Source organism: Marmota flaviventris, chromosome 1 (assembly GCF_047511675.1).
Source record: "Marmota flaviventris isolate mMarFla1 chromosome 1, mMarFla1.hap1, whole genome shotgun sequence".
Lineage (NCBI taxonomy): Eukaryota > Metazoa > Chordata > Mammalia > Rodentia > Sciuridae > Marmota > Marmota flaviventris.
In genome coordinates this window covers 16,123,743-16,267,921 of record NC_092498.1, presented here as the reverse complement: position 1 = coordinate 16,267,921, position 144,179 = coordinate 16,123,743, and the positions used below count along the sequence as shown (strand labels likewise).

Here is a 144,179-nt window from a genome sequence, read left to right as displayed (position 1 = left end):
GTTCAGGTTGATCTCAAACTTGCAATCCTCCTATCTTGCCTTGTAGCTGGGATTACAGGCATGCACCATTGCACTCATTTTGTGTGTGGGGGCAGGGGGGGAGTATCTTTTTTTGTTTTTTGGTTTTTTTGGGTTTTTTTTTAAGTGGGTTTCTTAGGATAAGTCAAACTATCTAGTTCTTTTAAACTAGTTAGTTTGGCTTATCCGGTCAATTCCTGGGATGCTATCTGTATGTGTTGAAAGGAAGTTAAAAATTTTGGCATATTCTTGTAAACATTTCTAGAAACTTTATATGGTAAATGCTCAGAACACTAAGGGGTGTGGGTATGTGTGCACACAGGATTTGCCCACAGATAGGGCTTTGTGCTCAAACATGTATTGAATTGAATTGCCATGTTAAAATTCTAAGAAAATAATATTAAAAAGTTGTAAACAGCTGCAAAATTATTTCACCACAGTACTAAAAACAAGTCCAAGTCAACAGAAAATGAACTAGTGTTTTGTAGATGGATATGACTTGAACTGAAAATCCATTAGGCAAAATAAATGGTAAACTAGGTTTCATATTTATATAAAACACTACATGAATAATTGGAAAGGAATGGAAAAATAGCACAAGATTAACACTGTACTTTCTAGCCTCAGTTAAATACTAGTGTGTTCCTTTACACACGTTACTCAACTTCCTTGTTTACTCATTATGTAAAGGATGTGATAATCCTTTTATTTACCATTAAAAGGAGGCATATGAGTCATCTAATTCAGTCTGATTTTGGGCATTCAGTGATGGGTCATCATTCCAAGGAAGGAACCTAAACCCTAAGTTCATGATTATATGATAGGTCACCTAATCAGTGATTAAAAGGCATATTACCTTGAGCTGGGGGAAGACTTCAAGACTGGTATAAGCCTGTGTTTCTGTATTCAATGGTGCCTTTCTTGGCTCTACTCAGACAAAAGCACTTTTTTTGCACCAAGAATATAAACCTTTTCTACAGCTTAACTCTTTTTTTCCCTCTTCAGAATATTTTGAATAGGACAGGAGAGAGGGAGCAAATCACATTCAGCAGCAAGAGCCTCATGCTACAGTCTCAGAGGCAGCAGCTCAGTGTCAACCAGTAACCCCAACTATTCTCCCCCTTCCCCCCACACACATAACCTTGCATACCAGCAACAGGAGCAACAAGCTTTAAGGCAAGAAAACATAAGAACTACCACGTGGACTTTTGAGATCAGCATGAGGGCTAGGAAGACCATCTCTCCTGCAGCCTGCCTTGTATTTTAGGGCATCCCTTTTTCATTTGAGCAGTGTCTGCTGGTTGTTGGTAGTGATGGCAACTGGTGCTGCACTAAAGTTTTTGGCTTCACTCTAACCACAGGTACAAGGGAGAAGGAGGCTGGACCAATGTGTAAGGAGCATGTAATCCCGGGGGCCAGCTCCTCTGGCCACCTTTAGTTCTGCAGCAATGCTTCAATCCACACAGAAAAGTGGGAAAGGTAGAATGTTGCAGCCTCAACAACTGTCACTCATCTTGGTCTCTGATAATCAAACTACAGCTTTTAGAGAAAAAGGTTTTAAGTGAATTATTTGTTACTTGGACTTCAGTGCTGCTCAAAACTGTATGTGAGAAAGACTAAAGACTCAGTTTTTCTACTGGATTCTAAACTTTTTGTGTGTTGGTGCTGAGGATTGAAACCATATGTGCTATACCACTGAGGTACATCCCCAGCCCTTTTATTATTTATTTTGAGACTGGCATTAAACTTAGGAGGCTGAGGCAGGAGGATCCTAAGTCAGTGGAGGGGATTACAGGCATATGCCTCTACACCTGGCCTAAATATTGTTTTACAATAAGCCATACCTACTTCAAAGAAGGAGACCCACATACCAAGTTCAAAACATGGCAACTGAGAAGACCAGTATCACTTACCTGCAGGGCTCGTCCCTTGGTCTCAATGGGAAGAGTGAATGCAGAAATGGCACATACAACACAGACAGATGAGAAGAGACACAGGGCTCCCAGGAATGATGCACTCATAAGAACCTGCAAGTCACAAGAGAAAGCTCATTATCCCTAACTTTACAACATCATAGGTAAAATAAGGATAAGTCATGCATCTCTGATGCCAAGCTGGTGTGGGCATTTTTGTATGACTAGTAATTAAATATGCACTGGCCAGCTTAGACGTCTCTTTGCACCCACCTGTCAGGCATCCTAGAGAAAATATCACTGTGTGTGGAAGACAAGACATCTGCCTGCTCTTCTACCTCCTTTCATACCAATTCAAGTTAACTTCTGACCTTACTTCATGCTATACCTTTGCTACCAAAATGTTCAATTTCCCCCTTCAGATTTTTTGGTAGGGTCAAGGGCACTGGGGATTTGACCCAGGGGTGCTTGACCACTGTGCTACGTCTCAATCCTTTTTGTTTTGAGGCAAGGTCTCACCAATTTGCTGAGACTGGCCTCAAAGTTGAGATCCTCCCAAGTCACTGGTATTATAGGTGTATGCCGCTATGCCTAGCTCCCCACTTCATTCCAACAGGATGAAACAAAGTATTTCAGAAGATGTAATCTGAGTCTCTGAAAAGATTACTAGTGCATCTTGCCTGCATTCATAATGCATCACATAACAAGCATAACTTGCTATTTGTGTCCATATTTCCACAGTAAGAATAAATCTCTGCTCAACTGAGTATGAGAGCATACTGCAATTTCTCCAGGACTCTGTTCAACAGTGGCAAATAGCCAAGTACTTGATAGTTGTCAGCTAAATTTTAAGGGAAGTAATTAAGAAAAAGCAAGTCTCTTTAGAGTGAAAAGACTGCAATTTTCAAAGACCTAGAAACTAGCTGGTCTAGTCCAACCTCTCTTTACAGATGAGTCTATATTGTGACAAGTATCAGTAACTATTGTCCTAAGTCACATACACATCTCTGACAAGTCGCCTTGTGTTACTAGAATCCCTTAAGATACCCAGTTTGGGAACCCAAATGTTGTATGTAGTAGGCCTGCTGCTTCCAAACAGTAAATAATTCTACTTAGGCAAACAGAGCCCATGGTATTAACCTCATTTGGAATTGACATAGCAAATGATAGATAGTGGCCTCTGATTTTATTTTCTAAATTTAGCTTTCCCCAAAGGAGTTTGTGTTTTGTGTATGCTGCTAGAAGTAAAAGAATACAAACCAAGAGATGCCAGGCAAGTCTAAAACGTGACCAAATCCTGCCATGATAGGGCATGTATCTAGATTCTGCCCTACTACCTGCTATAGTGTCATTGTTGCCACTTGTAATATTGGATGCCAAAATTTTTACCACAACCAGAATGAATTCTAAAGTATAAGACCCTGATGGGTTGAGTTCAGGTCATACAACTGTTTTTCTCAGCCAGCATCAGTGAGGAACTGCCTAGTCTTTTTGGCTTCCCCAGAAGGATATAGGGCTATGCTTCATAAAGACTCTGACAACTCAATATAGTTATTATTGGATATTCAATAAATTCTGCCTAACCAAAGTCAGTTTCTATTATTTGAAAGCAAGAACTTAAGTAATATCTGATTTTAAAAATGGGGCACCAGGCATGGTGTGCATGCCTGTATTCTCAGCTACTTGGGAAGCTAAGGCAGAAGGATTGATCTTTAAAGGCCAGCCTGGGCAACTTGGTAGACCCTATCTCAAAATACAAAGGGCTGGGGATGTAGCTCAGTGGTAGAGCACCCCAGGGTTCAATCCTCAATATGTTTAATGGAATGGAATAGAAATAACATTTAATTTGTAGAACACAATTAACATGAACAAAATATTCAGGAATAAACATACCAAGGAATATGTAAGAAACATGAAAATTATAAGTACATAAATCTTTAGTTCTTAGAGGAAGTCTTGTAAAAATATAACTCAAAATTTTTCTATAATTTTAACAAAATCCTGTCAGAATAAATTGGGGGGTGGGGAAGAGATTCTGAAATTAACAAGAAAGAAAAAAATATGTAAGACAAATCAAGAAACCTGAAACCCATGGGTGTGGGGAAGCCTGGGAGATTATTAGCCTAAGAGGCATTAAACATAAAATTGCAATCATTAGCAGTATAGTGTTGGTGCCAGAATAGATCAATAAAGCAATGAATCACAAGACATCCAAGAATCTATGGAAATCTGGTTTCACTGTATCAGGCATATTAAGTCACCTAAGAGGCGGCCCCCAAGAAAGGATGATTAATGGCCTGAGAACAACCCATTGTTTTGAAAGTTAGATCCTTACCTCAGGCCTATGCATAAATTAGTTGTGACTATATCAAAGAACTTAATGTTTTAGATGAAACATTGAAAGTTGTTGAGCTTTCAGTGTTTTATAAATATTCTCAGAAACTTTGGAAGAATGAGCAACAAAGACCATTTAAGCATGACACAAAACACACCATAAGAGAAAATTGGTAAATATTTTGATAATAAAATCAAAGGGCAGACAAATATCTAGTACACCAAAATGTCCAGTCTATAGAAAAATAGCAAATCACACAAGCAAGTTTTTTAAAAAATATATATGGATATTAAGTGAAAGATGTTCAACCTTACTAATAATGAACAAATGCAAATAGAGACAAGATATAATTTATTGTCTACCAGATTGAAAAAGGCTTAAAAGCTTACTATCTTTCTGGTGATGAGGAAGAGGAGTAGGGATGGTGGTATGTGAATGTGTTTATAGACTTAAATAGACATTTTCCAAGAGGTGTATACAAGGGTGCTCACTGATCATCAGGGAAATGCAAAACAAAGCCACAGGGATGTTTCACCACTATTTAGGATGGCTAATATCAAATACAAGTAGTATTGGTGAGGACAGAGAAAGGAAACCCTTCTTTTTGGGAATGTAGATTGGTGCATCCTGCCTGAAAAACAATACAGAGGTTCCCAAAGATATTAAAAATAGAAAACTGTCATCTGTTACAGAAATCCCTCTGCTGGGCATATACCCAAATTTCTACTCCCATATTCCCAGCAGCATTATTCATAATAGCCAAAACATTGTTGAAGTGTCCATTACCAGCTGAGTGGATAAAGAAATTCTGGTAGAAAGATACCATGAGTATTATTCAGACTTCATGAAGAATCTCCTGCCATTTGCAACAGGACGGAAGCAAATTAGGAGGACATTATGTTAAGTGAAATAAACCAGGCACAAAAAGACAAATACTGCACAACCTCACTTATGTGTGGCATCTCAAAAAGAAATCAAGTACATAGAAAATGCGTTTTACTACAGGCAGGGGAAATAGGAAGATTGGGGGAGGGAATTCATAATAATTTATATTTATATCAAGTAGTATTTAAATTAAAAAATAGAAACTGGACAAATGCCTATAATCCCAGTGACTGTAATCCTGTGGCCATTTTATATGTCTGGAACATAAGAGCTCATGTTAAAATGAATAGCCAGGCACAGGAGTGCACACCTGTAATCCCAGCAACTCAGGAGACTTGAGGCAGGAGGATAACAAATTCAAGGCCAGCCTCAGCAACTTTGCAAGACCCTGGGCAACTTACTGAGGTCCTGTCTCAAAAAATAAAATGGGCTGGGCATGTGGCTGGGTGGTTAATGCCCCTGGGTTCAATCCCAGACACCAAAATAAATAAAATGATTAGAATAGTGGCATGTGTACAAAGGTATTCTATGCAGAACATTTGGTATCCTGTTTGTAAATAGCAGAAAAAAATGAAAACAATTTATTCATCAACAAGTCAATGGCTATCTAATCATGACACATCCATGCAAATGGAAATCTATGACCTACTTTTTAAAAAATGAGGTTGATACACATGAACTAAATTAAAAGATAAGGCCACTGTAGTTGCAACATGGAGGTGTGTGTCCACACATGGCCATATCTGTGTCCACATCTGTGATGCAGCAGAGGGCAAGACTCCATCCTCAGGATTCTTTGCCTACTCTGGGGTCACTGGAGACCCACCTGAGAATCCTCCTCTGCTCTCTCTAGAGACTTCAATTCAATTTCATAGCCCTTGGGCCATGATCTCAACATTCAAGCCAAATTCTGGGGGAGAGACAGTTATCCATCTGCCTCTGCAGGTGACGATATACAGATATATATGCATGTACTCATGAAAGTAAATATATTTATGGTCCATTGTGTGTTTATATTCAGATATAAATAAAACATTGCATATATACAAATGTTACACCTAGAGAGAAATCATATATGCATAGAAAAGCACCAGGAAGAACATGCCCTAAACTATTAGTAGTGGTTATTTCTGATGATGGCTTTACGGGAATTTTTCCTTTCTGGTAACACATTTCTGTATTTGAAACTTTACAGGTATACATTTTATTCAGAAAAAAATTTTTGAAGGATTATAAATCATCACTATAAAATGAGAAAAAAGTTAGCTATACTTCTAATTCAATAAATTAAAAAAGCTAATCTGACAAACCCTAGTATAATAAAGACAAAACTCAAATTAGAAAAAAACAGAGTCGACAAATTGATCAAAGAACTATTTCAGAAAAAAGCTAACTATGAAAAGTTAAAAGCATAGAATTAAGGGCTGGGGCTCAGTGGTAGAGTTCTCACCTGGCATGCGTGAGGCACTGGGTTCCATTCTCAGCACCACATAAAAATAAAGGTATAAAAAAATCATGGAATTAAGAATGTTAATAATCACTAATGAAATGAAAATAGCCATAATATAATACTCCCCCCAGTCTTGATAAATTTGAATGAAGTCAATATTCAATAAAACTTTTTCTGAAATTTACTCAAAAATACAAAAAAGGGCTAAACAAAATACAGGAAAGGGCTGGGGATATGGCTTAGTGGGTATGCCCCCTTGGATTCAATCCCCAGTACCAAAATAAAATAAACAGGGGGAAAAAAAGTAGAGAGAATGAGAAATAGAGTCTCCAGTGGTCCATTTTCAAAATACAGCATTGAACCTTAAATGTAAAATGTCTTGGGATGTAAGAGACAGCTGCAGGGCAGAGCAGAATGAAAGTTAACAAGCAGTTAACCCCTGAGTGTAAAAATTCACAGCCCCTTGATGCACTGGAGGTGAGAAGGAGCATAGGTTAGATAAACTGTGTACCTGCCAAAGGGCAAGCACTCCAAGGGGACTTCCCCACCACAAGAGAACAAAGGAAGCACTCCAACTAAAAGCAACAGTAAAGCCAAGGCGACATGGTATTGTGCAGCCCATAGTACTCAGCAACAAGAAACTTGAGGAGGGATCTTGCACTCTAAAGGTTGTACCCAATCTGTGTGTCCCTGACCTCCAAGCACCTGATCTCACAAGACCATTATTAAAATAAAGCCTCACTTTTTGCTGAAGCTTGTGCCTTTTAGTCCCTTTAGGTTTGGACAGGTGAGCATGTTTCTCATAATGCCTATAGAACTACATCCTCAACAGTACAGGATTCAACCTTTTATAGATCAGTTCTTTCAAACTTCCAAGGAATAGAGTTCAGAAAAAGAAAACCACCCTCATGTCCTCCCCAACCCACCCAGGGTCACCCCAGTGCTGGAGGTGGAACCTAGGAACTCATGTATGCTAGGCAAGCATTCTACTGCTAAACTACACCCTCAGCCCAGCCTCATGTCTTAACAATGACCCTGGAATCTAGCAAATAAACACAAAAGATCAATCACTGTATCATGCAAGCGTATTGATTCAAAACTTACAGACCAAAAAAAAAAAAAAAAAGAAAGATCAACAAATGAAACTTAAATTTCTCTAAAAGAAAAAGCACTATAGGAGTAGAAGTCCTCCCCTGCATGATGGCCTGGCCACTCCTGTTCCCTCTTGCATTAACCCTCCCTTCCAAGAGCTCACCAGTCAACTTTACAAGTGTAATTATTCCATTAAGAACCCAAACTCATATCCATAAGATTTCAACAAAGTAATGGGATATGAACTGATATCAAGATTAATTGTTGTTTTATATACAAAAATAATTATTCCCAACATACTGAGTGTCCACTATATGCCAGGCACTGCAGTGGGAACTCAGAATACAAAAACTAGCAAATTATGCACACATCCAAGCCCTGGTGGGGCTTCAAGTCCACTAGGAGAGATCTTAAATACCCTGGCAAATAAATAGGCAATTATAATCTGATAAGTGATACGAAGGGGAAAGCTTAAGATGCCCTAAGAGCTCATACCAGGGAAGCTAGACTTAAACTGGGGTGTCAGGGAAGGTTTTCCTAGCGGGTAAGGAATCATAGCTACTGGAAAATATGAGGTGGGGAAAGGTTTCCAGGGTGAGGGGACAGCAAGTATGGAGACAGCTGGGTACTTTAGATAAACTACAAGAGCCAGATTTTTTAGAGGTAAGTAAATAGGGAGAAAGAGTCCAGATGGGTGCCTGTTGTGGATTGAGTGTGCCCTCACCTAAATTTGTTTGTTGAAGCCCTAATGTTAGGATCTCCTAAAGTCATGGAGAGAACACCCCGAAGAATCCAAGCACAATTCCCATTTATTAGCGGAAGCCAAAGAGGCTGGAAGGCTGACAGAGCGGGACAGCAATAACTCCTCACTCTAGGCCAATTCTTGTGGGGCACAATGACCCTGATAAATGAGAAAAATAAGGCCCACCTGCCGTACTTTAGGTGCATGTTTCCTGGCATTTTATGAGAACATATCCTGTTTTGTCACCAGGACAAATGTTTTCTTAGTACTAGCAAACAAGTTGGTTATTTTCAATGTTATGCCATAGTTAAGATTTAACCTCACTGCCCTATAGAAGATGGGCTGTGCAAGAACAAGGCAGTCTGCAGCTTTGCAGGCTCCCCAGCTCCCCCCAATAAACACACTGTCAATTTTAGGACTCCGAGTCTTCGTGCATAGTTGTGGGACCAAATGCTCAGTAATTCATTCACAGCACCCTAACTGCCAATGTGATGTTTGAAGGCAGGGCCTTTGAGAAGTCATTAGGTTTAAATGGACTCCTGATGGGTCAGTCTTGATGAGATGAGTGAACTTAGAACGAGTTCAAGATGCACCAGAGTTCTTTCTCCACCATGTGAAGGCATAGCGAGAGAAGGCCACCTGCAAGCCAGGAAGAGACCCCTCACCCGTACCAACCCTCCTGGCACCCTGACCTCAGCTTCTCTGGAACTGTAAGAAATAACTATTGAAGCCACGCAGACTGGGCATGTTATGGCAGCCTGCGCTGAATAAGACAGGTCTCCTAGGCAGAGTCCTGTAAGCCATGTTGAGGATTTTTGTCTTCATGAAGGGGAAGAGATAAAAGCTATATGCACAAGAGTAAAGTATAAACTCTGAGGGGAAATAAGTTGAAAGTGACCACTCGGGACGCCATTTTAGCAGTCCAGTGAAAACGGATGGTGATTTGAACCAGAGTGTGCAGAAGTCAGAAAAGGGGATGAGATAAGTGATTCAGGTGAATTAGGAAATTAATCCTCATAGTTTGGGGATTGGCTATGTAGATGAGAGAGAAGGGAATAGAGGAGGATGACTCCCAGGCTGAACAGAAATGCTATTCTCTGGTGGAAACTGGAAAAGGGGATTTGAGGAGAATGCAGTATTTAATTCAGATAGGATGGATTTAAGATGCTTTTGAACATCCAAGTGGAAATGGTGAGAAGGGAGATGGATGAATTGAGCTCAGAAGCAAGGCCTAGTCTGTAGAGAGAAATTGAAGTGCTGTGAGCATGGAGTTGGTATCAAAGTCATAAAAATGATAATATCACATAAGTGCAGGAAATATGGAGCAATAAGAAATCTCCAACAATTAAAGAAATAATAGAGGCAGACATGCATCCAGGAGAATGAGAAGCTCCACAGCAGAAGGAGTAAGCCTACCAGAGGGCAAGGTGATGGGAGCAGAGGCCTCCTCGTGGGTGAGAGGTTGAGAGAGAGAGAGATAAGTGATTAAAGCGACCTTTGGATTTAGAGTCGCAGAGGTCACCAGAGACCTTACCAAGAATCATTTTGATGGAGCAGAGATGGCTGTAGGATGCAGGAAGGAAGAATAGAGGAGAGACAGTGGGAGGAAAGGGAACCCCTTTAGGAGACTGGCTGGAAATGGAAGCCCATTGAACTGCTGCCTAGAAGAAGAGCATGGGGGACAGGATTGAAATCACAAAGAGGTATAATTAAAAACATGAGAGCAGGAGACTCAACTGAGAAACCATTCAGAATTAGTCCAATAAGCTGCCTGTTTAAAAGTCAATAGGAAAAAAAAATTTTAGATATTTTGAGTAGATTATATTTTTCATTAAAACAACAACAAAAAGACATGAACAATGCCTAGGAATAAACTTAAGATACACAGGCTCTGAAGAAAACAATAATCCCATCAAGGGGCAGAAAAGCAAAATTGAACAAATAGACAAATGTTATTTTTAGCTTGGTAGACAACATTAGAGGAAAAAGGCCAAATTTCCTAAACTGATACATCTAAAGAATCAACACTTAAAATCTAAATGGGATTTGGGCAAACAGAAGACAGAATATAACAATGATTCAAATGCATATCTGAGCAAGAAGAGCAAGGAGGCAGATTCCAACAACCAGTTTTTAAATTGTACTATAAATGTTGTTAGAGTAATAAAAAGAACATGACTGTGTTAAAACCAGATTAGTGGCCTAGAACAGCGAGCTAGAAATAGACCAGGTCATTGTGAACATAAGCAAACAGACATGTCTAACCCCTGAGGAAAAAATGGATTGTTCATTAAGTAGTGTTGGGACAATCAGCTTACCATTTGGGAAATCATAAAGCTGTTTCCTCCATGAGTCCTCACATCGCAGAGGCCTTGAAGAAGGCATGTCGAGAGGGTTTCTGGGTTAGAATCTGGGATGCATTCACTTTGTGAATGCTGATTAAATTGGACACAATTTGGACAATTCTATATGTACATTATACTTCAATAAAAGGTTTGCACTCCCTCTTTCCTTCCCCCTCCCAAAAATGACACAGAGATCTAGAAGAAAAGTGCAGTATGTATTTTCACAATCCTAATCACAGAACCCAGAAATTATGAAGGGAAACACTGATAAATTTGAGCATCTCTGAACTTAAAGTTCCTGTACAGAAAAAGGAAAACATGAACAAGAATAAAAGACAAATGGAAAATCTGACATTTCTGCAATGTCAGAAATATAGTTGAAACCTCATGTATGTGAAGGATTCTCACAAAAAGGTAAAATATTTAAATATGAAAAGAACTTAAAGTATCACTTCTGAATAAAAGAAATACTAATCAGCCAGGCACAGTGACAAATGCCTATACTCTCACCATGGTGCCACCACCATAAGGCCATCATCAGAGGCAGGACCAATGGGAGCTTCTGATCTTGGACTTTTAACCTCCAAACCTATGAGCTAAATAATCCTCTTTAAATAACCAGCATCTGTTATTTTGTTATAGTTAATGAAAAACTGATTTATACAAGGATAACACTAGGCAAAGTATAAGTTTAATACATGTTAGTTGAATGTACCATTTGGGATAATTCAACTCTTAATTCTATTTATAAAATAGAAATTGTAGCTACTTTGGTCCTTTTTGATGTTACACCTGCCAAACTACATAAGGCAGCCTCTAAACTTGGTATAAAATAATCCCAAAAAGTTTCCTGAATGAGTCACCAAAATAGGTGAAGGGGCCTTCTAATACAGAGGCTGCCTCCCCTGCTTGCTTTTGAATCCTGAGGGCTTATATGGGAAAGGGCAGACTTCAGAAGACTGTAAAACAGGTCATAAGAGAGACGGTTTAGCTGCTTTGATAGTTTGGATCAAAGATTGGAGATAACTGCCACGCCACTGGTGTTCAGGGAGGTGAGTTGGGCAGAGAAGATGTGCACAGGTATTGCTGGGGGTTAGGGATGGATTTCCCCATTGACATCCCTTTATGATTCTTTTGTAAAGATTTAGAATGTTTTTCAATGCTCTCCCCCCATGCTGGGCTGTCTCACTTGCTGAAATACCACGTTAAGTCTAGCCCCAAGGGAGCAGCCTTGCTGTGTCACCCACACCCCGCACTCCATAGCCATGCCACCTCAGACTGTGAGGGCCTCCACTGCAAAGTTGGGTGAAGCCCAAAGACAGGCATGCACTGAAAGAACTTGACCATCCACAGGAGGTACCAGAAATTCAAGCACCACTGAACCAAGGGATGCCTGGTGTCACAGACCCAATGTCTATGTCCCTCCAATATTCACATGCTGAAATCCAAATCACCACACAATGCTATAATATTTGGATTTGGGGCCATTGGTAGTAATTGGGTCAGAAGGGTGGTGCACTCAGGAAAGGGATTTGTGGCCCTTTAGAGGTTGCATCTGCAAGCCAGGCAGAGCCTCACCAGAATAACCATGCAGCACCTTATTTTGAACTTCCAGCCTCCAGAACTTGTGAGGAGGAAATTCCTGTTATTTTCAATCCCTCTACAGTATTTTGTTACAGCAGCCAGGACTAACACCTGGCTAGGGACAAGGGGCCCGACTTCTGGAAATTTCCCAGAATGAGGGCAATCCCTGACCTATCAGTAGAGGCCTTATACTGGTCCCTTCTGTGTTTTAGTGAATCTAGTGTTTCTATAGAAAAAGTATTTTCCTTTCTTGGGCTACATACTCATGACTCCTCTTATTTCTGTTAATGACTAACAACTAAACATCAAGACTTTTTTTTTTTTTTTTTTTTTTGGTACTGCAGATTGACCTCAGGGGTGCTCTGCCTCTGAGCTACATCCCCTACCTTTTTTATTTTGAGACAATATGTCACTAAGTTACTGAGACTGGCCCCAAATTTACAATCCTCCTGCCTCAGCCTCTTGAATAACTGGGATTACAAGCATGTGCCACCACACCTGGCAAAACAATTGTTTTTTAAGAGGCATCTGTACTAAACTTATATAGTCATTAGAGTGGGCAAACATATTACTGAGTAATATATAAACATTTTTCTTTTGTCAGGGACTAGAAGGAAATTCTCCTTCAAAGATTAGCCTGACAGCCCCCTGGGAGACATCCTGCCTGGGAGGCATCCTGCAGCTACTTATCTCACCTGAGACATCCTGAGGCCACCTATCTTCCTGAAACCTATCTTCCTGAAACATCCTGCGGTTATCTCACCTTGTGCAGACATCCAGCAACTGCCGATAAGAGAGCTTCCCCATTCCCACCATATAAATACCCCTGTGTGAACAATAAAAGTTTGCAGCTTGATCAGAACTTTTGTCTTGCTGTCATCCTTTCGTGTCTCTTGTCCCTTCATTCCTCCCCATCTAGGTTCGCTGCCCACGTTGATGTGTCCTGCCGGACGGGACATTTGGCGCCCAGTGTGGGGCTCGAGCCTTTGACTGAGGGGGAACGCCGTCCTCCGGGAAGACTTGGCCAAGCGGGAGCGCGAGATCGCCTCGGCAGACACAACCGAGAGACAGATCCAGGAGGAGAGTGAAGACGACGCAAGGTGAGTGACCCACCATGGGACAAGCAGTTGTTTTTGTCAGGCCTCAAGGAGGCCCTCAAGACACGGGGGGCGTGTGTTAAGAAAAAGGACTTAAGATTATTCTTTTCATACATAGGAGAATTGTGTCCATGGTTTCCCCTTGAAGGGACCATTGATGGTAAAAGATGGCTTGGAATAGGAGACTGATTATTATGAAGATTATTATTATTATTATTATTAAGATTGTTATGAATCCTTTGGCCCAGAAAAGGTGCCTGTTCCCACCTTTTCTTACTGGAACCTAATTAATTCAAAAAAAAAAAAAGCTTAAAAAAAAAAAAAAAAAGAGAGATATTTTTTGGCCTTTACGTTCTAGAAGTTTGTGCTAGGAGAGTGAGAAAAAGGGAGAGAAAATGTGATGTTAACCTGGAGAGAAATAAGTTTCAATTTTCTATTTTTGTCAATACTCAGAAAGTATGTAGGGACCTTTTTACTACATGATTGTCCTATGAATCAGAATGGCTGTAACTCAGCCGCTGGGGACAAGAGACTTTAGCCGCTGCTGCTCGCTATGGGGTCCTAGCCCCTGCGGCCAGCAGTGCTTTTAACCCTTGAATTACTTGACCTAAATGCCAAACACAGACTAACTTAAGATCTGATGGTAATGCTAGCATTTGCTGCTAAAATACCTTTGGAGCACCCACGTGCCACAGAAAAAAGTGCAGGATGTACACGAGCTGCAACCGCAGGTCAGCAGAGACAGAACAAGCTGCTACCGCAGTAAGATCTTGGCCAGGTGGGGGAAAATGCAGACAAAATCAAACAAAATGCAATTGGCTAGGAAAACTTGGGGAACTTTTGCCCAACTTGGGGAACTTTTGCCCCGAAAATGGGCAGCAGACTCCATGTTGTTTGCATCACCATGGTAACAATGGGGTGACTGGCAGGAAGAGCAGGCTTCCTGGTCCCACCTCCCACACTTTCTCCGGCTTCCGATTGGTTCTTCCACAGTCACTCAGACGGGACTTCTAGTCCCGCCTTCCAGCCACTAACCTGTACTACTGTGTTTCAGATTTCTAGCGGAGTTGTTCAGAGCCTGTATTTTTAAGAATGCCTACCTGTAAATGCTAACGAAAGATATCTTTTTCAGACAAAATTTAATTCCACAGCTTTCTATGTTGCAGCCCTAAATTTAAGTTAGTTCTGAGTTAAATAACCTGACTTTTCTCTATAGTTGTGTTACTAAATAATGTTCTATTGATGAGAGATATCAAACATGCTTCTTTATATTTTACTTTTAATTTTGGAGGTTATGAGGATGCATTTGCTCGCCACAGGAACAAAGCCGGCAATGTTCCTGTGATGACCAAAAAATCCTTATTCTCATTCCTAACTATAAAAAATAAATATGTATACTCAACAAGGATTTTATTTCAGTTACATCAAGTGACGTCACATAGAAGAGTGCACTCCTAGTTAAAAATAAATTAAAATGGATCCAAATATTTTAAGACCACGTGGTTACATAAAATTAATACAATTATAAGTTATGTTCTTATTCTTAATATATATATTTTTAAGATATTTAGATAACCTATATTGGTTAATCTATAAAATAATTAGCACATGCCTAATTGATTAGTTCATATATATTTGCCTAATTGTTTTTCTTCAACAGAAAACCCATTATTTATGTTTTATATTTACATTTATCAGATACTCTGCCTTTTCAGTTACAGATATTTGAGATAAATGTGTTTACTATAAATTTGCTTTTAAGTGAAAATACAATCTTCAAGTAGTTTCTAATTCTCAAAGTTACTGTTCAAACTCATAAGATGATAAATAATTATAATTATGTCTACAAAATATCTAAGGATTTTAACTATATTTTCATTGATATTTCTTATCAAAGTACAATAATTTGTTTATAGATTCTAAGGTTTTCAGAAATTGTTCCAAGTATAACAAAAAAAAAAAAAAAATTTTTTTCTAAAAGAAAAGGATGCTTCAACAAAGAAAAAGCACACATGGATCCTAAAAAGAAAGAAATCATCTTTGGGTAAAACAAGGTCTTTATATTCATATTTCAATGATAAAAGTATTTTCCTAAGTAAAAAAGATTTTTATATTGTTATCTAAACAGACGATGTAAAAAGTTAGAAAGATTAAAAAAGAGATTTATATATACTAAACTGACTATAATTAATTTAAGGGTATTTCAGGCTATTTTTCCTAGTTTAACTATACTAATGTGAGCTAAGATTTTGTCCATATTTTGACATGATAAACAACCTATTAAAATGTAAGTTTATTTCTTTAAAGTAAGATCCTTATTGCCTAATAATTCTTACTGTTTAAGACAAAGATTAGTTTTGGTAAATAAATTCACATTGTTGATTAAACATTAAGTATATTGAACTACTAACTTAAATCCGATTTTAACAATTGTCCTTAGAGACTAAAATCAATTGATTCTAAGACACTGAGATACTAATCTCTACATATTTTGTTTGTTAGATAATAAAAAAAAAAAAAAAACATTTTATTAAGATTAAGGTTCTCCAAATTAAAGTTATATTAATTTTAAACAATAAAGGTTACAAACTTAAAAAAATTCATTGATATTATATAAGTTCTCTGACTAGATCTATTGTCCATAAAAAAATACAGTAAGATTTATATACTGCTCCCTACACAGGAAATAACCTTAATCATATTTTTTAAAGACAATTAAGAGATACCTATTTAAAGGATAATATTCTAAAATACAGAGATTTTGGGATCGCCTTAACCATGCATTATTTGCCCTTAATTTTCTTACCCTAGACAGTGAAGGCCATTCGGCCACAAACAGACACTGGCATCCCTAGTCCAATTCTGTTCGCCCACCTGTTATGTGGCGCGATCCCCTTACAAATAAATGGAAAGGCCCAGATCCTGTCCTCATCTGGGGAGGAGGCTCAGCTTGTGTTTTGGACCAAGAGCAAGCAGCCCCAAGATGGTTACCAGAACGCCTGGTTAAACAGGTTAATGACTTACCTCAACCCAGGGACGGAGGCCCTCCCCCTGAGGACAAATTTTCCTCTTTTGCAGATCTGTGTGAGGATCCTGCTTAAGGCACTTCTGCTGAACAGGTTTGTATACGGAGGCCTTAGCCCTCCACCTTCCAACATCATGGAGTACCTTTTTGGCACCCCCTGCGAATGCAGGGGAGGATCTTGGACTCAGGCTCCCACTAGTTGGACCCAGACTGCTGACTGCTTGACTAAGGTGGCTTACCTCCATGCCGAGGTTGAGTTCATCAGCCTAAATGGGTATGTGTTAACAAGCCAAAGATTATTCCCCCCAGTACAAGTAAAGCTCTCCAAAATTGTTCTGCAACTTGTATGCATACCCAGGCGATGCATGTCTCTTGTTATGCGTCAGCCTCAATTTGTGTTAACAAGCAGGGAGAACAATTTTTTGAAGCCACCCTAACTAAAACTCATGCAGCAGAGGGGACCACTATTCATTATACCCCCCTCCTCTTTGACCGGGGAGGAGAAGGCATATATACCAAGTTACAGTCAGCTGGGTGCCAAGGCACTGTTGGTAAACCCTCCTGCTGGCCCATTAAGGCCCCTACAGGGGTCTCTGATGGTGGAGGACCCACTGATGCTGTGAAGCATCTTCAGATAATCAAACTTTTGAAACCCCAAATCCCTGAGCTCACATATCACCCCTTAATGCTGCCTAAATCCCAGCTCCCAGATTTAGATACCAATACATTAGATATTTTGGAAACTACCTTCTCCTTGCTTAATAATTCCAACCCCACCCTTGCTGGTGATTGCTGGCTCTGCATGACAACAGGGGCAATCATGCCTATGGCAGTTCCTATTAATTCTATCATAGACAGTGATAATACATGCCAACCTGGATTTCCTTTTAAAGTACAGCCTATAGGCACTTTTACATCATGTCTTTTAGGCGCGATGCAGAATAATACCTATGATATTGATGTTGGAGTTACTTCCTTTGGAAATTGCTCAACAGTAAAAAATTATTCCTCACCCACCCCATCTCTTTGTCCCCCCAATGGCACAGTTTTTATGTGTGGAGGAAACTCAGCCTTCCCCAGGCTTCCAGCGAATTGGACCGGTGGCTGTGTTCTTGCCTTATTACTCCCTGATATAACTATTGTCCCAGGAGATGAACCTCTACCCATTCCTAGCCTAGACACCTTAGTCAAAAGACACAGGCGGGCAATACAGGCCTTACCACTCCTTGCCAGCCTTGGAATAACAGCTGCTGTGGGCACAGTTACAGCTGGCTTAGGCACGGCTATACACTCTTACCGTCGCCTATCTCAACAACTTATAGATGATGTACAAACTCTATCAGGAACTATTAAAGATTTACAGGACCAAATAGACTCCCTGGCAGAAGTGGTCCTTCAAAACAGACGAGGCTTACATTTGCTGACAGCTAACCAGGGAGGTATTTGCTTGGCCTTATGGGAAAGATGCTGCTTTTATGCCAATAAATCAGGCATAGTACGCACTAAAATTAAGCAGCTTCAAGAAGATCTAGAAAAGAGAAGAAGGGAACTATTTGAAAATCCCCTCTGGACTGGGCTTAATGGATTTTTACCCTACCTTCTTCCCTTATTAGGCCCTTTGTTGGGTTTGCTTTTAATGGTGTCCATAGGACCCTGCATTATAAACAGGCTGGTACAATTTATTAAAGAACAGATTAATATTTTGGCCTCTAAGCCCATACAGGTCCACTATCACCGTTTGGAGATGGAAGACCGCGCTGCCAACATTTAAAAGGATGTTCTACCCTTCTTTCAGGCTTATTTCTTAAGTTTACATCCCCACAGATCTCTCTTTCTTATATAAAAGTATAAGTAACAGCTCCGACCAACCATCTTCTGCCCTTGCCATAAGGGTTCGCTCTTCCATGGGCCCCTCCGCTTGGGGGAGGACTCACCCATGGAGTGAGGACGTTAGGCCATAATGACAGAGGGTGCAGGAAGGACTGCAGGAGGATGGATCCACGGATCCCAAAACCCAAGACCTCTGAGTGACACGCTCTGGTGCATGGCGGTTGGCATGCTCCCCCCTCAAAGCCGTCTCCTCCAAAAACATGCCAAGGCCACCACGAAATCTCCTAGTGAAGATGCTCGCTCAGATCAGGAGATATTCTAAGGCCTTCTAGAGGAACAGAGCCTCTATCACCCCCTAAAAACATGGCCGGTAAGGTATGGTCAAATATTTTATATAAGAAAGTGGGAGATGTCAGGGACTAGAAGGAAATTCTCCTTCAAAGATTAGCCTGACAGCCCCCTGGGAGACATCCTGCCTGGGAGGCATCCTGCAGCTACTTATCTCACCTGAGACATCCTGAGGCCACCTATCTTCCTGAAACCTATCTTCCTGAAACATCCTGCGGTTATCTCACCTTGTGCAGACATCCAGCAACTGCCGATAAGAGAGCTTCCCCATTCCCACCATATAAATACCCCTGTGTGAACAATAAAAGTTTGCAGCTTGATCAGAACTTTTGTCTTGCTGTCATCCTTTCGTGTCTCTTGTCCCTTCATTCCTCCCCATCTAGGTTCGCTGCCCACGTTGATGTGTCCTGCCGGACGGGACATTCTTTAACTGATTTAACAGCCTCTTTTAAGGAATAAGAGGAGGAAGAACTAAATGAAAGGAAAAGCCAATTCCTAGCTGCCACATGCCCTGTAGATGGCAGTGACTCTCACAAGGTGGTCCACAGCCCAGCCATATCGGATTCACAGGGGTAATTAAAAGTACAAGTGACTGGTCTCTAGCCACAGAATCTGCGTATCTGGATAGAGTCCAGGAATCTATGTCATAGCATTGCACTAGCAATCCTGATAACCACCAAAGTTTGAGAACCACCTCCAGGGAAAGGCCAGTCCGCTCCTGATAGTGACAGCCCCTACCAGATGCCTGGAGCAGCTTCCCTTACTCTACAACCAGCAATATCCCAGGAGTAGGCACAAGCTTCCCAGATCCCAACTCTCGCAATGCAAACCCATTAAGAAAAGCAAAGTATCCCAATTGTACAGTGACATAATTTAACTGGGATTAAAAGTAGGTCACCAGCACAGTGGCACTTACCTGTGATCCCAGGATTCAAGAGGCTGAAGCAGGATGATCACAAGTTTAAGGTCAGCCTGGGAGGTGTAGGGAGACCCTGTCTTAAAAACTAAAAGGGGCTAGGGGTGTAGCTCATTGTAAAGTGCTGCCTGGGTTTAATCCCCAGTACCATCACACACACAAAAAAAAATATTTAAAAAAAAAATACTCCTACTCCCTCTTCCCAACACACCTCAAGTCCTTTGAGGACAGCAAAGGTCCAACTGGCACTTATAAACATTGCCCCAATGGCCAAGCACACTGCTGTCTTATCTCAGCTGTTCAACAGCATGAAGTGAATTGAAATATTTCCTCCTGAGGAGCATAGACTTCACACAATAGTAGTAAGGGATGTTTTGATAGCATTTTTAAAAGGCTTAACTCTGAACCCAGGAGGAAAACTCAAAAGCAACATCCCTTACTCTTCCCAGCCAAGTGGCTCCTCCTTGCCAAGTGACATTAATGCCTTCACATGATCATCAAGCATCGTGTTTTAAACAGTAACACTACCACCTCTTTGGTTTTTGTTTCCGATCTCATCCTGTCCAGGCTCTTCAACATTTGCACCTTATTGTCTTTAACAATAAAGGCTTCATCAGGACTCACACCCATAAAAGAATCTTTTGGTTAAGGAGAATAGCATTTGGCCTTGGACTTTTATTCATTATTATTGTTTTCATCTAGCATTCATTTTGTGTCAAATATTTATCCGGATATTTTGCATTTATTCATGTCTTTTAACAGAATAAACCCACTTAGTGGTGCTATTATTCATCCCCTTTCTCAAGGAGGGTGCCCAGGAGGAGCGAAGGTGTAAAGAGCCAAGAGCCCATTGCTGGCCCCAGGATGCTGGGAGCAGAGCCCTATGGGCCAGAGCACCTGGTCTCAGTTGGCTTCTTCCCCAATCCACAAACCCACCAAAAGCAAGGTGGCCTTTGGGTACCCCAAGTCCCCAGGAAGAATGTTCCAGGTGGCTGAGAGCCCAGAGACTCCATTCCCAATGAAAGCTGGGGAAATGACCCAGCTGGTCATTCAGCCTGGACATCCAAACCAAGTAGTTAACTTTTTTCTTTTGCCCTTTTCTGAAAATAAAATAATAGTCACAAAGGAATTTTGAAAAACAAAGACACAAAACAAAACCAGCCCCTATTTTAAAGACAGGTGGGTGGAGGAAAAAACACTCCTAAGAGTTAAAAACTTAGTGGTCACAAATTCCTGTTAAATGACAGGAAATGCATGTCAGGGTCTGCTCCGCCCACAGCAGCTCTTTCTCTGAGAATTTCACCTCCATATCTACGGTTATTCACAGTCCTGGCTCTTGACCACCCTGATGCAGCTCAAGCATGGACAAATGACCACAACTGGGTAATGAGAGGCCCCTCCTAGCTATCGAGAACTCATCCTCCGGTTCTGGAGGCCAGAGGTAGGGCTGTGTAAGGGATCTGTGGGAACACCACAGACATGGGCAGGCCCAGCACATGGGTCTTCCAGGAGAGAGGAGTAAAACCCACATGTTCAGGGGGGGATGAGTGACCACAGAACCCAGACTGATGGGGAGTGGGCAGGGCCTGGAGTGGACAGCCTTAACTTCTGGACCAGGCCTTCCCAGGGCCTGCCCCACTCCTGCCCTTTTGCTACAGCCAGATCCTGTGGATTTCTGTTTCTTGTGACCAAAAGAGAATGAGCAGTACAGAGTGATAAGGCATATAGCCCCCCAAGACCTACAACCCTACAGGCCACCTTGTGTTATGGTTTGGATATGAGGTGTCCCCCAAAAGCTCATGTGAGACAATGCAAGAATATTCAGAGGTGAAATGACTAGATTATGAGAGTTGTAACCTAATCTGTGGATTAACTGGGTGGCAATGTAAGCAGGTAGGGTGTGGCTAGAGAAAGTAGGTCACTGGGGGTAAGTCTTTGGGGATTATATATTATCTCTGGTAAGCAGAACTCTTTCTGCTTCCTGGTGACTAGGTCCTGATCATTTTTCTCTACCACAGCCTTCCTCCATGATGCTCCACCTCACCTTGGACCCAGAGCTATGGAGTCACCCTGTCCCTCTATGGACTGACCCTCCAAAACCATGAGCCAAAATAAATTTTTCCACCAAAATAAATTTTTCCTGTCAGGTATTTTGGTCACAGCAACAAAAAGGCTAAGGCTGACTAACACACATTACCTGCCTGACTTCCCTCCTGAAGCTTCATGGTGCCAGGGTCCCCTGGATTTCACTTTGCCTGTGCACTGAACTTCCCTTGCCCCATAGCACCTCCCTAGCTCGGGGGCTATGTTTTTCAGTTGCCCATCTAGACAACTGATCAGAGCCAATTCAGAATTAAAGCCCATCATCTTGCAACTACTCCAGCTCTTCAAGGCATCCCTTTCTTTGGATCCTCCCCAACAATACCCAGTTGAAAGTTGAGCAAACCCTGAAGGCGAAGCAATACAGGAGATTGACCGGCAAAGCCTGGCGTTGATGTAGCCTCTTTCCCAACCCAAATTCAAACAGTGGGGCAAAGGAACCCCAAGAAAACTCATCAAGTGAGCCAAAACCTTTGGTTATACTCTTAAATCTAAAGGGCTCAGGGTCCCTCTTTCCCCCCTCCCTACAGACACTCCTGGACTGTACCTGGGAGATAAATGGTGCCACCATCGCACCAATGCGACACAGGGAGCCGCTGGTCCCCATTCCCAGAGCGCGCATCGTGGTGGGGTAGACCTGCGGGGCAGGGGCATGGAGAACACCAGTCAGTGACTCTTCCCAGAGTTCTCCTCTTCCCTCCCAGATCAACCTTTGTTACAAACATACTGAACACCACATACCTTCAGAACACTCAAGATGCTCCTTTTCTCTGATACACACCTTTGAATTCCACCACCACCACCGCCCCCCCGCCCCAACCAGCTCTGGGAATAGAACCCAAGGGCTTGGGCATAATAGGCAAGAGCTCTGCCTCTCAGCTACATCCCCAGCCTCGCCGCAGCCCCTCCCCCCTTTTAAAAATTTTTGTTTTGAGACAAGACTTTACTAACTTGCTGAGACTGGCCTTGATCTTGCAAGCCTCCTGAGTCACTGGGAGTACATGCATGTGACACTGTACCCCCACCCATCCATATAAGCAGAGGTCAATGAGGAACTCTTCAGCTATCTCAGGAAGTACCTTATATCTCGTTGCTGTATTAATTCAGTAAACTAATGCATATGGAATAAATCACAATTATATTCAAATGTAAGCCCACAATGCACCAACCAACAGAGAGAAGGGGAAATGGTCTTCCAAAGTAATGAAGGTGAAAAACACATTGTAATTTTAAGAGGGAGAAACAGGAGCTTCACCCAGAGCAGCAACACACTGCTCCTGACTCTTGACTCCTGCAGGCTGTGGTCAGGGTGATGGCTTGTTTTGTGCATGTAGTGGAAAAGGGAGAAGGTCCCATCTTTCCTCTCACATTGTCTTTCAATAGACTAAACAGGGAGGGGAAAGTCCACATCAAACTTGCTAGTGCCATTTTCATGGGCTGTCTTGAGAACATAATTGACAGAAACCAGGGGCGCATTGTCTACAGAAGGACACCCTGTCTAAGTGGCTCACTTGAATGCCCTGAAGTAACTCACCTCTGGGAAAACCCTTCTGGGAAACTCACCTCCGCAGTGTAAATGTAGATGGTGTTGAAGTTGGCCGCCACCAGGGCCCTGAGCATGAAGAGGAAGCCAATAAGGCCGGCACTAGAGGAGAGAAAGCCAAGGGAAGTCCAAAAAGCCATCACGGAGGGCCACCCAGGGTCCCGTTCCAAGTGCTTCACAGACACTGAAGCAGCCACTTGTCACTCAACCAGAGGGAGGCACTGCTCTTAGAAGGCTTAATGATGGGGTTCAACTACCTCCCAAGTGGGTCATTCTACCTGGCCCCCTAGATGAGCACATGCCCTGAAAAAATGGTACAGTTTTCAGAACTGATGATATGCATTCACCCCTCAGTATTCAGGACAGACTGGTTCCAGGACACTCCCCCGACCTGGTGCATACCAAAATCTGAGGATGCTCAAGTCCCTTTTTTAAAATGGCATCGTATTTGCATTTAACCCCATATTCCTGTACACTTTACATGTCTCCAGGTTAGTGTAACATCTAGTACTTATTTATAAATACTGAATAGTAGTGTAAATACAGTAGTGTTTAGGGAATAACACAAAGTAAAAAATTCCACACATGCTCAGTACAGATGCAAAGTTTTGTTTTTTTTTTTTAAATATTTTCAATCTATGGTGAGAACCACAGTTGCAGAGGCCCACTGTATATTATAGCTCATGCCTCTCTAGGACTGCACATTAAGAGTGAAATCAATCTTACCCCACAGATCAGCTGTCCCTATCACTAAACTATCTCGGCACTGGTCCAGAGAATTTGGTAAACAACTAGGGTTGTTCTCCAATCCTCCAGGAAACTTTGCGTAAAGATCCTAAGTATTTTGGTGGGAATCCCAATGCTTCACCTCCATCCTGAGAGCTGAGAGGTGCAGGAGCAGTAGGAAGAGGCAAATACGCTTGGAAGGCACTAGGTGCTTGCTCTCCACTCTCTCTGGAAAAGGGACTCATGCCAGACCCCAGTGAACACTAGGGGTCTGGAGACCTCATTGGAAACCACTGTAAATGGAAGGACAAATACCTTGAAGTACAAATATTGAGGAGGAGGAAAAACAAAGCCGTGCACCCCATGGTGATAGCAAGGCTCAACCGTCTCCCCAGGAAGTTGATGCCCAGGATATTTAAAGGATTCACTGGAAGGCAAACAGCAAAGACAATTTTTGAAACTTTAACAGACAAGTGACATTTCATGACCCCTAGCCAGGAGTCATGCTTGTTATTTCAGAAAAGAACAACTTTCTCCCAATGTCTCTGGTATTCCATCCCAAACCCATTCACACTGTCATCAAACTCACGACTCCTTCAAGACACTTTCCCCACAGGGGTCCCCAGGATGGTGCACGTGGATCTGTTGTTAATGGTCAGTTTGCTGGACCTATATTTTAAATGTTTTATACAGTTTCTCATTGAATTCAGAGTGCCATTGATTTTAAGTACCATCATTTTATGTCAACTAAGACAGAAATAATGCTGCCATTTGAAATCTAATGAGTCATTTCAAGACACATCCCAATTTCTGAGATGTTAAGATGTGGGCAGAAATGCAACTTAACATAATAATTCAAAGTTTTACGCCTCTGGACCCTTCGTTCCCATACCAATCCATGTTGGAGACATGTCAGCATGATTGAGGGTCTTGTGCAATTCTAGTAGGTAGGAGCCACATCATAGGTTGCATTTCTCTCCCAAGACTCCAAATGGTGTGTACCCAGCCTATTATGGTTTGGATATGAGGTGCCCCTCAAAAGCTCACATGTGAGACAATGCAAGAACATTCAGAGTGAAATGATTAGGTGATGAGAGCCTTGACCAATTAAGTGAATTAATCCCCTGGGAGAATTAACTGAGTAATAACAGAAGGCAGGTGGGGTGTGGATGGAGGAAGTGATTCCTTGGGGTGTGATTTTGGGGTATATATTTTGTATCTGGTGAGTGGAGTCTCTCTCTGCTTCCTGATCATCACGTGAGCTGCTTCCTGCTGCCACATTTCTTTCCACCATGACATTCTGCCTCACCTTGAGCTCCAAGGAACAGAGCCAGCTGTCTATGGACTGAGACCTCTGTAATCAAGAGCCCCTAAATAAACTTTTCCTCCTCTACAATTGTGCTAATCAAGCCTGTTAGTCACAGCAGCAAAGAAAAAAAAGTTGACTAAAACACTGACTGAAATACAGAGGGCCCCAGCACAGAGGGACACTTACAAGCAATTTCCCCAATGGTGCTGATGATCATTGTCCGGTAGTCAGACGGGGCAAACAGGTGGCAGTGGCAGGGACTGTGACTCTCCTGTGAGTCCCCCCCAGTCACCACCACCACCTGTGACTCTGACTTTGAACCACAGACCAGGTCCCTCTCCAGCAGCTCGGCACTGGCCAGGATAACCCCGTAATAGGCAAAAGAGATTCCCAGCCTGGGAGTGAGAAAAGGACATCATTAGCAGACGTGAAGGACGGAGGAAGCTCAGGAGGCAGATGACGGGGAGAGGAGTCCACGTGGAAGTCACAAGACAGAATGTGCAAAAGGAACAGAGAACCCGGCTCACACAGCATCATGCAAATGTCTTTGGGGAAATACGTGTGCATTTCTGTTGGGTATAAACTGAAGAATTATGGGGCCACCAGATACGCACATTTCAATTGTAACAAAGTCTGCCCTAATGTGAGCTGCAGTCAGCTGGTGCTAGCTTTTTCATGTTAGCCATTCCCATGGACTGGTCTCTTGCTAGGTGTTAATTTGTATTTCCCTGGTAACATATATGTGGCATTGGGGACAGCAGCATGTTTGACAAGTTTTTCTGATGCACACATTATGAGTGACCTATCTGTTCAAGTCTCTAATTTATATATAACATATATATTTTTTAGCTGTTGATGGACCTTTATTTTATTCATCTATTTATATGCAGTACTGAGGATCAAACCCAGCGCCTCACACGTGCTAAGCATGCGCTCCACCACTGAGCCACAACCTTGGTCCCTCTAGTCTTATTTTTAAACTGGGTTGTCTTACTGGAAAAATTACAAATATCAATAAAACATTTTTACACAGATGTGTATATGAATATCTCTAAAATGTTTGTTGCCTATTTAGAGCAAATTTCTTCTCCCAGTTGGTAGTTTACCTTTGGGGATTCTCATGATAATTTATGGCGCAGAGTACTAACCTAATGTGTAAAAGTCATCAATCTTTTCTCTTATCCTTAGCCCCTTTTTGTGTCCTGATTAAAAGGACTTTGCTTACTCAGGTCAAGACTGTAAAGGAAAAAAAAAAAAAGAAGCACACAGGGGACCACAAGAGGCTAACCCACTGGTCACTGTTGACTTCAAGGGATCAGTTTCTATCACAAGGAAATGAAAAATGAAAAGGCTACAAAAGTGCAAATGAGAGACTCTTTTTTTTTTTTTTAAGTACCAGGGATTGAGCTCAGTGGTGCTCTACCTTAGCTACATCCCTAGCCATTTTGTGAGACAGGGTCTCACTAAATAACTGAGGCTGGCCCTGAATGTGGAATCCTCCTGCCTCAGCCTCCCCAGTTACTGGGATCACAGACGTGCACTACCACATGCGCCCTGATAAGAAACGTTTAAGAACTTGTTGTAGCTGTATGTGGTGGGGCACAAGTGTGTGTGCCCAGGTGCTGAGGAGGCTGAGGAAGAAGGATTACAAGTTCAAGGCCAGCCTCAGCAATTTAGTGAGACCCTATCTCAAAATAAAATGAGAAGAGCAGAGGATGGGCTCAATGGTAAAGCACCCCACATTCAATCCCTGGTGAAGGGGGAAATGGCCATAGACAATTAGGGTTTTGTCTTTTTAAAATTTTTACTTACTCATTTGTGGTGGTGGTGTGGTGTGGTGTGGTGTTAATAGATAAGACATTGCTAAAGGAAATATTTGGAGTCTATCTTGTGTTTTTCTCCCCAGTGGTGATGAGTGAATTTACAGTAGTCCCCTTATCTGCAGGACACATGTTCCAAGAACCCCCGGGGATGCCTAAAACCAGAGAGTACTGAACCCTATATATAGTATGCTTTTCCCTATACACCCCTGTGATAAAGCTCAATTTATAAATGAGGCACAGCAAGAGAGAAACAACAACTAAAGATAAAAGAGAGCACCTATAACAATAGACTGTAACCAGAGTTAGAGGAGCGTAGTCTCTCTTGCTTTGAGGAAGTCAAGACAAATATTAATATTATCAGACCATGGTTGACCCACAGGTAACGGAAATCATGGGATATAAGACCACAGATGAGGGGGGACCACTGTACATAAGTGGGATTCCTCCAAATACCCATTTTTCTTTTTTTTTTTTTGGTACCAGGGATTGAACTCAGGAGCACTTGACCACTGAGCCACATCCCCAGCCCTATTTTGTATTTTGTTTAGAGACAGGGTCTCACTGAGTTGCTTAGTGCCTCATGGTTGCTGAGGCTGGCTTTGAACTCACAATTCTCTTGCTTCAGCCTCCCGAGCTGCTGAGATTATAGACGTGCACCACCAAGCCCGGTCAAATACCTATTTATTTAAAGCTGGTTTTTAAATAACTGCATTCTTACCATATGACCCAGATCTGTAATGTGGTCCGTAGGTACTTAGCGTCCAGTAGGTCTGCAAATCTTCCTCTTTTTTCCTGCATTATCAAAAGGGTGGGGGAGGGGGGCAGAAGACATTTAGCAGGTTAAGAACGAGCAAACGTTTCTGCGATATTTGGGATCATAGGGAACAAGGATAATATGGGTATGGTAGAGTGAGATGACCACTTGGTCCCCGTGGCACAGCTCGCCAAGCGTTTAGAATATTGTTTATAACACAGGAATCTTAGCCAGCCGTTGTCACTGGCACATAGAGGCACTCAGTGGACTTAAGGCCCAATTCTTCCATTCTTGCCCTGCTCACTGGTGCTGGCACAGGGGTGGGGAGGGAAGGAGGAGAAATTAAAAGTTACAGCAAAACGAATGGGCGATTCTTTTGAAATTAACAAGTAAAAACGTATGTTTAAAAAAAAAAAAAAAGTATGAATCAGGGTGCAGTGGCACAGGGCTGTCATCCCAGGTACTCAGGAGGCTAAGACACAAGGATCACAAATCTGAGGCCAGCCTCTGCAATTTAGGGAAGACCCTGTCTCAAAATTTAAAAAGTGAAAAGAGCTGGGGTTGTAGCTCAGTGGTAGAGCACTCCTGGATTCCATCCTCAGTACTGCAAAAAAATAAAAAATAAAATAAAAAAGTAGGGGAAAGCAAGCTAGAAATACTTTGGATGATTCTCTGTAGAAAACCAACTATTCTTTTCTCATAAATTAACCTGGGATTGCAGGTCCCCTCCAAAGGGACCAGGAATGTGGTCCAGGGGCCTTGGCTCCCGCTGTCACAGAAAGCTAGAGTGTGCAGGGAATTCAGAGGTCTTCTCTCCCATGGCTCTTGGGTGTGGTTCCTGGAGGTCACTGTGGGTAGCATGGTGCCACAGATGACTCCACCCTCATCTACTTCACTTATTAGGGCTCTGGTCACTCATGATTGGAAGACCTTGGAGCTAGTCCCATCCTCCAACTTCCTAGTCCTAAATGAATATACGGCCCATAGAAGGTAAGCAACTTGCTTAAGGTCACATAGCTATGGAGCAGTAGAGCCAGCCTGGAATCAAGGTGTCCTGAGCCCAGTCCAGAGCCTTGTCCATTTACCTCCTCCTTTTTGGTGGGAAGACATCCTGGGGATTGAACTCAGGGGCACTTGACCACTGAGCCACATCCCTGGCCCTATTTTGTATTTTATTTAGAGACAGGGGCTCACTGAGTTGCTTAGGGCCTTACTTTTGCTGAAGCTGGCTTTGAACTTGTGATCCTCCTGTCTCAGCCTCCTGAGCCGCTGGGATTACAGGCATGCATCACGACACCCCACCCATCTACCTCTCTGCTATGAATTTACGTGATGCCACTGTGGCCCCTTCTCCTCCCCCAGTGTCACTAGGGAGTCATAAAGCCGAGGACTTTGTGAGTCACAGGAATTGTCTGTTTCATCCTAATGAGACACTTGGTTCTGAATCTCGGTCCCAACACCCTATCTGCAGTACTCTTCATCTCCAGTGCAGCCCTGCCCCAAGCCCTTCCTCCCAGTGTCTTTGGAGTGAAATAGCAGAGGCTGGCTGTCCCTGGCTTAGTCTGCCTCCCTGCACTGATCCTTAGCCCCACTCCTGGATCCAGAACATCTGTGCTTGTTTTGTTACTGATTCTCTTGTAGGTGACACATCTCACGGACCAGATCGTGAGAAACTAAGGAACAAGCAAGAAGGGGAGTGATCATTGGTAAAATTCAATTTATAAAAAAAATTATTTAAGGTAATTCCAGCAACTTGGGAGGCTGAGGCAAAAGGATCACAAGTTTGATGCCAGCCTGGGCAACTTAGCAAGACTCTATCTCAAAATAAAAAATAAAAAGGGCTGGAGGGGTGGGCTGGGATTGTGGCTCAGGGGTACAGCACTCGCCTAGCACATGCGAGGCCCTGGGTTTGATCTTCAGCACCACATAAAAATAAATAAAATAAAGGTATTGTGTCCATCTACAACTGAAAAATAAATATTTTTAAGAAAAAGGGCTGGGGGGTATAGCTCAGTGGTAGGTTCCCTAATACAAAAATAAAAAGTTTTAACAAACTGGATAAAAATTAAATTCTTTCCTTATCATGTAATAAATTCTCACATATATTTGAATCAACCATCCTCTTGCCTCAGCCTCCTGAGTTGCTGGAATTACATTAAACAATTCTTCAAATGTAAAAGGGATGAATTATTCAATAAAAGTATATGAGAGCCACTGTTTAGCCATTTGGACATGCCAAAGCTGGATCTGTGCCCTGTTTCTTATACCAAATTAAGCCCAGGTAGATCCAACATTTAAATATTGAAAATAAAACTAAATTAACCTAGCAGAAAGAAGAGAAATACAAAAAGTCAGTAATAATAAAAATAAGTTTAGAAACCAATAATAAAAATGATGGTACTAAAAAAATTAGTCCATCTACATAGATGCTGGCTTTAAAATAATGACTTGTTCAGGGAAGCTTACAAAGTAAAATTAAAACTCTAGACAAAAATGATTTTGAAGAAAAAATTATTCAGAAGACCTTAATTCAGAAGACCTTAAGGTCCCAGTGTCGAGAAGGCACACAAAGGCAGCAAATAATATTTGCTGTTGCAAGTGTGCATCTATGACGTAAGGATGACTGTTAAGATAAAAGAAGCAGTGCATAAATTCCAAGCCAATAAGAGGAAATATAAAGGTAACTGAGGGTAGGAAAAGAGAAAGAAGTACATGACAGAAGTCCCAACGTACCAGTAAGCGTAGCAGATGTAAAGGGACCAAACTCCCCATGAGGTACAGTGGAATAAAATGGAAGACACAGAGACAAACCCACATAAATACTGTTGTCTCATACTAGACAAAGGCACCATAACCAGACGCTGGAGAAAAGATCGCCTCTTCAATGAATTGTGCTGGGAAAACTAGAAATCAATACACAAAAGAATTCAATTGAACCTCTATCTCTCATCCTGCACAAAAGTCAACTCAAGTGGATCAAGGACCAGAGACCCTACGCCTACTAGAAGAAAATGTAGGTCCAACATTCTAACATATGGGCTCAGGAACCGACTTCCTCAACAAGACTCCTCAAGTGCGAAAAGTAAAATCAAGAATCAATAAAGGGGATGATAGAGAACTAAAAAGCTTCTTCATAGCAAAGGAATCAATCAAGAACATGGAGAGAGAACCTACATTATGGGAGAAAACGTTGACCACCTATTCCTCAGAGCCTTAATCTCGGCAACTTAGCAAGACCCCATCTCAAAAAATAAAATAAAAAGGGTCAGGGGGTGGACACTTGCCCAGCATGCATGAGGCCTTTGGTTTGACCCCCAGAACCTGAAAAACATTCTCCCATAAATAAACAATATTGCCAAATACGTGATCAGCTCCACAGGTAGGTGGTGTTGCCGTTTGCATTTTATTGAGAAAAATGAAGTTTGAGAACTAACCAGAGCACATGGCAGCAGCCCACAGTGGGGTTCACCAGAGCCTCAACACTGCTCTGCTCTCCCCAGACCATCCCTGCCGCAGTCTGGCTGGGCACAATCAGGGGATTGTGCACAATCTCTGCCTCCAAGGGGAGGCTAGAGAGCTAACTAAGGTTGCCTTCCCCACTCCAGTGGCAGAACTCACCAGAATGGGCTCCACCAGTCTCCCCTCCGGCATGACCGAGCGGTTCATCCTGGCAATGCGCTCTAGGGTGGCCAGGGCAGCCTGGGTGTTCCCGGTGGAGACATTGAACCGAGCCGATTCAGGAATAAACTGGGCACAGATGACAAAGGACATGAGAGTTGCGACTGTTGCAGACGCAGAGCTAGCGCTGTGATGGCTCTGTAAACACCATCGTGTTTCCCAAGGTGGGAAAAGAACGAGGCCTCTTGCCAGCGCACAGTCCAGCAGCTTCTGCTGACCTCCTGTGGAAACTTGCCTCTAAGGCAGGGAAATCTAGGGAAGACGGAAGCCTGGGCTAAAACCAAAGGAGGAAGTGTCAATGTTTGAATTTAATTGAGATTTAAAACACACACACACACCAATTACAGGCTTTAGGTTCTAGGTTTAAAAACTGATGCAAAACAGACCCTGGGGATGCAGTTGATCCAAACCCATCAGAATCCAGCTGTGGAGGGTAACTTGCCACGCGGGCGATAAAGTCCTGGTCCCTACCAACAGAGGCAGGCGGACACTAGGCAGTAGGCTGCTAGACCACTGATCCCAGAGCACTGTGGGGCTTACGTGGGATTCTGAGCAACCGTTCACTGCATCAAAGATGCTGACCAACTGGGCTTTCCACAAAGAGAGAGGCAGGACTCTGAAGCCAGTTGTCGTGGAAAAGACTTGAAAGTAATAAATTACGGGGAAGAGGCTTAGGAGGGCCTCCCTTAAACACTTGGAGGATGTCCTGGTGAGAAGAGGGACCTCTGGTTTTCCAGAAAGAAGCAGTAGGACCTGCAGGTAAATTTATGAAGTCTTTGATTGTAACACAGAACCGCCTAACACCTGGAGCTGCCGGGAGATGGAACTACTATAGAAAGCTATAAAGTCACCACAGGCACGAAGCCGGGAGTCTTCTGGCAGAGACCTGCCAGGGGTGTGCCTGAATTCGGTTGAAGATTGGAAGGAATGACCACTAAGGACCCTCTGAGTTCTGATGCTCTTTGATTCCACAGGGTAGGTGACACAAAGGGATCAGAGCCCCGTTCTGCTGAGCAGCTGATTCTATCTTTAACGAAGAGCAGATTCTGCTGGAAGCTAAGGAAGCTAAGGATTCTGCAGCTGAGCACCGCACAGCCTGGTGGGAGAGGAGGACGACAAGCGGGCAGGCCTGCAGTGGCCCGAGAACGCGTGGACAGCATCAGGGGGTGTGTGCTCAGGGAGAGAGAGGTCAGGAATAAATGGTGGTGGAGGCCCAGGGGCAGGCTGGTTGGGATACTCTCTAGAGGAAGAAGGTAGATGGGAGAAAGATATTGGAGGGGGGCAGAAAGGCCAGTGGGCCAGCTGGAGAGGGTCACGAGAGCTGCTCACCTTGAAGGCCATGATGAGGATGATGCCGGGGATGGAGGCTATCCGGATGAGCCAGCGCCACCCGATGGTGGGGATGACCACAGAGGCCAGGCCGATGATGAGCAGGGAGCCAGCCAGCCAGAAAACCTGGGCAGAGACGTGAAAGATTAAATGCCTCCTATCCACCCACATTGCTCAAGGATAGGACGGGAGGCTCCAAGGAAGGCTGTTCAGGTCCTACTCCCAGCACCACTTGCACTGCCTGGAGGAAATGGACACTTCACTCCTCCATGACTCCGTTTGCTTTCTGTAAGTTGGGGACTTAGCTAGAGAGAGTCAGCACTATGTGGTTTAAAGAACACGGCGCCCTGGGAGTCTCAGACCTTGACTTTTTTCTGGACTAGGTCATGCGCTCACTGGGTCACAACATAAAAGGCACCAAGAACTGGAAAGAAATGGTGAAAGCACTTTCTTCCCTTAGCTCTCTGCCATCTGGTTTCTCTTCCCAGTCTCCTCTCTGTCCTTCCAACACTGTTCTAGACACATCCAAGCTAATAAGGACGTGTTTTGTTCTTTTTTCACAAAGGGTACCAGAGACTACACAGCATCCACACTTTGACTTTTGTACTTGCAAGTAATATCTTGGAGATAATCTTCTATCAATAAATAACAGCCCACTGGGGCCTGGTCTCCTCGTCAGAAATTGGAACAAGTCCCAGCTTTCACCTGAGCATGAGGGATAAGGCGACTCCACTCTACCTCACAGAGATGGGAGAAGGTACCCTACTAGAAGGTTCCTTGGGAATCCTTAATGGGGGGGGGGGGGACTCTTTCAAAGAATTCTATTACCAAAAAAACAAAAAAGAAAAAGATTTCATAGAGAGACTAGAGCTATAAAGGAAGTAGAATAATGCGATAAAGTGTGACTTGGGTGATCAGGGACAACTTTTCTGAAGGAGCAACAAATAAGGGGACTGAAGTAGACCAGAAGGTGGTGTGGCTCTGGGTGGAACTTCAGTACCAAAATGTCAAAATTCTTTAGTGGACTTGACACACATTTTTGAGGTAAATGTGGCAATGTTTGGTGAGGGACACTGGGGTCGAGGCTACACCAACAGGGGATGAGTTAGCAGCAGTGGGGGTTGACCAGGTGGGGTGAGGGGAAGGAAGGATCCATAATGGCTCCCAAGTTTGTGGCTCCAGTGACCGAGGGGGTCCTGTTTGCTATGACCACAGAACAGACACACAGAACCAAGGGCTTCGGTGAAGATGAAGAGATTAGCTGTGAGCAGGTTGTATCTGAGGAACCTGTGAAATCCAGGTGAGGGACTCAGGTGATTGACCTCTGGGGTCTGAAGTTCAAGGAGGGGCCTGGGAAACAGATTTCTGGAGGTGGACAACAACCTAGGTACAGTCGGCCATCCATGCCTGCAGGTCCTGGATCAGCAGAATCTGAGTCTGGGATTTCAAACAACCAAGTTTCAAAAATATTCAAGATCAAATTGTGTCTATACTCAACATGTACAGATTTTGGGGGGGGGGGGTCATCATTCCCTAAATGCAGAACAACTATTCACATGGCTTTTAGTCTTCTAGAGATAACTCGTATATGTTATATGCAAATAATACACCATTCATATAAGGAAGCTAAGCATCACTGATTTTGGTATGCTCTGGATCCTAGAACCAATCTCTCACAGATACCAAGGGACAACTGTGAAACCACTGGAGTAGCATGATGACCCAAGGAGATTCGAAAATAAGACTAACAAAAAAGGGATAGAACCAGGAAATATGCCAAGGCACTGGGCAGATGAAAATGAGCTTTTTTCATTAAATAATTTTAAGTATTAAATGCTAAGTATTAAAAATGTGTGCAACCACCTTAACACAAGTCTGAAGAAGAAACCTGGGAGTAAGGTAGAGTTACTATCTGGTGTTGCAGGGTTTTTTAGATTTTTTTCCTTGTTATTTTTGTTGCCCAAATTCAGTGTCCCCTTTTCTAGGGGAATTAAACCCAGGGTACCTTACCCCTTAGCTACATCCACAGCCCCCCACCCTCTTTTATTTTGGAACTCAGGATGTTCTTAAGTTGCTGAGACTGGCCTCTAACTTGTGATCCTTCTGCCTCAGCCTCCCAGGTAGTTGGGATTACAGGTGTGCACCACAGCACCTGGCTCAAAAAATTTTTGTTAAAACATTCTCTGACTACTTTACTTATTGCCAAATACATACTACTTTAGTGGGAAGAGTCATTTTTTTCCTGGAACCCCCCCCCCCCCATTGATAGAAACTTTGGAATACTAAGGGCATCAAAACTGGTACAGGGTAGCTAGACCGACATCTCTTCTGGAATCAAAACCTCTCAATGGTCAGCTGGGATCTGAGGGCTCCAGAGCATCCCAGGCTTCTCCTCTTCAACATGGCAATTATGACACAGTCCCTCAGGCAGGGCCAGTGATGGATCTGCAGATACCAGAATCTTTGGAAGGGAGATGGGGCACCCCAATAGGGTGGTAGCTACTTCCCCTCTCTGAAGGGGAGAGAAAGGTGATCCCAGGTGCCTTCCTGCAGCCGTCATTCCAGCAAGGCCAGACCCTGGAATATGTCCCGGTCATAGAGGAAGATGGTACTGTGTTCTGAGCACCATCACTGGATGACATAAGCCAGTGGTCATAAGGCCTTGGCATCAACCTCTGGCATCAAGCATTCTCAACGTTTTCAGTTAGTGCAGAAAACAGGCAGCGAGTCAACCAAAGGTCAACCAGCCAGAAGAAAACCTGCAAAGTTGCATCCTCGTGAAAGCAGAAGACGGGGCCCCCAACGCCTACTTCACCTTACCTGAGACAAGGGCAGCATGTAGCCTCGATATTTAGTGGGCAAAAATTCAGTCTTTATGATTAACCTAAACAAGAAGGGCAAAAACAGAGTTATTATCACTTTCCATAAGCAATCTGGTCATAGAAATGAAGCATTCAAAAGCATCATCATTCACCGTACATCAAAATAAAATTGTTACAGGGCTAGGAATGCAGCTCAGGGGTAGAGTGCTTGCCTAGCATGTGCAAGGCCCTGGATTCCAACCCCAGCACAGCCGAAAGAAAAATACATATATTACATACGTGTAATTGCTACAACTAATGTCCACATGAGAGAACAGTGAGAAGGGAATGTCCCGGTGCTTCTGTTGCCATTTCTACTCTGAAAGTTATCAAACCCTCTTTACCCATTTCAGATATATTAGCCTGACCTTTTGCCCAAACCTGATTGCCTTTTCTAAAACATACCTGGAAAATTAGAATACACCCAAGAGAAGGTAAATAGTTTTCCAACTAACAAGTGTCAAAGCACAGGTTTCCAATTAAGTACATATTAGTCTTGTGAATGGAATAAATGGAATCATATTCCATCAGTTTCTAATCGCTCTCCTCTGCTCTGATTAGGCAAGGTTGGGCTTTAACATCTTTATTGGACTGTTTCCTGGGGGATGTTTTAAAAGTCAGTTTAGCTTCTACTCCTTTAGGGCTCCAGGCCTCAGATGCTTAACTTATGCCCCAGGAAAGAGCAATACTTTCCTCTACATAGGAAGGCAGTCAGATGCTTTGACATCTCCCAATATACTTTACAGATATCTTGCTCCAAGAAATGCAGAGAGAATAGCCTGAGGGGCCCTGTTAATTTCAAGGCGGCTCCCCAAACCAGAACGCTTAGTTTAAGGACTTTCAAATTCAGACCCTGGCACTTCCCAAGGGCAGGAAGCAGATGAGAATCATGTTTCTATTTCAATATGATCTCGCCCTGTCTTGTACATTCACTCGGGCACAGTCTTAGGTCACAGGGCAATAGTGCTTAAAATGGTTAGTCCAAAATGGACTTCAAAAAAAAAAAAAATTAAGTGCCGGGGATTAAACCCAGGGCCTTACCTATAGGCAAGCACTCTACTACCAAGCAATGTCCCCAGCCCTGGACTTTTTTTTTTTAATTTACCTAATATGGCACTTTTTATTAGTATTTAGTCTTACAAAATTTCCCTGGTCAAAAAGTGATGATTAGCCTTTGCAACAAAAAAAGCTAACACATTTACAAACTACCACTCCACTAGCCTCAAGGTCAAGCATCATTGTGATGAGCAAACGGCTCCACTGGAATAATGAGCTGCCATTATTTTCAAAAATTTTAAAAACTCAAAAACAATTAGCACAAGTCTATTTGCAAACTGTTGATGCTACTCTTCGATTAAGCACTGAGGATGTGGGTGTAAATGCCTGTATATGCTTCTTCCCCGGGAAGCCACTGGGGCAAGTCTTTACCCTTGGGCGTGGCCAGACACTCCGCAGCCTACCATGGTCCGCAGAAAGACAAACCAGATGTACGAGGGAGAGAAAGAGGTCAGCAAGGAGAAATAGGCTCCCCACAGGAACGAGATGAGCAAAATCTGAAGCAACAAAAGACAACTAGTTACTTGACCTGCCTCAGTAGGGGGAGGGGAGAGGATCCCGGGCAGAAGGTGAACTGTCATTGCCATCAGGACGTTTCCTGCTCAGAGCTGGTGGGCAGCAGCTCACTGGTCTCCCACAAGCTGAGGCTTGTGCCTCAGCCCAGACCTTCCAGGTTTGGACCATTCTTCAGAAGTGCTCTAATGTGCCCTGCTCACAGGTGACAAACTCAATTTTGTACACCAGAAAGCAAAACTGACCCTTCCCTACTCACAGGGCTGTTAGAAGCACAGTGAGACACTGTGTTAGAATGATTATAAGGAGAAACCTCCAGGAATTAATTTTTTTCCTCTAATTATAAAAGTAATACAATTTGTAATAGAGAATAAGGAAGAAAATAAGTTGAATCAACCTTGATTCTCCCATCTGGAGACAATGCTGTTAATGTGGTTGTGTCCTATTTTCTTTGTGAAAGAAAACTCCCTCACTCCCCATACTGAGGGCTGCACCCAGGGTGCTCTACCACAAAGCTATGTACCTGTACCGGGGATTGAACTCAGGGGGACTCGGCCACTGAGCCACATCCCCAGCCCTATTTTTCATTTTATTTAGAGACAGGGTCTCACTGAGTTGCTTAGTGCCTCACTGTGGCTGAGGCTGGCTTTGAATTTCCGATCCTCCTGCCTCAGCCTCCAGAGCGGATAGGTTTACACACATGCCCCACCACCCTCGGCCTCTTTATTTTTTTGAGACTAGATCTCACTAAATTGCCCATGCAAGCCTATAAACTTTCAATTCTCCTGCTTCGGACTCTCCAGTTGCTGGGATTACAGGCATGCACCATACCCAGCTGAAAACAAATTCTTAATGGCTTTAAAAATTCTAGAATCTTCCCAACAACTTTAGAGACTGAGGAAGCACGATCACAAGTTCAAGGCCAGCCTCAGCAATTTAAAAAGACCCTTGGCAATTTAGTGAGACCATCTCAAAATACAAAACTGAAAAGGGCTGGGGATTTAGCTCTGCCATAAAGTGCCCTGGGTTCAATCCCCAGTACCAAAAAAATAAATAAAATAAAAATTCCAGAATCTACTATGCTCTGTAAAACAAAGTATAACACATGTAATGTAATATATAAACCTACTATACACCCTATTGTTTAATGCTGATGTTGTTTCAGATTTTCTGTTAAAATAAGCTGGAATGATGTCTGTGCATAAATCATCATGTCCTCTCAAATAATCTCAGGAAACCAGATTGTTGGAAGGCAAATTATCAGATTAGGATAATAGATATTTTCAGGATTCTTGATTCATACTGCCAAAATGATAGACAGTACTGTCAGGGAGGAAATAAGATGTTTCCTCAATCTCCATGGGTTTTTCTCCCCACATGAGTTCTTGGTTGGGATGGGCCCCTGCAACAAGAGATTAACAAGCAAAAGCAAAACAAGTTCATCTACACGTTCAGCGCACATCACGTGGGAGAAGCTCCCGGGCAAGGCAGCGCAAAGAATGGCTCAGAACCAGGCGAACTGGCATCTCCAGCTAAGACGTGAGGCTGCAGTGACAAGACAAAGGGAAGCCCAAGGCCTTCAGGGGCGGGAAGGGGATACATCCAAGGCCAGGGACGCAATGAGCGGGTGGTGCGAGATTGCTCTGGCGCCACCTAGAGGCTCATAAGAGGAGTCCAGAGTTGTCTCCCTAAAGGAGAATTTATATCCCGACATTAAGGCAGAAAAATGAGAGGAAGAGGATAAAGTTTTTCTGCTGCTTGCTGCTTCTTAATTACTTTTATCTAAAAAATAATTCTATGTCAAGGAGGCATATTTAGAGCTTCATGTGGTGGTGCACACCTGTAATCCCAGCAACTCAGGAGACTGAGGCAGTTGGAGGAGACAAGTTGGAGGCCAGCCTCACTATCTTAGCAAGACCCTATCTCAAAATAAAAAGAACTGGAATGTGGCTCAGAGGTAAAGCACTCTGGATTCAATCCCCACTACCCACCACCACCACAACAAAAAAGGCAAATTTTGGGGTAACATACACAAATTTCCTTCCATATCAAGAGTCACTGGCTGTATATTTAACACTTCCTTAAAAAGTTACTTATGGGCTTAATGTTTAATATCACTTTGATAAGGAAAAACCCTTTGCTAAGCCATTTTGCTTTGATTATCTTCTATGATTAAATATTTCCTGATCAGTTGTATTTCTTCTTTCATAAATGCCTTTTTATGATTTTTCTCCTTTGAGAAGCTTGTGATTAGAAAAAATAAAAGAGAAGCTCATGATATTATGTTAATCTAAAAGTTTTGCTATTTTATGCACTTTAAGATACACAGCCAATTCTATTAATATTTTCCTTTGAGCTCTCTTTATGTTTATGCTTCATCAGAAATTAAACAAGAAAAAAAAGCTCTGGTTTGTAACCAATTTTTTATTATTATTATTAGTTAGGGTTTAAGGAGGTTGTTTGGTTTTTTGGTACTGGGGATTGAACCCAGGTGTACTTTACCTCTGAGCCACATCCCCATTCCCTTATATTTTTTTGAGACAGAGTCTTGCTAAATTGCTGAGGCTGGCCTCGAATCTGTGATTCTCCTGCCTCAGCCTCCCGAGTCACTGGGATTATAGATATGCCCCACAGGGACCGGATGAAGACAGTTTTCTTTCTGAAGATAATTTATACCTTGATGTTTAATCTGAGTAGGTATATGGGCTTAAGTTTAGTTTCAAAACAATACAAAATTAACTAATGTGAGTTTGCCTGTTTATACCTGCAAATTTCTACACCCTAATGAATTTTAACTGTAAGGGTAAAAGAAATTGAAGTTAAAGCGTAAAAGTTAAAGGGTAAAAGACCGGGTGTTGTAAAAGTTTCTAAGCTGCAAGGTCTGAGTTAAAATGTAAAGGAGGTATTGTTAGGTTTCTATGTTACCTGCAAAACCTGAAATTTCTGTAGCTGTTAAGACAATGCTTAGAACCACCCAGTAAACATTTCCCCTGATTGTCTGGTTGTTTAATAACTGAAGGGGTCTGTGTGGTTGCACGCAGGCCTTGCAGGGCCTGAACCAATCAGTTTGAATGTGTACTCTCCTTAGGAATGACCTATCACTCCAGCCTGGCCTGTTCCCGCCAATGAATGAACTAATCATGTTTAGGAGTTGTTGTTCAATTTTCCCACGCCTCATGATGATTTGTTCTGATGTATACAAAGCCCTCCGCCCTCCCCAAAAAGTGTACTTAAGCAGTGCTCAGCCCCTGCTTGGGGCTCTGGGCTGCTTTCCCTTCTTGAGTGGGCACGGAGCCCCAGCATGCTGGTTCAATAAATCCCCCTTCTGCCAATTGCATGAGTGGTCACTTGGTGGTCTCTTTCTCCGACGTTTCGCGGGACCCTTACATAACTATGCACCTCCCTCAATTCCATATCTGGACTGGGTATGGGGACAGAAACCTCAGGAACAGATGAAAAACCAATACGACCTGCCTGGGATTCAGGGATGTGTGATCAGAAGAGAATTTCGACATTTTCTGTCTTGGATGTTCACAGAAGCATTAGAACACACACACACACACACACACACACACACACACACAGAGAAAGCAAAAGAACAGAGAAGAAAATGCCAAATCCCACAAGGCCCCACCTACCTTCCAGCGGCCATATCTGTCAGCCAGGAGGCCAAAGAGGATGCTGGACACCATGTAGCCAAAAAACACCATCTGGAGGGATGGAGGGAGGGTTGAGGATGAGTTATGCTCTCAGCAGAGTTCTGATGTTTGTTTAGTGCTTGAAGCATTCATCCATCTTAACTGAGGCAGGAGGATCGCAAGTTGGAGGCCAGCCTCAGGATCTTAGCAAGACCCTATCTCAAAATCAAAAGGCCTGGGGATGTGGCTCAGAGGCAGACTGAAACCCCCCCCCCCCAGGGGTGGAAGTTGAAGAATGGCATTCCCCAAACCCGTCTCCCTGCCCAGTCGCATGGTCAGGGCTTCAGGGGCAACGCTTAAGCTTCCTGCTGGCCCATCCTGTAAGAGGCCCTGGGACTGTTTTTGCTCAAAGCACGGACTCTCCCTGTGGCCTGCAGGTGTCCAGGGGGTCACGGAAGCTGGACGCAGCTCGGCTTCTCCACCTTCATTGTGCAGCTGTGTCCTTTGCTACTTTCAGCCTTGGGTGAAGCTGGGACTCCTCCCCCCTCTTGAGGCTGAGGGACCAAGATGAAGAATACTTAAGGTATTTTCAAGATTTGAGCAGAGTCGTAATCCACGGGCTGTCAGCTACCAGCTTCCATAACACCCTGCTCCAGACCCCGGAGCAGCAGCTGGGAATCTTCAGTCATTGCCCTAAACTTGGAGGAACAAAGGCCACACTGCCTTTCTAATGTGTCCTTTCTCTGGGTCCCTCCCTCCGGGGGTCACCTTGGATTCCAGGAGCGACAGGCCTAAAGGATAAACATCTTTCGACAAGAGTGGAAACCACACCCCAGGCAGCAGGGACACCTACCCGCACCTGGTATTGTGAATTGAACCCGGGAAGCTCCACCACGGAGCCACACCTCCAGCCATTTTAACTCTGGGCGGGAGAGGCTGAGCTGCTGAGGCAGGTCTCCAATTTGTGATCCTCCTGCCTCAGCCCCCAGCAACATAGTCATGACCATCCCGAGATGATCAACCAGACCAGTTTGACCAGGATAGCTAGACCCTCCTGTCCCCACCCCAAACTAAAACCTGAAGCTCATGTCAATCCCCCCGGAAGACAGAGCTGAGTACTCTAGTCCCCATGCCTCCCCTTGCAATCTGACATTGCTGTCCTGAATATTAAATTCATTTTTGTGAGGCAGAGGGTACTAGGGATCAAACCCAGGGGCGCTTCACCACTGAGCCACATCCTCAGCCCTTTTTATTTTGAGACAAGGTCTCACTAAGTTGCCTAGGGCCTAAGTTGCTGAGGCTGGCTTTGAACTTGTGATGCTCCTGCCCCAGCTCCAGAGCTACTGGGATTACTTTGATTATTTGGAGCAAGTGACTAGACCCGGAGTATTGGACTCTGGCCTAGGACCACAATAACAATCCCCAGGTGCACAGAACAGGCAACTCGGGTAACTGCTTTGCCTCTGCTCCCAGATGATGGTCTCTACTGGACTCAGACACAGTTGTGAATTTCTATTCTTAATTAAAAAGAGCTCTCTATTCCTTCCTGCTCTGCCTTATTCCAACACAGGCAGTGGCCTCTAAGAGCCTTCTTCCTTCATGTGATTACAAGTAAACATAAACTTCCTGCCAACAGCAAAACCAAGCATTCATCAAAAAAATAATAAAAAAAAATGTAAAAACCTTGCTGGGCCATGGTGGCGCAGACCCATTATCCCAGAGGCTTGGGAGGCTGAGGCAGGAGGATCACAAGTTTAAAGCCAGCCTCAGCAACTTAGCGAGGCCCTAAGCAACTTAGTGAGACCCTGTCTCTAAATAAAACTTCAAAAGGGCTGGGGCTGGGGCCCAGTAGTTAAGTGCACCTGGGTTCAATCCCTGGTACCACCAACAACCACCACCCAACAACTCCTCCAAGCAAATATGAATCCCCAGGCAGATCTGTTCATTTTTCTTATTCTCACAGTGGCTCATGAATCCTAAAATCCCTGCCACCAGTGTCTTCATGGAAGGCCACCCAGCAGGTGTCTGTGCTGCAGCCAAGGTTTTCTGCCTCCAAGCACTTCCAGCTGCTCTGGCGCTTCCTGCCCAGGCTCCCTGGCTGGTCCCCTCCAGGATAATCAAAGGAAAACACAGGAGTTTTGATTCTTGCACTTTTTTAGCGAGAAGGCCGTTTCTCTCTGCAGCTCGCTCTTCTTTCTCTCCCTTCCTCCCCTTCCCCCGGGTAGACAAAAGCACTTTGTCCCCAGGGAACCCCAAACAAAGCCACCCTATATATTCCTCCATGACATCAGCCAAAATGGTGCCCGGTGCCCTGTACTTTCTAGGACAGAGACCTTGACTCAAAGTCCATGTTAACTCCAAAGCTTGAAAGCCCTGTCCTCCTGTAACCCTGTTTGGGACGTCACAACACTGACCCCCTCACCGGCCCCTTGGAGTTCTGCCCTTTTCTTCAGGGGCTTATTTTTAGTATAAAGCAGGACTCTTCTGTTTAAGTTTCTTTCTCCAGCCCCTAACTCCCTGATTCACAAAACGTGAGGGTGTAACTTACCCACAGTCCTCGGTTTTCCCAGGGCGGCTGGTCTGCAGTTATCCTAGGCAGAGCTGCTCCCTTTGGCCTGCCTCCCTTCTGCCCCACATTCCAAATTTAAAGAAAGGCCCTACTTAAATGGTGAAAATGCAAACTGCTCAACCTCTTTTAGCTCTTTTAGAGTATCAGATAAGTTTTTGTAATGCCCACTTAGTCATTAGTGCTGTTGGTCAGTGAACATAAAACATGTAAACCATGGTGAGGTTTAACTTGTAGAAAAGGAATTCATCTAAAAAGAACTACAGAAAATGGGTGGGTAAGGAGCATACACCCGTAGTCTCAGGAGGCTGAGGTGGGAGCATCACAAGTTCGAGGCCAGCCTCAGCCACCTAGTCAGATGCTGTCTCAAAATTAAAAATAAATAAATAAAAAGGGCTGGGGATCTTGCTCAGTAGTAAAGCATCCCTGGGTTCAATCCCCAGGATCACAAAAGTAACCACAGGAGCCAGTCCCAGAAAGTCGGCGTCCATTACTTCAGAGAAGGAAAAAGGAGACCCATGTCCTGGATGAGGAAGACCCACCCCACACACAGACTTCCCCCTGCTCCTCCTTTCCCCCCTATAAAAGCCCTTTGCACCCCTGATCCCCACAAGATGGAACTTCAAAGTCAAGCCCATCTTCCAAGATGCTAGTCCTTGGAAGATCCTGATTGCTTCCCACTGTGAGCAACAGAAAGTCCAGTGGTCCCTTTCCAGAATACTGGATTTAGCTTTAAATGAAAAACACCTGGAAAAATATACAATAAAAATTACTAGGGATGTAAGAAAAGCAGCTGGAGGGGAATAGAACAGAGTAGCCACCAGCCACCCCAAAGTGGCAGATTCAAAGTCCATCCAAACAGGAAGTGGGGGAAGGGGCTGGCCTGACCAACAGAGAAACTGAGTCCATGTCTCAATGTACCCAGCCCATGCTTCCTGCCACCACCAGAGAACAAAGGGAAGTGGAGACCGCTGAAGGTACAATTCTTTAAACTAACAGGAGACAGTAAAACCTACGTGACATCCTGGAAGATTATGCTCCCTGCAGTAGTTAACCAGTCAGGAATCAGAGGAGGCACCTTGCCTACTAGGTGAGAAAATGCTGATTGTAGGGCTGGACCTGGTGGCACACGCCTGTAATCCCAGAGGCTCAGGAAGCTAAGGCAGGAGGATCAAGGGTTCAAAGCCAGCCTCAGCAACAGCGAGGCACTAAGCAGCTCAGAGAGACCCAGACTCTAAATAAAATACAAAATAGGGCTGGGGATGTGGCTCAGTGGTCGAGTGCCCCTGAGTTTAATCCCCAGTACCAAAATAATAATAATGCTACTGAACCCTCTCTGAGTGTGCCTGTTCACCCAGACACCACTCTTGCAAAATTGCCCATTAAAACCTTGCCTCCACTGTACCTCACGTCTCTGAGCTCATTCTTTGGGTTTGGGCAGGTGATTATGATTCCCCTGCCACCAATGCTCATCTTCTACACATTGGCCTTTGAGTAAAGGACAATCCAAACTTATTCCAGGAACATCCTCAATTAACAATTGCCCAGGCCAGGTTGGGAGGAATGTGGAGTTGGAGTTAGGAGGTGTCTAGCTCTGGGGGCTGCAAAAATGTTGCTCTTTGACTTAATCCATCCTGTGTTGTCAGTTAGCTGGGGGGCAGATAGGTGCTCAAGCCAGATAGGACTCATATCAAGAGGATGAAAGAAAGAGACTAAAGGACAGGAAGAGGTGCGGATCTCAGTGGGACAGCCATCTCTGAGTGAGCTTAATTACCTAGAGAAATCTGAACGGTGAGCCACCAAAAAGGAGCTGGAGGAATCAGTCAACTGCAGATACGGGAACCACTTTAGGCAAAATTAGGAGATGTTGTTGCAACCACCCACCAAATGTGAGCTGTAAACATGTGTCCTAAAGACAAGGTCAACACATAATGTTTTCCAACCATGACAATAGGGTCTGTGCAGAAGGGGAAAAATAACTTATTACAAGCCCAAGACCTTGGAACAAGGATCCACCTCCACCACTGAGGCTCATTTTATTGTTGTTGTTGTTTTAATTTGCTTTTATTTTCTAAATACATGACAGTGGAATGCATCACAATTCTTATTACACATATATACCACAATTTTTCATATCTCTGTATATAAAGTATGTTCACATCAATTCATGTCTTCATACATGTACTTTGGATGATGATGTCCATCACATTCCACCCTCATTAATAACCCCCTGCCCCTTCCCTTCCCCTCCCTCCCCTCTGCCCTATCTGGAGTTCATCTATTCTTCCTATGCTCCCTCTCCCTAACCCACTATGAGTCAGTCACCTTGTATCAGAGAAAACATCCAGCATTTGTTTTTTTAGGATTGTCTAACTTCACTTAGCATTATCTTCTCCCACTTCATCCATTTACCTGCAAATGCCATGATTTTATTCTCTTTTATTGCTGAGTAATATTCAGCATGTGTATATATGCCACATTTTTTTAATCCATTCATCTACTGAAGGGCATCTAGGTTGGTTCCACAGATTAGCTATTGTGAATTGTGCTGCTATAAACATTGATGTGGCTGTGTCCCTGTAGTATGCCGTTTTTGAGTCCTTTGGGTATAGACCGAGGAGTGGGATAGCTGGGTCAAATGGTGGTTCCATTCCAAGTTTTCCAAGGAATCTCCATACTGCTTTCCATACTGGCTGCACCAATTTGCAGTCCCACCAGCAATGTGTGAGTGTGCTGAGGCTCATTTTAAAACAGACATGTTATTTTTCTCTTCTCCTAATCTTCCCATTCCTGATCTCTGGGGATATCTGCCCTTGACCACACACACATCACAGGAACACTAACTCAGATTTCAGGGATGGCACCAGAAGATCTAAGAAATCTCCCAAATTAACAAGTAAATTCTGACCCCTGTTGGGGCACAGCTGGAATCACAGCCCCTGGGACAGGAGTCCCCTTTGCTTCTCCTTGGCCAGCAAGGCAATAAAACTTCTTTTTCCTTTTTCTCAAAACTATGTCCTAATTATTGGATTGGCAATGGGGATGAGGACTGAGCTTTCAGTAACAACCTTTGGTTAATTATTAATTTCTGGTTCTTTTTCTAAAAGTATTAGAGATAGCTTTAGAAAAAAGTTACCAGTATAACAAAATTATAAAGAAATCTAACAAGGGAAATAGAGCTACGAGAACAAGGACAGATTTGCTGCCATGACCAGCTTGCAAGACACAGAAAGAAACACAACTGGGCATATAACACGTGTTATCTGGGAGGACTCAGATGAGGGGGGACTTTTTCCTGGTACCCAGAACAGATTAAATTTCACAGCAAAATTTGGTTAAATCCTCGAGTAGAAGCTAGGACACCCCACCTCCCCCAGCCTCCTGCAGCCAGGGCTGCTCCTTTGCCCAGGCCCTCATAGCCTGGGGGGAAGGGGGAATTCTAGAATTTTCCATTACCAGTTTCAAACCCTAATTCTCAAGGAGACTTATCCTCCTCAGGGCCACTGCCATCCTGTCACTATTGATCCACCTCCCAGATACCCCTCCTGTCAGCAAGGCTTGGGCACCTTTGTTCATATTTCCATTAAGTCCTGTCTTCATGAAAACCAGCTCCAGACTCCAAGTCAGTCAAACTTTCTCTCCTCACTGTGCGTCTATCTGACCCCCTTGGCTCATGTTATCTGTTAAAGTGATTCCAGAACATTCTCACCCCCGTGCATTCTGCCATTAACTACAACTGTCACCTCACCGGCATTGCTCCTCTGGCCTTGTCTCTTGGAAAATGGACCATGTCCCTCTTTAAAGCCCCTAAGTGACTCTCCACCACCTAAGTGACCATGTCCCTCTTTAAAGCCCCTAAGTGACTGTCCACCATCCATAAAGGAATTTAACAAGGGAAATAGAGTGTTGGCTTCCAACACTTCCATGTATCAAGAGCTTCTTTCGATATTAAGAAAGAAGATTTAGCAAAGCTAAAGACCCCCAGAGAGAAAGGTCCTTATTAGGAAGTAGTAAGGGAGAGGGTGAGTGAGATACAATTTAGAGACTAACAGAGACACCAGGAACTGACGAGAGAAGGAGATGAGAACATTTCACATCACAGGAGAAGGTTCAAAAAGATCCCTGAGGTGCAGTCTCCCCTCAGGGACCAGCACGTGCCACACCCCACTTCCTGGTGCTCTCCACCCAGGACCAACCCTCTCACCCCGGTTACCTTCAGCATCCTTAGGGCAGAGATACCAGCTAACATCAGACACCCCACCTATTGGATGAGAAGGGAAGCAGGAAAGATACCAATCTCCAACCAAAACAATCCTTGCTTCTTCCTTCAAGATTTTTTTCTTCTCCCTCTCCATTCTCCCACCCTCACATCTCCAACATATATGAGACCAAATGCTTTGCATGAATTAGGATTTTGAGGACAGAGGAGACTGAATACTATATTACAGCTGTGTTGTATTTTCTTTTTTTCCCCTCCAATTTTTACTATTTTAACATTTTTATTTTTTTTTTTAGTATATATGTGTGTTTGTTTTATGTACTCCATTGTCTTCTGAATGACCTATCTACCCCCAAATTACTTCCACTCCCTTCTCCTGCTACTAATCTTCCTCTTTAGACTTCTCTTTCACACTTCCTAAGATACAATAACTCTATATCCCCACCTCCTACCTCCTCAGCATATCATCCTATTCCTCTCCCCAGGTTATTTGTCTACCATCAGAAACTGTAAACTCTTTTACAAACTCACTGATTATATTGTAGATAATAATTGAATTCACCATTTGTGTACATTGTGACAAAAATGTAAACGTCTTAATAGCAACTATTTGTTTTTAGGTGGTATTTTGTTTATATTGGGCTCTGTTAACATTGTCCTTACCCTCAAAGGAGAGGTACTGAAACCCTACAGGGGTACTATAAGCCTATAGGGTAAAAACGGTAACGCCGAGGACCCACAGAGCTAGAAGGGAAGACACACACACAATATGAAAAGACGAGGAAAGTGCCCCAAACATCAAGATACCATATTATTAGAATCCATGGCCAGCACAGCAGAAGAAATGACTGAGAAGAAGTTCAGGATGTACATAATTAAAATGTTCTGTGAATTAAAGGATGATATAAGAGAGCAATACAGGCAGCAAAAGAGCTACATAAACAAAGACAAGAAGCAAAAGATTACTTTAATAGGGAGATAGAGATTCTAGAAGAAGAAAAAAAAAAAAAGAAAGAAAGAAAACCAAACAGAAATCCTTGAAATGAAAGAAACAATAAACCAAATTAAAAGTTCAATTGAAAGCATCACCAACAGATTAGACCACTTGGAAGATAGGACCTCAGACAATGAAGACAAAATATATAATCTTTAAAATAATGTAGGCCACACAGTGAAGATGGTAAGAAATCATGAGCAAAACATTCAAAAATATGGGATGGGGGCTGGGGATGTGGCTCAAGCCGTAACGCGCTCGCCTGGCATGCACAGGGCACTGGATTCAATCCTCAGCACCACATAAAAATAAAATAAAGATGTTGAGTTCACCAAAAACTGAAAAATAAATATTTAAAAAAATTCTCTCAATCTCTCTCAAAAAAAAATTATATATATATGGGATAGCATAAAAAGACAATACATTCAATGAAATAATATCACAAAATTTCTGAACATGAAGAATGAATTGGAAAACCAAATTCAAGAGGCTTACATGACACCAAATGTACAAAATCACAACAGATCCACATCAAAGCACATTATAATGAAAATGCCTAATGTACAGAATAAGGACAGAATATTAAAAGCCATGAGAGAAAGAAATCAGATTACATATAGGGGAAAACCAATTAGGTTATGTGTAGATTTTTCAACCCAGACCCTGAAAACCAGAAGATCCTGGAACAACAGATACCAAGCTCTGAAAGAAAATGGATGCCAACCAAGAATCTTGTACCCAGCAAAATTAAGATTTAGATTTGAGGATGAAATAAAAACCTTCCATGATAAACAAAAGTTAAAAGAATTTACAGTTAGAAAACCTGCACTACAGAACATCCTTGGCAAAATATTCCACGAAGAAGAAATAAAAAAACCAACAATGAAAATCAGCAGAGGGAGACATTACACTAAAGGAAAAATTAATCTAAGGAGAAACCAAGTCAAGTTAAGTAACAAAAATAAACAAAAATGACTATTACAAATCATGACTCAATAATAACTCCAAATGTTAATGGCCCAAACTCAATAATAAAAAAACATAGGCTATCAGATTGAAAAAGACCAAACAATATGCTGCCTCCAGGAGACTCATCTCTTAGGAAAAGACATACACAGACCAAAAGTGAAACGTTGGGATAAATCATACCACTCACATGGACTGCAGAAGCAAGCAGGAGTTTCCATCCTTGTATGAAATAAAGTAGACTTCAAGCTAAAGTTAATCAAAAGGGATAAAGATGGACATTACATACTGCTCAAAGAAACCATACACCAACAAGACATAACAATTATAAATATATATGCCCCAAACAATAGAGCATCTATGTTCAAACAAATTCTTCTCAAGTTCAAGAGTCAAATTGACCACAACACAATAATTTTGGGTGACTTTAATACACCTCTTTCACCACTTGATATATCTTCCAAATATGAACAAAGAAAGACATTATAGAACCCAATAATCAATCAATAACAGACTAGACAGACTTATATAGAATAATTCATCCATCAATGAGCAAATATGCTTTCTTCTCAGCAGCACATGGATCCTTCTCTAAAATAGACCATATATTATGCCACAAAGCAACTCTTCACAAATACAAAAAAGTAGAGATACTACCCTGCATTATATCAGATCACAATGGAATGAAATTAGAATTCAATGATAAAATAAAAAATAAAAATTACTCCAACACCTGGAGACTAAATAATATGGTACTGAATGAATAATGGGTTGCAAAAGACATCAAGTAGGAGATTAAAAAATTTTTAGAGGTGAATGAGAACACTGATACAACATATCGAAATCTCTAGGACACTATGAAGGCAGTACTAAGAGGAAAAGTTCATTGCATGGAGTTCATTCCTTAAAAGAAAATGTCAACAAATAAATGAATTAATGTTAGAGTCTGTAAATAAGTCAAAATAACACTTGGCATTTTGCCAGGGGAATATTAGAGTTCGTAAACAAGTCTGGATGGTGCCTGGCAAAATGCCAGAGGGAGTGGTTTGAGAAGTAACAAAAGTGAGCCATTAAGTGTGGAGATTCCTGATTGGTTGACTGATGTATCTAGTTTATGCTAATTAGATAAGCTGTGTGGAATGTATAAATACTGCTCCTGTCCTGCAATAAACGGCTCCTACTCCTGCTGTATCAACGTACACAAGTTATTCGTCACCCCCCGGTTATTTTGCTGCAGCCGGACTACGGCAGATGGTGGCCCGTTACGGGGAGCCCCGGGACACTCGGGGGGGGGGGGGGGGGGGGTAAGTGACGAAAAAAAGCTGCCCATCCATAGATAGGACGGGAGCAAATCTGCTTGTCCCTAGGCAGATAGGGCGAGAGGAAAAATGGCCATTTCAAGAAAATGGAGAAGATTGATGCAGTATGTTTGTGTCTTGTTTTGTCTCAGTGTATTGTATTGTCTTTATGATGAAAATATGGAAGGGGTGAGAAGTAAATTACTAAGGGAAGAAGGCACCCCAGTGGAACCAAGAATAGTTAGGGCATGTGTTGATGGAAGCCCAGGAACTCTAGTCAGAAAGAAAAAGAAAGTTCAGAAGAAGAAAGATTATCAGGAAAAAAGTTGCAGCGAAAGGCTATTACTAAATACTTTTCATTACCGGAGGGTGCGTGAAGCAGAGAGGCGGCTGCCGAGTGTGCAAGCCGGTCACAGCGCAGCAAGGATTTTCCAAGAGGCGGCAGCGACTGACCCTTCCCCGCCTTCTGGCTGGGGAGCTGGCTCTTCCACTGCCGCGAGCCCAAATCTAGACCTGACCTGGAGGCACAGTCTCGCAGGCTCTTGCTCCCTGTGTCCGGAAGCAGTTTGAGTCCGGGACACTCCCCAGGGCCATCTGGGGCTGCCCAGGCACTACAGCCAGCAGAAGACGCTACTGGTGTCCCTGATGTTTGGTCATTTTCAATGCCAATAACTAAGCTACAATGTTTCTCCCACACCTGGAAGCTAATGAGTAATGAGCACTATTAAGGCTTATTTCAAATGCAAAAAAACCTTGAGATAATGTACTAAATTGTTCAGAAGGTTGTTTTCTTAGTAGAATGCTACAGGATTTTCTTTAACACCATTGCTGGAGTTCCTGCCTTCGTCCCAGTGCCGGTGAAAACGAGGGTGGAAGAATTTCCAGTGTTGCTGAAAACTGGATGAAACTTCGGCTGAGAAACGGATGAGACTTCGAGACTTCGGATTAAGCTAGCTGCCTGCAGAACTTACCTGGACTGTGATTTACCTGGACTGTGAGTTAATCTATTGAGACACTGCTTTACCTAGACTGAGACAACAAACTGTAATCTATATCTTTGCTAACAGTGTCATTGCTGGTATAATTTTTCCAAGGGCTTCTTGCATGGAGCCATCAATTGGCTTGGTATTGTGGCATTTTGTATCCTCCCTTTCTGTTTGTAGCAGGTTACTTATGGTGTTTCTGTAAGAACCACTATGGTCGTTATTTAAATTAAACAAAAGGGGGAAATGTTAGAGTCTGTAAATAAGTAAAAATAACACCTGGCATTTTGCCAGGGGAATGTTAGAGTTCGTAAACAAGTCTGGATGGTGCCTGGCAAAATGCCAGAGGGAGTGGTTTGAGAAGTAACAAAAGTGAGCCATTAAGTGTGGAGATTCCTGATTGGTTGACTGATGTATCTAGTTTATGCTAATTAGATAAGCTGTGTGGAATGTATAAATACTGCTCCTGTCCTGCAATAAACGGCTCCTACTCCTGCTGTATCAACGTACACAAGTTATTCGTCACCCCCCGGTTATTTTGCTGCAGCCGGACTGCGGCAAATTAACATTACATCTCAAAGCCATAGAAAAAGAACAAATCAACCCCAAAAGCAGTAGAAGACAGGAAACAATTAAAATCAGAGCTGAAATCAATGAAATTTAAACAAAATAATTGAAAAAATTGACAAAACAAAAGATTGGTTCTTTGGAAAAAAAAGAATAAAATTGACACAAACCCTTAGCCAAGCTAATAAAGAGAAAGCAAGAGAAAACTCAAATTATTAATGATGAACAAGGAAATATCATAACAGAAACTATAGAAATATAGAAGATAATTAGAAATTATTTTGAAAACTTGTACTCCAATAAAATAGAAAATATGGAAAGCATTGACAAATTTCTAGAGTTATATGATTTGCCCAAATTGAATCAGGATTATATACATGATTTAAACAGATCAATTTCAAGCAATGAAATAGAAGACACCATTAGAAACCTACCAACCAAGAAAAGCCCAGGACCAGATAGATACAGAGCTGAGTTCTACAAGACCTATAAAGAAGAACTAATATCTATACTCTTCAAATTATTTTGTGAAATAGAAAAAGAGGGAGCACTTCCAAACTCATTCTATAAGGCCAATATCACCCCGATTCCAAAACCAGACAGACACAAAGAAAGAAAAATTCAGGCCAATATCTCTAATGAACAGAATGACCATACTACCAAAAGCAAAAATTCTCAATAAAATTCTGGCAAATCAAATACAAAAAAAAATATCAAAAAGATAGTACATCGTGATCAAATGGGATTCATCCCAGGGATGCAAAGTTGGTTCAACATCCAGAAACCAATCAATGTAATTCATCACATCAATAGACTTAAAGATAAGAATCATATGATCATCTCAATAGACTCAGAAAAAGCATTCGACAAAATACAGCACCCCTTCATGTTCAAGACACTAGAAAAACTAGGGATAACAGAAACATATCTCAACATCATAAAGGCTATCCATGCTAAGCCCCAGGACAACATCATTCTAAATGGAGAGAAATTGAAGGCATTCCCTCTAAAAATTAGAACAAGACAGTGATGCCCTCTTTCACCACTTCTATTTAACATAATTCTTGAAACACTGGCCAGAGAAATTAGACAGATGAAAGAAATTAAAGGGATACAGATAGAAAAAAAAAAAGAACTCAAATTAGCACTATTTGCCAATGATATGATTCTATACCTAGAAGACCCCCCAAAAAAATCCACAGAAAACTTTTAATACTAGTAAATGAATTCAGCAAAGTAGAATACAAATCAACACCTATAAATCAAAGGCATTTCTGTATATCAGTGACAAGTCCTCTGAAAGAGAAACAAGGAAAACTACCCATTTATAATAGCCTCAAAAAAAAAATTGGGAATAAACCTAACAAAAGAGGTGAAAGACCTCTACAATGAAAACTACAGAACACTAAAGAAAGAAATTTAAAAAGACCTTAGAATATGGAAAGATCTCCCTTGTTCTTGGATAGGCAGAATTAATATTGTCAGAATGACCATACTACCAAAAGCACTATACAGATTTAATAAAATTCCAATCAAAATCCCAATGACATTCCTCATAGAAATAGAAAAAGCAGTCATGAAATTCACCTGGAAAAATAAGAGACCCAGAATAGCTAAAAAGTGAAGCATGTGGCATCACTATACCAGACCTTAAACTATACTACAGACAATAGTAAAACAGCATGGTATTGGCACCAAAATAGACCGGTAGACCAATGATACAGAAGAGAGGACACAGAGACTAACCCACATAATTACAATTATTTTATATTAGACAAAGGCAACAGAACATACATTGGAGAAAATGGTGCTGGGAAAACTGGAAATCCATACACAACACTCAAAGTGAATCAAGGACCTAGGAATTAAACCAGAGACCCTGTGTCTAATAGAAGAAAAAGTAGGCCCATATCACCATCATGTGGGATTAGGCACCAACTTCCTTAATAAGACTCCTATAGCACAAGAATTAAAAACAAGAATCAATAAATGGGATGGATTCAACTAAAAAGCTTCTTTTCAGCAAAGAAAACAATCAGTGAGGTGAAGAGAGAGCCTCCAGAATGGGAGCAAATTTTTACCACATGCACATCAGATAGAGCACTAATCTCTAGGGTATATAAAGAACGCAAAAAGCTAAACACCAAAAAAATAAATAACCCCCAATCAAGGAACCAAATAGATACTTCTCAGAAGATAATATACAATCAATCAACAAATATTTGAAAAAATTTTCAACATTTCTAGTATTTAGAGAAATGCAAATCAAAACTACTGTAAAATTTCATCTTATGCCAGTCAGAATGGCAGCTATTAAGAATACAAACAACAATAAGTGTTGGCAAGGATGTGGGGGGAAAAGGCACACATTGCTGGTGGGACTGCAAATTGGTGCAGCCAATATGGAAAACAGTATGGAGATTCCTTGGAAAACTTGGAATGGAACCACCATTTGACCCAGCTATCCCACTCCTTGGTATATACACAAAGGACTTAAAAAACAGCATACTACAGGGACACAGCCACATCAATGTTTATAGAAGCCCAATTTACAATAGCTAAACTGTGAAACCAAACTAGGATGCCATTCAGTAGATGAATGAATAAAGAAAATGTGATGTATATACACAATGGAATATTATTTGGCAATAAAAGAGGACAAAAATCATGGCATTTTCAGGTAAATGAACGGAGTTGGATAACATAATGCTAAGGGAAGTTAGCCAATCCCTAAAAACCAAATGAAAAATGTTTTCTCTGATATAAGGAGGCTGATTCATAGTGGGGTTGGGAGCGGGAGCATGGGAGGATTAGACAAACTCTAGATAGGGCAGAGGGGTTGGGGGGAGAAAGGAGGGGCATGGGGGGAGGAAAGATGGTGGAATGAGATGGACATCCATTACCCTAAGTACATGTATGAAGACATGAGTAATGTGACTATTTTGTGTACAACCTGCTCTATGTGTGTAATATGAATTGTAATGCATTCTGCTATCATATATAACAAATTAGAATAAAAAATAAATAAAAATAATGCTTTTACATAAAATTGATTTTTGTTCTACAAAATGGTAATTTGAAAACTTATGCATATTCATGTCAAATATTTTTTGCTTGGTTTTTGCAATTTGGCCCAATGTTGGAGAACAGTGCTTAGACAGAATGGGGTCTATGAAGACTAGAGGCACTTCTGGCACCTTCCATGAAGGAAAACTCACCTCCGGTTTCTCCCACTTTTCCCTTTCTACTTGAGCAACTTGGAACTTTCTGTAGTCTCCAAAACAGACACCCCTGGCTTGGGCACCTTTGTGTATACACACACACACACACACACACACACACACTCACTCACACGCACCCAGTCTACTAGTAATTAATTGGTACTTACTACCTGCTTTTTGAAAGAATGATAGGTAATATGCTTAATAACACTTTGTAGCAAAATTGGGTCATACAATTCATAAGGCTATTCATAATGGTCTTTGAGAAAAGTCAAATGAGCCATAATTCACAGAGGGTATTTGCTAAGTCACTAAGGTTCAACTGATTAGCTTCCTGGTCACCCAAATTTAGCCCACAATGAACTCATGATGCAAGGGTCCTCCGACCCTCCCTTCTCTGGGCTCTTGCTCTAGGCTGGAATGCAAGCAGATCAAGGTCATGCACCCTCGTGGGAAGGAGAAAAACATCAAATGCTAGCTTTGGCCTCAAAACCAGTGCTCACAGGCGCCAACCCTCCCTGTGGTGAGGCGTCTCTTGGCTCTCAGCCCCGTGGAGTGGAGGAAAGGGTGCCCAGGCCCTCGGTTAGCTCATTCCTGGCACAGGAAGCAGATACTCACCGTGGTCACAAATGCCACCTGCCAATTCTCCAGTTGCCATTCACAGCGGATGACAGGAGACACAACAGCTATTAACATGATCTCCATGGCCTCGACAACCTTAAAGAGGAGGGAAATAATGCCATGTCTAAGTGCCAGCTTGTTGTCACTTCCTCCCACGTCTGCCCGTCTTCTCTCTCCCTTCCAAGTCCTAATTTTTCTTCCTTCCCTCCTTCATTTAGAGAGCACATATTGAGTACCACCCCGCAAAGCCAGTTGGATACAGAACTACAGAACTATGGTTCTCATGATGTAATATTTTTGGTTTGAACAACTTGAGAGGGACCCCAAAGTTTTGTGACATGTATTCACTTGTGATTTTGCTGCCTTCTGCATTTGCATTAATCCTGTGAGAATGCTGTGTGGGGCCAGTCCCTCGGCTAGTAGGCCCGCCTGGCCAACCACCAGCCTCCGCATCAACCAGCTCTGCCCTTGCACCCATCCCTGAGGACTGCAGGGCACACCCCTTGCAAACTGATCTGTGAAATAGTCTCTGATCTCAAGAGGCTGGGAAGATTCACAAAAGCTGGAAAACAAAGCAATTAATAGTACAATATAAGTTCACACTGGGAAAAAATAGTCAGCAATATGGGGTGTGCTACTAAATATTTCAATAAGTATTGAATATGATCTGCTATTCATACCCTGAAATCCATTGCAGATTAATTCATTTCCCAGGAAAAGGAAGTAGATGCTAATAAAGAATTGAAAAAATAAACAGAAAGAGAGAGTAGAAATCAGGTACAGGATAATCATCAAGAACAAGTTGAAGATGAATCCAAGGCTTGTTTTTGAGATGAGGTCTGTTACCCAGGCTGGCCTTGAACTCCTGGACTCAGGGGATTCTCTCACTCCACATCACTGGGACTAGAATTGTGTGACTTGCCAGTAGCCCAGCTACTTGTGAAATTACATGTCTGGTGGCCAAGATGAATATTGGCATCATTGTATCAGGAGGGGAAAGGTGATGGACTTATTTGGGGTATGTCCTTTGACAGCAGTGCCAGGCTATCCATGAGTTACTTATAATTCCACTTTAATCTGTGTTAACTTGGAGATCTGGGATGAAATGGGTAAAGTGATATCACCTGTGTGGGGGAGTTCAAGTGTATCATTATGTCTTATCTTCCCTTAGGGATTACCGTCATGTTCGGAGTTAAGATGACTGGCTTGTTTTTGGTCAGAAAGTATCCAGAATAAGACAGAACACCAGCCAGGTACAGTGGCCACACCTATAATCCCAGCTACTCAGGAGGCTGAGGCAGGAGGATCTCAAGTTCTAGACCAGCATGGGAAACTTAGCAAGCTCCTGTCTCAAATTTTAAAAAATAAATAAATAAATAAATAAAGGGCTGGGAGGCAGTGTAGCTCAGGGGTACAGCTACATGCACAAGGCCCTGACTTCAATTCTCAGTATGGTAAACAAATAGACAAAACCCAGCATGACTATCTAAGGACGTTTGATTTACTAAACCTTTCTCCCTCAGCACAGAGAGCAGGATGCCACTCCTCCACAGAGTCCTAGAAGGAAATAAACCAATAAGGAATAAAACTCCCCCTCACCTCCCAACAACCTTAGGGAAGAGGAACCTGCCAGGAGCCAAGCTGGGGTTCATGGGTGAGCTTCATTGTGCAGATCTTAGAAGAACTCGTGGAAGAGTGGAGAGAAGACCAGGACCCTCCCGATCGTGGGCTGAGGCTGCTCAGCGCCGAGGGTGCTATTACACTATGTCCCAGTTGCATGAGGCCCTGAGCCCCAAGTGCTGCTCCAACTGCCTCTGAACAAAAGCATAAAGAGGGCCGACAGTCAGGCGTGGAGAGGTGGGGCCAGGGGCAGCCACAGCCCATCACTGTGCACACAGCCACTCTCATGAGAGGATCCCATCTAAAGCACCCTTCCCGACACAGGTAAAGGGCTCTGTTCCTGCATTCAGATAAACAGTTCTGGCTCCTTTGTGTGAGAGGGGGAGGATGGGGTGGTCTGGCAAAGGGCCCCTCCTTGCATGTGGACTCAGGGGAATTGAAACAGAAGCCAGGTCACTCTGAGATGTTCTGAACCTGGGAGAGAGTGGGTGGTAAAGTCCTACCCCGTCACACCCTGTTGTCCCTTGAGTGTGGAATCTTAAAATATGGAACTTACGAGAAACTTCACCTTACACATAAGAAAACGTCCTAAGTTCTATTGTCAATTAGTGTCAAAGTAGGTTCTGAGAAATGCCTCAGAGCTTCCCTGCCTCCTCCGTCCCTCCGGACTCTTCCTTAGACCGTTGGCTGAGCGGTGAGGGTCAGAGCTCCCTGCCACTCACTGGTTTCCCTCTTGGGAACCTTTACCCCCCACCCCCAAACCACAGGGCCACCACCTAACTCAGAGCTGCCGGTCCACCTGTTATCATTGCGAATCTCACTATGGGGCTTTAAACCACCACACACCAAGGAAACAGCTGTGGTCTTGCAGTTTCACAAACAGCACTAGTGTTGGAAAGCCTCGGAGTTGAGCTTTTTCCTTCCTCAAAACAGCATTTGGTAAATGTCTTAGTCCATCGATGCTGCTACAACAAAATACCTGAGACTGGGTAATTGGTAAGGAACAGAAATTCAGCTGGGCACTGTGGCTCACCCTATAGCCCCAGTGACTTGGGCTGAGGCAGGAGGATTGCAAGTTCAAGGTCAAATTTAGCAAGATCCCATCTCAAAATAAAAAAGCGCTGGGGATGTAGTTCAGTGGTAAAGCGCCCTGAGCTCAATCTACAGAACCCAAAACAAAGGAGTGAAAAGCAAACCCACACGCCTGTAGCCCCAGCTACTTTGGAGGCTGAGGCAGGAGGATCAGCAGAGCCCAGGAGTGCAGACGGTCTGGGTAACATTGAGAGGCTCCGTTTCAAAATAAAAGGAACAGAAATTTCTTTTCTCACAGTTCTGGAGGCTGGGAAGTCTGAGATCAAAGCGCGGGCAGGTTCTGTTGCTTGGCAAGAGCTGGTCCTCCGGAGGGGAAGGAGCACCATAGCAATCAGCTGAGGCTGCTGGCTGGAGCCTCTTTTAAAGGGCCGTCTCCCAGGACCCTCGTGGCCTCCTCCCCTCCTAGGGGCCTTATCTCTCAGCACATTGGCCACACCTGGATTTTGAAGGAACACATTTGACCCATGGCAGTAAATAAGAAGCCCCCAGGAGTGCCTTTTGAGGGCCCTGGAGTCTGCAATCACAGCAGGTGACGCCAGTGCAGAATGTCTGGGCGCCTGTGAGGAACTCTACGCACAGCAACGCCACGGCTTCCTCCTGTCCCCAGGACTGCAACCCTGAACATTTTCAACGTGGGTTTTGAGAGACACAGATATTCATTTGTTCCCTACCAAACACCTGCCACAGGTGGAGGAAGTGTTTTTTGGATCAGCCCACCTCACCCGCACCTGCTGCCCTCCACGCGCCTCCCATGCCCTGGAATGGTCAGCCCAGCTGGAGGCCAATGGAAAACATTGTGTTCCACAATGAGAAGTCAGCTTTGGAGGCTCAAGGGTCTCCAGGAAGCACTCACCCCGGTGCTGCCCATGATCAGAAACAGGGCAATGTGGAAGCGTCCAAACCCGATGGTCTCCACCGCATCCTCCACCGTGAATGTCTTTAGCTCTAAGGAGGACAGACGGAGGGTGAGGAGCGGTGCTGGCAGGAGGGGAGGCCTGTGGGTCATTGCAGCCCTTGGAAAACCACACTCATTATTCTAACACTAGCTATTCTGCTGGGCAGGAGACTGGAGCCCCATCTTGAGAGCCGGAGACGTGTTTGATGATCTTACCTTTCTGCTGCTGCGGCTCTGGGGCCCCCAGGCTCAGCTTCCGAAGGCTGATAACAGTGACGGGCTCAGTCTGCTTGGCTGCCATCTTGACCACAATTCCTCCAGCGTCCCTGATGGACTGGAGGGAGGGAAAAAAGAAATATAATGGTTATGAGCGCATATATGTACCAGGCACACTATGGGCAACATTTCATTGAACAAAAACTTCTAAGTATTTTTACCCTCATTCACACATTGCCTCTGGAACCAGACCACTCAGTGTTTAATTTGACCTCACTACTTACTAGGTGTGTAGCTTTAAGGAATTTGCCCTTTGTACACCTCAGTTTTCTCATCTCTAAAATGAACATAGCATTATAATTGCACTTGTCAGGTTGGTGTAGAAGTTAAATGCCTCAGTTCATAGAAAGTGCTTGACCTATACCTGGCATGTACCAAAGTGCTCAAAAAAATGGGAGCCCATAATTCACTTTATGGGGTTTTTGTTTTCTGGTTCTGGGATTGAATTCAGGGGCACTTTGAAATTCTTGAATTTCAGGCAATACTTGCAAAAGGAAGACTGGAATTAAATCATCACTATTTTATAACTCCTAGCAAAACAATGAATCTAGGCAATGGCCGATAAACTATTGGGTAAAAGGCTGGTGAGAACTCTTCTACAAGATGATGAGACTGGTACCACCGGCACCCACTGAAGAATCCTAATGCCACTAACTGAGAGACAGATGAGGGCTTGTGGCTACTGATGGGAAGCCACCAGACTATACAGCGTCACCCGTGAAGTCTCCTCATACACAGAAATTGAAACTGAATCCAGTCAAGCTTCGGCTGTTCAGCTACACCACGTGGTGCAATCAGAGAAACCGAGCACCGGCAAGTTCCACAGAATGAACGGCACGGCCTCCCCACAAAACAGACGGCGAGCACACGAGAGGAGGGGGACCCCGGACTGCAACAGGACAGACTCGCAGATGCTTAGGTGAACCTCATTTGGATCCTCACTGAAACGAATCAACTTTTAAAAGATTCATGAAACAATGGAGAAAATCAGGGAAATTTGCAAGTTTGGTGATATTAAGGAATTACTGATGACATCATTAGATGTCACTCAATGACATCCTAGAGTACTTTCTTAGTATTCATGATATCTCAGTCCCCAGGACTAAAAACAAAACAAGAGAAATAACGTGTTGGTGAGGATGTGGAGGAAAAGAAAACGTACACTGTTTGAGGGAATGTAAACTGGTACTGCCATTATGGTACTGAGGTTCCTCAAAAAATTTAAAGTAAAACCAGTAGATCTCACAGTGCTAATTCTCCTGATGAGACTTTGCAACACCATTCACAATAGTTAAGGGCTGGGGATGTGGCTCAGAGGTGACCTACGTGACTTAATCCCCAGCACTGCAAATAAAGGAAAGAACCCACAAATAAATGTCTGCTGATGGATAAAGAAAATGTATGTCCACCTGATGGAACAGTATTCAGCCATGTAAAGAGGGAAACTCCGTTATCTGCAGCAACATAGATAAAACTGGAGGACGTGATACTAAATGAAATAAGCCAGACACAGAAGGACAAATACTTTGTTACATCACTGCTCTGAGGAATCTAAAACAGTCAAACTCATTAAAACCCAGGGTAGAATAGCGATTGCCAGGGCAGAGCAGGGAGGGGTTCTGACCTTGGACCTCCAGAGAAATAAATGTAATCTTCACATAAACACTTGGTCTACAGTGAGCGATGTTTACATGGTCATAAAAAAGTGAAAGGCTTTTTATTCTTTCTCAAGCTTAACATCAACTTCGAATAGAGCACATCGATTAGGTTGTGGTTTCAGAACTGAGTGAAAATGTGGATATCTTTGACAAGGGGACAACAGATGACCCATAACAAAGGTGAGAGATGGAACTCAGTGAGGTAGGACTATAGGCCCATAACTATAGGCCAATATCCTGGCTATGGCTTCCAAATTGAATGAGAACTCCACGTATGCTAGCACATCACAAAAATAACTGAGAAAACAACTGAAAACAAGATACAGGCAAAATGTTGGGAGGAGAGTAAAAAGGAAGGGAAATTATAACCTACATTATTATTTTCCTTTTCAAGTAATAATGATACTATCCTGAGTTGATAAACCAAGAAATAAAGGATAATTTTGTGGTTTTAATTATAAAGGTTATCCTCAAGAAGGCTAAAGAAATTTCTCTGGGTATGGGCGAAGTCAAAGCAGGAGATTGTTTATTTCTGTCACAATTTATCTGACTATTTGAGGATGGCACACCAGCTTATTGCTTCAATAAAAATTTTATAAATTTAAATAACAGTAAATTAAAAAAACAGAATATGAAACACATATGTAAATAAAAACTCTTATAAGTCAGGAAGAAAAAGATAGAGGCTCAAGGACATGTAGGACCGATAAAGAAGAATAAATACTTGACTGATAAATCTATGAAAGCAAGTTCAACCTAATTTACCAACAGAACTTTAAAATGTTACCATTTTCCTTGATTTTCTTGTTTGTGTGTGTGGTGTTGTTGTGGATCAAACCCAGGACCTTGCACATGCTAGGCAAGCACTTTACCCCTGAACTACATCTCCAATCCCTGTAAAAATTTCAGATTGATTATACCACGTGTAAGTCCAAGGGTGTAAATTGGTGCAATCTGGGTTGGGGATGTGGCTCAAGCGGTAGCGCGCTCACCTGGCATGCGTGCGGCCCGAGTTCGATCCTCAGCACCACATACAAACAAAGATGTTGTGTCCGCCGAAAAACTAAAAATAAATATTAAAAAAAAAATTCTCTCTCTCTCTTTAAAAAAATAAGTAAATAAATAAATTGGTGCAATCTTTCTAGAAGGCAATTAGGCAGAATGTTGACTGAGCAACTTCACTCCCAGATTCATCCTAATTGGGATAGTCAAAGAAGAGGGCAAAGATACAGATATGAGGACGGTCACCACACCACCACACCGTTACCTTAAATCAACAAAAGAAGTGGATACAACCTAAATGTCCTCGAGTAGAGAAGTGGCTAAACACATTATAATCTATTCTTGTCATAGAATATCACTTAAAAGCTCTTAATTGAAAAACATTGAAGCCGGATGCAGTGGCAAACACCTGTAGTCCCAGCAACTCGGAAGGCTGATGCAGTAGGATCAAAGTTCCAGGTCAGATGCAGCAATTTAGTCAATTTAGTGAAGCTCTGTCTCAAAACTTAAAAAAAAAAAAAAAAAGTGGGCAGGGAAGGATGGTGGGTCCTGGGAATACAGCCTAGTGTTACAGTGCCCCTGAAAAAAAAATAGACAATTGAACATTTGTTATCATTTGGATATGAGGTGTCCTCCAAAAGCTCAATGTGAGGAACAATGCAAGAAAGTTTAGAGGGAAAATGATTAGATTATGAGAGCTGTGACATAATCAGTGGATCAATCAACTTGAGGGGTTAATAATTTGAAGGGACTTCTGTACTGGGGGAGGGGGACTATAGGCAGGGAGGGTGTGGCTGGTTTGCATTTTGTTCCTGGAACTTGGAGCTCTCTCTCTGCTTCCCACTGCCACGCCCTTCCACCATGACGTTCTGCATCATCTTGGGCACAGACCCGTGGAGTCTGCCGATCGTGGACTGAATGTCTGAAGCCGTGAGCCAGAACAAACTTTTCCTCCTCTAAGTTGTCCTTGTCAGGTCTTTTGGTCAAAGTGATGTGAAGCTGATTAAAACAGTATTGAAAAGCATTGTCCAATATGTATCTGAGCAATGATCCCAATGTATAAAATTGTATTTAAATATAAACCTTTATAGATAGATATCAGGAGAGGTGTTGTCCAAAAGGATGTTTGGTCTTTCAACAAATATCTGCTGAGCACTACTAAGTATCAGATAATAAAATATAATGCAGCGTGCCTGCCCCCCCACCCCGAGAACTTACAGTCTAATGGGGAGAGCAGGCAAATGGGTCTGTATGATAAATGTCATTACAGGTTAAGTGGAGAGTGCTCTGCAACCCAAGGGGGCGCTCTCCTGCAGTGAGCCCTGACCCCAGGGAGACCTCAGTAGGCAAGTCTAAGCTGAGACCTGAAAGACAGTTGGGAGTTGGCCAAGAGAAAAAAGAGTGGGGTAAGAATGACCTACAGAGAATTTGGAATTTTTAGATTTGTTGTTGTTCTCTTTTGTCTACATTTTTTGGCATCGTTTGAATTTTTAGAAAGGCTATTTTCTTTTACCATAAAAAGTTCATTTTGGAAAAAACAATCTACTGAGGATGTGCCACTTTCCAATTGCTCCAATAGTAAATTTTATATGTATTTTATCACAATGTTAAAAATTTAAAAACAAGGAAAAAAGTTTTGCCAAAACAGTAATAATAATAATAATAATAACATAGGCACTGAGTAAATGTTTGTTAGGGTCTGTAAACAAGTCAAGATGGTGCCTGGCATTTTGCCAGAGGGAGTGGTTTGTGAGGTGGCGCCGGTGAGCCATTAAGTGTGGAGATTCCTTATTGGTTGACTGCTGTATCTAGTTTATGTTAATTAAGATAAGCTGTGTGGAATGTATATATACCCCTCCTGTCCTACAATAAACGGCTCCCACTCCTGCTGTATCAATCTACACAAGTTGCTCGTCACCCCCACCCCCCCCCCCCCGTTATTTTACTGCAGCCAGACTGCAGCAAATGTTAAGCAGGTATAAACCACAAATTACAATACAGTATATATTAAAACATATAAGAATTATATATAATATGGAAACATGAATTTTTTAAAATATTTTTTTTTAGTTATAGTTGGACACAATGCCTTTATTCCATTCATTTATTTTTTTATGTGGTGCTGAAGATCGAACCCAGAGCCCCATGCATGCTAAGTGAGTGCTCTACCACTGATCCCACAATCCCAACCCCTGGAAACATGAATTTATGTGATAAATACATTATACGTATTTTATATAATATATATGATTTAATATGTATAAGATGCATGGGCAAAAGATGAACAGACAATTCACAAGAGAACATATTAATTGCAAACAAAACTGGAATTGTTTTCATCTTCTATAATAAGTGTCATTTTATAACAACCAAATCAGTGGGGAGAAGGAAGAAAGGACAGAGCAAGGAAAGATGGCGGGTGGGAGGAAAGGCACTGGAAGTAAGAGAGGAGCAGAGGGGAGGGCTGGACCTGGGGTAGGAAGGAAGGAGGGGGCGAGGGGGAGGCAGGGATGGACGTGAAGGAAGAAGGAGCAGAAAAGAGAGGGGGAAGAGGTAGGAAACTGGTGTCTGGTGAGATTTGGCTTTAACTGGCCCCATCCTCTAAGACCAAGAAGTGGCCTCCCTACGGCAGGTCTGCCCTTGAGCCTTGGGGATGGTGGTGGGCACTGGGACGCCCTGCAGCTTGCTGTAGGGGCTTCTGGGGAAAGCCCTTTTGGCCTCTTCCTCCCTAGATCCCAGTGGGTGGCTGGCTTTGCAGCTGGCATCGTGGGTGATCACACAGGGGTACAGGTGTTAAGGCTGGCTGGGTGTGGACCAGAGGGAAGAGCAGGGAGCCTGATAGCTGGGGCGGCATCCTTCAGCTTGGACTGCCCACCTCCAGGCACCTTCTACATGGGAAAATAAAATAAAATAAAGCTCTCTCTGGTTTAAGCCACTGTTATGAAGTAGGACAGCCTTATCTGGACACCGGAGGATTTGGCAAGAAGCAGGTTTGTTGACTGCAGCGCGGTCCAGAGGAGGCTTTCACCTAAAACAAATTTCCCTCTGAATGCCAGAAATTCTTTGAACTTTATACCCCCGTGATGGGGGGTTGGAGGGCGGAGCTTGGAAGCTTATGATTTTCAGAAGTTTACATAGAAGTATAAAAATAACTTTTTCTTTGAGTTCTCAGAAGGTGCCAATTGTGCCATTTCTCAGAACAGTACGGGGATTTTACAGGGTACACCACAAAAGCAGAGCACGTCCACCAAGTCCGCAGTTAAATTTAGTTTTTGCAAGACGGAGCAGAGAACAGGAAACACGGCATCTGACCACATTGAACCCTTCGGCAGAGATCTTGACTGATATCTTGTTAACAGGAACAATTGTGGTGAGGGTCCCTGGAGAAACTTAAATAAGTTGCATTGGTGGAGGAGCCAGTGCCAATACAGTTATTTTCTGTCTCTGATACTTGGCAATTTGTGTGATTCTCAACTGACAAACTTCCTCTTCCGCACATTGGCAGGATTAAACAGGTATTTATAAAATATGGCACCGGCCCATTGCATCATGAGCACACAAGGGACCGATGCTTCTTATCTCTGAATAAAGGAACTAGGAGATTATCACAATTTCACCAGAATCACTTACTGGGGATAAGTGTGTAAGTGACCACAGGGTTAGTGATTGCATGTGGGAAGAGAGAGAGAGAAAAAGTAAGGGAGGCAGGGAGAAAAGGGGAGAGGAGAAGGTCTGCAGTCAATGGCAGAGCGTGGCATGGCGGCATGCAGCCTGGGTTCCACCCCCACCAAAAGCAGTAGGCCTCTCCTCCAGGCCTTTATCACTATATTGCACAGACATTAGAACATACTGACCTCAGATGATGAAACCACCAAGGGAGAAAGTTACTTTGTTTTCTAAAAGAGGCAATTGTATTTCAAGGGTTAATGTAAATGATGCTGGGACACCCTCCCTGGCGCATGCTACCTTCCTACTGGGAAACAAGACTGGGACCTCTCTAAACAGGTGTCTCCTGCAATGATGATATTCACCCAGGCCAGTCACTTCATCTTAGGAGGGGTACAAAAAAATGGGTGCTTTTCACTAAAAATGTTCTTTGTTCCACATGGCTTTATGTGGCAGAATCACTCTATTTTAGAGGAAGAAAAATCTGCCAGGGGCTGGAGTTGCAGCTCAGTGGCAGAGCGCTTGCCTGCTACGTGTGAGATATTGGATTCGATTCACAGCGCCACACATTAATAATCAAATAAAATGAAGGTCCATCAACAACTAAAAAATATTTAATAAATAAATAAATAAGTTAGCTTCCAAACTTCAATTCTTCCAAAGGCCCTGTTGAAGCTCCTCCTCCTCCCCTCCCCCCCCTCCGCTCCCCTCCCCCCCTCCACTCCCCTCCCCTCCTCCTCCTCCTTTTCACTGGGGATTGAACCCAGGAGCTTTACCATTGTGCTACATTCCCAGCCCTTTTAACTTTTTATTTTGATGTGGATCTTGCTAAGTTGCTGAGGCTGGTCTCAAACTTGCAATCCTCCTGCTTTGGTCTCCCAAGGTGTGCACACTGCACCCTTGAGAACATCCCATCTTCCTTAAGCACACAGCGTGAAGATGGTCAAGGCCCAGATGAGGGCACAGCATCAGAGGAGATTGCCAAGGGATGGAAGAAGCAAATGTACAAGATAATTGGCAACATGGAAGTTCTCGTCTCTGCCCTATTAGATTACACACGGTTTCCAACAAGATGGGGCAGGTTTGGTGGGGCATGTTGGGGGTGGACTACCGATGGATCATCAGGATTTTAGCATTCACGCCTGCACATCGTAAAGGGTTCACATTCTAAATGATTCAGAGGACACTGGAACACGGACTCAAAATTGATTAAGTGTATATGGAAAGTATTTTTTAATATGAAGTTTCAGTGAAAAGTTTAATAAAGAAAGAAAGAAAAGGACAAAAATAGTTCAGAGATGGATTCAAGGAACTTACAGAGAGAGAGAAAAAAACGTGCAATTTTAACTCTGAAATGGAGAGGCTGAGTTGACATCCCTTCTTTGGTTCCCTCAGTCAGTCTAAATCCAAAGGAAGGGAGGGAGGGATGGAGGGATGGAGGGAGGGAAGGAGGGGAAAGGGAGGGAGGGGGGAAGGAAGAAAGGATGGATCAACTAGACCAACTAAGGAAAACAGGGAATAACATGGAGAAATACGCTTTGCATCCCTTGCCATCAGTTCCTTAACCACCATGGGAGGGCTAGGGGTATGGCTGGGGGCGGGGAGCACAGGCCCAGCCTGCACCAGGTCCTAGGTTTCATCCCTAGTATCAATTCTCTCTCTCTCTCTCTCTCTCTCTCTCTCTCTCTCTCTCTCTCTCAAAACAAAAACCCACAATGGGAAAGTCATTGTATGACCCACCTTAAACAACCAGAGAAGAAAATGAATAGATTAAGGATTTACTCCAAAAAAGGCTCAGATGTTGTTCAAACTTCATTAATAGAAATTCTATGGATGGGATGACATTTTATTCCATTGATTGCATTTGGACGTGCTAAATTCTTCAGCCAGAAAAAATGGACCCCTGTAGATTTTTCTTAAGTGAATTTGCGTGTGTATGAGAGACTTTGTTTTACAATATCATCAATTTAGAATAAAATTTTCTTGTTCCACTTGCCTTCAGCCATTCACTAATAAAGTAGCATGTGACTGAAGACAATGATAATAATAACAATAATGATGATGATGATGATAGTGCACTCCCCACCCCACCACACCACACCCACCACACCCACAACACAGCATGAAAACGGATGCAGATCTCTGCTCCCCACAGGGTTTCTTACCTCTGTGTGTTTCAGGCCCTTTGCTTCACTGCAGTGACAGCTGAGTCTCACAGGGCAGTGGGACCACTGAAGGCTTCTGGGGGCTTCCAGGCCTCCCTTCCCAAGAAGCCTGGGCCCTGGTCTTAGCCCTCTTTCACCTCAGTTCTCCCAACAGGATTCTTTAAGGAATAATCTCATGTCCTGGGCAGGTGAGTGGCAGGTAGGGCACACCCCCTTCTCAGCAGCCCTCCCCTGATGATCCCTTTTTAAAGGGGAAGTCACACCTGTCCTTGAGACAGAAGGTGACCACCAAACCCTGGGAATTAATATGCTCTTCTCAGGGACGCTCGGGCATTTCTAAATGGAGGCCCAGGCCAGCAGCAGAGGGAAGTTTTCAAATTGCTAACATTTTTCTTTTGGCCACTGCTGTGAGCCGGCTAAGCACGGCATATTTTATTATTATTATTATTGAAGGGCAGTAATGAGTTGAGAACCTTAAAACTCTCCAGTGATCATGGAGTAAGGGCCATACTTACACCCACTTGCGTACTGCCTGTTCCCCATTCAGCCAACCCCTGACCAAGCATTCCCTCTTCGCCCAGCCTTTGCCACCCCCATTCTACAATCCAGAGAATGGAGGACATTGTCCTCATTTGGCAATGAGGGGAGCAACCCCCTTTCTTGCCTGAGGGTACACAATAAAACCTCAGAGTTGAACCTCAAACATGCACATCTCTCCAACTACCATCTTCCACTGACCACATTAAATGAACATTTATTGAGTACCCAATCAGTGGATTAAACTGGGCTGGACAAGTCATACATTGGATTGAAAGGTGACAAGGAAGCCTCCTTTTAGGGAGGAGCATTGCCACCTCCCTAAGCACCAGTCAGTCCCACCACACAGAGGATAAGAGGGGGCTAAAAGAAAGAGTCCCATCCAAAGGTGCTTTCGAATTTGGTCAGCTCTTTTGGAATTTTTCTGACAGAGAGAATTTAGAACTAAATAAGGTACCACTTGGAAGTACCCCATAAATTGTAAAGCCCTAAAAAAATGTTAATACTTGATTTTACTAGTACAGTTACCACAGCAGTCATAATTCACCAGGATTAGGGTCAGACAAAGCAGTTGATGGAAAGACTCTTAGCAGGCTCTTGGGGTTCTGATGGTCCAGGTGATGAAGAAATAACTTCTAGGCCCACAGAACTGAAGAGCAATGGGGGACTGTGTAACCATGTCTCCCTCCTGGTACACACTTTCTAGAAGTTTCCAGAGCATATCCATCTTTCTGCAGCTACTCCAGCAGAACGTGCACCTGTGGTAAATGGCGCCCATGAGCAGTGCCACATTGTCACGCTTCATTTCACAGGATTTAGCAATGCAGAGTGACTCCTGGGGACAACCTCCCCCTGCCCCGCCCAGAGAGAGAACATTACCTGTTCTTCCTCATCTGAAAATTCATGAGAAAATTCCTAAGCTTGTAATGCTAAGCCTTAAACAAGGGGAAAAGGTGTTTGAGGAAGAGGGAAATGAGGGAGAAAAATGAACATGATCCTTCTCTGGGACTAGCTGTGCGACTCCATTGTTCAGTGTTGGCCTATAATTGTCAATGCTATTGTTACACGGTAATTCCAAATAAAGACATCTTAAGAAAAAGTAATGGCCCATATATTTGTTTTGGAGAATATAATACTTTAAATTTTGCAAGAAGATATCTGTATAGCATCCCCACTCATTTCCCAATCATTTTATTATTCGATAATTACAACCCCACGTGAAGTCAAAATGATTTTCGAGAGGAGCTCCTCTGTGATGTGGTTAAGTCACATGGAATCCCCAGGCTTATGACCAAAAAACACATAGCTCCACGCTTCCGGCTGGCAGAGAACAATCATTCCATTGAGGGCTTTGCATGGGTTGACATCAAAGACAGGACGGAACTTCTTTATTGGCACAGACATGGGTGCAGGCGGTAAAGGCAAAGCCTACTCCTCAGCTGTCCCGTCCAGGATGTGCTTAAAGGAGAACGGAGAAAACTTGTACCCAGCCCCAACATAGAACTTGTTCTGGAACTCCACCCTGTTGTTGGGAGGAAGGATGAGAAAAAGGGGGATTAAATAAGAAGCTGGAGGTTAGCACGCAGCAGGAAGAAAATCAAGTACACATTCAGAGAGGCCTGCTGGGGAGTCTCCCCGGCTGATGGCTGCCATGGGAATCCTGGTGGTTTTTAAACCCTTCTCTTGACCACCACCCCCACCTCACTTCCTCCAGGCCTCAGGGACCACAACACTGGCAGCTCTTCCCATGTTGCCCCTGCCTCCATCACAAGCAAAGACGCCCTCGCTGTTCCTGAGGTCACGCATGGCCTCTGTTGCCATCTGACTCCCGATTGTGGGGCCTGTGCTATTGTGGGAGAAACAGGTCTGTACGTCTATAACTTACAGAGTGAATACCACAGACCATCATTTGTGTTTTGTGATGTTCAGAGTTCACGTTCCCAGTGGCATGGAGGGAAATGACATGGCTATGGAGGCAGGGCATTCTCTCTACTAATTGCAGAAGCATAAGAACTTTTCTTGTGATCAACTACCATAGAGGGGGATAGAAAAGACCAATGTACGCTGAGGACAGTGTGGGTGGTTTGAAGGAATGCATGGCATCCTCAGCTTAGTGTCCACCGATAGTCTCTGGGGACATTTTGTAAACACCCAGGGCTTCCTGTGAGCACCTTCCTCACTGCGGTACCACTTTGGCATCGAGTAGCTTGTTCTATGGTTATAACTCCCATCTTCGGCAGCCACAGCAAACATCCAGATTGACACGGCACACAGTCTAGGAACCCAGGTCAGACCTGTCATCTCATCTGTGCTTGGACAAGTCACTTATTTTAAATGTGCGTTTAATATTTAAAAGAGGAGTGAACGAAAAGTAACATTTATTATAGGGCAGCCAGTATATATGGAAATGTGTCTTATGTCATCATTTAATATTATCCCAGCAGACAACTCAACTAAGGTTGCAAAAAGGTACGCAAGTCACTAACATCATGCAGCAGGTGGGAATATGAAACTGTCAGTCTGCCCTCTTTCCCTACACCACCCTGAGCTTCTACAGGAAGACTGTCCTTACCAATGCAGCCGCAGGGCATGCAGGAAAGCCGAGAGGCCCTCCATGATGAGAAGGATGGCTACTGTCAGAACAGCAAACACGGCAAAGATGATGAAGGCCCCGATGAGTCCTCCCCAGCCTTCCTGGTGAAGGCCAGTCTTCATCACCATGGTCCAGAGCACTTCAGAGAGTTCTGCAAGATACAAGAGACACATTCTCAACCATGGGGTCTATCTTGTAAACACAGATTATTTCTATGCAATCATGGTAAATCTGCAACTCCACTCAGATGGAGAACTCATGCACATGTGCCCTAGGGTACCTGTAAAAGATTGTCTGCAGTTTTGTTCACAGCGGCGGGGTTACCCTCAAGAGGAAACCAGAGAAATACATGGTGGCATATGAGTCACCAGTGGAAGTAAGCAAACTAGAGTTATTGGCAGGAAAATGAATGGATCCAAGTCATATGATTTATACACACAAACACACACAGAATGCACATAGCATGACTTGTTAGAAACTGAATATTTATATCTTTCCCCAGATTCATAGGTTGAAGCCCCAACCTGCAATGTGATGGTATTTGAGACAGGTCTTTGGGAGGTGATGAGGGCTCAAAGAGATTGTGAAAAGTGTTTCCATGATGAGATTAGTGACCTTATAAGAAGAGACAGCAAGGAGTTTGCTCTTACTCTCTTTCTCTCCTCCTTGGAGGACATACCAAGAAGGTGGCCATCTGCAAGCTAGGAAATGAGCCCTCACCAGAACCCGACCATGTGGGCACCCTCTTCTTGGACTTCCAGCCTCCTGAGCTGTGAGAAAATAATTCTCCATTGCTTAAGTTCCCAGTCTATGGCATTTTGTCATGGCAGCCCAAGCTGACCAAGTCAGGATTCTACTCATGTAAACTCAAAATGTGGAAAACTACACTAAATTGATTAGGGAATCATAAGTACATGGTAAAATATAATAAAACAGCATTCCTCTGGCAAACACACCACAAGTGACTCAGGGAAGGCACTTCTGCCTTCGAGTATGCTGCATGAAGCTCCCAGGGGAGACTGACTCACGTGCATGAGCCAAGCTGAGGGCCCAGAGCCGGAGGTACGAGGCTGTGTTGGAGATGCAGCCCAGGCAGTACTCGATGGTGTGGATGGCCTGGTGGACGAAGATGTCTCCAAAGTTGAACTGAAAGAGAATTTTTTAAAATTTTATGAAGTACTTTCTTCTTTTATTTTTTCATATCAACAACCTTAAAAAATCTTATTTTTCACTTTCTGAATTTGTGATTGATTTGATAATTGTACATATGCAATTATTGCAAGACAGGCAGTCTGATATCTCAACACATGTATACAACATGTGCTGAGTGAGTGAGGGTAATAACCATTTCTGCCTGCTGACCAGTCCTGCATCTTTGGAGCCTTCGAGCTCCTCTCTTTGAGTTCTGCATAAAATGGGTAACAGACTCCTGTGGACTGCAGTCACTGTCCCTGCTGTGGAGCACTACAGCTCATGTCTTCTCTCTGTGTCTTGGTGCCTATTGTCCAGCCTCTCCATTCCCCTTGCCCATGAAAGGTGTTGCAAACGAGGTTCAGATGAACACGGTGTGTGCTCTGCTGTTGAGACACTTCAGGCTAACTCAGGGAAATAAATATTTTATGAGGAAAACTAGGACAAAGTAAGGTAGGGTAAGCATGTGGTGACGTTTCCCAGTGATAGCGGAGAAACTAAAAGAAGGATCAGTGTGGCTGAAAATGGAAGTTTGTTTAGGTGAAGAACCCAAAGACAGTGCCTGGTGGTTGAAGTTTTTGGAAGGCCAAGCTCTGGGGAGAGTTGAGAAGTCGGCCTGGAGTCAGTGAGGTGAGCAGACACCTGGGGGAGGTGAGCAGACACCTGGGGGAGGTGAGCTGGCAGATTCGTGGACTGGAGAAGAGCGGCCTGTGGGCAAAAACGCCGATGTGGTGATTGGCTCAGTCCCTCAGACCCGAGGTGAGAGGGTGGCAGGAAGCCACAGTGGCTCGTTTGCCTTCCATCACGCTGACACATGGGGAAAACAGTCCAGGCCCTGACCTCGCCTCAAGTTGCCCACAGCCCAGCAGGGAGAAAGTGCTGGCAGCCAGCACAGCCCAGGATAGAGGAGCAGCAACCGGGACACACAGCAAACATGGGAGTGGGACACTGTCCCTCCCATCCAGCTGGGGCCAGAGCCCTACAGTGCTCTGAGGCCATGGAGCTCTGGTGACCAGAAGAACAGCACCTCAGCGATGGAGAGAGCAAGGAGGAGGTAAGCAGCTGACCCTCGTGTGGGCCGAGCTTCTGACGACAGCGGCCATATGGGAGAATGGTTCAGCACGCGGGAAAGGTGGAACTGGAACTCAGCAGAAGAAGCCCCGCTAGGGACAGACACTCGGGACATCCATGGAGGAGCAAGAAACTCAACAAGGGACGGGTCACAGAAGGAGGCGCTCTCAGCCTCCAGAAACATCTTCTTTCAGGGATGAGGAAGAAAAGAAACGGGGCCACAGTCAACCATGTCCCAAGTAATAGAGAGAACCCAAAAAAGCAATGCCCCTCCACTCAGCCATGGAAACAGCTCTGTGGAACCAAAGGCGCAGGGCTGGGCAGGGATGGAGCGGGTAGAGTCAAGATAACGGAGTGGGCCTGGCTTGGGCCTGGCTCCTGGGAGGGCCCCTCTAAACCCACAGCATCTCACTAGTGGAGCATCTGCTACTCACGGTGGGTGCCTGATGGACACCAGAGAGTCCAGCCATGTGACTAGAGGGCTGGGCCGATCTCCAGGGTCCGGAGGGAGACAGGACAGCAGCCCCCTGGGGTTATGTCCACATAATGAAACCCCAGGAGAACCCTGGGCACTGAAGTCCCCAGGGAGGTGCCCGGGCTGGCAGTCCTCCCTGTGCATGTTGTCACACATCAGTGCCGGGAGAGGAAGGCGTCCCTCGGGCACAGAAGCTTCACCGTTGGAATCTCCCGTCCCTAGATCCCGCACTGCGCGTCTCTGCCTCTGCCTGGCTCGGATTTGCATCCTTTTGCTACAACAAAATTTACTGTCATGTGCGGCAGCCTCCTGAGTCTGTGAGTTGTTCTATAAAGTGCTGAACCTGGAAGAGTCTCAGGGGTTCACCTATCTTGGTCTGAGGAGAGGGTGCTTCTGGTGACCCTCATCTTGTGGCGGGTAGGAGTCCGAGGTGGCCGTCTGAAGGATTGTGCTCTTAGCTGAATCTGGCCAACTCCTGGTAGGGGAGGTGCTTAAAAGGGAAGGAGGGCCAAGGGAGGGAGACCAAGCCTGATGAACCCAGGCTAAGGAGCCCGTGAGAGGCTAAGGAGGACCAAACGAGGACAGCCAGTGAGGAGGTGGCAAGAGGAAGAGGAGGTGGCAGGAGGAAGCTGCCTGGGAATACACTGAGGGCTGGAGGAGAACAGGTGAGGGAGGTTGTCCTGGGCAGGCTGGGACTTGGGTGGGCTGGCTTCCAAAACATTCCACCACATCGGACAGAGGGAGTGACACCAAAACCACTGTCATGGGTTACTCTCCGTCTCCGGAACCTTGTGGGGGAGATTTCCCACCATCTTTTTTTTATTCATTCTAACTGACCATCCATTTGTTTAAGTAATTTTTAAAGTAATCACCACCACGAATGGAGCCATTTATGGCACCTCTGGCCTCATGGGAAGGAGCTCCAAGTGAAAACTGCAGTTGGGACTCATCTGAGGAAATGTGGACAGCATCCCACAGGGACAGGGCAGGAGGGATGAGAACAACACAGTGCACAGACTCATGTGGAGGCAGATAAGGGTAGAGATAAGTGACCAGAGTCGAGGTGGGCAGAGAGGAGGCAGAACAAGGAGGCTGTGGCCGCCATGTATGATTATATAGGAGAAGACAATGCGAATCAGTAATCCACTTCAGACTTCAGTATCTGAGGCTAGAAAGGGCTCTGCTGTCCTTGAGGGGCACTGATGGGACAGAGGAGAGTAAATGTGGTGGACTCCCAGGGGACCTCAGCACCAAGTAGGCCCTTCTGTTCCACTAGACCCCCGACTCTTTCAGACAGGGCAGTACTTGGCCAGAATCCTAAAATACCCCCAGATGGGTTGGTAAACAGCTGCTCTGATCCTCTCAGATAGTCCTCCTTCCCTGGGACCTTCCAAGACTCAGGGGCAACAGAGCTGAGGCCAGCAGGGTCCCAGAGCCTCCTAGCTCAGTGCCTGTGTCCAGGGTCAGTGCCCACACCCCAGTGACTGTTAGGACAAGATCACATTCCCATAATCTGTCAAAATGGGAAGCCTTCTAAGATACCTCCTCCTTGTCGTCCTGAGCCTCCTGGGCACCCGCAGAAGTCTTCTGGCCAGCAGGACTGGAGTTGCCACCTTCAATGTCCTCTGTGGCATTTTCTTGTATCATTAATGACTGCAGCTATCAGCAAGCAAGGAAACAAAGAGAGTTCTAAACACACCCTTAGAATCATAACAGTACTGCATAAAATAAAGGCTCCCGTTGAAAGTCAGCTGTGTATCTGATACTGATCTAAACTCTGTATTATCCTGCTAACCCTCCAAAAGGATTTCATATAAGCATAATTATCACCCTATTTCACAAAGAAGCAAACTAGCACAGAAAGGTTAAGAAAGGTACCCAAGATCACACCGTTAATAATGCTAATCAGTGAGAATCAGTATCAAACCCAGGCCGTCCGAAGCCAGAGAATGTGATTTCCTCCATAGCCACACTGTGCACAGTCTTTACAGAAAAGTGATTTGTGTGCAAAAGAACCTTCCTACTGTTAAAACACACCCGATAGATCAATTGTAACTTTGGGTTACAATTGTTGGGTCAAACCAACAAACTCTTAAATAAAATATGTTTGGCCTCCTAGTTTGATAAATAAATCCTCATAAGAACTTGGATGATCAGCGTGGAACTCTGAATTTGCATATCATGCAACCTCCCTTCACCACCTTAGTCTCTTCCCAATTAACCAAATAACAAACAAGTGTTCTTTTCTCAGTCTTTCTCTCTATCCATAGCCCTCATGAATTATATTTGAGGTCAATATCCAACACAGATTTTAGAAAAGTAGGATTTAATATGAATATATCTACAGCCACTTGGGGCAATGTGATCTTAGCACATTCCACTTGAGCCTTTACTCTAATGGAGAAAGCAGAGAATAATCTCAAACAGCACAAGTGTGTCAGAGCTAGACTCTGATGTCCCCTGGGAAGGGTTAATCTTCCTAAATCCTATTTGCTTCAGGTGGATATTAATCTTTTTCATTCCCTGGGTAAATCTGAAGCTCAGGAGTCATTTAGACAAAAGGAGGAAGTAGGCAGAAATGGTATTTGGCACAGAAGGAAAATCACCAATTAATAAGACTGACTTTTTTGAATTTCCTTACTATTCTAGTTCCCTGACACAATCTGCAACAGAATGTGGTAAAATCTTTCTATATATTTGTAGCAGGGATTGAATCCAGGGTGCTCTACCTCTGAGCTACATTCCCAGCCTTTTAAAAATTTGAGACAGGGTCTCCCTAAATTGCTTAGGACCTTGCTAAATTGCTGAGATGGACCTTAAACTTGCAATCCTCCTGCCTCAGCCTCCTGAGTCTCTGGGATTACAGGCATGTACCACCATGCCCAGGTTACTATTCATTTCAAAAGTAAAACTATAGTAAATTTCTCCTGTGTTCAACTATTAAGACAACAAAGTTCAGTATCTTAAAATCATTAATTACCGCTAGATAGCACACCTACTCCGTGAGCAAAGTTTTCGGGAACAAAGATTTAACGTGTTTGGAAATAAGAGGATTAGAAGGCAGGGGACAAAGAGGGCCCAGGTGTGTCTCTCCTGAAGGAAGCATGTCCCTGGACAACACCCACATCCCTCAGGCCACAGAACCCCAGGCTTCTCTCTCAACCCTAGACTTCCACTTCCAAGAAGCCACACTGCAACCACAGTGGGTGAGTGAACCCAACCCTTACCTGGGCCCTCCGATGGTTGGCTCTGAGAATGAACGGCTTTATCAGAAGCATCCAAGGCACAGAAATCAACGCCATGATGACGAGGAAGGTTTGGACTTCTCGCTGCAAGACCAAAATGATGAGACCCTCTCATTTTAAAGTAACCACAGACCGACTTCACACGATCACAATGGTCCACATGGGTCACTTCAGGAGCACTTTAGAGATCTAAAGAATTTCATGTCTATTCAACTTCATATCTGGAATATTCCTGTTGCAGATAGAGAAATGTCAGTGCTGTGGTGCCCGCGACCTGGGGTAGGGAGGAAGCTGGATCTGCTTTACCCTCTATGTAGCCCTTATCCACACTCACACCACACGTCACCAGCCTTTAAAACAAGAAGTGCTGTGAGACCCCTCACAGAGGCAGCTCTGTTTTCTTCTCCTGATGCTTTAACCTGTTCCCTGGACTGAGATGAAAACTGCAAGTCCCATGACCCACCGGTCACTCCATAGTAACCAAGTCCTTTCATTCACATTGTTTCAATCAGTGATTTTATATTTTCAGTGCTAGAAAATGATCCAAGGTCTCTTGCTCCTTCTCTTAATAAAGAATACAAAAGCTCCCCACAACCTCCACCTGCCTTCTTCCTCACAGTAGGCCAGTTCCCCGGGGGCAGGACACCCACTGCGTCCTCGTGGTGTTTTCCCACAGCTCACTTTGGAGCCAGGCTTCCGTGGTCCTCTGGCCTCTGCTGAGTCCCAGGAGAGATCCCTTCTATCGTCCTGCTGCATTTTTTGGGGTTTGGTTTGGGGTTTGGTTCCAGGAATTGAACCCAGGGGCGTTTAACCACTGAGCCACATCCCCAGCCCTTTTTCTATTTAGAGACAGGGTCTTGCTAAGTTACTTAGATCCTCACTAAATTGCTGAGGCTGGCATTGAACTCGTGATCCTCCTGCCTCAGCCTCCTGAGCCACTGGGGTTACAGTGCACCACCACGGGCCGGCTGCTGCCTATTTCCTTTCCTATCCTCCCGTCCCCACCTCTTTCTTCACACACACTCCAGATCCCAGTTGTGAGGACTGACAAAAGAACCAGGTGTCCCCAGGGCTGGGTCAGGGATGCTGAAAGGGTCTGGAATGAAGTGAAGGAAAAGAAAAAGCATTTTCCCGAGCCTTCATGCTGCTTCTGCTGTTTTGACCGCCCGCAGTGCAGGCTGGGAGACAACTGATGCATTACCCCAGTGCTAACGAGACTGACCTGGACAACCGTGGAACACTATCTGTTCAATCTTCCATCTCGCACCGTTTTAAATGCTCAAAAGAGGATCAGCTTCGGGCCTGCCCAGCCTACCTCCTGCACCCAAAGCTGCCCATTGCCATGTGTCCCTGTTTGTAACAAGGCTTTTCCCCTGATGACGCAAAAAGCACCTGGCTAGGTGTACGCAGGAGCGTCGCTGTCCCTGCTTAACATCCAAAGACAGGCAGGGCAAGGACATGGAGCTGCATGACCCCAAAATGAGGTTACAGAAACTTTGAACTGTATGGAGATGATGAATCTTAGTCCTCGGGCGAGGGGAAGACAGCCTAGTAGTCCCAGTAATGTTTTTGAGACCAAAAAAGTTGGGAAGGCAGCCAGGCATGGTGGTGCACGCCTGTAATCTCAGCGGCTCAGGAGGCTGAGGTAGGAGGATGGCGAGTTCAAAGGCAGCCACAGCAAAAGTGAGGCACTAAGCAACTCAGTGAGACCCTGTCTCTAAATAAAATACAAAGTAGGGCTGGGATGTGGCTCAGAGGTTGAGTGCCCAAGTTCAATTCCCAGTACCAAAAAAAAAAAATGTTGGAAAAGCCACCACTGTGCAGTACAGGGAACACATTAGGCTAAGGGAGGATCCTGGGCTTCATGAAAGCAGTTAACACGTGAAATGTTTGGCCACTCTCATTTTCTGCCTGAAAGAGACTAGTCTGGGAAATCCAGGTAAACTTCCATTTTTACTCCAATCCTGAGCAAATGATCCTTCGAAGAACACTTATGCACGCCAGCACTCTGGGGCGGCTCAAGGCTACCATTGTGTTCAACACAGCCAACTGCGGTACAGCAACGGGGCTGTCAGAGCAAACTTCTTCACAGATTTCATAAAATCATTCCTCACAAAAACCCATCATGAGGCATTTCTCTTCTTATTTGATGCCTCTGGGGAGGAGGAGAACAGCCAGGAATCAACTCATGTGCGTGGCCAGGGAGGAGCGTGAAGTCACATCTAACCAGGACACCCAGCAGAGCAACCTCTGGAGGACTCTACCCCAAAGCTCCACCCAGAGGGATTGGCAAAGAAGCGGGTCCTCCTTTGGTGAAAACCTGCGGGCGCGCTCTACTACTGCGTTAATCACTGGGAGAAGCCGGGGAAAAAGAACTATTTGTGTTATTAAATAACTACTGTGTTCTTTTTATGTCTGGGTCTGATGGATGGGACATTTATACTTTTTTCAAAATAAAATACACATGACCCTCTCTATCTGCAAGTGCCATATCCACAGACTCACCAACGACAGATCAAAAATATTTTTAAAAGAACATATATAGACTTTCCTCTCCTTGTCATTATTCCCTAAACAAAATAGTATAACAACTATCTACACAGCATTTATATTGCATCAGGTACTATAAGTAATCAAGAGATGTTTAAAATATGCAGCAGGAGGTCTGTAGGCTATGTGTGGCTACCACACCTTGTTACAGAAGGGACTTGAGCACCCATGAGTTTGATATCCACAGGGGGTGAGGGGTCCTGGAATCAGCCCCCCATGAACACAGAGGGACGGACGGCTGTATTAAGCTGATTAAGAGTCTAAAAGAAACAGGAGACGTCAGAGTAGCAATAAAATCCAACTGTTGGAACATGCTGTCCATGAAAGAAAAGGAGAAAAGTGAAGGAAAAAAAAAAATCTCTAGCTGCTGTGGAACTGAGAACAACAACGAGGCAGGTTTATAGCTTCCCAGAAACTGAGGACCAGTGTGAACAAAGGAACAACTCTCCTCCTCCTCCTCCTCCTCCTCCTCCTCCTCCTCCTCCTCCTCCTCCTCCTCCTCTCCCCCACTCCTCCACTCCTCCACTCCTCCTCCTCCTCCTTCTCACCCTCCTCCTCCTCCTCCCCTCCTCCTCCCCCTCCTCTCCACCCACTCCTCCACTCCTCTCCTCCTCCTCCTCCTCCTCCTCCTCCTCCTCCTCCTCCTCCCCCACCACTCCTCCTCCTCTTTCTTTGCCTCTTCCCCTTCCCCCTCCCTCTCCCTCTCCTTCCTGCAGTTCTGGAGATTGAACCCAGGCCTTGCAAGGGCTCTATAGAACTTCCCTTCTTGATTCTATTCTTGTGAACCTTAGCTAGAGTTTGCTTTTTAGATACAAGATTATTAAACTTTAAGGTGCTCTCTTGAGCATTTTATTGTTTGAAGCAGGCTGATTATTTTCTTTCTTTTTTTTTTTCACACTCAGTTTTCCACCCTCAGCAATAACCCCTTTCGCCTATTACCCCAACAGGAAGGACTGGGGCCACACAAACTCTCAGCGCCTGTACGCTCCTGTAATATGAACCTTTTGAAAGTTAAGCTTACCTTCTTCCCTGGTGCTAAGGCAGTCTTGTAAATAACTGCTCCCTGCCATACTCAAAGACTATGAGAGAGATTTGACATGATCAAGCAGATGAAAGAAGGATTCTTGAAAAACAGAAGTACCTGATGACTGTACAGGGGCGCGTTGGAAGGGTCATCGTAGTCGAACAGGAACATGTTGATAAAGTGGATGAGGATGCTGGGGGCATGCTGGGACACATGGGCATCGTACTGGCACCATTTGAAAATGATCATGAAAAGCAGATATCCGAACAGGCACAGGATGAAGATCAGCTCAGGGATGAACTGCAGAATGATGTTGACAGTGTTCTTGAAGTATCTGGGGGTTGAGAACAGACACACGAGAAAGAACATCGAAGGCACATTCTCGCTGCAGTATACTCCCCAAAGACAAGATGTCCGTTTGTTTTTTGAACACGGCTGGCAAACCGCCACACTCCCCAGGCGAGCAGCACTCATGGGTGCACAGAAAAGAGGAGCAAGGAAATATGGGAAGTGCTTTTGCACAAAAGACTCAGAGATAACCCAGGTCTAGAAGGCAATGTATAAAGCAAAGGTCATGCTTTAGATTGACCTTTGAGAGTCATGAAGAGAGGGGTGATTTGGCCACAGCTTCCCATGCGGACCCGGCTCTCATGAACACACTTGAAGGCAGAAGGATAGAATAATCGGGATTTGGAAGCTTTTTTCCCACGAATGCTCACACAAGTCAGCAAAAAATGGCCCATGGGTCATATCAAGTCCTTCACTTGTTTTTATACAGCTCAGAAGTTAAGTTTTTGCTGTTGTTTTTACATTTTTTAATGGTAGGAGGAGAAAAACAAAAGAAGAAGAATATGTTATGTTATTATATGAAACTCAAACCTCGCAGTGCACATAAGTTTTATGGGGAACATAACTACAAGCATTCCTTTAGGTCACATCTATGGCTGCTCTCGTGCCACCAACCCAGAAGGAAGAAGTTGCAACTGAGATTGTACGGCCTGGAAAGGCTGAAATATTCACTCTCTGGCCCTCTACAAAGAAAGTTTGCCAGTCCCTGTTCTAAGAGAGAGTCCTGCAAGGCTAAGAGGGGGCTCCCGAGAGAGGTCAGAAAGGGCCCTCGAACACCTGTGGTGGGCCACATGCACAGCACTGTCAGCTGACAACAGTAACAGGGTGCTGGTTAATTTGCTCACTGAATATTTCTGTGACTTCAAGTCAGATGCCATGTCTGCAAGAGGTACACGGAACAGGTACATTTGAAGTTATGTTCCAACATTTATACTTTCAGCACAAATAAGTTGAAGAAGCTTTCCAGTGATGGATCTTGAGAGAAATAGAAAGAAATAGACGGACCAACATGAACACAGAAAGGGCAGAGAGGCTTCCAGAGGGCAGAATTCAAGAGCACCTTGGCCAGAAGGCCCCCCTGGCCCACTGGGTGGGAGCTAAGCCTGACTAGCACCAGCCTGGACCTCTCAGGTTAGGGGGTACAGGTGTGCATGCTTCTCAGCCTCTTGCTGAGCCTTTAGTTATTTCTGAAGTGGCGGGGGGTGTGCTCAATTTCAACAGACTCTGCTCAGCACAAACAGGTGCCGCTGTTTCCAGCCACCCCGCTCGCCCCTGCCTGGCAAGACACACAGGGAAGCATGGTCCACAGGAAGGAGGCTTATACCCGGGGTGCAGGGCCAAGCTGGTGGCCCCACCTCCCCACATCATCAGTGTGATCAGAGGGTGAATCAGGAAACTCACATGTGATTGAAGAGGCTGAGAATAACACCAAAAACCATCTGGACAATTCCCAGGATGACCGACATCTTCATTTTATAAGAGTTCAAAAATGTGAGCTTGTTGGAGGCCAGGTTCCAAATCTGGAACAAGAAATGTGGCAAGAAACACGTGAGAGAGAGTCTAGAAGTTCTACTGGAGCTGGGGCTACAACGAGATTCTCCCAGGAGTTGTTCTAAGAACTCCTGCTTTTAGGCTCCGGAAAGTGAAAGGACTGAGCCCATTATCAACGCAACTAGGTTACCACAGTACCAAAATCATCAGCGCCATTAATAAAGTATCAAGTTGCTGATAGCAAAAAAGGGAGAAGAATCCTATATGACTTTTCCCCTGTCCTAAATGAAAAGATTAACTGAAACACTAAGGAGAGGTCTCAAACTTGCCTCAGTTCCCTTAATAATAGCTTGTAGATCCCTGGTCCAGGATGTATTCAATATCCACTTCTTGTGAGTGTGAGTGTGAGTGTGAGTGTGAGTGTGAGTGTGAGGTCCTGAGGATTGAACCCAGGGGTGCTCTACCACTGAGCTGCATCTCCAGCCCTTTTTATTTTGAGATAGGGTCTTGCTAAGTTGCTAAGGTTGGCCTCAAATTTGTGATCTTCCTGATTCCACCTTCTGGGTAGCTGGGATTATGGGTGTGCATCATCATTACTTTGAATTTCTATAGCACTTTCTATTACAAAGCATTTTTTCCCAAGCCCTTCTCAAGGAGCCACTCCTACAGCCAATCTTTATGAGCACTATGGGTAAGACATGATTCCTACCTTCTCCACCTGTCCAGGCTTGCAAGGTGGGGGACATGTGTACCCACCCAGCCCAAAATAAAACTGATAAACAAGACAAGTACCCAGAGCAGTTGGGGGGCTAGTTAGGGTCTCACAGTGGTTATAATGATCCTCAACGCTTAAATTCCTCTTTCTCACAGAAACCTCAACTCTCCTGTGGTCTCCACTCCTACCCCTATGCAAAAGACTCCAAGACCTTGCTCCTGCCCTTGACCCCACTTTGGCACATCCCAAACCTCTACTAGACTCAGCCTCAGGGTTTGCAATGCTGTATCTCAAAAGTAACAAAATCACAGGGCCTCTCACCTTCCCCTCTGAACAACTTTCTCCTCCAAAATATTCTGCTTCTGTTTAGGGCCAACATCCAAGTAGACAAAGCCTCAATATGAATCCATCTTGCCTCCTCTAACATACAGGCATATACACATATGCACACATGTACACATGCATGTGCATGCATGCACACACGTGTACACACACACACACACACACACACACACACACAGCAGGACCTTCATACCACTGATTCTTTCTTTGCAACATCCTGAGCCAGCTGGACAACCACCAAGAAGCTGGTAAGGATGGACGCAGAAGGGACCCTCTAACAGGGGTCTTCTCTAGCCTCGTCATCTGTCCTGGCATCTGAGCTGCACCAGGTCTCTGCCCTCTGCCCACTGCCTTTCCTTCACCCACCTGGTTGGCCCATTCCTACAGTATCACTCAGCATGGGGGTGGGAGTTACCAGCACACTGGAGATTCTGCCAAATCTGATAAGATGCTCATAGTACTAAGTACCAAGCACACACAAAGCCCTTTAGATGAATTCACCACATTGAGTTCTAACAAATGATCTATGGGATGGATATACACAATCTCAGGAAGATTAAGTTACTTATATACCTCAAAAAAATATACAACAGCAACTCACATTAAGGAGCATTTGCCATGTTTATGTACCAGATGCTCTGGGGGTTTTATCTGTAAAAACCCTATCACCTGCTGAGCAGTCCTAGGAGTTAGGGCTGTTATTATATCTACTTCACAGGTGAGGAAACCGATACAGAGATGATAACTTGCTCAAAACCACAAGCAAGTAAAGGGAGAAGCCATGATTTCAACCCATGCACTTTGATTCCAGAGCATGGGATTTTAACCACTGTGTGTCCATGATAAGCAAATACTTAGAAACATTTTCAGGCCTCTCAGTTATAATAAAGGCCAAATATTTTGTGATTTGATTCACAAAGAGATGCTGACACAGTTAGTAAATGTACAATGGAAATTTATATCATGCAAAAAAGAATCCTTCATTAATTTGTAACACAAGTATTGACAGAGGCACAGATTATTTTGTTACCTCTGAGACACAGGATTGCAGGAACAGGAGAAGAAGAAAATCAGCTTCTGATTTTCTTTATAATATTTTGTACTATATAGATTTTTTATAAGTATATGTTATTTTATTTTTTAAATTAAAAAAATTGTTTGTATGCACTGGGGATTAAACCCAGGGGCATTCTACCATTAAGTTATATCCCCAACCCTTTTTATTGTATTTCAAAAAATGGTTTGTTAAGTTTCCCAGGCTAACCTCAAACTTGTGACCCTCCTGCCTCAGCTCCCAAGTCACTGGGATAGAGGAGTGAGCCAGTATGTATTATTTTATGATAAAATGATCAAAATTTTTCTTTTTTCTTTTCTAGTGATGCTAGGGACTGACCCCAAGGCCTCATGCATATTAGGCAAGTACTCTACCACTGAGCTACATCCCCAACCCAAGACTCCAAATTCTCAAAATTCTAAATGTTACTAGGAAAAATTTTTGATCATTTTCAATGTCCCACTTTCTCTTTTACCCTCTTCTCTTCCTTTATCTTTTTTTGTTTGTTTGTTTGTTCTTCCTTTTCTAACAACACATAGCCCCACTCTGTCTGAGGAGCAAGTTGAGCAGACAGGATTTGCTACAAATGAGACGTGGGCTGGGAAGGATGATAGAAACAATGAGATCCAAGCAAATGAGGATCCAGAGGAGGAGACCACGGTTTCCTCCTGCTCTAGGCTCCTCCTCAGCCTGCTTATTGATAGGGACATTCCTTTGACCACAAATAAAGCCTTCCAGTTTAGAAAAATGAAAACCCAAATTGGCTTCTAACACTTTGCAGGTTACCAACCAGTGTTCAGGGATTTTACTCCTGATAAAACTGAGAATGCTAGCGCTTCTGAGTGGCAAATATAGAGCAATGTTTCTGTTTTTCTAAGGGTAGGCAGGTGGGAAGACAGTGGGAGAGCCTGGGAACAATGAAAAGACTACCCCAGATGGAAGAGATTAGAGAGCCATTTTTATAGGGCATTTGTTTACTTTCGACTGTTGGCAATCAAAACTGAGGTCTCAGGTTCTCTCCCAGAGAGAACTGAGAAGCATTTGCCAAGTTCAAGTCTACACTTCTCCTATTTGGAGCACAAGGCTGCCACCTGGTGGCAGTGTGCGCTGGACCCTAGAGCTTGGCTTTGTATGAACAGGCATGTGTATCAGCTAGTAACTAACTCCTTTATATCTAAAGGCTATGCAAGGAAACACCTTTGTTTTGTTTGGCTCACATCTAGTTTGTTGAGAAATATATAACAAACAAATAAAAGGAAGTGTATACCTTTATAAAAAAAACTTGTATCAATCATATGCAGTAAAAAAAAAAAAGCAAATCCATATTTTCTAGGAAAAAGAAAGACGTTACCCATTGCAAGAAAATGCAAAGCAGGAAACTTGACTAGGAAGCCAAACCATTTATCTCACTTATCTAATAGGCATAGTTTCCAGGCAACCAAGGGCTTTTTAAGGATTCTATCATTTTGTGTGTGTGGAATAAATGATGGAGAAAGAAGCGATGTTCAGGAACTGTGTGGAAAATGACCCAGGGGCTGGGAAGAGGTACAGCTAGGGCACTGGCTTGAATCCAGCTCTGTGTGTCCCCTCCAGCATGGGGGCTGGGGTGCAGGGCAGTGGTAGAGTATTGGCCTAGCATGCATAAAGCCCTGGGTTCCATCCCCTGCGCTGCAAAGACAAAACAAAATAAAACAGGACAACCTCAAAGCAGAATATTCTATCTCAACATGAGTCTGCTAGTTTGACAGGGTCTGATGCCTTCTTTCCCTCTATTCAGACAGCTTCTCAACAACACATTGTGCATCATAAATATGTTACCCAAGATGACGTCATTACCGGATCAATCCCAAATGGGTATGGATTTCCAGAATACACTCCTGGCGTGGCTGGATCCAGCTGTAAATATTCATTTCCCTTCATTACTTGAGTGCTACAGAGAAAGGGGAAAAACATTAAAAAAAAAAAAAATCAACCAGAAATGGAAAAAAATACGATAGCCCCATCAGTCATGAACTTCCAGGTCAACCAAAGCCCAGCTGTTGGTAGGAGTCATCAGTTTTGTTCATTGAATCACTTCAGGCATGGGTATGGAACACCTGCTATGTGCCAAGCCTGTCCAAGGAGCCAAGGCTACGGAAGTCACCTTCTGCCCCCCAAGGAGCTCACCATCCAAGTTTCCAAAGAACTGATCGGGGTGTAGTAAAAAAGAGAGAGAGAGAGAGAGAGAGAGAGAGAAAGAAAGAAAGAAAATGAAAATGTGAGGCACACACCTGTAATCCCAGCAGCTCAGGAGGCTGAGGCAGGAGAATCACGAGTTCAAAGCCAGCCTCAGCAATTTAGCAAGGCCCTAAGCAACTCAGCAAAACCCTGTCTCTAAATACAAAAAAGGGCTGAGGATGACTCAGTGGGTAAGTGCCCCAGGGTTCAAAACAAAACAAAAATTAAAACTGTAGGGAATCAAAAAAGAGGGGCAATTAAAAAAAATAAAAGAGAGAGGGGAAGGGATGTTGGGAGCTTATAGGAGAGAAAGTCTCCCCAGGGGACAGCTGGGCTGATCATGAAGGATGAATGGACTTCTCACACACAGATTTCCACCTCTGTGACCTCAGCCCTAAATGTATTGAGCCTAGTGAACGTCTTTAAACCTGTGTCCCATCTTCGCCCAGATCATAAAATGCAACAGGATTGTAACCCTTCAGTAACACTCCAGGGGACATGACCATTAGAGGTTAACTCTATAAGAGCACGCCTCTGTGGAAGGGCCCTTAGGAATGAGTATTTGAAATAATGAACTCCACAGGCTGCTCAGAAATAAATTCCCTCCCTTCTGCAACAAAACACTGGGGGTCTTAACCTAGGTATGGTGACACACACCTGGAATCCCAGTGACTCTAGAGGCTGAGTCAGGAGGATCACAAACGTGAGGCCAGCCTCAGCAACTTAGACCCTCAGCAATTTAGCAAAACCCTGTCTCAAATTTTTTTAAAAAAAGAAAAATTTAAACTAGAAATGTAGCTTAGAGGTAAAGCACCCCTGGGTTCAATTCCTAGTACCAAAAAATAAAAAATAAGGTGCTGGGTGTCTTCAATAACATCTGGGGTATCAGAACACCTCACCATGCTGCCCAGGCCCTCGATACACAGTCAAAGCAGCTGGCCCTGCTGAACCGTTCTGGACACAGCTACCCCTGACAGGAGGGAACTGCCCAGGCACTCAGCTAAGCCATAGTGTCTCCTGCTGAACATACACAACTTCACAGCCTCAGACCAGGCCACCTGTGACTATGATGGAGTTAGATAAAAACAAGTCAGACCCGCACACAGGCAAGAAGGACCTCGTCAAACCACAAGATGACCAGATGGCCCCACATCCTACCCTGGGCCAGATCCTCTCAGTCCTTCTAACCCCTCTTCCTGAAATACCCCAGACTCCCAGGGTACACCCAACTCAATGACCACGGCATGCTCCTGGCCTCAGGTCTTCAGCTGAGGGACTCGGTCAACTACAAGGAAGCAGGCCCAAGACCCAGGCTGTGGCTAGGGACCAAAATCAGCTTGCTTGAGTACTTCAGTTTTGATGGATGACTGCAATGTCCTTCTGCCTACCTGACAGTGAGGTTCTGCTTTTTACTATCAACGACACTTGGGCATGTGGCTGAGTGTCTCTCAGGCCAGGCTCCAGAGTCACTGAAGAGTCACTTGAATTGGGAAGAGGTCATTTACACATGGGTAAGAGAGCCACAGTCCTACCTGCATCTACAGAGTGACACCAGCCAGTTAAAAAGGACCTTTCACAATCATACTCTGGGGGAAATGAAATTTCATGTTGGAAATTTGGTGAGATTATGTGGATTTAATACATTTCAAAATTCCTCTCTCTGTTTACAAGTTCTCCTAGGCATCTCCTCAGGATATTAATCATGATTTTAAAAAAATACAGACTTAGCTATCTGTATTCAATTTTATCCTTCATTTTTCTTTATCTTAATATTCCCATTCTTTCCTATAGGAAGTTAGGTCCATCAGAGAAACTAAAAGGGATGCTTTAGAACCCCCTGAATTTCCTTAAATAGAAATATTATAATCATCCCAGGCTTGGAGAGGCAGGACAATGTGCACCTCTGTCTTCACTTCTAGTCCTTCCTGTCAACTGGAAGTTCCAGAACCAGACAAGGAAACCTTACACTGAGTCAAAGAAGCCGGACAGACTGATGTTAGGAAAACGTCACCTATGATTTGTAGTTTTGCAAATCAGCCATGAATTACTGAGAGTGTCTCAGCCATGTGATTCATGCCACGTAGATTCCCTAAAGAGCTTGCGACTGGAGAGGCTGAGGAGGCTGAGGCAGGAGGTTTAAGGCCAGCTTAAGGCCAGCCTCAGCAACTTATCAAGGTCCTGTCTCAAAATAAAACTGAAAAAGGGCTGGGGATGTAGCTCAGTGTAAAGTGCCCCTCGGTTCCAGTACGGTGGGTGGGTGGGGCCTAAGAATCACGAGGTTGTCAGCATTTCTGATTGACATTTCTGATTGCAGTCCACTACCCTCCAGGGCTCTTCTGTTTTCTCCCAGTTCCTCAAACTGACCTCTCTCTCAAACTCTAAAATCTTTCTCCCTCCCCATTAGGAGTCCACATTCCTGAAGTGTTGTGTTTCCAGTCTGGTGACCGTTCATCTGATTAGCTGCTAAAACAACCGTGGGGTGCATGTGAGAGGTGCAGGCTGTTGGGATCCAGAGGGCTTCCAGGTCCCACTTTCCTGCAGCCCCCAGACCTCATTAGCTGCCCTCACCCCCCAACACCCATTCCCTCCCCACTCTGTCAGACACAGGCAAATACAGGAAGCTGGCATTGCAAAACTCACGTCTCCCTCTTTGCTTTTAACATTGAAATCAAGCTGTCCTGAGTAGCCAAAGGAAATGCTCTGCTAGAGTATGGAGCCTTGAACACTGGAAATTGAGACCATAGTTCAACATCTGTCGGGGCTTTTCTTAAAGCAAAGTCTTCATTCCAAAATGCCTAAGTTGCTGAGGCTGGCCTTCCACTCTACCTCCAGCCTCTACCATGGCACAGTATGCTTCAAATGCCACCATCTTTTCCAGGAAGGCTTTCTTCTATGATCCCTACCACTCGTTTTCCCAATTGCACCTGGAACATGGTTCTGGAATCATAAAAGATATTTCTGTGCATACAGTTACTAGCATAGTTACTGAAGAAGTGGTTCAGGTTTTGTACCCAAAACTAAATTATGGACTGAATTTGGAGGTGTGCCCTTAAGCAGTGCCAGTTAAGAACTTTCTGGACCATGAGGACAGCTGCTGGGGCTATCCGGATGACCAATGAGTGAGCCATCTTGTTCTACAAACTTACTTCCATGTGCCATTTCTGAACATGGGCTGGACACTCCAGGAGGAGCCGAAGATGTTGAAAGACTTGGAGAAGCAGTCATTGTAGATCAAGCCCGTGTAGATGGAGAAGATGCCCATGAGTAGGATCAGATAGCGCCCGTTGAAGAAGGTGTTCCAGATCTGGCCCCAGAGAGACAGAAAGAACATTTATCAGTGGACTCCACTGCAGATCTCAGAGAGGAGAGTGTTATCAGAAGTCTCCAGCATCACTAGTCTGGGGGTCCCATGGAGGGGACCATGTGACCAAGGCAGACACAAATAATCCAACGAGGAAAAGCACACATGCCCTGGTTTTCCTGAACTTACATGGGTGGATCAGAAAGTCCTAGGCTTGGGGATGTGGTAGAGCTTGGCCTAGCATGTGCAAGGCCTGAGTTCCATCCCCAGCACTGCAGACATGAAGAAAAGAAGTTTCTAGACTGGTATTTTTTAACATGGAAATAAAAATATACAAGCTTCATACTCTTTCTTCCAGTGTCTACTTAGAAAGTGAACTGAAGCACAAGCCAAGGCCTCAACTCTAAGGAAGGGACTTGAAACTGGCTGTTGCCTCGGGTCCTTATAGAACACAGCACTGAGCTGGCCTCTGAGGGCTGCCTGTTCATGGCAAGTCAAATCTACACTCATCTGGGGTCTTGTGTCATGAGGCTGTCTAACTCACTGTGAGGAGGAGACCCCTTTCCCGTAGCACTGCTTGAAGTGTGTCGCTCATTCCAAGAAGTACCGAAGTGTAACACTGCAACTTGAGTTGTTTACTGTAGAAAATGACATCTGTTAAGCTGGTCATGGAAAACTGTTGGTCACAGGTTGACCTTGCCCACTGACCTTGCTTATGATTAACTCATAATGACCTCCCTCACCAGCTAGCTTTAATTGACTCAACCCATGATAAGAGTTTGCAGCTATTTTCATAATTCGGCTTGGTCAGATGTATCTCCATGAACACAAAGCCATTTACTGGTTAGCTGATAAACTTTGAACCAGTGCAGCCCCTGAGTTGCTTCAATCTTTGGAACACTGTAAAGGGACCTTGTAGGAAGCACAGAAACCTCAAACATGAATGAAGCCAAGCCTCAGTATTCAGGATTTCTCAGGGTCTCCTAAGAGTTCTGGCCACAGGCTTATAGAAAAAGGGTCTTCCATGAACAGATGCTTATGATATTTTATGTTAGAAAAAGAAGTTACAAATTATATGCACTTCTTGATGCTAATTTTTGAAAATCATATATTTGTGGATAATTACACACACAAAAGATGGAAAGACAGCCAAAAACATAGATTGTGATTTTTCTGAAGGTGGTTAGATTGTTGTATTTTCCTAGTTTTTACATAAACATGTAATGATTTTATAATCAGAGAAAAGAAAATAATGCTAGAAAAAAAATTGAAGGGGGCTGGGGCTAAAGCTCAGTGATAAAAAGCTTTCCTAGTGTCAAACTATGGAAAAAAAAATACTGAATGAGCTACACCAAATCATCCAAAGGATTGTTCTTTGCAGGGAGTTTTATGTTGATTTTTTCCTTATTTTCTCTTTGCCTCTCTTCCTTATTTTTAATGAGCACATGTTATTCCTAAGGTGGGAACATGTTTTAACACTGCCTTGAGGAGACAGGTGAGACACCTGCTGGGCAGACACCCACCTCGTTGCTGCTCTTCTGGGACAGCAAGCGCTGCTCGTTGAGGACCATCCAGAGGGCTGCCAGCAGCATCACAATCCCATGCCCACAGTCTCCAAACATCACAGCGAACAGGAAGGGGAATGTGATGATGGTGTAGGGGGCTGCAGGGGGTGGGGGTGAGACCACAAGAGCCTGAAGCCTCTGATTGTCCTTTGGGCCCCTCCAAGCAAAGAGTTCTCCACACTCCACATCCGGGTTTCCCCACGTCTTAGTGACGGTCTTCCCTCCCCATCCCCACCCACAACACTTGCTTGGCTCCCAAATGCACGAGCTCATCCATGATCAGGGATTCTTATTCCCCAATTTTCAGATGCACTGTCCTAGAGAGGTTAGGTGACCTGCCCAGGATCACAAAGTTTGAGGGGATTTAAAACCAGTTTTCCATCTCCTAAGAGTTCTGGCCACAGGCCAGAACTGTCAGAAGTGTCTTCTGTATTCTTTCCACCACCATCAGGGACTCTCAATCCATGAGGCCCTGTGCTATGGTCTGAGGCTGGAGAAAGGCAGCACCATGCCCTGTTTGCATTAAAGGCATCTGGTCTACCCCTCCATTCTACCAACCAGGCTGCAAAGATTCCACAGCATAAGGCATAAGAACCTCATCTACTTTGCACTCTCTCTTTCCTACATGATCACTAGAGATGACCCAGGTTGAACAGGTGAAGGAAACAGGAACTGAATTCAGTTGCCCAGTGAGGCTGCACTTCAAGGAGAACAGGTGCAGACAGACAACAAATCGCCAATTGGCACTTAGGGAAGACAAGACTGGGCATGAGGACACCACATAAGATTTTAGGGATGTCACAGTTTTAGCTGATTCTCCTCCTAGGTCCCCTGAGAAAGCATCTTAACCAATTTTAACTTTCAAGCTGTCCTGCTATGCAGCACATCTGGTCTTTACCTGGGTTTATCTCCCGGTAACTGCCCACACCATATGCATCGACAATGTTCTGGAAGCCAGCTGTGAATTTATTGGTCCTGTTAAAGGTGGGAGGGGCTGTTTTAGATTGCACTTCGGTCATGATGGGGACCATGGAGGAGCCACTTAGTTCCTGCAAAAAGAACATGTGACCCATGTGAGGAAGTGAGCCTGGGGCCAGGGCCAGTAGACCCCGTGTGACCCTGGGACACCTCTTGACCTCTCTGAGAATCATGACCTCATCTTCCCAATACTTACCTAATTCATTTTACACAGAGCTGTCTGGAGAGCGAAGTCCCACCTGAATCTCTGACGATCTCCATTCCCTCCTCCTGCTAACCAACGCCCACCTCGTGCCTCAGGTCCAGCTCTCTATGCTTCCCCTTCCCTTCACCTCCTCCCTCAAGAGCTCATCCACTTTGCTGAATGAACCCATCTCCTCCAAATGGCTCTAACCCTCCCCAAAATCTCAATTCTCTTCTAATGGCCTGCTTAGGCTTGCTAACTCCAATGTCTCCCCAACTTCACCAAATACAGGAGCATAAAACTGAACTCCTTCGCTTGTCCCAGGCTAGGTCCTCCTGCCCCTCTGCTCCTTCCTCAGAGCCTCCAGTCTCCCAGATTCCTGAAACTGTGCAATTGTGGGACTCGTCCCTTCTGATCCAATCGGCCAGTCCACTAATCAAAACTTGCTATTCCCCCCTTCACTACCCCTGCTCTCTGGCGTCTGCATCTTTTAAATGGCATTTGTCCTAATGCCCACCCTATAGCATTGTTAGAGGACTGAGGTTGAGAACTGAGCACTCACGTGTTAAGTCCCACTAAGTGGGCACATGGTAAGTGTCCTTGGGGCTTGAAGTGGTTGGAATTCTCACAGCCAGTGTGTGTGTGTGTGTTGGGGGGGGGGGGTATTGTATTGTGACATTATCTGATTACAGTGCATATCATCAACTCCTGGATGGCAAGAACTGAAGCCTCCTTTTCCTGTTTTTTGTCTTTCTTCTTATACATACTCTCTGCAGCCGACCTGCTGCCTGGTGCAGGTGACAAATGTTTACTGATGACAGGATGGTACCGCCATGTGCTCTCCCTATACACTTTTCCTTCCGATCTTCTACCCACCTAAGGCCTTCCACTCCTGTCTCAGAGGACTGAAGAAACTGCGACCCAGCCCTAAGCTGGGTGCAGTGGTGCATGCCTGGGTCCCAGGTACTTGGGAAGCTACGAAGGATGACTTGAGCCCAGGGGTTTGCCAGACGGGGCAATGTGGCAAGACCCCATCTCAAGACCTCATCCATTCCTGCCCCACCTCCAAAAAAAGCCAGTCCTAAGAGGCCCTATAGGAAGGTTAACTCCTTCATATCAGAATGACTTTGTTCCATTCAGACCCCAACACTGGGACACCACATCCCTGGTGGCCCCACTGTCTTTGCACTGCAGTGAGGTGTTTCTAAAAGGCAAACTGGATCATGTCACTACAGCAGGAGAATAAAATCAGGCCCCTCAAATGGCTGTGAGGTCCTTGGGATCTGCCCTGAGCCTCTCCTGAGCCCCTGACCCCTCTTTAAACCTGCTGCAGCTGCCTCCAGGAGGCCTCCCCGGCTCCCCATCCCCCTGACCTGCTCTCTGACCTGTCCACCTTGGTCCAGCTCATGCACCCCTTCCTCCATCCCACTGTGGGGAAATGCCATTTTCAAACTCTACCTGAGCAGTTTGGGGATTATGATGTGGAGACATAGTTGGGTTTGGGGTTAAAAGAAACACTCCTTACATCCAAATCCTGCCTTCCGGGTCTGGCTCTGTGAGCAAGTTACTACTAGGCTCTGTGCCTCTGTTTCCTCATCTGTGCAAAGGGGAAGAACACAGCTCCTACCTCCTCATCCATTCCCACCACAAATCCTTTACCTTTAGAGGTCTGGCCTAAAAGCTCTGCCTCCCACCTGCCCCTGTGGCATCTCAGGAAGTCTGCTCCAATGCCACCTGCTCAGAGGGTTCTCTGGCAACAGACACCATGATCTCCGCCTGCTGTCACCAGATATGCCACCTACCTTGAAGGAGAGGCTCCCACCCAACTAGTTCCCTTATCAGCCACACAAGCTGCCCCCACCCAGTCCCCAACGCCATGGGCTTCACCTCCTCACTACCACATAAGCTTATTCAAGTGAGGCAATAATCACATCTTCCAGCAAAACCAAAGGTCACCTCACCCTCTGGTCACTACCAAGCCTGCCTCTGCAGGCCCCCTGGTTCCCTCTGCTCCCAAGTGCACGTCCAAGTGCAACCTTCAGGTGGGCCTGCCTGGCAGGTATTGTCCTTCTCACCTGGGCTCTGAGAATGTGTGACCATCAGTCTCATCTGTCCAGTGTTGGGGGCCATGTATCAGGCCAACATGTAGGATTTAGGGAAGGGGACCCCTCCTTCATCATAGTGGATAGGGGAGCCCAACAAGCCCCGACTGTCTCTATTGCCCTCCTGCTTGATTTCCAGCTCACCGCTCACTACTGCCTGAAATCACATTCTTGTGGGCATGGACACTGCCCATCTCCCTTTCTAGAATGCCCCAGGGGCAGAGCTATGGTCTGCCCATGTGGCCCTAGATCAGTTCCCAATGCTCAGTGCATGACTAAGATTTGAATGCGAGAGCGATGAGAATAAAATGCTTGGTGCTTAGCACAGCTGCCGGACACCACAGGCAATCTGTTCCCTTCAGCTCTTGTCAAAGGATGCTTGGTTATTTGTCTCTCCAGCTACACTGTCACCTCACAAGCTAACAGATGGTAGCTGCAGTTGTACTGTGGTATCTGCAGTCACAGCTCGCAGAGTGACAGGCACATTCGTGCTCAATATATACTTGCTGAAGATCAAAGAAATGTTGCATACTTGTCAAACCCTTGGAGCAGGAGAGGGGAGTTTCTCTCATGCACCCTAACACTGGGTTAAGACCTGAAAATACAAAGATGGAGACCAACCAACCACGAAGTCACCTGCAAAGCTCAGAGGGCTGACAACCTCCAAGAGCCCCACGAAGGGACTGATGAGACGGATGTGACTCATCTGCCCCCTCCCAGCTCTCGTGCCACTCACCATGCCTTGCTCCAACGCCTTCTTGATGCGTCCAGCATCTGCCACTGGGAACCAGATCTCAGCGATGACGCACTGCTGGGTGACATCAATGTTGCACATGTTCAGGATGTGGTAAACGGCCTTCATCTTCTGTACCTTGGTGACCCAGGAGTGCCAGTTGGCAGCTGCTTCCTGCAGCAGGCGCTGGCGGTGAGATTCCGTTTGTGTGATGACCTAGGCAAAAGACAACACGCAGAGAGACAGGAACATACATGGAGGCATTTGACACGGGTGGGAGGTCCATCAGCCACCATGGCTTCCCATGTCCTGGGCTCCTTCCATGTCAGAGGAAGGAGCTCATCTGGACTTTACCTGTCACCACGAATTTATCCCCTATAGAGGCTACACCCCTGGGGCGAAGACCAAATTTTCCATTTCTTCTAAAGTCCACGGTCCTATTATTGTGGGTTGAATTGTGTCCCTCCCCCAGGAAGAAAAAAGATGAAGTCCTAAAGTATAATCTTATTTGGAATAAGATTATGGACACATAACGGCGATAAGATGAGGTCATATTCAATTAAGATGAGCACTGCATCCATGAGCCAAGGAACTCCAAGGGTTGCCGAAACCACCAGAAGCTAGAAGAGGCAAGGAAGGACCCTCTCTTGGTGACTTCAGAGGGCGCACAGCCCTGCAGACACCTTGAGTTTGGACTTCTGGTTCTGTTGTTTTAAGCCACCCAGTTTACAGTAAGTTGTTGTAGCAGCCCTAAAAATTAAGACACGCTGTGATACATAATCCCTCTAAGAAGTGACAAGTTATTAATGTATGAAGGACTGAATGGATGATTTGTCCCACACAAGATGTATTTAATGAAATTAATTGTAATTCAATGAATAGGTGATCTTTTCAATAACCTTTACAGGTGGCTACTATAGTATTCTGTAAAAGGTACATCATGGATGTAAGATTAATGATAGCCGTCAGGCCCACTGAGGTGTCTTGAAGGGTCACTCAGCAGAATGAAGCACCCTGGTCACAGGACTTCCAGGAGACAAAGCCGCTCCAGCAGATAAAACTGGCCTAAACCTTAAAATGGAGCTCACTCTTTCAAGAACAGCTCATGTTCCCTCTATGAAAGAAACACCTGGTGACAGACCTGGACTCAATACTGGTATAAGACAGGGATAGGACTCGCCAAACTCTGAGAACGGCCTCCAGGCAGAGAACCCCCTGCTCCACCGGTCATCTGGCCCCCTCATCTTCCTGGCTGTGCTACCCGCCTGCTGTTGGGATCCTCTTGTAAGAGCACCCCCAGAGTGAACCGCCTGGGTGGCTAAGACTCACTCCGCGTCCTGATTAAACAGAAGACAGAAGTCACTGCTGGGGAAACTGACCAACTTGGGCCACCAAAATCCGTGAACACAGAGGCTGCCCAAGCCACGCTGACCTGGGCGTCGCAAGCATCGTGTCCTTCCCCTTCTCCCCGTTACAGCCTTCGTGAGCTCTACCAGGAGCATTCAGGGAAAAGGACTTCAAGCGGGATTACTTGAGGGAAACATCTGTGACAGTGACAATGAAGGAATAGAGGATTAAAGAAATTCAACACGGATTTTCTGGGAGGGTAAAGGAGCCTCCTGGCCCTAGTGTTTGCAAATGCAGACACCGCAAATTCCTAAACCCACCCATGGAGGATCTCACATTGTGCTGGCCTATGGTCACCGCAGGCAGGTAGTAAAATTTAAATGTAATTAAATAAAAAATAACCATTCAGTTCCTCCCTGGCACTAGCCACATTTCAGGTGCTCAATAGCCACATGTGGCCAGTGACTACAGCACTGGACATTGCCAGCTACAGAACATTTGCATTACACAGAGTTCAACTCGACGGTGCTGGTCTAGAATATTCCATCAGATGGAATATTCCAGGTGACTTTAGTGGGCACACTCAAAGCCACTGTGACGGATGAGTGTTCCCATCACAGAAGCCCTCGGTGTCACCGTGAATGATGACACACTCTCAAGGAAATGAATTGGAGACATACGAGTATTCCCATGGCAAAACCAGATGCACTGTTTTTACAGACTTAGTTGGTCGGCTTAATTCAGTACGGGTCAAACTGGTTGTTCAACGTAGTAAGTTGGTTAGTTGGATCCTAGATTCCATCTAGGCTGAGGCAGGAAATAAAGGGTTCCTTTGATCAGATTAAGGTAGGCTCCTGAAGGCTGGCTAGGGCTGTGGCTGGGAGCTGGGCGAAGCATTGCTGACAGGCAGTATCATCACCTCGGCTTATTGAACAGTTTTTTAATTGTGCAATTTTCTCCAGCCACAGGCAGAAGAGTGCAGCAAACATTCCAGCCAGCCTTCCAGGCAGGGCCTAGGGATAGGACTCTGAGGGAAAAGACAGAGGCAGCCCCAACCAGCTCACCCAGGAACCCCTCACTCACTGTGATGAGATCTTCCAGCTGCACGTTGATCCCATCCAACATCTCTCTGCGCTCTGCAGCATGTTCTGGGCAGGGGTATATGGTGGCTCGAAACCTGTGTTCAATACATTCCAAGGATGTGTGGAGGTGGGTTAGTGCTGCAGAGCACTCTGCAATCCCTTTTCTGCAAGGCCATTGTTGGCCCACACGAGTCAGATGGCCACCCTCTCCTACGACAACAGCTTCCTCTTTGGCAGTCCCAGAAATTGAACTGTGGTTCTGTTACATGAATGAACTTCATTCAAACCACAAAACCTGTGAGCTATTATGGAAATCACATTGTGGGCTTGAGCCCCCTCTGTTAGGTAGGAGTTCAGGGACACCAAGATGGCAGAGACAGAACATTAGAAAGAAGCCGCTGGAGGACAGGACAGGAAAAGAGTCCCATCCCTATTTACAATAAATCCCATTACCATGACACTGAGAACATCACCGTGACAATTCCCACCACAGGTTCAAATTTTAAAATAACCAATGAAGGTAAAGTGGGCAATATTCTAATCACTATTATAAGGTAACTGATGGGAAAAATGGGGTAAGGTCTTCAATCAGGTCCCATAGGGAACAGAAGCTCCACAGTCCAGGCTACAAGATCTCAATTTCCAACACTGGAGCCTTGAGCCTGTCTCTCTCAGCCAGCCACTCGTTCTGCCCAACAGAGGACTATCTACACCTTTCAGTAAAACTGTACTCTGTTACGTCTGTGTGTCTTGCTCAAGTCTTTGTTCAGGACACCAAGGACCTGGACTTTGATGGGACATCTCAATGGTAACACTTCTCCCCTTCAGGATCTCGTGTATTATTGTCTGGGTAGTTTCTGACTCTAAGGGGCTGCATACAGGACAAGTCTGCAAAATCAGCAACAACTTAGCCATGTAGTTTGCTATCTTTCTCTTTTTTTTTTTTTTTTTTTTTTTTTTTTTGGTACTAGAGATTAACTTAGGGATGCTCTACCACTCAGCTACATCCCCAACCTTATAAATTTTCATTTTGAGACAGGGTCTCTCTAAGTTTCCCAGGCTAACCTCAATCTTGCAATCCTCCTGCCTCAGCCTCATGAGTGGCTGGGATTACAGGTGTACACTACCTGGCTTGTCTTATTACTTAGCAGCAGAAATGAGATATACCACATACCAAGGAATAAAGTGGAATGGTTAACATGTCTATTCTTAGTTACCTTTAAATGTTATTCAAGTTCTCTCTGTTCATATTCCCACAACTATAAAAGTCAGCTGCATTTTTAACACCACCATGTTAAATGTCATTCTAAACCCTACTGACCTCAAAGGAGCCCCAACCATGTACGTTCTGCATGACATATGTCCACCTGATCCTGACCCCAGTCACCGATGAAAGAATCATTAGCAATTTCTCTTACCCATCACAGATCTTCTTGACTTTCTGTCTGAGCTGCTCTCCTTGGTAAAATATGATGAATATATTCTTCTTAATTTCTTCTTTCTGGAAAATCAGAACAAATTTTCTTAAAGACCTTAAAGTAATAACCTCACTATTTGCTACACCAACGGGACCACACTTGGGCTTTGAATTCTGCTCTAAGCCCTCTACCTAAGAGATGGGATCACAAAAAAGAAAACATCCAGAAAGGGCATGATGAGGATACTGCGAGGCATACGAGGAAAACATCCAACATCAACCCACGTACACCTGCACTTCAGGGATGAGTGTGTTTGATATTTAACAAAAGGAAAGCTGTGTTTAGTTTTCAACTCACACATTTGCTTGCTGTGCACGCTTGGGAATATTGTTTAAATTGCTTCATCAAGTCCAAGTTGGACAATTCACAGAAAAGAAGAATATGCATTCCACAGCATTTATGAAATCATTCAACTCTTACAGCAAAGAAATATGAACTGAATAAGTTTGCTCTCTCACTCTTAATTAACTTAAGGGAACAAAGGAAAAGTTACAAAACCCACTGTGGAAAAAGTGACGGCAAACCCAAGGAACTCACCACATACCACTCAGGGCACTGAGTCAGGTAGTGCCCCAGGGAGAGGTACTTGTCAGGACCCTTCAAGTGTGACAAGAATGGCCCTGCCCTTGGGGCTGGGGTTGTGGCTCAATGGTAGAGTGCTTGCCTAGCACATGTGAGGCACTGGGTTCGATCCTCAGCACCACATAAAAATAAATAAATAAAATTTAAAAAAAGAATGGCCATGCCCTTTAAGCCAGTATCCTATCTTCCTTAAATTCATGTTACAGAATAAATTCAAAAGAAAATAAAAACCCACATGCATAAAGTTGCTCATCATAGTATCTATATTCTGGAGAAAATTTGAAAATGAAGTGTTCAAAATTAGAAAGTTAATATCACATCAACTCAATGGAAATGTTAGGCATCTATTAAAATAGCCTCAAAATAAGTCCTCTTTTGGGCATTGTTTATGGGAGCAAGGGAGGAGTGGTGTGGGGTTTCTGAGCTGCCTACTTTACATTAGGTCCAAAGTAATAGCCTTCACCCATGGATGCTACCTTGGTCTTTTTCTGAATGTCTCATTTCCTGACCCACCAGAACCAGGGATTTCACGTCATGAAATCCATTGGGGAGCTGGGGCTGTGGCTCAGTGGTAGAGCGCTCGCCTAGCATGTGCGAGGTCCTGGGTTCAATCCTCAGCACCACATAAAAATAAGTAAATAAAATAAAGGCATGTGTCCAACTACACCTAAAAAACAAATTAAAAAAAAAAGGGGGGGGGGGCTGGGGATGTGGCTCAAGCGGTAGTGCGCTCGCCTGGCATGTGTGTGGCCCGGGTTCGATCCTCAGCACCACATACAAACAAAGATGTTGTGTCCGCCAAAAACTGAGAAATAAATATTGAAACTCTCTCTCTCTCTCTCTCTCTCTCTCTCTCTCTCTCTCTCTCTCTCTAAAAAAAAAAAAGAAAGAAAGAAAGAAATCCATTGGGTGGCCTTCAATGTGGTCATCTTTTTCCAGATTCCAGATGTTTTTAAGTACTGTCTGTACTACCATGACATTACATTATGGCCAAGCATGGTAGTGCATAATCCCAGCTACTCAGGAGGTTGGGGTAAGAGGATCATAAGTTCAAGGTTAGCCTGGGCAGTTTAGTGAGGCCCTAAGCAACTTAGCAAGTCTCTGTCTCAAAAAATACAAGGGTCTGAGGATGTATCTTGGTGGTAAAGAGTCCCTGGGTTCTATCCCCAGTACCACAAACAAAAATAAAATAAAAAAAAAACATCATTATGAAAAACGATGATTCAACGTCAAATTTGAAAATAATCTATAGAAATTACGGGTAATGATATCAAGAATTTTTCTCATATTACCTAAACTGAAGAGGGAAAGAGGAATCATTTCCATGTATAACAACCATATAAAATCATACCTGCTTATGGCTACAGTCTAGAGAAAAATAGTACAAGAAGAGACTAAGAATAAAGACATTATAGTGCTTTTTAAATGCTTTGTGTTTGTGTTTCCTTCTTATTTTAAATTTCATTTATTTTAATCATGAGAGAGTTTTGTTGTTGTTATTCTTTTTTTTTTTTTTTCTTCCTTTGTGGCACTGGGGGTTGAACCCAGGGGTGCTCCAGGGGAGCCACATCCCTACATTCCCAGCCCTTTCTATTTTTTATTTTGAGATAGGGTCTGGCTAAGTTGCTGAGACTGGCCTGGGACTTATTGTCCTCCTGCCTCAGCCTCTTGAGTTGTTCTTTATCAAATAAAACTGTAAATTAATTCTTTTAGCCTCTAATCTGGAAACGATTACACTCTTTTAGAGACAAGCTCAGTTTCTTGAACTAAAGAGTGAGTGGATTTCAACACTCAGTGGAAGGGTGGAGGAATCAATACCCCATGGGAATTAACCCTATGTGACGCTCTCAGGGAAGAAGCCCCTAGAAGCCCGTCTTGCTGAAGCCTGTGGCAGTGGACCAGTACCCCGTGAGCATCTTCTGGGAGGCTGTAAGAGCTGCAGGCACCAAGGCTCAGCCCCAGCCCCACTGAGTCAGCGTCTGCATTTTAACAAGATCCCAGGTCACTTCTATGTGACCTGGATCTATGTTCATGGGCACACTGAAGTTTGAGAAACTGACCTAAATAGCTTCTTGGTGCTTTGTGATTAAGATACAGCTGCCACTCACGTAATGCTGGTACAGCTAAGTTTCTGGAGACAAGATAGGTACACGACTTGGAGAAAGGAATCAACTTTCTTTTAACAAGAAGGTGTTAACAAGACTCAGTCCTAGAGTGACCCCTCAAACATATAGAAAAAGGGCAAAAAGAGGAGATAGGAGAAAGAAAGTTCTGTGAGGTGCTAGTCTCACAGAACTAAAGACTCAATGTTTTGAGAGCCAGACTCTCATGACACGGTTCCAGGAATCTCAGCGGAGGCTTCCTGAAGCCCGGGCCTCCCACCGTGACGGGATCCTCCAGAGGCGTGTCCATCTCACTGAACTTCAAGTAGATGTTGCCCCGGCAGATGCGCCACAGCAGCCTCTCGAAGGAAGCCATCCTCTCCCTGTTAATCACTCCAGCCGTGAACCTGGGCAGCAGAAGAGGAGACATTACTGGGGCCCAGAGAGCAGGCTCTATGGCACAACTGCAGAAGGATGGCCCACCTGGCTCTGTAGGCTGGAGGTGTCTTCATACAGCTGGGGTCAGGGATCACAAGGCCAGCCCACATCCCAGCCCCAACTACCCAAGTCCCTTTGGACCTTCTGTTCTCTTTGATATTTTGAGGTGCTTTTTAAAAAAAAAAAAAATTATCCCAATACTCCATATTTACTTATTCCAATTAAAAATGTGATAGAATATTCAATATAGCATTGCAGCTCCTGGAAATAAGTGTTCAATAATGGTCTCTGTGCATTTTTACCAAAAACTTTTAATGTGTTAAGATGGAAACAAAAGATAAGGTACTGAGAATGAGATTGATCTAATGATGTTATGTGCATGTCCAAATGAATTCTACTATTATGTATAATTATAATGCATCAATTATAAAAAAAATTAAAGAAGGAAATACACATTGATTTTTATATATCTCTGTTTTTTCTCATCATTCAGATATTTAACAATTGCTGACACAAACTTCTAATACGATATTCAAAGTGGTGACTTTCACTGGTTTATCAGTTTAAACATATATTGATCCCAAATTACCACTGGATCAAAAAAAATCATTTTTTACAGTGCTGAGGGTGGAACCCAAGGCCTTGTGCACGTTAAGACAAGTACACCAAGCTACACCCCCAGCTCCAAATGTTTTCAGTAATTATTTATTCCTTTCACTTCAAATTCAATTCCTAGTGCCTCAAAAAGCAGGCCCTCAATAACTAGTTGAATAAAATATTAGAAATCCCAAACCCACAATGTTCAGGAATATCTTAAAATTCATCAATTTCACTTAGACACTGAATGAAATCCCCCCATTTTGCTTTTTGTTGGTTTTTTTTTTTTTTTTAATATTCTTTTAGATGTTGATGGACCTTTACTTTATTCATTTATTTATATGCAGTGCTAAGAATCAAACCCAGTGCCTCACACATGCTAGGCAAGTTCTCTACCACTGAGCCACAACCCCAGCCTGAAATCCCCCCATGTTGAATCTCCATGTATTTTTGTCAGTGTCATACATAATATGGCTACTAACTGGAAATGACTTGACTGGATAACTCTATCATTTCTAAAATTACATTTAAAAACTCAAACTCCAAATGCACGTTACCCAAGTGCCATTTAAAGATAAAGAAAAAACGTATACCCCCTAACCCAGGGCCAAACCCAACGAAGAGTTGAGGAGATCTTTCTGGGCTTGATCCCCAGGCTTTCCCCACAAGAGCTATCCATGCGTGGCACTCCCTGCGCTGAAGGACAAGAGCACGGCCATGACACAGAGGGAGCCCTCACTACCTCCACCCCAGCCACTGGCACCATGACCCTGGGGTCTGCTGCTTGTGGAGGCCTTGCATCCACAGGTAGCAGTGACCACTCCAGTGGCTCTTTGTTCCTTCATTTATTCCCTCAAACACTCAAGGAAACCCATGACTCAGGACCTAGAGTTACACTGACCCCAACTTTCCAGCCACGAATGCAGGTACAGTTCTCAACTCCAGGAGACCGGAAGTGTCTTCAATAAAGAAATCTTCGGCTAAATTGGTTTCCGTCTGAAATCCAAAGCACCACTGACATTGAAATGCACTGGTATCTTAGGGGCACCCACATTTTAAGGTTTTGTCTGTTTTTAAAGGAGTTTTAATTTTCCACAAGATGATTAACAGAATTAAACAGCAGAGTGCTCCTTGCCAGACCAAAAATCGTCCCCAGTCTCTCTCTGCGAAAACCCCAAATCTGCCCAAACTAACTGTCCTTCTGCTCGACTTTCCCTTCTGTCAGAGCCATTTTGGGTACATTCTCTTCCCCTTCACTGATGATCTGGCCATAGGACAGAAACAAGGGGTTTTATTCATGTTCCAAATCAACCAGCTTTCAAATTTTGAGAAAATTCGAGGTTTTAATTAAATGGGCCCTTTAATGAACACCGCCACCCCAACAACAAAAAAAAAAGACCTCAAAGAAGTCCTGGGTTTTCTTCAGGAGGTATTTGAGTTCTGTCAGTTCTAGGAAGCTTTTCTTCAAAGCCTGCTGGTTCTGGTTGGCTTCTTGCAATTCTCCTTCCAATTTTTCTAGAATAGTCTATGCAGGAGGGAAACAGAAGGTAAGCCAGACAGAAAGCACTATGATACTCCTACTCTACCCACACCGATAACTGAAACCAAAGAGGGGTTCAGTGCACCCTAACACAGCTGGAAGCTGGGTGACCTTTCCAGCCACAAACTCTCTGTTCTTGCAGAACCTGAGCTGGAACCGTCCACTCGCTCTCCAGGGTTCCCTTATCAATGGGAAGGAAAGGAGGACACTCTTCAGGGAGGGAGGCACCTTCATGGGGAAGCCCAGGCATCCTTCCCTCCTCTATAACACTAGACAGGGAAGACAGAGGGGATTTACATGTTGAGAATTCCCTCTGCCCCAAATTAACTGTAATGATGGATTAAATATAGGAAGAAAAATTTGTATCACCTCCGAGTCACCTCCTGTTCCAAGTGAGAATCTGGAGAGCCAGGTACAAGCAAGTGGGAAAAGGAAACAGAGAAAGGTGGGCACAGACGATGAGACAGTAACAAGCAAAAAAAAAAAAAAAAACCTTCTTTAGAAAAAGGGGACACAAAAAGATGAGGCTTGTGATAAAATCTAATATTAAGATAAATCACCAACAAAATCAGAACACAAAACCCTATGTCATGAAATCATTTTTATAGAGCAGTATGAAAAAAGATTTTAAAGTTTGTTTTGTTTTTCTGGTGGTGCTAGGAATTAAACCCAGGGCCTTATGCATGGTAGGAAAGTGTTCTGTCACTGAGCTACATCTGTGTGTGTGTGTGTGTGTGTGTGTGTGTGTGTGTGTGTGTGTTTGTTTTCTCTTTTGAATATTCAGAGATAAATGAAGTTATTGATTTCACTAAAAAAATAAATAGCCAGGTATGGTGAAGCATGCCTACAATCCCAGCAGCTTAAGAGGCTGAAGCAGCAGGATCACGAGTTCAAAGCCAGCCTCAGCAACTTAGAGAGGCCTTAAGCAACTCAGTGAGACGCTGTCTCTAAATAAAATATAAAAAGGGTTAGAGATGTGACATAGTTAAGCACCCCTGTGTTCAATCCCAGGTTAAATAAATAAATAAGAAATTCTTATTCCTTATTAAACAACAACAATGTTGTTCTTATTAAGAACAACAATGTCTTAATATTAAAAGAACAGGTAGATACAGAAAAATAACTTTTGGAAATACTGAAAATGAAAAATACAGCTATTGGCATTCAAAACTCAATAAGATCAACTCTATATCTGGTACAGTTTGTGAATGTAATACTGAGGTTTAATAATATATAGATATGAAAGGCCATTTATCCAAATGTCCATCAACAATACAATGGATGAAGTACATTATATTCAAAGAAGATATTTTATAGTAGTGAAGATGAATTAATTTCAAGAACAAGAACCAATATGGATCTCTGGGGCACTATGAAGGCAGTGCTAAGAGGAAAGTTTATTGTATTAAAATCATTCATTAAAAAAATAAAAAGTGAAAAAATAAATGACCTAACATTACAACTCAAAGCCCTAGAAAAAGAACAAATCAACACCAAAATCAATAGAAGATGGGAAATAATTAAAATCAGAGCTGAAATCAATGAAACTGAAACAAAAGAAACAGTTGAAAATACTGACAAAACGAAAAATTGGTTCTTTGAAAAAATAAATAAAATTGATAAACACTTAGCCATGCTAAAGAAGAGAAGGAGAGAGAAACTCTCTTAATTACTAAATTACTAAAATCTGTGATGAAAAAGGAAATATCATAACGGACACTACAGCAATACAGAAAATAATCAGAAACTATTTTGAAAATTTATACTCCAATAAAATAGGAAATATTGAAGTCATTGACAAATTTCTAGAGTCATATGATTTACCCAAACTGAATCAGGAGGCTAATACACAAGTTAAACAGATCAATTTCAAGCAATGAAATAGAAGACACCATCAAAAGCCTATCAACCAAGAAAAGCCCAGAACCAGATAGATTCACAGCTGAGTTCTTCAAAGAAAAACTAATACCTATAGTCCTCAAATTATTCCATGAAATAGAAAAAGAGGAAACAACTCATTCTATGAGGCCAACATTACCCTGATTCCAAAACCAGAAAAAAGACAAATCAAGGAAAGAAAACTTCAGACCAATATCTCTAATGAACAAATGCAAAAATTCTCAATAAAATTCTGGCAAATCGAATACAAAAACATATTAAGACGATAGTGCACATCCATCAAGTGGGGTATCCTAGGGATGCAAGGTTGATTCAACATCCAGAAATCAATAAATGTAATTTGTCACATCAATAGATTTAAGGATAAGAATCATATGATCATCTCAATAGAAGCAGAAAAAGCATTTAACGAAATACAGCACAACTTCATATTCAAAACACTAGAAAAACTAGGGATAATAGGAACATATCTCAACACTGTAAGCTATCTTTGCTAAACCCAAGGCCAACATCACTTTAAAGAGAGAAAAACTGAAAGCATTCCCTTTAAAAACTGGAACAAGACAGGGATGCCCTCCTTCACCATTTCTATTTAACATAGTCCTTGAAACTCTAGCCAGAGCAATTAGACAGATGAAAGAAATTAAAGGGGTACAAATAGAAAAAGAAAGAACACAAACTATCGCTATTTGCTGACAACATTGTTGTATCCTTAGAGGATCTGAAAAATTCCACCAGAAAACTTCTAAAACTAATAAATGAATTCAGCAAAGTGCAGGATATAAAATCAACAGCCATAAATCAAATGCATTTCTGTACCTCAGTGACAAATCCTGAAAGAGAAATTAGGAAAACTACCCCATTTGCAATAACCTCAAAAAAAAAAAAAAAATTGGGAATCAACTTAATGAAAGAGGTGAAAGACCTCTACAATAAAAATCTGGCAAATCGAATACAAAAACATATTTAAAAAGATAGTGCACCACAATAATGTGGGGTTCATCCCAGGGATGCAATAAATACAGTTATCTCATATTAGACAAAGGTGCCAGAAACATATATTGGAGAAAAGAGAGCCTCTTCAACAAATGATGCTGGGAAAACTGGAAATTCATATGCAGCAAAATGAAACTAAACCCCTCTCGCCATGCACAAAACTCAACTCAAAGTGGATCAAGGACTTAGGAATGACATCAGAGACCTTATGCCTAATAGAAGAAAAAACAGACCCAAATCTTCATCATGTGGGATTAGGCCCCGATTTCCTTAACAAGGCTCCTAAAGCACAAGAAATAAAATCAAGAATCAATATGTGGGATGAATTCAAACTAAAAAGCTTCTTCTCAGCAAAAGAAACAATCAGTGAGGTAAAGAGAGAGCCTACAGAATGGGAGCAAATCTTAACCACACGCACATGAGATAGAGCACTAATCTCTAGAAATATATAACGAACTCAAAAATCTTAAGATCAAAAAAAAATAACCCAATCAATAAATGGACTGAGGAACTGAACAGACACTTCTCTGAAGAAGATATACAATCAATCAACAAAGATATGAAAAAAATGTTCAACATCCCTAGCCATTAGAGAAATGCAAATCAAAACTACTCTATGATTTCATTCTCATTTCAGTCAGGATGGTAGTTATTAAGAATAGAAGCAACAATAAGTGTTGGCAAGGTTGTGGGGGGGGGGGGGGAAAGGCACACTCTTACATTGCTGGTGGGACTGCAAATTGGTGCAACCACTCTGGAAAGCAGTATGGAGATTCCTTAGAAAACTTGGAATGGAACCACCCTTTGACCCAGCTACTCCACTCCTCAGTTTATACCCAAAGGACTTAAAAACAGCATACTACAGGGACACATACTACAGTCAAGCTATACAACAGTCAGCTGTCTGACAAAACCACAAAGGATGGGAAGTGAGGTAGCAACAGATTTTGAGAAAGTGTTATGAAACCAAGTCTTGGAATGTCCATGGGAAAATCTCCTGGGAACTTGTCTTGAAAGGTTAGATATAACTGTGAATCCACAGCTTTCAAGCCAAGGGTTTTAAGCCAAATGCAGGGAGGGAGTGGTAATCACAATAAATGGAAACAGACCAAGGTCACCTCCTAAAAAGATATTATCATTTCAGATTTTTAAAAATCCGCCCAAGGGAAACCCTTACCAAAAAGATAAAAGTAAACAATAAAAAAGGATATCCATGTAAGGTAAGCTCTCCTCTTCCCCACCCCCCACAAGAGCACATTAATATCGGACAATAGGGAATATTTTAAAGTTGAAATGGTGAAACTTAGATCTGCATGCCTGGGCAGAGTTGGAGAAGTTTTTACAGAAAAGAGAACTCAACCAATCAGCTCATACTGAATTCAGTTGGATGGATGTTTTTTCTCAAGCTCCTATCTAAAACACGGCCATCTCAATTTGCAATTGAAAATGCCTGCTACCAGCTTACCAAGATCAAGAAAGTCCTTGTGCTTATCAAGCTTCGGCGCAACAGCATAGAATGACAGCCACAACTGTTTGAAAAGATGATTGGAACATTCCTCCCTTTTCCAAGCTCCTATCTAAAACACAGGCTGTGTAAGGCTGGACCATCTTCACAAACATCAATTAAAACCACACATCACAACAGATTTTGTGAGACACCAACTCATATCATTAAGTCAAGAATCGAAGAAGAAATCTGCAAACACTGCCACTCTTCTCACTAAAGGCTTTTATCTTGGAAAATGCAGTTAATTTTTCATCTTAACTATGTTAATAAATGATAAGGTATTGATTTTAGATGAATGAATTTTATCTTGTTTCCTATTTTAGGTCCTCATACAGTAAATATCAGTAACTATAATCTGCATTAATTATTTAATTAATTGGAATCCTCAATCAGAGTTGAGTGTAAAGATGCCTGAGACCAAGAAACTTGAGAACCACTGAATTAGAAGATCATGAGATGTCATATTGATTAGAAGTTCTTAAAAGAATGGAATTTTCATGCTTTGGCAAAGCTGGAGAAGGCTTTGTAGAAGAAGAGGAGATGAAGAGGGGTTGGCGGTGCATGGGAAGGGCACCCTGGGCCTGGGGCACAGCATGATCAACAGCTTGGAGTTGAGAAATGGGTACAAGGTGAGCAGAGAATCACGGGACAAGTTCATTGAAGGTGGAGGACTGGTAAGGTGCAGACAGGACCAGGAGGCCAGGCTTTCATGAGGTGGCTAGGACTGATACAGGCACGAAGGGAGCCATAGCACATTCTTGAGCAGGGAAGTGATGAGATCAACCACTTCCAGGACAGAACCTGGTGGGTAGGCAGCGGAAAGTGGAATAGTTAAGAAAACCATGGTTGTGCATGCCTATTATCCCAGAGATTTGGGAGGCTGAGGTAAGAAGATCTTGAGTTCAAAGCAAGCTTCAGCAACTTAGTGAGGCCCTACACAACTCAGTGAGACCCTGTCTCTAAAGAAAATATAAGAAAGGGCTGGGGATGTGGCTCAGTGATTAAGCACCCCTGGGTTCAATTCCCGTACCAAAAAAGGAAAAGAGAAAACCAGTCAGACTAGAGGCCTCTGGGATGGCTCAGGAATCAATGTCAATGCATAAACCAGAAGGATGTCTCCCAGATCACAAGAATAGGCCTGGGGCTGAGGTAAGGGCTGGGGTGAGAGCTAGACGGGGCTGCTGAATGAAGGGGACTGGTATTCCATGATGGGGGGTTAGGTTGAAATTGGAGGTGATCTGGGAAAGTCCTATTCAGATTGGTTAAAACCTTTCTCCAGGGCTGGAGTGCAACTCAGTGGTAGAACACTTGTCCAGCATGTGTGAGGCCCTGGGTTCAAGAACCAGCACCGACAAAAAAAGAGGAGGGGGAAGAGAAGGAAGAAGTTCCTAGTCCACCAACTGCTTTGCACAGGCGGGTGACTAGCAGACATGCCACCTCGCCCACATTCAGCCTGCTCGGAGGCACCATCTAGACAAGACTCTGATGCCTTTGAAAATCTATGTCCACAAAGCAGATCACTCCTCCTTGCGAGGTGAGCTTCTCTGGGGTTGTGTTGAGAAAGGAAAACAGCTCTCCCCTGCATCAGCAGGAGTGGCCCCCAAATTTGCAATTTTCCTGGGGAAGTCACCCTGAAAAGTGACAACCACGTAAATCTGCTTTCTCACCTTCTATAACCAGGTGAAGGACCCATGAGTGGCATTCAGAGTTCCCAGAATGACAGGCTTTGTGACTGTCCTTCCCTGGGGGCAGCTGCAGAGTGCAGAACCTACCTCCAGTGTAATCATTTCCCGAGGGAGAGGAGTCTCCGGGTACTTCTCTGGCAATTGGACTGTAATCTCATTTTGCATCTCATCTTCCAGAAAACCTGAGGGATGACACCCCAGAAGAGAATACAAGGTGACAGTGGGTCCCCATAATTAAGCAACAGGGTCCAGCAGGACAGGTGTCTTCCAGCCAGCTGCCCTAAGGCCTGCCCCAGCACCAGGGGCCCTCCCCCAACCTCCTGCCTCCACAGTCACCCCAAAGAGTATTACAAACAGGGACACATTTGTTAACTAGTCGTGCAAACTATTTCCCTCCTTACCAGTCCCCATTTAGACAGTAAGGAAAGTAGCTTACGGAGGATTCTTTCCAATGACTCACACCTTCGAACTTCATTCACAAATTTCCTTTGGAAGCTGTTCACGTTCACGTTTAACTAGGGACAGGGGGAAGGGGACAGCAGGCACACATTAGGCCACACGGTTGCCAACATATTCCTCTGTTATTGCATTATCTTTTTTAAAAAAATTGTAGTTGTAGATGAACAGCATGCCTTTATTTTGTTTCATTTTTATGCGGTGCTAAGGGTCAAACGCAGTGTCTTGCACATGCTAGGCAAGTGCTCTGCCACCGAGCTATAGCCCCAGCCCTGCATTATCTTCTTCATGTTGGAGAATGTTGCTGGAGTTATCTTGGGAACAGGTGTCTCCATGTACAAGACAGGTGAGTTACAGGAAAACCAACCCTTGGTATTTTCACCCACAATCATTGGCGCTCATTCTGACCTTGCCATTTCTAAGAGAAACAAAGTCCTCCCACACCCAAGGTTGCCTTGTTTTTAGCTGCATTTGCTCCCCAAAAAAGCCTGGGAATCTTCAATAAAGCCATAAATATGAATGGACCTTGAAAACTGCACAAGTCAATGTAAGTTTCACAATCATCAATAAAAATCCAACCCCTGTGTGGTGACCCTTGGCTCACCCCAATAAGTGTTTCTGAAGACCTGCCTCCAGTCAGGTCCTGTGCTAGCAAGTAGGAAAGCAAAAAACAAGGTCATGATCCTTCCCTGCAGAAGCTAAGCTTTGACATTGATCTTGGTGAGGAAATCAGAAAGACTGATTTTCAAAATGCAATTCAAAAAAAAGAGCTTTGGACATAAAGTGCCCCTGGGAAGTGACACCCAATGTCACTCAAGCCATTCTATCCCTGGAGTATCACTCTGGAACTCAGTCCTGGGTATGACAAACAATGCTGTGCACTCCAGAATATTTTGTCCCTAGATTGCATGGGCATGTTTGACGATGCTGCACAGGAAATCAAATACAAAGGCATCCCACATCAGTGATCCGGGTTTGCATTAGAGCTTCAGAATCTTCCTCCAGAGAAGACAGGCATGGAGGAAGAAAACAGGGTCATGAATGACTTGCCCTGTGGTCACAAACCCCCACCAGGACAACTAGGACCGTGGAATTCCACCTATTCCAGCTCCAGGCTCCTCTTCCTGCAGAACCCATTTTGTTCACTAGGGAGGTAAAAGATTTATCTACTTCCCTCCCACCTTCCTCTTATCTCCAAAGAATGCAATACCTACATCTTTGAACTGAACCAATCCAAGCTCCCCGAGCTCAGCTACACAGCAGTAGGCAGCCTCCACCTGCAGAAACACCTGTGACAAACACATTTCCTCACTTCGAAACACAGACGCCATCTTGGCCTGGCTTCTGTCTGCAGGGGAAAAAGAGAAAGATCTAAGGAAATGAACATGTGACAGTCTTAGGATGATTTTTTTAAGTTAAAAATTAGAACCCAACTAGAATCACTCCTGATTTAAAGATGGTAAACAAAAACAAGACAGAACTTTTCACCCTCTATCAAATTAGCCACTGATTTAAAAATACGATGAGGGGGTAGGGTGGGGCTGGAGATACAGCTCCTTGGTAGTGCTTGCCTAGCATGCGCAGGGTCCTGGGTCGGTCCTCACACTGCAAAACAAACCAAGGGCTGGGTGTGCAGTTCAGGGGTAGAACACTCGCCTAGCCTGCACAAGGCTCTGGGTTCAAATTCCATAACACACACACACACACATGTAATCATGTATATATGATTAAAGACTCAAGTTGTGGAAAGTGTGAGAAATCACAGCCTTTCCTACAGTAAGTGTAAATTCTTTATAGCTTTCTCAGAGAGCAAGTTGTCAATATCCATTGACTTTTGTACTATTCATACTCATGACCCCAGACCTCCATGCTATTTATCCAGACAAACCTGAGTACCTATGGAAAGACAGATGAATAAGGATGTCGATACCATTATAAATAAAATTTCTAGTAAATGAATCTATGCTAGATATCATCTATGGGGGATGATTAAATACAACAGAACTCCACATATTCAGCAGGAATTAAATAAGTCTGTGTCCCACATACGGAAGAAGGATGTTCATCTGAAGCCCTGTGAGTTTCTTGGACCCACCTGTGAGATCCGTTCCACTATCCAGTCACAAGGACATTACCACCTCTGGCTTAAAAAATGACTGAGACACACTCCTGAGAGGGAAGGTTACAGTCATGGAGACATGAACACAGGTTGAGCACTCATGATTCAACAGCCCCAAAGTCAAACTGTTCCAAAATATGAAACTTTCTGAGCCCTGACATGATACCACAAGACAAGTCCCCAGCTGACCTCTTAATACGGTCACTGTCACAACCCAGGTGCTCCAAACATATTGTTCAAGAATTCCTCCAGCCTGTGTGTATGAGGTGTTTATAAAGCAGGTGAATTTTGCATATAGATTTGGGTCCCAGACCCAAGATTTCTCATTATGTTTATGCAAATACTGAAAAATCTGAAATCCAAAACACTTCCTCCCAAGCATTTCGTATAAGGGCGAGGCTTGCAAGCGTGTGATAAGACCCGCTACTCGCTGCCACAGAGGAAAGTCCACAGCTTGAGCAGGAGAAGAGCCACCAACAGCTGGCCCCCTCGACACACCAGGGCTGCAGCCTGGACTTGGCGCAGATATGCAGCAAGGTAACCCAGCCCTGGTGTGTCGAGGCCACCCAGTGCTCAGACAGACGGGTTCCAAACTGTGGGGTGCGGCAGTCTGTGATTCTAGAACATATCCCCTCCCCCCCCCCAGACCATCAAAGTCAGTGCCAAACGGACGGACGGCCCACCTTTAGTGTTTGCTGGAGCAGACGGCAAGGAAGGACGGCCCAGGGCTGGGAGGAAGGCGAAGATTCCCTCCAAGGAGTAAAAGAAACTGCCGGAGAGCAAGGGGTGGGGACAGGGAGGGGCTGTGGCTCTTCCCTTGGAACACCCCCTGGAGGCCCTACGCTGTCACCTTGAATGGTTTTCCTCCAAGTTGCCTTCTGGAAGTTTCACTTCACAACTTGCCAGATACCTGGCCTATCTGTTTCTGTCATGAAAAGACTAAAGCCCAGAGCTGGCCCGGAAAAGGCTGTGGGTCTTGTCTCTGTCTTCTCCAGCTTCACTTGTCTTCACACTGCTCCCCAGACTCCTGCATGTAGTTCTGAGCGCTCACCTACCACAGGGCCTTTGCTTACGCTTTCCCCTGGGCTTGGAACCTCCATCTCTTCCTCTTCATCTTTCATCCCCACCTCCCCCACAAACCTGTCATTCCTCCAGTCTAATGTAAGTATCCTCTCCCTCACCCAGCCTTCCCTGACCATCACTGATCCCCAGTGACCCAAGCTTCCTCCCCTATACTGCCAGAGTCACAGACATTTGCAATTACTTGTTTAACAAATTTCTGTATTCTCATAAAAAAGTCATGAGGCTAGAATGATTCCATGTTTTTTTACTCTAGCACCTTCTAGCTCAATACTGACCACCAAGCATCTGCTTCAAAACCATTTCTCCATCTATGGAACTGAGAATAAACTTCCCCCACCTCTGGAAGTGCAGAGTCAGGTCCTGTTTTTCCTTTTGACATCAAGATGAGTCAAAAGTTTCCACACTGTCCTTTCTATAACGAAGGCAATGTGTTCACAGAAAGAGACACGAGACCGCAGCTTCATACAGACCAAAAGCCCAGAGAAAGGCCCTGTGCTTACCCAAGTTCTCAGGGGAGAGAGGTCCACTCAATGCTCAGGGAGGGGACCCCCAGCAGCCCCATCCAGCCTCGGGGCCTCCTCCGCGGGTGTGGCTTGCCAGTGGCCCAGGGCCCAAGTGGGAGCACCCCTCCTGCTGCTCCTCCTGAGGCGGTTCTATTGTATCAACACTGCCGTGGGTGAGGACGAACCTGCCCCACCGGCTCAACCCCCACCCCCACTGTGCCCTCTGCAGTGACTTTGAGTCCCCACCAGGAAGCAGAACACTGTTTTTTTGATGAGGGTAACTTGCCTTCAGCCAGCTGAGGGTTAGGGACAAAGTTTCTAGGGGACCTACAAGGGCCCTAGAAATTGTAAGGTCCAGGGCTGGGGTGTGGCTCGGTGACAGAGCGCTTGCCTAGCGTGAGCAAGGCCCTGGGCTGTATCCCCAGCACCACAGAAAGAAAGAAAAACCGTAGGCATGAAATAATACTAAAAAGTGGCTTTTAAAAAGACTATTACCCACCGTCCTATTCGCTGTTTTCCAAAACATTCTATGTACTTTCAAAGGCAAAAAAAAAAAAAAAATCAGAGGAATACTTGCCGGTGCCCAACGTCTAAAATTCAGTTTCCTTTGTGGCCCAGGTAGAAAGAGACAGGACTGCACGTGATATCCACTCTTTTCCTCAGGAGAACTACGGCATTTCCTGTTTCTTTGGCAGAGGAGGTGAGGGCCACAGAGTGAGGCCCTCAGAGCCACTTTCTCTGGGCTCAGAGGCTCCTCCGCACCAGACGCTGCACTGACATGAAGGAACTTTCCAGAGCAGCTTCCCAGGTGTACACAGATCCCCTGCATGTGCTCACCCATAAAATGAACCCCAAGTTGAAGGGTTTTTTCTGTTCTTTTACTTTTTATTGTGGGGAAAATGTCAATACCTGCAAGAAGGTATTCTTCTCTTGAAGGGCTTCTCTTGATGCTTTGACGGTAGCCCTTGTGGCTTTGAAACTTACAGGTTTTTTTCTTTTTCCCAACCTTCTCCATCCTGACCCCCTCTCTGATCTTCTTTTCCCTGATCTCTCCTCCCTAATCTCATTTTCTCTGAATCACCTCTTTAAAAGTCCCCCGTTCCTGCTGATGGACAGACCCACAGCCTTTGGGATAGGAGGCCCCTGGGTTTCTCCTTTGGTAGCAAAGCAATAAACCTTTATCCTTGTTCTCAAAACCGTGTCCTTGTTGTTGGATTGGCATCAGGGACAAGGACAGAGCTTTCGGCTATAAGAGTACAGAGAATATCCCCCCATGTATGTGTCACTCCAGTAACTGTTGAAGTTTGTGTCATCTGTGCCTGCCCACTTCCCCACCTTCCCAATTACTTTGAAGCAAATTACATACATCATGTATTTCTTCCAAAATATGAGGGTGGGGGATATGGCTCAGTTGGTAGAGTGCCCGCACAAGGCCCTGGGGTCACTCCTCAGCACCACAAAAAAAAAAAAAAAAGGAGGGGGGCCTGAGGCTGTAGATCAGTGGTAGAGCGCTTGCCTAGCGCATGTGAGGCACTGGGTTCAATCCTCAGCGCCATATATATAAAAAAAATAATAATGTTTTTAAAAAAAAGGACCATAACTTAGATTTTAGGCTGGGGATACAGCTCAGTTGGTAGAGTGCTTGCCTCAAAATATGTCAGCATATCTCTAAAAGATAAGGATTTTTTCATAGATCACACACACACACACACACACACACACATATACACACAAACACACACGTCATAGACACTCCTAAAATTCAGCAATAATTCCTTAATTTCAAATATCCCATCAGGGTTCAAATCTCCTAGGTTGTCTGAAATTTCATTTTTAATAAACCCCTTGGGTGTTTTCTGTGCATGATCATTGATTGACACCACTGCTTTTGAGAACACTGAAAAATCTAACTTGAGTTGGGGGGGCAGCAGGGAAGAGCTGGGTGGGGACAGCTGGGCAGTTGTGGCCATTTTAACCCTGGCACAGTGCAGACTGGGGTCCCTGAGGGAGCAGGCTGTCTACTCCCAGGCCCTGTAAGAAAGGAATGGTTTGGGCCTATACAGTGTCACACACCTGTAATTCCAGTGACTCTAGAGGCTGAGGCAGGAGGATGGCAAGTTCAAAATACCTCAGCAACTTGGTGCAGCCCTAAGCAACTTAGCAAGACCATGTCTCAAAAGTAAATAAATCAAATGGCTGGGGATACAGCTCAGTAGTAAAATGCCCCTGGGTTCGATTCCCAGAAAAAAAGAGAACAACAAGAACAATTTGGGTTTCTTGAGAAACCGAGCTTGGCCACACCCACTAATCTGTCAGAGCAGATCTGCCTACAAGTCTGGATTGAACTGGACAAAGTCCTGAAGACGGAACTCAGGATTCACAAAGCAGATCAGCAAGATGAGAGCTAAGAACTGCAAAAGGAATCTCAGGGCTGGGGAGCCTCTCCCCTCTGTGAACTCTGCAGGCCAGGGAGGCATGAACTGAAAATTAATTCGAAATGCATGATAGATCAATTTTAAATGTAGAACTGTATAACTTTTAGAAGGAATAGAGTAGAACATTTTGGAACAGAGGGCTGGTAAAGCGTTCTTAGACATGACACCTAAAGTACAATCCATGAAAACAACACACTGATGAAGGACTGGGGGTGCGGCTCAGAGGCAGAGCTCCTGCCCAGCATGCAGCCACACAAAAAATAAATAAATAAATATAGATATAGATATAGATATGTGTGTGTGTGTGTATGTGTGTGTGTGTGTATATATATATATATATTACACACACACTTATATTTACATTTATATGTTTATACTTCATAAATATATATTTATCTTTATATAAATACATATGCTGATATATTAACATATATTATATATATACATAGTTTAAAAATCCTTTGGCTATTTAGAGGATGAAAAAATTCGTTAAGAGGATGGACTAAAGATTGGAACAAAATATTTGCAAGCCACATGTCTGATAAAGAACTCAACTAGCATTTACGGAGTTCTCAAACTTCATCAGTAAAAGAAAATCAAACAATCCAACCAGAAAATGGACCCAAGACACAGAGACATTTTACACAAGAGGATATACGGATGGTAAATGTATTAATTAGGCTTCTCCCGAGAAACAGGACCAACAGGGACACACACATACACACACACACACACACACACACACACACACTTTCTTAAGGGAATTGGTTCACACGATGAGGAAGGCTGAGGGTCCCAGATCTGCAAGCTTGAACCCAGGAGATCTGTCTGATGGCCACAGGCAGGGGAAGATGTCTCAGTTGAGACAGGAAGCAAATGCCTCTTCCTCCATCTTTCTGTGGACTGGATGTTTTCCTCCAGCCTTGGGCAGGCCTAGTCTCTCCTCAGTCTACTGGAGCAGATGCTAATCTCTTCCAGAAACAGCCCCACAGATGCATCCAGAAATAATGCTTTACCAGCTATATGGACATTCCTTAGCCTAGTCAACACATAAAATTGATCATCGAAAGTACAACTTGGCACCCAAACACATCTTGTTAAGCCATAGTTGATGTCTATGTAAAACAGTAGCTGGGGAGCCGGGGTGCGGCTCATTAGTAGAGCATGCACTTACATGCATGAGGCCCTGGGTTCAACCCCCGGCACCAGGGTCATGATTCTACCCAATATGATATAACTAAAAATGCACTGAGCCTTTCCTGAAAGAGGAGGGGAACTCCTTGAGTGGTGTTTACTCTTCCCCTTGCATTCTGCAACTTAAACACCATAATATAAAGTCCAAGATATTTAAATACTAAAATAAAAACATCACATGACCAGGGAATAGGAAAGGAAACAAAGACCCTTGCTTAATATACGTGTGTCTATATATGCAAATTTATTCATAACAAAATAAGGAGAGAATATTCATGACAATCACAGTGTGCTCTTCTAGTACGTGCTTTGTATTCCTCTTGTCTTCAGAAAGCACTCGGCTGCCCAAGGTTCTTTACCTGGTGTATTCCTGAAGTGTGTGGCCCATTAGTGGTCCTGTCTGCAGGGGGCTGTCATGGTTTCCCATCAGCTTTAATCTCAGGGCATGGTAAGGTTGAAAGACACCCTGAGTGACCTCCTATATTCCAGACATATCTTCTTTACTTTCACTGTGGAACAATTAGTTCCCGGTCAACACTGCATCTCCTTATTGGTCGACTCCCATGAGGAACCCAAATTGGTTATGTGTCACCTTAACTTCCAGTTCAATGGAACCATTGTGGTGTCCCCTGGCAGAAGCATTCTTCTCTCTGGAACTAAAACCTCAAAGCCAGCAGAGCACAGAGTCACAAGACCAACATGGGGATTATTGCTAGTAGATCACTAGAAGTAATATAGAATAGTGCTGCTCCCATCTCCACCCTTGATTCCTGAACTTGTGGGACCTGGCTGTGGGGGAAAGGGCAGTATGTATGGGATGCTGGTCAGAACATACTCAACCTCTGGAGAACCTTGCCTCCACCCTGCGAGGTCCAGCTGGAGCTGTAACTGAGTCTCTAAAAGGCCACTCCACTGTTCTACTGAGCCAGCTACTTCAGGACAGTGGTGAGCAGGGGAAAACGGGGAACTGCGTGAGCAGGAGCCCATGGTGTGAAGCGAGCCCATGGTGTGAAGCGAGCCCATGGTGTGAAGTGAGCCCATGGTGTGAAGCGAGCCCATGGTGTGAAGTGAGCCCATGGTGTGAAGTGAGCCCCTTGATCAGAAGCGATGCTGGTTGGAGCCAAAGCTTGGTGGTATCGTGCTTGCCTAGCAGAGATGAGGCCCTGGGTTGAATCTTAGCACCACAAACAAACAAAACAACATAAAAATGCTGTGTGGAATACCACAACAGTGGACAAGGCTTTCTACCAGTCCACAGATGGTATTTTTGGCAGAAGCATTAAATGCAGAGAAGACAACCCAAATCAAACATAAGCGTCTCTTCCAATAAGGACACAATTCTTCCCTTCCATGATGGAAGTAGTCCAATGTAATCAAGCTGTCACCAGGGAGCTGGCTGATCATCCTGGCAAATGCCGCCATACCCAGAGCTCAGTGTTGGCCTCTGCTGTGGCAGATGGGCACTCAGCAGTGGTCATACCCAGACTGGCCTAGAGACTGAAAGTCAGTGTTGCTGAGTCCATCCCTGCCACCATGGTCACTCTGTTCATGAAAGTGGCTGGGGACAGAGCTGACTGGTCATCCTACCATTTTATCATTAAAATCCACCTGCACTGAGGTCACCTTTTGGTGAGCAGTCAGATGGGATGTTAATATTTTCATGCTCCTTGCCCATTCAGAGAGGTCCAGCCACTCACCTCTTCCTCATATTTCTTTGTCACCAATTTTTTTTTTCCACTGGAGACAGGAGGTTTTATTGATGCTGTTGCGGGTAGGAAAGGCCCCCAGGAGCATGGGGGCTGAGTCAGTCAGCAAATGCATAAGGCCTGGGCACATGGGGGCAGGTTAGGACACATTTATCTTCTCAGGATTCTGTGGCTCCTTCCTTGGGGGAGGGAGAAGACATCTTGGGGGGCAATTCCAAGAGCAGCAAGGGCAGAGGTTAGAGATGGCTGACAGCCCCTAACCTGAGAGGAGGCACCACAATAGGCAACAACTTTGTGGAAAGCTAGATGACTGGTCAGTAGCAGAAAATGTGAGAGGTGGAGACACTGGGGACCTTCTTGGGGAGGGTCAACCCGGCCCAGGTGAGCTCATGAGAATACCTGGTGTTCTCAAGCAGAGTGGGGTAGGACCCAAAGTCCATTTCCCATGGGCCTCCTTAAGGAAAAAAAGGTATTCAGGGAGCCCCCTGGCAAGGGGTGCCAGAATTAGTCCTTAAGGCACAGCTGGGGGCAGATAAGGCGCCAAGGCACAACTGGTGGGGGGTCAGGGGCAGCCTCTAAGCTGAGGGCCAAGGTCATAAGAGGATGCAGGACCACCCACCCTTGATTGGCATGGGGTTCAGCACAGCCCGGACAGCCTCAGCAAGCACTTCCTTGATGCCGTCCTGCTGCAGGGCAGAGCACTCGAGGTAGTGCACAGCATGGATCTGCTTGGCCAGTGCCTGGCCCTGCTGAGGTGTGATGGGCGCTTGGCCCTGCTCCCTGAGGCACTGCAGGGTATCAGGCTGAGATCTCAGGTCCTTCTTGGTGCCCACAAGGAGGATGGGCACATCAGGGCAGTGGTGCCACTTGTGCCTCACATTCTCGTAGGAGGGTAGACTGGCAATGGAGAAACAGATGACAAAGACATTGGTCTGAGGGTAGGAGAGTGTGCGGAGGCGGTCGTATTCCTCCTGGCCCTCAGTGTCCCATAGGTTCAGGTTCACTGTGCGCCCATCAACTGCACTCTGGGCACTGTAATCGTCGAACACTGTGGGGATGTACTCCTTGGGGAAGGCATTAGTTGTATAGCAGATGAGCAGGCACGTCTTGCCCACAGCCCCATCGCCCACCACCACACACTTGATGCTCTGCATTGTGGATAAAGCTATAGTAGTGGAAGCAGTGCCTCCTGCCTCTTCTGGGCCCCTCTGGATGCAGTGACCTTTGCCACTTCAAAGTCTTCTGTCGTGGAGCCGGAGATTCTCCCACCTCAGGGATCCCTCGTGGCTTCTGCAAGCCGGCATCGCCGGCTTTTGTCACCAATTTTTAAATCAGGTTCCTTCTGACTCTTGTATTATGCAGCCAAACCTGCCAGAGGATAAAGTCACACCTCTGGCCATTTGTCCTTTCATGCAAAGTACTGACTAGATACACTGCTCAAAGTTCAGCCCTTCGAGATTTCCCTTCACTAATGAATGTCCTTCAAGTATGTCCCAGAGAAGGGGCCATAGCACTGCAGCTGTCCCCTTCTGGTGATGTCTGCATGTTGTGCAGAACCGTCTGTAAACCAGGTCTAGGTATTCCCTTCCTCTGTCAGCTGATCACAGGCAACCCCTCTGCAAAGCCACAGGTGCAGGCTGAGAGAGGGGAGACAGCATTGTAGGAGTGGGGTCCCAGGGCATTTGGGACACTGCCTTGTGTCCTTGTGCCTTCAGGGCCTCTCATACCAGTCTTCACCACTTCTGTTTGGTGACGGATGTGGCGGTGCATGCCCAACTTCATGGTTCAGCGAATCATGTCATACTCAGGTCATTACATGGAGCAGGCAGCTTCATTCCAGGCCACTTGGTGGACCATGGTCAAACTTCAGCCTCTGCTGAGGCCTAGTAACAGGCCAAGAGTATCTTCTCAAAAGGAAAGCAGTTGGCTTGTGGATAATGGCAGAGCCTTGCTCCCAAGTCCTAAGGGCCCATACTGCTACTCACTAGTGGGGACCTGCCAAAGGCTCCAGGTGGCATCCCTGTCTGCTGCTAATCTGGCTAATACCAGATGAATCTGGCTAATGCCACCCAAGTGGTGCACCAGCCTGCACAGCAGTGTGGGCCTGTCATAGAGCCTGTTCCTACTCCAGGCCCCACTTGAGACTAAGGTTTACCAAATGGTAAATCAGCGGAGCAACTCTCCCAAATGAGGACTATTTTGCCTCCAGAATTCCAAAAGCCTCACCAATCACCGTGAGGGGTCACGTACAACTTGCCCTTCGCCTCAGCTCCTCATGCCCTATACCACTGGACCTCCAGAAATTTCACAGCAGTAGAAGGCCCCTAAACTTTACTTTGATTTATTTCCTGCTCTCCAATATGCAAATGCCTTATCAGTTAGTCTACACTAGGTGCTATTTCTTGCTCACCAGGTCCAGTGGGCATGATGTCATCAATGTCACGGACCAAGGCAATACCCTATGGAAGAGAAAGGTGATCAAGGTCTCTGCAAACTAAACTGTGACCCGGGGGGTGGGGGGGAGTTGAGATAGGACAGTGAAGGTGTGCTGGGGGCCTTGGCAGCTAGAAGAAAACTGCTTCTGGGGAGCCATGTACACAGGGATGGGGAAAAGGATTTTCCATATAAAAATTTATCATTCCAGGAGGGTGTGTGTGTGTGTGTGTGTGTGTGTGTGTGTCGATTCTTTCAGATCTTCTATAAAGAGAAGTAATCTATGTAAACAAAGCTAGTTTAATTTCTTCTTTCGTTTTCTGGTCGGAGGGAATTGGCCAGGACTTCCCGTATGATCTTGAAAAGGAGAAGAGCAAGAGGCCATCTTTGCCTTGACCTCAGATTTTAACAGGATAAAGGGCCATGAAGCCAAACTGGAGAACCACTAGCCCGGGGAGAGCGGAGCAGGTATTAGTGTCCAGGGCTGCCCTGGCATACTAGAGACCGGGGGCTTAGAAAGCAGAAATGCACTGGCTCACACTTTGGGTGGCTGGAATCTGAAGAGGAGGTGTTGGTGGGTTAGTTTCTCTGGTGGACAGTGAGGAAGGATCTGTTCCATGTTCTTGCCTGACCCCTGGTGGCTTGCGACAATCTTTGGTACTCCTTGATTTATGGAAACCTCCCTCCAGTCTCTGCCTGACCTGCAGATGTGAGTCCCTGTGTCCAAATCCCGCCTCTTTATAAGGACACAGTCCGAGGTCAAGCAGCTGCCTGCCATGTCCCGGGCCCTGGGTCCCACCCCCAGCACCATAAGAAAGAAGGAAGGGAGGGAGGGAGGGAGGAGAAGGGAAGGAAGGAGTCATGGATGGTCCTGAAGAGGACTCGGAGCATCTGGAGGTGACTGGAGACCAGTGGACCTACTTCAATGGAGTGAAGGGGACAGAATTCAAAGAAGCCAGGAGTCAGGGAGTCAGTGGCTGCTGAGGAAAAGATAGGTGCAAGAATCGAGGACAGACCGCTCTCTCAAAATATCAGGCTGAAGAGAAAGAGGCGGGGAGGGCAGTGGCTGAAGAGAAAGCGAAGCATCGCGGGAGGGTTTGAGGGTTTCTTTCAAGGGGAGAGAGAGACTGCGGATGATCCCGAAAGATCCGTGGACTTCATTTTCCTGGTAGAAAACAGGAACCCCCACTCCTCCTTACCCATTACAGACATCTGAGACCCTCCCTTGGCACCCTGCAAAGATGCCCTCTGCTTCTCGGGAGCTTCCTGCCTTGGCTCAATTTCGTGGGTGCCACGTTTCCTGCATCACCAACTCAGAAAGTAGGGACAGGACAAGTGCAATCCAGTGTCTCCAAAACCAAAGTAAACCTCCCACACTCGGCACGGATGATCTCAGAGGGAAGGAAGAGGGCAAGGAGGAAAAACAAGAACCAAACACAGCCGGGCTCCAAAAAGGAGTTCCAGTGACTTGTGAGAAGGAAGATCTAGCCCAGCCCGCTCCTCTCGAATCCTGAGACCAAACGACTTGCCCGCGTCCAGAGAGTACACTCCTGCTCCTTTAATTGCTTCACTGACTTTTTAAAAAGGCAACAATTCTCCTGTTAATCATTAAACACACACACACACACACACACATATATTTTTCCAACTAAATCAGTACTTTGAAGGAAAAGAACAACTAAGTCTAAGCATTAGGACTGAAGAAAAATCACAGTCATAGAGCTGGAGCAACCCTTTCTATCACCCCAAAAATTGTTGGTTTTGATTCTGGGGTTTGATACCACAGTTCCCCCTATCTAGGCAAGCCTGTGGCATGCTGCCAATTGTCACCAGTTCACACTGTCCTTGAAGGTCTCTGTGAGGCCCTTTCTGCCCCCATGGACTTTCTGGAAAACAGATGTTGCAGAGCTGAGAGAGAGTGCTGCCCCCGAATCTTTCAAGTGACAATGCTTCATGCAGAGGGTGCCTGTGCCCTCACTCGATGTTCATACCCAGGATTAGGAAGATACTGTGCATAAGCCCAGGTTCAGCTGTACAGATCAACTTACAGGAGATCATCATCATTTAGAAAATGAAAGGGGTTAAGTAGAAAGCAAGCTAAAATGCTTGCAAGGGATTTAATCCAAAAATCATAATCTAGCTGGGAAAATAACGCAACTTTTCTAAAAATGGCACCCAATGTTTCCAAACTCACTTCCAGCCACATTATCATTCAGATCATAAATTCTTTTTTTTTTCTTTCCAGTGTTGGGAATTGAACCCAAGACTTTGCACATGGTAGACAAGTGCTCAACCACTGAGTTACATCCCCAATTCCAAACAGTGAATTTTCTCATGCACTTGAGCCTAACCGTGTGCACCACTGGCCAGGCACTGACCCCACCATTCATGATTCTTTACACTATAAGAAGGTTCCCAGGACAGAAGAGAATGAGTTGAGACTGCTAAAAAGAGAGGAACTCACATTCGACTTTCTCACTACTCACACACCCACACACACACACACATACACTCCAATTCATTGACACTAACACCGTCATTGAGTTCATGTATCAGCACATAGAGATGGAAATTATGTTCGCTGGGGCTGGGGATGTGGCTCAAGCGGTAGCGTGCTCGCCTGGCATGCGTGCGGCCCGGGTTCGATCCTCAGCACCACATACAAACAAAGATGTTGTGTCCGCCGAAAACTAAAAAATAAATATTAAAATTCTCTCTCTTTTAAAAAAAAAAAAAGAAATTATGTTCGCTGGAGCCAGGATCACCCCTGCCATGTAAGGTGGCTCCCTCCAGCAATATGACTCTGGGCACTGGTACCATCCAGCGTCCATTTGGCCCTGACTTGTTTGCAGGTCTCTGTCCCTGGCACACAGAACACCCCTGGTGGCTCTCTCCAACACCTCCTCAGCCTCCTGCCCCCTCCAGCTCCTGCCCCAGCCCACAGCTACCTGGCTTCTTAGCAGAGTCTCCTCCCTGGGGGCCCTTCCGCCGGCTTCTTGGCCAGACCTTGGTGGGGGCTGTTTCTTTCCTCCTCTTCCGAGCAGAGCCGCTTTACGTCGCTTTCATTGTCTCCTCACTTGCCACATCACACAGCAACTGGAAATGAGATGAAGACAAAGAACAGGTCATCCGACAGAGAGCAGAATACCTGAGCTGGTCTCGGATGGATGTCATCCAGTCTGTCTAAGCTTCACACCTGAAGCCCTTCCCCAGTCATCTGCCTTTCCATGATAATACTGACCGTAAACTACACTGTTGAGTTTCTTTTCAGTTTCCACCTCTACTTTATTTATTTATGTATGCCTGCTTGGATGCAAGTGGTACTGCACATCAACCCAGAAGCACTCCAACACTGAGCCACACCCCAGCCCTTTTTTAATATTATTATTTTTTTATTCTAAGACAGGGTGTCAATAGTTGCTGAGGCTGGCCTCAAACTTGTGATCTTCCTGCCTCAGCCTCCCGAGTTGCTGAGAGGGTCAACTTTCTACCTTCTTTTTAAAAAATTAAATTTACTAGCTCATTTCTCTTTTTTACTCTATTTTACATCCTGCATTGAAGCAATGAATCCTTCTCTAATATAGACCTCGCTGTATAAGCGATTGCATATATTGGCATGCAATCGTAGTCACCTTAGTATATTGTCAGCATATGAAGGGTTATTTTGATAGTTCCCTTTCCACTGATGCTAATTTTTGTGTTCTTGTCTTTTCCTTGATTAGACTTGCTTGATTTGTATCAACATTTGGCTGTTTTATTTCTTCTCTATTTCATATATTTCTGCTCCTACTCTTTTTTCCTTCCTACTACCTCATTTGATAATAATTTGATTGTCAATCTAGCTTCTTTCTGATACAAGTACTTTAAGTTATAAATGTTCATCTGAATATTGTTTCATCACAGATATTCTGATATTTTAAGCTTTTATTGTCACTTAGTTCAAAGCACTTTTTATTTACTTTTCTTCCTTGACCTGAGAGAGATTTATAAGTGTGCCATTTAATTTTGACTTTGTGTGTGTGTGTCGGGGGGGGGGGGTGCTGGGGATTAGAACTCGGGGCCTTGTGCATGCAAGGCAAGCACTCTACCAACTGAGCTATATCCCCAGCCCATAAGTGTGCCACTTAATTTTGAAATAGTTGACATGTGGGGGTGGAGTTCTATATGTCTTAAGGTGATTGGTTTCTAATGACATAAATCATGCAGGAAACACAGTCTGTAGGATTTCAATTTTTTAAAAAGTAATGGAAGTGCTTTTTTATATTGATTGTACTGGTTGCATGCATGTCAAAACTGATCAAATTGCATACTTCAAATATGTGCATTTTATTATACTTCAATTTTACCTCAATAAAGCTATGAAAAAAGTCCTGCATTGAGTAGAAAATTGTACCGCTGGAAGAGAACTTAGAGAACATCGAATCCAACTCTTCTAGGTTAGAGATGAACAGAACCCCAGCTAGGTGACATATTTACATGAGATCCTACAGCTAACTGATGGCACAGCCGGAAGCAGAACATAAAAATCCTGACTCTTGGGGTCTTCTCATTTCATTGCTGTCCCTACCACCCTCTACTGTCAGGTGCCACACAGAACAAAGGCCCTCTGGGGATCTCTTATCACCTCCAGTGAGTTCTGAGGACCCTAGACAAAGGTATTCTCAAAAATGATTGGAGGCCAGGCACAGTGCCACATGCCTGTAATCCCAGAGAGACCGAGGCCGGAGGATCACAAGTTCAAAGCCTCAGCAAAAGCTAAGCAACTCGGGGAGACCCTGTCTCTAAATAATACAAAATAGGGCTGGGGATAAGGCTCAGTGGCCAAGCACCCCTGAGTTTAATCCCCGGTACCCCCCCGCAAAAAAAACGATTGAAGGCACCACTCCCCTGGGTTTTCCCCTTTGGGACTTCCCCCAACCCAGAGAGTCCCCACCATATCTCATGGGTAGTCCCATGGCCAAGGTTATGGGACTTCTCAATGGTCACACAGAAAGTGGCAAAGTGGAAACTGGAATCCAGGATCCCCCAACTCAGGTTTTTCTGTGTCCCCTGGGGCCTGTGCACAGTCTGGACAAGAAGATGGGGGAAAGAGAACCAGAGAGCAAAGGAAAGTCAGAGGCCAGAAGGACGCCGTAGGAAAGAAGCCAGGTGCCGGGAAGACAGGCCGGCAATCTTGAATGGCTGTCTGGTCTCCTTTAGTTTCATGTGGACAAAACTGAAAAAGAAAACTGGCTGAGTGTTTATCATAAACATGGACCTTATTTCCCCAAAACCTTAGCTCAAAGTTACTCTGTGAGAACACACATCTCTGTTTACTAAACAAAAAATGAATCTGACCACAAGCACTGCTGGGCCAACAGAACAGTTTGCCCAAATGGTACTTGTCGGGAGCCCGAAACTGCCAATCACAGAAGAGACCTTCCTCGAGTGGTCTGTGAACTTCACCTTAAAATGCCCTTGCCCGTCTGATGCTAGTAACTCACTAACTTTTCCAGCAATTAAAACTGTCCCCTACAGGAACTGGCTGGCTTCCTTAAAAATCAGTGAGAAACCAGTCACCTGAGGCACTTGAGCAGCAGTCCAAATAACAACCTGCAGAGGCAGGACCGGTCAGATGCAGCCATCCCAAACTCTAGCAGATCCCTCTCTTTCTAGGGCATTCTTGCCAGGTTAAGGATTAAGCCAGACGTCCTCTGAGGTTCCTTTCCAACATCAAGATCTGACTGCCATTCTCCGGTTGCCTTTGGCTTTGTGTCTCATCTTTACATCCTGAACATTCCTGTATGCTCCTGCGCCTTCTGTGGTAGACCTTTAGCACCCCAAGAGCAGAGACTGTTGGCAAGCGGATTTCTGCACCATCTGCAACTTGAAAGTTAAGGTGTTTTTTTTTTAATGAAGAAAAGATTCCTTGACATTAAAAAATGCTCCCAGACAATGAAACAGACACTAACGAGTGCCATCTACCTGTCCAAGGTGGCTGTATGGCTCTCCTGGGAAACAATCTTTTTTTTTTTTTTCTCTCTCTCTTTTTCTTTTACATTGTTGCTTTATTAAAACACAATTTGAAATATTTTTCAGGTTAGTCATACCATCACCAAACTTCATCACCAAAATCAAAGTCCACTGATTAGCACCATCTCCTCGCCACAGAACCCAGAACACAAAAGGGGGTCAGGATCTTCATCCTGAGATTTACAGAGCTGGGGAGGGGCTTCTAGGAAACTATCTTTTAAAAAAAAAAAAATGTACTCACTTAATTTTATTCCTTTATTACAAAAGCATTAAACATTTACTATAGAAAATTTGAAAGACAAAATAAGAGTGAAAAGGAGAAAATAAAAATCACCCAAAATTGTAGCATCACATTTTGATAGGATGTTTTCCAAACATTTTTTTGTGTTACAAAAATGAAATTATACTGGATATGTAGACAAATATTTTTAATGCCTTGTATAATACAGTTTGTGTTTTCCCAATAATTCAGTGTTATTCTTGAATTTTTTCCCTTTGTGGTGATGGGGATGGAACCCAGGACCCTGCACATGCTAAGCTACGCCTTCACCACAGATATGTTGTGTTTAATAACCATCTTTCAACCCATTATAAGCTGCTCCTAGGTGTGTTTTCTTTTTGTGGTACAGGGATTGAACCCACAGCCTCACAAATACTAGGCAAGGACTCTACCACTGAGCCACATCCCAGCTCTTTTCATCTTTTTATTTTGAGACTGGGTCTTGGTAAGTTGCCCAGGCTGGCCTTGAACTTATGATTCTCCTGCTTCAGTTTCTAGAGTAGCTGGGCTTGCAGGAATGCACCATTGCACCCGGGTCTAAGCTTTCATTTTTATAAACACTATAATGTTGAAATGGAGAACCTTGGGTGCACATTTTTGGTCTCATCTCTGATAACTTCCTTGGGTAAGAAGCTCTAAAGGGCTACACCATAGGATGAAAGGTCACCAAAATAAATTGAGGCCTACAAAGCCTATCGCTTAGCTATAAATCATCATAATTGCTGAGACTGGATTGACATGATGGCAGATTTGGGTTGCCCCCAAGCATCTGATTAAAGAACAACTACAATAAATTATTTCTACAGGAAGATCAGATCACCTTAAATTTCAAGTTAGTACTATGAACAATTGCATGCAGTTACAATTTTGAGCACAACAAAAAAAAAACAGGTTCCCAAGAAAACATAACTACATGATTAAAAACCAGCAGAAATAATAGACAATAGAAACACCAATGAGGGAGAAGGTGGCAGATGTTGAAGTTATTAGACCAGATTTTAAAATAATTGTATTCACTCTGTTTGTGAAGATGAAAAATATAAACCAAATATCTTTGTAGATAACAAACATATATTTTTAAAAAATAAAACGGAAGTTCTGAAATTAAGAATAATTGGAATTAAGAATCCAGTGGGTGGCTGGGGGTGTGGCTCAGGAATAGAGCACTCCCCTTGCCCATGTGAGGCCCTGGGTTCGATCCTCAGCACCATATAAAAATAAATAAATAAAATAAAGGTATATTAAAAAAAAGAATCCAATGGGTAGTTACAAAGGTGGATTTGATACAGATGACAAGAGATTATAAAGATAGATAGGAGAAAAAATATCCAAAATAAAGCACAAGAAAACAAAAAAGTGGAAAAGAAAGAATTAGAGGGTACAGGCAAAAGTTCTGTGTATAACTGGAGTCACCAAAGGAGACAGGAGTAGAATTTGATGGCTGAGAATCTTTCAAAATTTCTGAAAGACATCAAGCTCCATATTCAATTGCCTACAAACCCCAGTGGGACAAATAAAAAGAAATTTATATCTGAGCATGTTAAGAGTAAAACTACTGAAAACCAAAGCCAAAACAAAAATGTTAAAGATGACCAAAGAAGAAAAAGAAACGAGTTACCTACAAGGCTGCACCAATCGGGCCAACAGTTCTCAACAGAAACAATGTGGATAGAAAGAAACAGAATGGTGGCTGGGCACCGTGGCACCCACCTGGAATCCCACTGACTCGGGAGGCGGAGGCAGGAGGATTTCAAGTTGCAGGCCAGCCTCAGCAAATTATCAATGTCCTAAACAATTTCACAAGACCTTGTATCAAAAAATACAAAGGGCGAGGGATGTAGCTCAATGGTAGAGCCCACCTGGGTCCAGTCCCCAGTAACACACACACACACACACACACACACACAAATTAGAATGATATCTTTAAAGCACTAGAAGAATATTTCTGCCAACCTTCAATTCTAGACCCAATGAAAATTTTTTTAAGAGTGAAGGAAAAATAAAGACATGCAGATAAGCAAAAACTGAGAGCACTGGACACTCTGTGGGGGAATACGAAAAGCTATTCTTCATAGAGAAGGGTCGCCATAAGTTGAAAGACCAGTCACATGGAAAAGAATTGAGAACGATAAATTGGTAAGTATGTGGATAGATCTAAATAAACCTTCATTTATAAAGGAACAATGATGACTTAATGGTAACTATGTATATAAATGGTGACATATGAGGTGTGGCATGTTTTTAACTTTATAATGGCACATAAGCACTGTGCATTCAGAAGAAACCATCTTGGGAGGGTGCGTGCTCATCTCTTCCTGGACTATACCCTATGCCGTAGGACACTCCTGGAGAGCTGGACGTCAGGGATCCAGGCCAAGAGGAGAAGCGATGGACACTCCACAGTGTACTGTGTCCCTAAGCTAGGAAGTTCTGTAGGTTAGGGTAAAATCGATTTTCAAATTATGGTATTCTCGACTTACATGGTTTAATAGGACATAACCCATCCAGAAATTGAGGAGCAGCTGTTGAATGGATGTGGTAAGAAAGACTAAAAACCAGGAGTGAGAAAACAGAATTAAGTTCCAGGTCTTCAATTAATATATTAGATGAAGATGAAGAAATTTATTCAAAATATATTTGATGTCAAGGATGTATGTTGTAGCCTCTAAAAAAATGAAAAAATAAAAAACAGAATCCAAAAATAGTGAGAAAAAAGGAAAAAGGAGCCAGGCGCAGAGGTGCACACCTATAATCCTAGTGGCGCAGGAGGATCTCGAATTCAGAGCCAGCCTCAGCAATTTAGCAAGGCCTGAAACAATGTAATGAGATCCTGTCTCAAAATAAAAAATAAAATGGCTGGAGATGTGCCTCAGTGGTTGAGTGCCTCCAAGTTCAATCCCCTGTACCTCTACCCCCCAAAAAAGAAAAAGGAGCATAAGACAGATGGGAATGCTGGAAAGCCTCTGGTAAGTTGATTTAAAGCTAAATGTGTCAGTAAATAGATTCAATATAAATAGATCAAGTATCCATAAAAATCATCAGACGGGGTTTTAAAAATCCAACACCATAGGGGCTAGGGTTGCAGCTCAGTGGTGGAGCACTTGCCTCACATGCACGAGACACTGGGTTCAATCCTCAGCACCACATAAATAAATAAAGATTTTTTTTTTTTAAATCCAACAGTATGTACATTTTTTATAAGATACACAGCTGAAACTCCACAAGGATTTAGGAAAGTTGAAAGCGCTACTTGAGGTAACCTGGGGTATTACACGGTGATGTTTTATGGAAGGTTCAATTCACCAGGAAGGTGTCACCATTCTGTATTTGCGTGCACTTCAGTGACAGCGCCCCCCCCCCCCGCCTTTTTTTTTTCCTTAGTACTGCTCACTACGCAAGGAGTCCATTTTATTTATTTTGAGAAACTGTCTCACTAAGTTACTTAGGGCCTCACCATGTAACTGAAGCTGGCCTTGAACTTGTGGTCCCCCTGCCTCAGCCCCCGGAGTCAGTGGGATTACAGAGGTGCACCACAGCTCCCAGCGTGGCTCTTAAGTAGCAAAACAAGAAATCACTGGAGTATGTTTGCAGAAGGCAACGCAGTTAAGCTAGGCTGGGGTACAGGCAGTGGTCCCCAGCACCACACACAGGCAGAGAGAACTAGAAGAGCCCCTCATGTGTGTAAAGTAAGACACACTTCTGAGAAGGGGGGCAGGAATGAGATCTGTAGCCCAGGAGGAAGACAGCCTCAACCTCAGGAGGCTTCCTCCTTTTGGGTAATCCCTCCCTCGATCTGGGCCACCTCCCATTGCCATTATGGAAAGCAAGTTGAATGAATTGCCCTAGATCTGTCCAAACACAGTTCCAAATGGTGGGCTCCAGGCCTCCTGGTTGCTTTTATCAACACTGTGGCAGGATCTGAAGGTGGGACTCGGGAGTTCTCTATTTTTCTTACACAGGCATCCCTCATTCTCTCCAAATTCTACACCCATCCCTGGGTGGCCGTGACTGAGGTTAAACTCCACACGCTCAGGGCCCCACTGTCCAGGTCTGATGCTTCAGCTCGCAGCATCCAGAGCCTGACGTTATTTTGTGAAAACACATCTGACAAAGCCACAAGGGGAGAACCATCAACCCCACCTGGGATCAGAAGGAAGAGGCAGAGCTGTGTTTGGGGCCTTGATCCTCCTCTGAATGGATTTTTAATTAAATGAAGACGAATGCCCCAAGTTCAAGGCCAGAGATAGACAGGTGGTAGAGGGGCCTATGGGAACCACAAGGGAAGTGTCTTCGGCGTGGAAGATCCTTCATAGACTTTGGCCATTGCAGGCTACAGGCTGTTTTCAGTCTTTTAACAGGAAACACTCTGTCCTTGCCTTCATCAGGAACCACAGATGACACTGGGGACAGTGAAGGCCCTGGAACCCCACCCTCTCAGCTACCCCACTCCAACTTGCACCACGGAGCCTGGTCACAGATATTATTAGCCTGGACTTCTATTTTTTTTTTTTTTTTAAGTATGTGTAACCCAATGCCAATCTCAAGCATTAAAAAAAAAAAAAAATCTTGAGAATGTTCCCGTAGAATGTCTAGCTTTGAGCAACACAACTTCCTGGTCCACCCTCCAAAGTAAACCAATGCAAAAATGCATGAGAGGCTCACTGACAGAGTAACTGCTCAGGGAGTTCTCAGCTGTGGACCTGTTGAAAACAGCTGATACTGGAGATGTTTGTGAAAGAGTCGCCTTGAGGCTCTCTTGGGGAATTAGTGAGTTATCATGGGGTCAAGTTCAAGTACTTTCATCTGTTGATAAAGACAATGTTTGTCTTTTAATTGTTCTGCAAACAGCTAATCTCAAAGTCTCAAATCAAATAGCAATAACGAAAAGAAAGGAGGAGATGCACGTTATCCTTCCCCTTCATCTCCTCTGCAGGCAGAGAAGTATCCCTGGCTAGGATCTGGTAGGATGCTGTCAGCTCAGGTCACAGCTGCTATTCAAACCACCTCCACCACAGCCCACAGCAGGGTCATTTAAAATCCCTGGCTCTCATCTTTTTGGAGGGACACGCTCTGCTCACATCAAACACGTCCTGGGATTTTTTTTTATGGGGCGGTAAAGAGAGCTGTCGCTGTGGTTTTCATCTTGAGTCCATGAATCACCTGTGCAACCCTGTGACCCTCTTCATGCTGCCTACCAGAAGCTCAGGAAACACATGTGGCCTTCCGTGCTCTGAACTTGCTCGTGGACCTATTTTCTACTTTCTAGCCTAAATCTCTCCTTGCCTCGTTTCTTCTCATTGATCTTAATTTTATCTAGCTAGATTAATTGCAGGTACGCTTCATTAAGTCCTTGGAGGATCAAGGTGAATAACTCGATGTATAAATGACATTATTATTCCCTAAAACTGCCTTCCTCCCATTTCTCTGGTATTTTCAATGATGATCCTTCTATTAAAATGGTGGTTAAGGTTCCTAAGTAATTAGAATCTGCTCAACCTGAGCTAAGTGCTTGACATGAAATGCTTCATTCAGTCATTCAACAAACCCCAAGATAGGTGCTATTGTCCTGTTCCTTTTCAGATAAGGAAACTGAGACTTGGATGCATTAAATAACTTGCCTAGGGCCACCAGGTCAATAAGACACAGGGCTAGAATTAGATCCCAGGCAGATCCTTACAAACATTGGACTCTTTCTGGATGCATCTGCACACATAGTCCAAATGTCACTTCCTCAGTGACCCCTTCCCTGCACCTCTCAGGTGCTCCTCCCTCTTTTATAGTCCCATAACTGGGAGATTCCCATGTTTGAGTCTTGCCATCTTGCATCAAAATTCTTTCTTCCCTGCTTGTTCTCGCTGCTGGACAGTGCCCTCCTCCAGGGCAGGGACCATGTCCCCGTAAGCTGTGAGTCTCAGGTAACTAGGCGGATGGCTTTCACACACAGGGTGAGTGTTCAATGCACAGTAGTGATCCCCACCCATCTGTGGTTTCCAGGTACCCACAATCAATTTCAGTCTAAAATATTGAATGGAAAATTCCAGAAATAACAATTCCTAAGTTTTACATTACTCTCAGTACAGCATTTTGTTATAATTGCTGGGGTTTTTTTATTATTATTGTAATTTATAAATCGAACTTTACCTTATACAGAGGGAGTTCAGTGCCACCCGGGGTTTCAGGCGTCCACAGGGGGTCTTGAGACATATCCTCCATGCTTAAGGGGAGACCACTGTACATGCTTTGGGCTGAAGGCAGAACTCCCTCCACGTCACTACTCAGTGCAAAATCTTCACTTCGCTGCAGCCCCCAGCCCTGCAAATAGAAGCTCAGCCTCCTGCTCTCCATCCGCCCAGCTCCCTCTCCTCAGCTCACCTACACCTACCTGTGCCATGGTCACGCTGAGTCCCTGAGCACTATCCTACCTTTGAGCCTTTGCTCACCTGTCACTCCCACCCACAATGCCCTCCTCCCCTCGCCACCTCTCAAAATTCTATCCATTCTTCAAGGCCCAATTCGGATGTCATTTTCTTCAAGAAATATCCCATCCGCAGATACAGCCTCTTTATGCTGAGACTCAAAGTACTTTGTTCTAACCAACTCATTCCTGAAATGCTGCCCTGTATTTCAGTGATGTGTGTCTGTCATTTAAGCATTTTGAGGGCAAGTATCCATAGACGTGAGCAAAGCACAGAGCACATAGTAGGTGCTCAGTAAATACGAGACTGGGATAGGGAGTCCACGCTACTCCTGCAAGTGGAAGAGGCAGCAAACTCCCCTCCAAGAAATACACACATCTCCCCTCCAGTCCTCCCTTTTTTCTCAGTGGGGACAAATTTCATGTCAAGGAAGAAGGACATGCACTGCCCCTCCTCTGCTCCCCCAGCCAACATAGTTTGGTTTCCCTTCTAGAGAGGTGAGAGCAGGTGTGACAGGCCAGGTTTCCTTGGCTCCACCCCGTCCGTCCCTTTTCCCCCAAACACAGAGCAGAAGCTTGCCAGCTCCTGCAGCACCCGGCACTCTGCAGACATGGCCCACGGAGATGCTTCCCTCCACAACGCGCAGCACCTCACCTCTGCCCCGCGGGCCGCCCTGCTCCTCTGCCTGGGCTTTGCCTCCTTCCACTCGACTTGCTGGGCAGGTAGAACTGTGAGCTTTATTCTTGGCCTCACAGAGGAAGGGGGAGGGCAGGAGGGAGGGAGGGAGGGAGGGAGGGAGCAGCAGGAGGGGGGGGGAGGGCAGAGGGGAGGGGGAGGGGGAGGGCGAGAATTCCTTGGCCAGGGTTGGTCCTGCAGGAAGCAAAGAGGGAAAAGGACTTTTTCACAGAGAAGGAGTAGGCAGGGGGTTCAGGGTGGGTGTGGGGTGGGGTGTCTTGGGTTTGCCTAAGACCAAGATCAAATACTTAAGTCCTGGGCTGGGACAGGAGCAGCCACCTCTGTGGGCACTCTTCCTCTCTCTCACACACAGAATTTGTCAGAATCTTACCTATCAGGGGACCAAATTGGTCTTCAGTGATAAATTTGGTTGCGGGTTTCCTGGTGGCTCCTCTTGCTCAGCTCCCCCCAGCTCCCCCCCGCCCCCCGCGGTTGTGATTGGCAGTCTTCCCTCACATTCGGCTCTCACCATTCCTTACTGAAGCCCTGTCCTTCCTGGCCACTGTACTTCCTCTGCCACTTTCCCAAAGCCTGGAAGCTGCCAGTCACTGCCAGTCACTGCCCACCCCTCTCCTGCCTCCCCAGGGTACCTGTGGCTCTGGGCTAAGCCCCACCTCTCACTCTCCCAGGGGACCTGCACCTGGGGGCAGGGGAGCCTCACTTAACTTTTGCTGCCTCCAGCTTTGATCTTGTCTGAGTTCCCTGTCTGCCCTGCACCCAGAGACTCTCCCGGTCTCAAAGCCAAGCCCCATCAAGTCTGCACCTCTCTCTCCCATCTTAGCATCTCTTGTGGCCACGGCCAGAGGGCTTAGTGTGGCTGCCCAGACCCACCGAGTCTCCCTTCCACCCTAGTTTCCCCAACTTACTAGCTGTGTGACCTTGAGCAAATTGCTTCTCTTCCCGGAGCCTGTTTCCTGTTTAGAACATGACAGTGAAAACGGCTGAGTTACAGGGTTGTTTGTGAGAAGCAAATGAGATGGCTGCTTTTAAAGAATGTACAATAAGCCGGGTGTGGTGGTAACACGCCTGTAATCCCAGCTGCTCGGGAAGCTGAGGCAGGAAGATCTTAAATTCAGAGCCAGACTCAGCCACTGACAGAGGCGCTGAGCAACTTAGTGAGACCCTGTCTCAAAATTTTAAAGAAGGGGGAGATGTAGCTCAGTGGTTGAGAGCTCCTGGGTTCAATCCCTGGTATAAAAAAAAAAATGGTAATTGCACACACAATGATTGTTAGCAAATATGGTTAACAAGTTTGTCTTGTTTCCCAACTTCCACCCTCCTCAAACATGGCTATTTAATTTTTCTCTGCTTTACCCTCACAGTTCCTTGCTCACGTTGTGGGTTAAAAAAAAAAAAAAAAAGTTGATGACCACGAGGCAGAGGCAGGAGGATTACAGGTTTGAGGTTAGCCTCAGCAACTTAGTGAGGCCCTAAACAACTTAAAGAGACTCTGTCCCCAAATAAAACATAAAGGGGATCTGGCTCAGGGGTTAAGTGCCCCTGGGTTCAATCCCTGGTACCAAAAAAAAAAAAAAAAAAAAAATCTCCTTCAAACAAATATAGCTCAGTGGTAGAGCACCCCTGGAGCTGATTCCTGGTACTAAAATAATAATAATAATAATAATAAATGTAACTCCACTGAGCTGTTCTTCTTCCCAAATGGGGCAAGCCCCTGGCTGTTCTGCTCATAAGGGAGGAGGGTGATATTCAGGTACTTAGGAATTTTTAGCTGAGCTACTCTGTTTGAACCATATAAAACTGCTGTTGTGAAATAATTTTCTATATATAAAAGTGGTAATTCATGGGCTGGGTTTGTGGTTCAGTGATGGAGCACCTGCCTCATACATGTGAGGCCCTGGGTTTGATCCTCAGCACCACATAAAAATAAATAAACAAAATAAAGATATTGTGTCCATCTATAACTAAAAAACGTTTTTATGTGGTAATTCATAACCTAATACTGGCAGTTAACTACATTTTCCCCCACTCACTTACTCTAGGCAGGAATATCACTACTCTAGGTTTAGAGGGGAGAGGAAAGTCAGGGCGAAGGGAGTTAAAATTCAAATGCTGAGGAATAAATGTCTCCAAAACAAAGACCAAGCCCTGAGCCATTTAGTTGTAAATAATTTACAGTAACAATCAGATTTCATCAAGGTAATTTACCATCCCTTAAGCAGGACCCAGGAGTTGCTTAGGGATTGGTGGCATAAAGTCAGTCTGGGCAGCAATTTCATGGCTTTGGCTAAACAGCCTTCTTCCTAACTCTATGACAACAGGCACCTGAAGGACATGCTGACCCACAGTCAGTGGAGTGTTGAGAGTTTTCAAACATTTTTGTTTTGGTTTGATGTGATTTTTTACATTCCCAACAATGCAGATTGAATAGCAATATAATTTCCAGAAAGTTCTCCAAAATCAATGTCTGGGTTTGATCTACCTAAATTAGCATTAGTGATAAGAGATCTTTCTTGGATGGTGGAAATGTTCCATTACTGCATTTTGCTTCCAATATGGCGGCCACCAGTCACATGTGGTGATTGAACATCTGAAACATGGCTAATGTGACGGGGAAGCTGGCTTTTTAACTTCAGCTAATTTTAATAAGTTTAAATAACCACAAGTGGCCAGGGGCCACTGTATCAGACAATGTGGGCCACCTGTCTTTCATTCTCAGTTGTGAAGGAACATGGCAGTGGCTTGTCTTCTCAACATGCTTACATTCATCTCCATCCCCCAAACCCAGTGTGTATTCTCTTCTGTCCAGATGGGAAAGGGTTAAACTTCCAGCTTCCTTGAGACAAAAGCAAAAGCAGCTCTTTTAGAATTCCTGCTTAAGTTCTTTTTTCTTTTTCTTTCTTTCTTTTTTTTTTTTATTATTCTTTGCTTATAAGTTGAACAACAAATTTAAGCACTGCATATCTGGCAATGAGTTTGTAGGAGACAATTCAGTTGACAACAGGGAGTTAGCTTTGTCGCATACAGACACCTACACTGGGACTTCTGTAACACTTTCACAATACTCACTGCTGATGGACACAAAATCCCAAACCCTGGACTGACTTACACGACTGTTTAATTTTTGTTCCTCACCACGTGCCCGTGTAACAACTTCATCATCAGGAATAAAGAATTAAGGTCAGATTTCAATGTTGACTTGTCAGGGTTTTGAAAGGAATTGAAGTCGTTGTGAGAAGACATTCTAGATTGTTCCGTGATTGTTTCAATATAGACTGGAAAGGCCCTTTTATAGCTACATCTATTTGCACAGCTAAAAATAGAGTGTGGCAAGCTATTTATATAGCAGGCCTTTGGTCACTGAAGGGCAATGAAAAATGAAGATAAAGTGATAGGAAAACGGAAGTGGATTCCTCGCTGGCTGGCTGGCTGCCAAAATGAAAAGTCCAGACTGGGGGGCTTGAACAACAGGAATTCATTTTCTCATTGTTCTGGAGGCTAGATGGCCAAGATCAAGGTATCAGCAATTTGGCCTCTTGTGGTTGCAGATGACCTCCTCCCTGTGACCTCACATGGCCTTCCTCCGTGCACATGCATAGTTGGAGTCCCTTCCTCTTCTCATGAGGACACTAGTCACGCTGGCACAGGACCCACCCATATGACCCCTTTAACCTTAATTACTTCCTTAAAGGACCTGTCTCCGAGTACAGTCACGTTGGGCATGAGGACATGAACGTATGAATTTGGGAGGGACACAGTTCGGTCTACAGCAGGGAGTTAGCTTCATAAAGCTTCAGTGTACCTGCACGGGAAATTCTGTCACACTTTCACAGTACTACCGAGTGACACGATTCCAAAAACCTACACCTGGGAACGGTGTTTCCTTCTGCCTGAGACGATGTCCTGTCTTTTCTTTCAGAAGTCAGCAGCAGCAGCAACAACTCAACCTTGACCACCCACCACCCAGGTCCAGGGACCCTGGAACAGTGCCCCAGTAAGCTTCTGCCCTCATCCCAGAGCTGGCCCTGAGCTGCGAGGGAAACTTGAGCCCTCCTGCTTCCCATTGGATGGTGTTAGGTGACCAAGTGTCTCCCAGGCTTCCTGGGCACAGGGTGGCTCTGCCTAGTACCATCTGCAGAACAGGTCTAAAAGCCGTCCTGGCTTTGATCCCAATGCAGGCTTAGGGTCTTTGGTGCAGGTGGCTGTAATGACCCAGTCCCTGGTGGGCAGCCAAAGATGCCCTGGGTTCAAATGCTTGAAAGAAGTTTGGAGGGGGAAGTCTATAAAAATCAGCTAACCTGAACAAGACAGGCACTTGGTTCGGTCCCCTTTACCTATTTCTGTTCATTCTCTACTTGAGTATTTCCAGCGGCAGGAGCTCGATAACAAAGAACCAGCCTTAACACATCTAATTAGTAGGAAGTTTTCCTTTAAGCCTGGCCCCTCTACGCTGCCGTCATTCAATGACCAAATGGGTTCACTCCTGGTCACTTATAAAGAAGGTAACAGGCAATCATATGAAGTGACAAGAATATGACTTTGGAGTCTATATTGGGTTCGAGTTCTCTTTCTGCCATCTTCAGACCTTGGGCAAGTTACAATATCAATTGATTCACCCAAAATGCAAATAGTCATTGTGCCCATCACAAGGCTGGGGGTCTAGAATGGTGGTCGAGGGCATGCCTGCTGGAGGAGGCCCTGCAGCACCAAAATAACGATATTAATAATAATAGTGCCTGTCATCCTGTGAGAAACATGAAAGGGAAATCGTAAGGACTTGGCATGGTGCATGGCAGCTCTGACGTTGCTCATGTTCTTCCTGAGATTAGAGAAAGAGGTGGAGCTGGGTGGATACAGCTTGCCATTCTCATCTCCCGTCCCCCAGATGTCGACTTCTGCCCCCAGGCGGCCCGGTGCTGCCATGCTGGAGTGGATGAGTACGGCTGGATCGCAGCTGCGGTGGGCTGGAGCCTCTGGTTTCTCACCCTCATCCTGCTCTGCGTGGACAAACTGACGAAGCTGACTCCAGAGGAGCCCAAGGACTCGCAAGCATGAGATGAGAGTCCCAGCCCTGAGAACGGCCTTTGCCATCACTGTGTGGGTCGCAGAGGGCGGGAGGAGGGCAGCCACCATTATTCTAAAGCCTTTCACCTTGAAGCCTCAGCTGCTTTTATTCATTCATTCATCCATTAATTTGATGCTGGGGATCAAACCCAGGGCTTTACACACTGCCACTGAGCTACGTCCCCAACCCCCCTTTACTACTTTGAAAAGGGAAGGAAAAAGAGAGAGGGGTCCAAATAAGCCAAGGCCAGCCAGCCCTCAAGTCCCACTCCAAAGGGTCTTCGGCACCCCATGAACTCTGCTGTCGGGGAGTCCCTGTGGGCTTGCTCCTCTCTTAGCCAGGGCTTTCTTCTGGACACCCAAGGGAGTGCCCAAGAAACTGAAGACGTGGACTTCTAGAGAACACACTTGAAAACCAGGCGGTTGGCTCCTCTCTCCCCCTTCAGTCAAGGGCAGATGATGTGAGAGGCACCCTGCCCCACACGCCCCCTCCTCCGTCACCCCCACCGCGGGCCCTCTCCAGCTCTCAGTCTTCCTTCCTATGTCCCCAAAGGCTGTCTGGTCCCCCCCATTCTCCCTACCAGCTCCCTTGTTCTGCCTTCACGACATCTCCTGGGACCTTCAGGAATGTCTCCTTCTGGTCCCACTGCCTGTGACCTGCCCGTCTTACTCGCCATTCCCGTGGGTGGCCTTGGGCTCCCTGGAGCTGGGACTCTTGGACACTTTGCAATGCCTTAGGGGCAGCCACTGCGAATGGGCTTCTTGGTGATCCCTTTATACTTCCTTGCAATCCTAGGGTAGAGTTAGCTCTTCATGTTTGTCCAGTGGATGGATGGATGGATGGATGGATGGATGGACAGATGGATAGACAGACGGATGGATGGACAGACGGACAAGTCCTTGCCATGGACAGCTATGATCACGTCTCTGCACTCAGAACCTCCACTTCTCTCCAGGTGGCTGAAATAACTTATTTCTGAAGAAGCTGGTAGGGTCACCACTCTGTCAGCAAATGCAGCCACATCACTTGCCGTGGAGGGCAGACACCGCGTGTCCTTGTGAACTCTCCCAGTGGAGGGTGAACAGAGGGGAGGGAAAGGTGGTTTTGTCAGGAGGAAGATAGGACAAATGATTCTTTATGAAACAACTCCTATTGTTTGTGAGGAAACATTCAGATGGGATAAACATTATTTCAAAACATAGGAAAACGAGGCCTCTGAGAGGAAGAGACTTTTTCTAGAGGAAGCAAATAACTTAAAGCTGCTCAGTCCCTCTCTCAGAAAATCTAAGTAAACTTCCCTGAGAACAGAATCTGAAGGGACTGCCTGGCTCGTCCTGCACTCTGCAAAAGGCCCATAATTCCTGACCCCAATGTTCCATCAGTACAATGGGATGGGCTTAATGTCCCTGAGTGTCACACAATCATGTGGATGAATGTGTCCATGGAGTCTGTGCTCTGCTGTGAGCACCCATGTGTGCACGGTCCCCACTTTTTCACATATTCAAGGAAAAATTTCACAATGTGTAGTGGTTTATCTTCCAAGAGAGGAAAAGGTTCATTCAAGAGCACAGTCACATTTACCATCTGCAAACCTTTAAAAGATAATACAGGGGCTGGGGCTGTAGCTCAGTAGTAGAGCGCCTGCCTCGCATGCATGGGGCACTGGGTTTGATCCTCGACACCACGTAAAAATAAATGAATAAAGATATTGTGTCCATCTACAATTAGAAATAAATTTTAAAAATACAAGATAATACAGTGTGACATAGTGGTAAGAGTGCTAGCTTTAAAGAAGGGAAATTAAGATTTATGTCTGACCTGTGTGAACACACGTCGTTGTCCCTCACTGAGCATCAGTTTTCTAAACAGAAAATGTAAGAATTGACCAATGCAGTATTTTCAGGTGTGGTTGCAAAAGCTTATGGAGCCATTTGAGCCACAGTTGGAGGAGGTGGGCGTGAGGCCCATTGTCCCTTCAACCTGAGCAGACTGGCTCTTCTCTACCAGACCTGAGATGTCACAGCTGCTTGAACAAACAGAGGGGCGGAGCAGCAGTGGATGTTAGATCCTCTCCAGTCTGGAACAACATGCTGATT

At 44.4% G+C, this 144,179-nt stretch overlaps 4 protein-coding genes and 1 long non-coding RNA gene across 6 annotated transcripts in view; 2 read left to right on the top strand and 3 right to left on the bottom strand.

Moving 5' to 3' along the window:
• Window positions 1–60,253, bottom strand: part of Svopl (SVOP like) — an 83,219-nt gene extending 22,966 nt beyond the window's left edge. Inside the window, exons 1-14 of the mRNA XM_071611770.1 lie at window positions 60,169–60,253; window positions 59,911–60,002; window positions 56,343–56,441; window positions 40,911–40,982; window positions 37,132–37,256; window positions 35,663–35,726; window positions 32,843–32,968; window positions 31,454–31,582; window positions 27,800–27,873; window positions 25,445–25,653; window positions 24,265–24,376; window positions 23,244–23,325; window positions 22,228–22,317; window positions 1,932–2,045 (exon numbers count right to left, since the gene is read on the bottom strand). Of these exons, the coding sequence (XP_071467871.1) occupies window positions 1,932–2,045; window positions 22,228–22,317; window positions 23,244–23,325; window positions 24,265–24,376; window positions 25,445–25,653; window positions 27,800–27,873; window positions 31,454–31,582; window positions 32,843–32,968; window positions 35,663–35,726; window positions 37,132–37,256; window positions 40,911–40,982; window positions 56,343–56,441; window positions 59,911–60,002; window positions 60,169–60,253 (1,473 nt within the window). The remainder of the gene's footprint in view (window positions 1–1,931; window positions 2,046–22,227; window positions 22,318–23,243; window positions 23,326–24,264; window positions 24,377–25,444; window positions 25,654–27,799; window positions 27,874–31,453; window positions 31,583–32,842; window positions 32,969–35,662; window positions 35,727–37,131; window positions 37,257–40,910; window positions 40,983–56,342; window positions 56,442–59,910; window positions 60,003–60,168) is intronic.
• LOC114105609 (uncharacterized) lies at window positions 20,380–21,714 on the top strand. Its single transcript, XR_003585046.3, has 2 exons — window positions 20,380–21,021; window positions 21,599–21,714. It is a non-coding gene; the product is annotated as an uncharacterized lncRNA (long non-coding RNA).
• A 10,092-nt stretch (window positions 60,254–70,345) lies between the features above and the next one.
• Atp6v0a4 (ATPase H+ transporting V0 subunit a4) lies at window positions 70,346–126,670 on the bottom strand. Its single transcript, XM_027952207.2, has 21 exons — window positions 126,566–126,670; window positions 113,359–113,492; window positions 112,125–112,203; window positions 111,776–111,870; window positions 105,461–105,586; window positions 104,963–105,057; window positions 103,307–103,433; window positions 100,283–100,365; window positions 98,866–98,959; window positions 96,439–96,651; window positions 93,337–93,487; window positions 92,397–92,536; window positions 90,719–90,876; window positions 87,192–87,285; window positions 83,155–83,273; window positions 81,523–81,739; window positions 77,814–77,915; window positions 76,129–76,245; window positions 72,878–72,995; window positions 71,829–72,000; window positions 70,346–70,778 (listed from the first exon to the last, which is right to left on the bottom strand). The coding sequence occupies exons 2-21, from the start codon at window positions 113,473–113,475 to the stop codon at window positions 70,685–70,687; spliced, it is 2,511 nt and encodes an 836-aa protein (XP_027808008.2). The 5' UTR covers window positions 113,476–113,492; window positions 126,566–126,670; the 3' UTR covers window positions 70,346–70,684.
• On the bottom strand, window positions 121,778–122,415 carry LOC114105662 (rho-related GTP-binding protein RhoG-like). The gene has a single exon (XM_027952208.2). It carries the CDS (start codon window positions 122,336–122,338, stop codon window positions 121,778–121,780), a length of 561 nt encoding a protein of 186 aa, XP_027808009.2. The 5' UTR covers window positions 122,339–122,415.
• A 10,228-nt stretch (window positions 126,671–136,898) lies between the features above and the next one.
• On the top strand, window positions 136,899–142,175 carry Tmem213 (transmembrane protein 213). Of its 2 annotated transcripts, none has more exons than XM_027952204.2 (3): window positions 136,899–137,047; window positions 140,941–141,012; window positions 141,904–142,175. In XM_027952204.2, the coding sequence occupies exons 1-3, from the start codon at window positions 136,936–136,938 to the stop codon at window positions 142,071–142,073; spliced, it is 354 nt and encodes a 117-aa protein (XP_027808005.2). In that variant the 5' UTR covers window positions 136,899–136,935; the 3' UTR covers window positions 142,074–142,175. The 2 variants fall into 2 exon arrangements, with proteins under 2 accessions (XP_027808005.2, XP_027808004.2); XM_027952203.2 differs by having other exon boundaries at window positions 140,938–141,012.
• Window positions 142,176–144,179: the final 2,004 nt, after the last annotated feature.

Coding starts and splice junctions, on each gene's coding strand:
- Atp6v0a4 (XM_027952207.2), bottom strand. CDS start 113,475: ATGGCGTCTGTGTTTCGAAGTGAGGAAATGTGTTTGTCACAGGTGTTT. Junction 105,587..111,775: donor GGGAAATGATTACACTGGAG/GTAGGTTCTGCA, acceptor CCTCCTGCATAG/ACTATTCTAGAAAAATTGGA. Junction 81,740..83,154: donor CTCAGCCTCTTCAATCACAT/GTGAGTTTCCTG, acceptor CTCAACCCCCAG/ATACTTCAAGAACACTGTCA.
- Tmem213 (XM_027952203.2), top strand. CDS start 136,936: ATGGCCCACGGAGATGCTTCCCTCCACAACGCGCAGCACCTCACCTCT. Junction 137,048..140,937: donor CCACTCGACTTGCTGGGCAG/GTAGAACTGTGA, acceptor CTTTTCTTTCAG/AAGTCAGCAGCAGCAGCAAC. Junction 141,013..141,903: donor GACCCTGGAACAGTGCCCCA/GTAAGCTTCTGC, acceptor CCCGTCCCCCAG/ATGTCGACTTCTGCCCCCAG.
- LOC114105662 (XM_027952208.2), bottom strand. CDS start 122,338: ATGCAGAGCATCAAGTGTGTGGTGGTGGGCGATGGGGCTGTGGGCAAG.